This window comes from Schistocerca piceifrons, chromosome 4 (genome assembly GCF_021461385.2).
Source record: "Schistocerca piceifrons isolate TAMUIC-IGC-003096 chromosome 4, iqSchPice1.1, whole genome shotgun sequence".
Taxonomy (NCBI): domain Eukaryota; kingdom Metazoa; phylum Arthropoda; class Insecta; order Orthoptera; family Acrididae; genus Schistocerca; species Schistocerca piceifrons.
In genome coordinates this window covers 634,515,142-634,659,320 of record NC_060141.1, presented here as the reverse complement: position 1 = coordinate 634,659,320, position 144,179 = coordinate 634,515,142, and the positions used below count along the sequence as shown (strand labels likewise).

General features: G+C 40.2%; 2 protein-coding genes across 3 annotated transcripts in view; one reads left to right on the top strand and one right to left on the bottom strand.

Annotated features, from left to right (window-relative positions):
* The window catches only part of LOC124795056 (cell division cycle protein 16 homolog), a 212,744-nt gene extending 191,324 nt beyond the window's left edge, over nucleotides 1-21,420 (bottom strand). The window contains exons 1-2 of one of the 2 annotated variants that reach the window (XM_047258852.1): nucleotides 21,236-21,420; nucleotides 10,912-11,064 (exon numbers count right to left, since the gene is read on the bottom strand). In XM_047258852.1, coding sequence (XP_047114808.1) covers nucleotides 10,912-11,064; nucleotides 21,236-21,313 — 231 coding nt within the window. In that variant the 5' untranslated portion in view covers nucleotides 21,314-21,420. The remainder of the gene's footprint in view (nucleotides 1-10,911; nucleotides 11,065-21,235) is intronic. The other variant, XM_047258853.1, reaches the window with a different exon arrangement.
* A 12,952-nt stretch (nucleotides 21,421-34,372) lies between these two features.
* Nucleotides 34,373-136,361, top strand: LOC124794930. Its single transcript, XM_047258638.1, has 10 exons — nucleotides 34,373-34,468; nucleotides 43,895-43,978; nucleotides 44,063-44,182; nucleotides 60,153-60,334; nucleotides 81,931-82,533; nucleotides 91,612-91,777; nucleotides 92,240-92,540; nucleotides 95,113-95,283; nucleotides 120,736-120,917; nucleotides 135,172-136,361. Exons 1-10 carry the CDS (start codon nucleotides 34,440-34,442, stop codon nucleotides 135,365-135,367), a joined length of 2,034 nt encoding a protein of 677 aa, XP_047114594.1. The 5' UTR covers nucleotides 34,373-34,439; the 3' UTR covers nucleotides 135,368-136,361.
* The last annotated feature ends 7,818 nt before the right edge of the window (nucleotides 136,362-144,179 follow it).

The window sequence follows — 144,179 nt, the reverse complement described above, 5'->3', positions numbered from 1 at the left end:
ATAAAAGGAATCTGATTCTTATTTTTATTCAATTAATTGGTTTAAATGATATTTTTTATTTCTAATTCTTTGCAGCATCATTTTCATCATTGTATTATATTCTTTATTTACTCTTATTTTCTTTGTCCTATTCTTTTTTGTTTGACAGCTGTATGTGCCGCCTATAATCTGCATCCAAGTGCCAACAATGACTGCTCAAAACAACAGCTTGTGCAGCCAGTGTGAAGACAGTTTCAGGAAACCAATGATAGCAACAAACTAAATTTTGCTTTTGGCACTGAACCTGCATTTTTAATGTCTTGAGTTTGCTTGTAGAGGTTAGCTTTAATCACCATGAACAAAGCAATCGTGATTTTAGTTCCACCACACATTGTTGACCATCGTTTTGTAGGATACATTGCACATCATGAGGTTGTGAGTTAAATTAGGGCATGAGTGTAACTTTGTGGCTACAAAAAGCATTGTCCACCACAGTTCAGTCATTGGTCACTTAAAATCAGTTGTCATCTGAGAATCTTGCATTCGGACATACCTTACGGCGGCCACTTCCAACACTGCTCCGCATTACACATTAAGAGCATTTGCGAAGCGACCCATCGTGTTTGCGTGTCACCTATAACTGAGCAGTAGCCGGCAGACAATATGGCAACACTATAGCGCAAGTGACAGACATCAACTATCGAATAATTTTATTCGGCCTATAGAACCATATGTGTCATGTCTTGGCAGTGACACATAATGCTTACATTATGACAAATAATACTGAAACAATTAATTAAACAAAGTCCACAGCTTGTTGTCTTGCAGTAGTGTTCTTGCTTCCCAAGCACAGGGTCCCGGGTTCGATTCCCGGCGGGGTCAGGGACTTTCACCTGCCCTGAGATGACTGGGTGTTGCTGTGTCGTCTTCATCATAATCATTCATCCCCATTACAGTCGGAGGACGGCAATGGTAAACCACCTCCACTATGCTCTGTCAAGAAGCATGGGACTTCATTTCAATTTTTTCTAACTAAACATACACTGTTTTTTAGCCTTGTTACACAATTTATAATTAATGTTATTGCACAACCTAGGTTTCGGGTTATAAGCCCATTTTCAAGTACATTACTGATTCCCAAAGACGATAATGCACAGATAAACATGATGACAAGGCAAAGATAATCTCAACTTCTTAAGGTATCGATCCATAGCTTAATGTACAATTACATCAATGACCATTTTTAACATACATTATTACACATTATTACTACAGAGGCCAGATTAAAGTTAGGCATCAGCCAAGATATTTTTAACTATGATGGACTGGGGCCCAAAGTTTTGCTTCCATCCTGGGGTTGTGATCTCATCCAGGTATTTGTAGGAGTTAGCCAATTCCAACAGTGACTCATTGATCTTATAGTCATAGGATACTACTTGTTTCATTTTTTAAGTGCACAGTTTTAGCTGTATGAATATTTAAAGCAAGATGTCAATCTCTGTACCACTTTGAAATCTTATTGAGATCTAAATGATTATTTATGCAGGTTCTTCCAAACAGTATTACACTATAGATAACTGTGTCATCTGCAAAAAGTCTGAGATTATTACAGTATTAATATTGTCCACAAGATCATTAATATATAGTGTAAATATCATGAGCCCCAACAAGCTTCCCTGGAGCATATCCAAAGTTATTTCTACATATGACGATGACTCCCCATCCAAGATAATGTACTGTGCCCTCCCTACCAAATAAATCCTCAATTCAGTCACAAATTTCATGACTGTACTTTTGACAATGAGCTCAGTGTGGTACTGAGTCAAATGCTTTTCGGAAATCAAGAAATACTGCATCTACCTGACTGCCTTTCAGTATGTCATGTGAGGAAAGTGCGAGTTGGGTTTCACATGATCAAAGTCTTTGGGGTCCATTCTGGTTGATGTGGATGAGATCAATCTGTTTGAGATACCTAATTATATTTGAACTCAGGGTATGTTGTGGATACTATACATATGCCCCAGAACAGAAAGGATTGCCTGTTGACGACCTGGCTAGAAAAACAGTTAAAGAGAAGGAACACGGATATACGGATAGCCACCTGGAATGTGAGGACACTCAAGAGACCTGGCAAGCTACAAGAAATTAGGAATGAACTAGATAAGTATCAAGCAATACAAGAAACTAGATGGAAAGAGCAAGGAATGATAGCATCGGGGGGAACATTTAATGATGTATAGAAGTGGACATACAGGCCTTTATGGCACTGGTTTCCTTCTACATAGGTCTATGAAGGCTAATGAAATTGGTTTTACGGCAATAAGTGACAGAATGTGCTCTCTAAGGATAAGGGCAAAATTTTTTAATGATACAATAGTGAGTGTCTACACCCCTACGGAGGAAGCAAATGAAGATGCAAGGACATATTTTCTGCCAAATTGGAAGAAGAAATTGGTAAAATTCAAAGGCACAATGTCAAAATAATACTTGGAGACCTAAATGCAAAAATAAGGAAAGAAGAGGTATATAGACATTAATAGAAAAGGAAAGCCTACACAATGACAGTAATGATAATGGGCTCAGACTGACAGACTTCACCGGTGGGAAGAACATGATAATAAAAAGCACCTATCACCAAGGAAAGATATTAAGAAATGTACATGGTTATCACCAGATGGAAACACAAGAAACCAAATAGATCAAGTACTCATAGACAAAAGACATGCATCAGATATTATGGAAGTTAGCAGCTGCAGAGGGGCAGATGGAGACACAGACCTCTACCTAGTATGAATTAGATATACGCAGAAAATAGATTTGGTAAGAAACCAAAGGAATAAGATAAGAATTAAACACAATATACAAATATTTCAAACGAAGGAAATACAGGAAGAATATAGGAAGAAACTAGAAGAGATACTGGAAGCAGGGAGAAACACAGGGAATGAAGATAATGTGGAAACTAAATGGGAGTCGTTGAAAACTGCCATTAGCTTAGCTGCAGAAGAGATACTGGGGAGAGAACAACGCAAAAGGGTGGTTAAGTGGTTCGGCGAGGAATGCTTAACAGTAATGCACAAGAGAAATTAAGCGAGACAGAGAATGTTGCCAAAGAACATGAGGTTAGAGGCAGAAAATACAGAGAAAAGAGGAAAAGAGTGGATGAGCTTTGTAGGGTAAAGAAAAAGTAGCATGAAAGGAGAAGGATAGGGCAGCTGGACGGGGAGAGCAGAAGGTTTTATGAAAGAACAGGAGATCTGAAGAAAGGTTTCCAACCTGAAGCAGTTTTCTATAAGGATAAGGACGGAAATCTAATTGAAGATAAAAGTAAAGTCCTAGAAAGGTGGCAAAAGTATTTTACCGAATAGCTTGACGGGAAAGAAGGGGATAAAGAAGAAGGAACCGTGATTGAGAATGAAAGGGAACAAGACTCAGAATTGGAATCAGAGTTAGATGTGGAGGATCGGGAAGAGGAAGTAGTGCCAGAGCTAGAGGAAGTGAAGAATGCTATCATGAGCCTAAAAAATAATAAAGCAGCAGGAGAAGATGGCATAGAGGCCGAATTATTAAAATATGGCTGAAAGGAAATGGAGGAGGCAGTCCATGAATTGATAAAGGAAATATGGATAAAGGAGGTAATGCCTAAGGATTGGAACATGGTAATTATCCGCCTATTACATAAAAAATGTGACAAGTCAGAATGTAGCAATTATCGTGGAATCACTCTCTTGAACATAACATATAAGATATTTAGTAAAATTTTAGCCTCCAGACTTGAAGGGATGATAGAATGGATATTGAGGGACTATCAGGCTGGATTTAGGAGGAACAGATCCATGATGGATCAGGTATTTTTAACAAGACAAGTGCTAGAGAAGTTTTATGAGTATGACAGCCAATTACATCAGTTGTACATTGATTTTAAGCAAGCATACGACAGCCTACACTGGAAGAAAATTGTACAGATCATGAAAGAATTTAGAATCCCACTAAAACTGGTCAATTTAACAGAAATGACAATGAAAGCAACAGTGTGTAAAGTAAGAAAAGAGCAAGAACTGTCTGGTGAATTCCAAGTACAGAGGGGGCTACGACAGGGAGATGTGATCTCTACAATGTTACTTAATTTAGTTTTAGAAAAGATGATGCGGCAAATGCCAAAAAACCCAGGAGGAACAATACTTAATTGGTAATTTCAAGTGGTAGTGTATGCAGATGACGTAGCATTAATGGCAAGGTAATTAAGGGCACTAAAGGGGAACTACGATATGTTAGAGGAAGCAGTAAGAGAAGTAGAAGTAAATATAAACAAAACAAAGTATATGGTGATTGGGGAGCCCAATATAAGTGGACAAAAGAATTCAATAGTAATGAATGGGAAAGAATATGATAGAGTGAAAACATTTAAATATCAAGGTTCTGTAATAACGGAGGACAATAAAGTAGCAGTAGAAATTCAAGATAGGATAGCAAGTGGAAATCATTGCTATTTTGCCTTGTAGAATGTATTTAATTTCAGGAATGTTCGTAGGAACACAAAAATCAAAATATACATGACCATATTAAGACCTATAATAATATGTGGATCAGAAATCTGGGTATTGACATTAAATGAGGAGAACTGGTTATTGAGATGGGAAAGAAAGATACTGAGAAGGATTTTTGGAGTAGTGAGAGAGGAAGATGGCTGGAGAGTAAGGACAAATGTAGAACTACAAACACTTTTTGCACAGATGGATATTGTTGTTGAAATTAAGCAGGGAAGAATAAGATGGGCAGGACATGTACAGAGAATGCTAGAAACTCGGGATGTCATGGGAAGTTTTCATGGGAAAAACTGACAGGAGAAGAAGAGGTAGACCCAGGAAAAGGTGGCTGGACGATACGGAATAAGATCTAAATGCGATGGGAATAAGAAATTGGAGAAGGAAGGCAATGGACAGAGAAGAATGGAGGCAGGTGATACAGGAGGCCAAGGTTCTTCAAGGACTGTAGAGCCAACCAGGAAGAAGAAGAAGAAGAAGAAGAAGAAGAAGAAGAAGAAGTATGTTGTAAGATTCTATAACAAATTGATGTTGTGGATCAGTCCTACTACCCTTCTCGTAAACAGGTGTGATCTATGTTTTCTCTCAACTACTGGGCACGATTTTTTGTTCAAGGGATCTACATTAAGAGTTTTGTAAGAGGAGTGGCTAGCTCAGCCGCAAATTCAGTATACCATCCGATAGGGATACCAACATACCCTGGAACTTTGTTCAATTATAACAGTTTCAGTTGTTTCTCAACACCGCTGACACTAACATTTATTTCACTCATCTTTTCAGTAGAACGAGGCTTAAACTGGGGTAATTCTCCTGGCCTTTCCTTTGCAAAGAAGCATTTGAACACAGAGTTAAGTATTTCAGCTTTAGCTTGGCTATCCTCAATTTCAATTCCTGTCCCATTCGCGAATGACTACACACTAACTTTGGAGCCACTAACAGCCTTTACATATAACCAGAATTTTGGGTTTTGTGACAGATCATTTGATAATGTTCTGCTACGGTAATCACTTAGGGCTTCACAAACTGCTCTCTTGACGACCAAATGTGTTTCATTCAGCATCTCTCTAACTACAGCTCTATGATTTGTTTTCCGCCTATTCTACAGTAGTCTCTGTGCAACAACATATTGCCACTCAGAAGACAATGTAATTAGATGAATGACGAACACTAACTTCACTTAATGACGGTTTATTCAGCACGTGCACATCCAAGTGTGTGGAGTGAACTGCCTCCAGTCAGAACACATACAGCATATATACAGCTACAGAACATTCCAGTACAATGATGTTGGACATTTGTGGATACTTCTAGAATGTACTCGAACCGAATACAGAAATTAAAATTGTACAGTCCAGGTGAGTTTTGAACTCACGACCCTCCATGCAACAGTTTATTATCATAACCATTACATCCTAGTGCTGCTCAGCTTCTTTTGCGACATTGCTCCCTCCTTAAGAGAACAGCATCTCAGTGTTACAGCCTCCTAGTCTGGGAACGAGTCATGGTCCTGCATACTCCGACTCCCGATGACTGGTGCTCGCCCTGGCAGTGATCTTAGAACTTTTTTTGCCGCTACGCTCTTCATCACCATTCCACTTGTTGCCTGTCGCTGGAGCTTCAAATTTACCCTGGGTTGCAGAATCCTTGTAGGGCTTCATTCGAAGGACGAGGAGTAATGTTAAACCAACAGTTTATCTCTGTCACAAGATTCAATTGAAAAACTTTCCCTCGATCCGTAATTAACGACCTTATCCGTAATGTCTTCCACGATGAATTTGGCTACCTCAAATGCTTCAGCTGTTATCACAGCTTTTGTAATGGCATAGTGTGTCAGATAATCAGCGCAAACAATAATCCATCTATTGCTACTAGCAGATGTTGGAAATCGTCCGAGGAGGTCAATCCCAACACACTGGAAAGGCCTTTCGGCTGGTGGAATTGGTATCAGTCGGCCAGGTGATTTCTGAGGGACTGCCTTTCTCCTCTGTCACTCTCGACAGTGTGACACACAGTGACGGACACTCCTAAATAAACCTGGCCAGAAAAGTCTCTTTCGGATTCTATTGTATGTCTTAATAAATCCTAAATGTCCGGAATCGGGTGTGTCACGGAATTTCTGTAGAACATCTAAGCGCATGTGTTTAGAAATCACTGATAGCCACCTCTTTCCAAACGGATAAAAGTTTTTCTTGCAAAGTAATCCATTAACTATCTTAAATTGTCCTTTCACATCCTCTGACCCTATTAAGGCAAGCATAATTTGAGATATCTTGGCGTCCTTCTGCTCAGTAGAGAGATCCTGGGGAGTAGAGAGGCAGTCACTATCTTCATCAAAGTCTTGATGGTCTTGAACAGGGTTTCTTGAGAGACAGTCAGCATCTTAGTGTTTTCTTCCACTTTTGTACACTACGGTAATGTCATACTCCTGAAGATGTAGTGCCCACCTGGCGAGTCGTCCTGTTGGATCCTTAAGACCTGTCAGCCAACAAAGTGAATGATGGTCTGTAACAACTGTGAATGGCCTTCCATAGAGATACTGTCAAAATTTGCACATGGCCCAGATCACAGCAAGACATTCTCTTTCTGTAGTTGAGTAGTTTCTCTCAGCTTTTGTAAGTGTCCTAGAAGCATAGGTTATAACTTTCTCTTTCCCATCCCAAATTTGCACTAGAACAGCACCGATCCCATACTCACTGGCATCTGTGTGTAGTTGTGTAGGTGCTCTCTCATCACACAGGCCAAAGACAGGGTCAGTCATCACAGCTTTTCACAAGACATCAAAAGAATCTTGTTGAGCACCACCCCAGATAAATTTAGCATCAGGTTTTAACAACTCTTGGAGTGGCCTGGCTTTGATACAAAAGTCTTTGATAAAATGACAGTAATAAGAACATAATCCGAGGAAGCTTCTCACATCTCTAATACTTTTAGGAATAGAAAATTACGTTATAGATCTCTCCTTTTCTGGGTCTGGTCGCACACCTTCGTTTGACACGAGGTGTCCAAGTATTTTGATTTCTTTTGCTCCAAAGAGACACTTTCTTGGATTAAGTTTCAGTCCGCCTTGTTGGACACACTTAAGAACGGCCCTCAGTCTTTTTATGTGCTCCTCAAATGTCTCTGAGAACACTATAATGTCATCTCAATAACAAAGACACATTGTCCACTTCAGGTGACTTAGAAGATTATCCATCATCCATTCAAAAGTTGCTGGTGCATTACACAAACCAACAGCATTACATTAAACTCATACAGACCCTCAGGGGTGAGGAATACAGTTTTCTCACGATTAGCCACATCTACTTTGATTTGTCAGTATCCCGAGTACATGTCAGTGGTTGAGAAAAACTTAGCCCCCTTCAGACAATCTAGTGTATCGTCAATTCGTGGGAAAGGGTAAACGTCCATTTTAGTTATCTTATTAAGCTTCCTGTAATCAACACAAAGGTGCCAACTGCCATCTTTCTTCCTAACAAGGGCCTCTGATGACGACCATGGGCTCTGCGAAGGCTGAATGATGACATTCTTCATCATTTCCTCTACCTCCTCGCGAATTATTTGACTTTTCTGTTGCTGACACATGTTATACTCTCTGGCTTATTGGTTGATGATCTCCAATGCTAATCCGGTGCTTCACTGTCGATTTGCGTAATTTGCTCTTCATCTGTGGATTGAAGCATTCAGAAAACTCTTGAAGTATGGCAAGTAGCTTCTCCTGTTGTTCCTTAGTGAGATCTGGTGATAGTTGAGCTAGAAGACCGTGTCTAGTAGTGGTAGCACTAATTTCGCCCACAGACTTGGCATGGGAGGTTCCTATGACACTCAGCTGTTCTTCAATTAACAGCTCAGCGTTTGCTACGCTCTGCATCTTGGAAGGATCTGCGGTTCTCAGCAACAGTTAACTATTCACAACTCACCAAATCCATTCTTAAACGAGACGACAGAGGCTGGGATGACCAAGTTATTCATCAGTGGTATACTTCTCTTACATTCCACTACAAGATCCAAAGGTTGATGCATGGCATGACACGTGACAGGTACCTTTCTAGTGCTGACTGCAGGAATGATCACTTCATCCAGCACACACAGTCTCCACACACTAAAATGTGCATCTTCCTGTCCACAGTATCGCATCTCATCTGGCATACTCTTCGAGCAACCACAATCTATAATTGCCTGAGAAGCTTTCAAAAAGTCCGTTCCAAGAATGACATCATCTCTACACTCTTGTAAGACGATGAATTCTAAGGGCTGTGTATGGCCACTTATACCCACAAGACTGGTACATCTTCCTGTAGGTTTTACATATTTCCCATCAGCCACCTTCAGCAGAGATGTTTTGCTGTTGACGAATACAGTTTTCCGCAACTGGCGACGGTGCTTCTCCGAAATGACTGAATACGATGCTCCAGAGTCCACAAGAGCTTGGGCTGTTCGGCCAGCCATGGGGATATCGATGTAGTGCCCTATCACTTTTGTAGTGATCGACTGCAGAGGATTTTTCTCTTCGGCGGCCTCACCTCCAAGGAGGGTCGCACCCTTTAGTTTTCCAGGTTGCGGTGGCTAGGTGATTGGCTGGAGCTTCTAAACGGTGATGGAGACCTTGCTCGGCATGTTGGGGAGCATCCTCTCCAGCAGCTGGCATACAGCGATGGTGACCTATGTCGTCCTGCACCCACATCTTTTTGTTCATCTTCATCGTCCTGGAGTTGGCGTCGGCTAAGATCGATTTGCTGTCGTCTGGTGAGGACGTCATCAAATAACCGCTGAATTTCTCGACAACAGTGCACCACATGTTCCGGTCGTCCACAGTGGAAACGCACTGGTTGGTTATCCTGGGTCCTCTAGACATCAGTCTTCCTTGGTGCCCAAACAGGTTCCTCACGGGGCATTGTAGGAACGTAACTTCGCCTGGGTCTCAACTTTTTCACCATTTTAAAGGGAGATGAAGGACGAGAGACTGGGTTCAATGTCTGTTTGATTTCCTCCCTTATGACCTCTTAAAGCGTCTCGGTTTTTTGGTCACCGTGTAATCCAAGTGCCTTCTGAACTTCCTGTCTCACTATCTGACGAAGAACACTTGTGAAATCAATTCTTCCTCCATCACAGACATCGATGCAATGTTTGGAAGTCATTCAAACTTCTTGCGTGTATTCTTTTTTGATGCATTGTCTTGATATACTGAAAACATTTTATGAAGTCATCTGCTGTCAAAACTTCCTTCAGGAGTAGGGCTTGATACATGTCCTCAGCAACACCCTTCATGAGATGTGAAACCTTGTCTTCCCCCTTCATTCTAGGATCCACTATTTTGCACAGCTCCAAGACGTCTTGAATGTAGGATGCTGTAGTTTCCCCAGGACGCTGTGCCCTGCACTTTAATTTACCTTCAGCCTTGCACTTCTGTCGTCGTGTGGCGCCAAAATACTTGTGCAGTTCCGCCTGGAATACTTCCCAGCTTGTGAACTTCTCATTGTTCTCATACCATTGCTTGGCAGTGCCGTACAAATAGAAAAATGCGTTAGCCAAACACACAGTGTCATCCCATTTGTTAAATTTAGCTATACGCTCATATATCTTCTTCAGCCACTTGTTTGGATCTTGGCCATCGTCACCAGAGAACCTGGAAGGATGTCTGATGTGGTGGCACACCGCTGCTGTCATCGTAACGTCCTCTTCTTCTTCTGTCTCCAGTAGATTGCAATCTGTTGAATATGGCTCGAACTCGGGTTTTTCACCATGAAAACGGCGGCTCAGTCATGGCCTGATGGGAACCACTGTGTCATTGATAATGTGTGCTATCACAAGTTCCAATACCCAGCGCTTCCACCAGAATAATATCACACAGAAGACGGTGTAATTAGATGAATGATGAACACTGACTTCACTTACTGAAGTTTTTACTGCACTTGCACATACAAGAGTGCGGAGCGAACTGCCTCCGGCCAGAACATGTACATTATATATACAGCTACAGAACATTCCAGAACAACGATGCTTGACATTTGTGGATACTTCTAGAATGTACTCGAACCGAAATAGAAATTAAAACTGTACAGTCCAGGTGAGTTTTGAACTCACGACCCTCCATGCAACAGTTTAGTATCATAACCACTACACCACAGTGCTATTCAGCTTATTCTGCGACAATATGAAATAAAACTATTCAAGTACATTGCTACTTGGAAATGTTGAAAAACTAAATGCAGTCAAAAATAAAGTGGGGAAATTGAAAGAAAAGAGGGAACAACTGAAAATGTCCTCAGTTGCACTAATTATGATTGCAATACACACAATGACCACAAGAATTTTGAAAATCACAAATGGTATGCAAATGTGTTCTTATGTACATCAGAGAAATAAAATATCACACTGCAATTACAATTACCTTCTCCAGACCTCGATTCATAATTAGCTCAGCTGCTCGGTGATACTGCTTCAACAAATACATGCATTGGGCTAACCAGTATATGTCTTCTGGATCTTCACTGCTTAAGGAAACAACTTTGTCTGCCCAAAATAAAGCTGAAGAATATAACCTCTGTAAGCAATAGAAATATGAATCAATACAAAATTTCATGAAAATGTCACACATAACATATAAAACAAGAGGACAGTTTCAGTATCATCTTGGTTTTCTAATGCACCTGAAAGTTGAGTAAAAGTTCTGGAACCTCTAAATAAAATTAAATACATATGAATGTTCAAAATCATTCCACGAAGTGCTGATGACAGTGCAGTTGAGCACCCCACAAACCAAACCAAACATTCTAGGAAAAACAGACCAATCAATTCTCTGACTTCCTGAAGCACATCCAAACAGCAAAAGATCACAATGAATGGAACTACAGACTGCTTTTTGTTTTGTCTTATCCACAATGTCTGATTCACAATGATCTGTACTTATGAAATTATCGTGTTACCGTACTTGTGGCATTGTCTGAAACTGCTTTAAGTCATCTCTCTCTGGCTAACAAGAGAGGGTAGAAATTTATGATTCTCGGAGTATGAAAAAGTTAGTTACACAGTACCCCAACGACCATATTAGAAATTTTGTAATTATTTGGTTTTATAATGATCTGCCAGTAGTGGAAGCAGAAGGCCCCTCTCCCCTATGTCCCCACATGACACTACCCTTTCTATAATCTGATTAAAGTAACTTTCTGATCAGCCTTGCAGCAAGTTGAGTGGTAGTGGCCATCTGGCACTCAATCAGTTATTTCTCGAGTGCCACATGCTCACTATGTTACCTATTTTGCAGTTACATGCAACAGCTTGTGAAGCTTTTCTGGCTGCATGCCAGCAACACTGCCCTCTGCCATAGTATTGGGTCAATCACAAATTATTTCCATAGGAGTACATTAAGGTAATTGCAGCGAAACCATTTTGTTGCAACAAAAAAACAGCAAGAGACAATTATACTCCTGTAAATAAAAAGAATAGAGTTTGGATAAACTTCAGAAATGTAAGAACAATAGCCAGTAGCAATATAACATTTGAATTGTGAAGCTGAAGAACTGAGAAACATCTTGGACAAAATCTCTATGAGAATGGTTAAATTATTATTTAAGATTAGAAAAGCATTTGCTATCAAACAAAAAAATTGAGAAAATATTATCACATTTTAAGAAAGTCAATTCCTGATGTGCTGCAGAACTGAAGCAGTATTTTGTGCTTCCAATTCATATAGGGACAGCCTGGTATATGGAATGCTGTTCTTGGAATACACAGGTTTAACAAAAGAAATGAAAGGAATAAAAAAACACAATGGTGCAGGAATGTACTTACAAAATTTAAAATCATGGTTGATGAAATGCATTTTCTTTGGACCCACACAGCCAAGAGCAAAATTATGGAATTAAAAAGAAATTCAGAGAGATATACACAGCAATGTTCTGCATCAAAAAAGCATGGCAAATCAACCTAAAATAATTCTGCAGTCCATCACCTGAAGAGATTATGATGAAAATCTTATTACTTAATATTTTCTAAAGCACTAATGTCATTAATTATTCACATACTCAGTGATTTACAGCTATGTTAAAGAGCAAGTTTGCTGCATTAATTACATTTTTATATGTTTCACTTGCTGCTTTTCCGTTTTCCCAGAAATTACACATCAGTTGACTGCTGCAAGTACATTGTGGCTTACTGATGTACAAGAGCGTACTGAAAAGTAATGCCTCTGAATTTTGTATTCTGTTCTCAATAATGGTTGAGGTATAACATGTCATGCATATTACTTGGGTGACTTTCCTGTTTACTGAGACAAGCTGCAACCCTCTTACGCTCCAAATTGTAGCATGATCACGGCAGTGTACAACATAACTATATTGGTGCATGAGAAGCAGTGAGTTGTAATCTAGTTTCTAACCACAGAAAACGTGCCAATTGAAATCTATAGAAAGAATGGAAGCTGTGTTTGGCGATTACTGTATCGTCATCAGTAATGTGAGACATCTGCAACAATCCAGTGCCTTGGGTTCAGTGTCATTGATCATCCTACATACAGTCCCAAGTTGGTCCCATCCAAATTTCATTTGTTTCCAAAACTTAAAGCACACATTCAAGGCTTCGCTTTGATAGTGATGTAGTGGAAGCAGAGGTGCGGTACTGGCTATGTCAACAAAGTCAAACATTTTATACTGATGGTATCAACAAACTGATTTCTCATTGGGAGAAATGCGTTATCACTGGGGTAAAAATGTTGAGAAATCAATATGTAGACATGAAGAATGAGGTACAGAATTTTAATAAACTTTGTTTTATTTAAAATGCTTTAAGAGTTCTCATATGAAGAATAAAGATGTCGAATATTAATAAAGCTTATTTTATTTAACAAGCTTTAAGAGATTTCACATTAAAAATTTGGATGCATTACTTTTAAGCACTTCCTCGTACATTTAATTAGATATAATCAGACCTGATATGATAAGGACAAGAGTTATTCACCATATTTATACAAATCCGAGACATGCATAAGTGTTATAATGTGTAATTATATCAGGAATTAATGGAACTGTTCTATATAATTACACAAAAATTAATTGAAATAATGAATCATACACAGAATGTGGTTCCGTGAATTTCTTGGTAATTGTTGAACTACAAATCTAAGAGTCTGAACTACAAGCCTCAGTTGGAGACAGGAAATTTCTGTAGTACATAATATATACTTAACCCTTCTAGTACCACTAGGGCCAATACGACCATATAAGCACATAGGACATATATACCTTCCTTGTTTTCAAAACTACTATTTTCAAAGTATATAACCTTCTCCCTCTGTGTCAATTGTATCCAATTATGTTTGTTATATATAAAAACAAAGATGAGGTGACTTACCGAACGAAAGCGCTGGCAGGTCGATAGACACACAAACAAACACAAACATACACACAAAATTCAAGCTTTCGCAACAAACTGTTGCCTCATCAGGAAAGAGGGAAGGAGAGGGGAAGACGAAAGGAAGTGGGTTTTAAGGGAGAGGGTAAGGAGTCATTCCAATCCCGGGAGCGGAAAGACTTACCTTAGGGGGAAAAAAGGACAGGTACACAATCGCACACACGCACATATCCATCCACACATACAGACACAAGCAGACATATTTAAAGACAAAGAGTTTGGGCAGAGATGTCAGTCGAGGCAGAAGTGTAGAGGCAAAGAAGTTGTTGAAAGACAGGTGAGGTATGAGTGGCAGCAACTTGAAATTAGCGGAGATTGAGGCCTGGCAGATGACGAGAAGAGAGGATATACTGAAGGGCAAGTTCCCATCTCCGGAGTTCGGATAGGTTGGTGTTGGTGGGAAGTATCCAGATAACCCGGACGGTGTAACACTGTGCCAAGATGTGCTGGCTGTGCACCAAGGCATGTTTAGCCACAGGGTGATCCTCATTACCAACAAACACTGTCTGCCTGTGTCCATTCATGTGAATGGACAGTTTGTTGCTGGTCATTCCCACATAGAATGCATCACAGTGTAGGCAGGTCAGTTGGTAAATCACGTGGGTGCTTTCACACGTGGCTCTGCCTTTGATCGTGTACACCTTCCGGGTTACAGGACTGGAGTAGGTGGTGGTGGGAGGGTGCATGGGACAGGTTTTGCATCGGGGGCGGTTACAAGGATATGAGCCAGAGGGTAGGGAAGGTGGTTTGGGGATTTCATAGGGATGAACTAACAGGTTACGAAGGTTAGGTGGACGGCGGTAAGACACTCTTGGCGAAGTGGGGAGGATTTCATGAAGGATGGATCTCATTTCAGGGCAGGATTTGAGGAAGTCGTATCCCTGCTGGAGAGCCACATTCAGAGTCTGGTCCAGTCCCAGAAAGTATCCTGTCACAAGTGGGGCACTTTTGTGGTTCTTCTGTGGGGGATTCTGGGTTTGAGGGGATGAGGAAGTGGCTCTGGTTATTTGCTTCTGTACCAGGTCGGGAGGGTAGTTGCGGGATGCGAAAGCTGTTCTCAGGTTGTTGGTGTAATGATTCAGGGATTCCGGACTGGAGCAGATTCGTTTGCCACGAAGACCTAGGCTGTAGGGAAGGGACCGTTTGATGTGGAATGGGTGGCAGCTGTCATAATGGAGGTACTGTTGCTTGTTGGTGGGTTTGATGTGGACAGACGTGTGAAGTTGGCCATTGGACAGGTGGAGGTCAACGTCAAGGAAAGTGGCATGGGATTTGGAGTAGGACCAGGTAAATCTGATGGAACCAAAGGAGTTGAGGTTGGAGAGGAAATTCTGAAGTTCTTCTTCACTGTGAGTCCAGATCATGAAGATGTCATCAATAAATCTGTACCAAACTTTGGGTTGGCAGACTTGGGTAATCAAGAAGGCTTCCTCTAAGCGACCCATGAATAGGTTGGCGTACGAGGGGGCCATCCTGGTACCCATGGCTGTTCCCTTTAATTGTTGGTATGTCTGGCCTTCAAAAGTGAAGAAGTTGTGGGTCAGGATGAAGCTGGCTAAGGTAATGAGGAAAGAGGTCTTTCCGCTCCCGGGATTGGAATGACTCCTTACCCTCTCCCTTAAAACCCACTTCCATTCGTCTTCCCCACTCCTTCCCTCTTTCCTGATGAGGCAACAGTTTGTTGCGAAAGCTTGAATTTTGTGTGTATGTTTGTGTTTGTTTGTGTGTCTATCGACCTGCCAGCGCTTTCGTTCGGTAAGTCACCTCATCTTTGATTTTATATGTAATTTTTCCCACGTGGAATGTTTCCTTCTATTACAATTATGTTTGTTCATTTTTATAATTACAACACATTAAAATTAATCATGGTTTTTGCACAGAGTACTACTGGGACCAATTTCGTTTGTTTCTTGAATGTGGCATTTACTAAATGCCTAGAACAGATAGTTTGGAAGCACAATCATGATGGAAATACATTGGATCTACTAATGGCAATGAACAGACCTGACCTGTTTGAAAATGTCCACAGTGAAACTGATATCAGTGATCCTGACACGGTTGTGACAACAATGATTACCAAAGAACAAAAGACAACTAGAACAAGCAAAAAGATATACACGTAAAGTAATCTGGTTTACTGAGCATAAATAAAAGAACAGCTAATCACGCACCGGGTAGATAATTATGTACCCACTATAGCAGTTCATAATGGGAAAGAACTTCCATGGTATACAGTCACTGTAAAGAAACTTCTAAAGAAACAGATACTACTCCATAGATACGTAAAATGAAGTATAGGGCTATAGACAGAGAGATGCTGAATGAAACGTGTTTGGCTATCAAGAGAGAAATGAGTGATGCCTTCAATAACTGTCACAGCAGAATACTGTCAAGTGATCTGCCACAGTACCCCAAGAAATTCTGGTCATATGTAAAGGCTGCTAATGGACCAACTTTAGTGTCCAGCCCCTAATGAATGAGGCAGGAACTGAAATTGAGGGTAGCAAGGCAAAAGTTGAAACGCTTAATTGTTTCCAAATGTTCTTTTACAAAGGAAAACCCTGGAGATTTGCCCCAATTCATCATACAACTGAAAAGAATAACAAAATACACATTAGTACAGCGGAGCTGAGAAACAGTTGAAATCGTTAAACATGAACAAAGCTCTAGGCTCTGATAGAATCCATGTCAGATTCTATATTGAATTTGGGGTTGAGTTAGCCCTTCTTCTAACTATATTATATCATAGAGCCCTCGAACAAAAAACTGTGCCTAGTTCTTGGAAAAGGGCACAGGTCACAGTCGTCTGGAAGAGAGGGAGTAAAAGTGATCCACAAAGCTACCATCCAATATTCCTGACATCGATTTGTTGTAGAATCTTAGAACATGTTCTGAGCTCTAATACAATGAGGTATCTTGAACAGAATGACCTCCTGAATGGCAAACAGCATGGATTTCGAAAACACTGATCATTTGAAATCTAACTCACACTTTTCTCACATGACATACTGATAGCATTGCATCAAAGCAAGCAGACAGATGCCTTATTTCTTGATTTCCAAACAGCAGTTGACTCAGTACCGCACCTACGCTTATTGTCAAAAGTACGATATCAAGTAAAACTGCAATTGGATAGAGGACTTTTTGGTAGCAAGGACACAACATATTACCTTGAATGGAGGTTAATCGTCAGATGTAGAAGTAACTTCGGGTGTACCCCTGGGAAGTGAGTTGGGATTCTTGCCTTACATGTTGTATATTAATGACCTTGCAGTTATCTACAATGAAGTACTAGCTGAAAGAAGCTGCATAAATATTCAATCAGGTCTTGATAAGATTTCATCGTGATTCAGATTTTGGCAACTTACCTTAAATGTTCAGAAATGTAAAATTTTACACTTCACAAAATGAAAAAAAAAAAAAAAAAAAAGTAGAATCCTCTGACTACAATATCAATGATTCACTGTTGAAGTCCCCTCGTAACCCAGTACCACCGAGGACTGGAGCAACTAAATTACATCCTCCGTCAGGGTTTTGACTACCTCTCATCATGGGCTGAAATGAGAAATGTCCTGCCCACTATTCTTCCCACTCCTCTCACAGTAGTATTCCGCCATCCACAAAACCTACATAATATACTCATCCACTCCTACACAACCCCTGCTCCCAGCTCCTTACCTAATGGGTCATATACCTGTAATAGACTTAGATGCAAGACCTGTTCCATACATCCTCTCACCGCCACCTAATCCAATCTGGTCAGAGACATCACCTATCCCATCAAAGGCAGGGCTACCTGAGAAACCAGTCATGTGATCTACAAAATTAGCTGCAACCACTGTGCTGCATTCTATGTGGGCATAATGACCAGCAAGCTGTCTGTCCACATGAATGTCCACTGACAAACTGTGGCCAAGAAACAAGTGGACCACCCTGTTGCTGAGCACACTGCCCAACACAACATCTTTCATTTCAAAGGATGCTTCACAGCCTGTGCCATATGGGTCCTTCCCACCAACACCAGCTTTTCCGAACTGCTCGGGTGGGAACCTTCCCTGCAATATATCCTACGTTCACGTAACCCTCCTGGCCTCAACCTTCATTAGTCATTGTCCTCACCTGTTCAGTTCCTTCCCTGTTCCCATTCCAGCACTACACAGCCCTCATTCCACCATCACACCCAGTCTTTTTACTTCTCCCCTTTTCCGCCACCCCCCTTCTCCCCTCCTCTCCCCTCCCTGTGTCTAAGCTCCCAACTGCACATAGCTGCTCTACCCTCTCTCCATCTCGTCCCTGTGCATTCCCCAGCAGCACTTCACTGTCCACCACCCCTACTCCACTATCCCTCCCACTCCCAAGCCAAGCCTCCTCCTTACCCCCAGCCACTCGCCATCATCATGTACTGCTGCTGCTGCTCGCCGTGTGGCTTCAGCTGCCACAGACTGCTGTCATGTGCTTGTGAGTTGCATTTGTGTGTTTGGTCTATTTTTGATGAAGAACTTACTGGCCGAAAGCTTATTTGTGACAGTCTTTTTGTTGTGCCTATCTGCGACTCAGCATCTCTGCTATATAGTGAGTAACAACTTTCCTTTTCATAATATTGTTAGAGTCCATCATGGATTTTCTATTTTTGATATCACAGACCATCAGTCAAACCCCGTAGCCCCACCAAATCGAAAGCCACAAACTGTCCTCCCAACACTGCCATATAAAGTCATTGCAGGTTCAAAATGGCTCTGAGCACTATAAATCATTGCAGGTATAGGAACCGTCAATACAAACTACTTTCATCCCCGTCCCACACTTACAAGGTTTAAATATTTTATCACAATACCACACTTCAACACAAAAGATATGGTGCCCAGCATGTCACACACATTCTATGTAAACTTCCAATGCTAAAGGTCACTGTCAGATCCACTGTGTTGCACAACCACCACAAGAAACCTAAAGCAAATCACCTGTTTCAAACTGCACTCTCATTCACAAACTAGACAGCACACACAACATCATTACAACTCAGTTCAAATCAAATGGCTGGTACCAAATACTTCAGTCAACTCCACAGGTCTAACGCAACACACTTCTTAACAATATGTGAAACAAATTTTGAAACACATTCTCAAAATAACAAATTATTAGATATAATATCAGAAAGCCAAAAGAGAAACTTGGATCATGCCTTCACTGTCCAAAGGGTAGTCACAAAAAAGCAAGAATAATGATCCAGAAGCACATTTTTCATTATAACAGGACTATTAACAGCTTAAGAAAAGCAGGGGAAAATCCAGGGATATGCACATCACACCTTAAGTCTGCAGATCAGACAACAATACCAATAGAATATAGTGACAGAAGACAAATAGGAGAGGATGGTGATGGTACAAAAGACACAGATGAGAAAATTTATGGAGGCAGTTCAGATGAAAAGGAAAACGGTACTACAAAGAATGGTGCAGAGAAAATTTAACAAAATGTAACCTTGTCCCCCAATCCATACATAAAAGGAAAATTATCAAGACCCTCAGAAGTGAGAGCGTCTATGGTGTCACTCATCTATTCAACATAATAGTTGTTATTAGTTGCATAAATAATACAATATTAATTCAATGCATTTTGTAAGACATTAAAATATTCCCTTCTTAGATGTCTACATCGACAGGTGATTCCACAGGCATTTATAAATACTATGCAGCCTATCCCACTGACATTTTTTTACAATGTTTAAAAGGCAATGTTCACCTAGTTGTCACCCACATTTGAAATAATGGGGTACTTAGCGAATAGCAGTTTTCATTTCAAAAGGACTGCTTTACAGTCAGAAATTTATACAGTGTGCCCAAAGCTACTTGCAATTTTTAGTCAGGACTGTTGTAGGCACAATTAAATGGCCTCTACCTAGTACATAAGATGCCATGAAGTGAAGAGTATTAATCACACAAACAAAGTTGACACTCGGGGCTGTGGCTGATGGGAGCAACCGTAAAGGCATTTCCCTTTTACAGTCGGTCCCATCAGTCACCGCACCCAGTGTCACGTTTGTTTGTGCGATTAATAAGTCAGAAGTAACAACCAATGTCTACCTCTCACAGGGCAAGCAACTTCTACAGAAGCAGAAGTAACACAGTTAGGTATTGGTAATAACCACTTAATGTTTTGTGAAATTGAAACTGAAACTAATCAGCAAAATGAAAACATCATTCAACACTGGCGACTTCATGCTATTGAATACACTCCTGATTCAAAGTTAGTACACACGCTCACAGCACAGCTTGGCCCTTTTCTGGTTGCAAGTAAATCAGTGGAAGGTGTATGACATACAACAAACTCATTATCAGACACAATGCAAAGTACTTAGCATTTGAAAACTTGAACTGGAAAAAAACAAATAATACACTTCGTATAACATTTTCGTCCATTCATTTCTGGCGCTAATTAATTAACAACTTCATGGCCACACAAAGTAATGAAATACTTTCATCTATCTAGGTCAGGTTGTATAATGGTTTATCATAATGTAACTCCTCAATTAAGCAAAATGTGTTCACTGCATAACAGCAAGTAATTGAAATTGAGCATGGAGAGGTGGTAAAACACGGATTGCAGGTGCACGTATAAACAATTGGCAATATCGATCACAGCCTGCAAGTACATTTACTTAGTGGTCAAACTTTTCGACAACAGTACAGCCTATATCAGTCAGAGTGCAACAAACATAAGCACGAAAATAGTATTAACACTGATGTCGACGGTCCACTATACCCCAGTGAATCTAACTTAGGTACAAAAACAGTAAAATAACATCTGTAGAAGATTGGCAATCTACTCAAATGTCTGACAGATTTGCATTTTAAAATACAAATTTAAAATTGTTCTCAGGCTTGACAACATTTTTTTTCCGCTCCAGAATCTTTATGTTGAAACAATCACAAATCTTAGAATTGATCACCCAGTCCAAATCATAAGATTTATCGTAAATCTTATGTACGAATTACCCAATGGACAAAACTTGAGTAGCTACATGACAATACATTATTCCAACATCGAATTCTAGAATCAATAACCACAAAAAATTATATCTAGGTAGCTCTGACTTTTCAGACATTTATCCACACTTCGGATCCGTACTATTGTAGTGGCCGTTCCATTCGTTCTTCCAGACATATAATAACCTACATCTCATTCCAGTGACCTACAAAGTGACAATGAAGCTTTCAAATAACACTTTAAAAAACTTAAATCTGTCATTCATGCACTTAACATGTATATATACGAGAAAATAATCCACCTTAAAATCACAGTCTTACCAAGTCAATGTAGTGTTTCACCAGCCTCCGATATTTTTCAATGTTTACATTTACTTCACTTTCCTCCTTATTGGCCATATTTCCTAAACAATAAACAAGCTTTCAAATTATTGCGGCACCTGCGATCACTTTGGTGTTTGAAAATAACAATCCAACGATGTTACAATTATAGAAGGAAGGAAAACAAAACGGTGCTGATCAAATTTCCTTGGTCGTGACAGTATGAAGTGGCGTTACAATCTGTCGTTTGCACAAGAATCTTACATTATTATAGTGTCATTATTTTCAATATGGCAACAACGAAAATCATTTTGGGAGGGAAAAGGGGGAGTCATGGCGTCATCCAGCTGGTAATACAATCAAAGCTGCGCTAAATACTAAATAAAGGCCGTTCAACTCTGGCCTTCAGATTACGTAATTCAAAACATTCGACAGTGATTTTAAGATTGGAAGTGTTCACGCAAACCGTCACATCACGTCAAGGTAAAGTTTTGACGGTGTCGTCGTCTGCAGACATCGAAAGTTACCCATTTTCGACGTTCTCACTCACGATATAGTGGAAGATTTGAGCTTCTACATCTTAACAATCCCTATCTGATTATTGCACTTTGTTTCCGTAGGAAACTGCGGATGTTCTATGCCGTAGTCGATTTTTCCACTGAGTGTTCTTGCACATGTGAGTTCAGATATCTCAAAGTGAAAAATTATTTAGGTTCTACAATAACAGAACAGAGCCGACACACACGCTGTATATTAACAAGAACATATTTGATGTCGCAATTTTAAATAAATAACATTTTAAGTGATAAAGTAAGCTCTAATGAAGGGGAAAAATAAGCCTACAATTGTTTATGGCGTTATTACTTACATAAGGAAAAAAACCGTTATGGATAAGGTATACAGGCTGTATCTATTCCCGTCGCTAGCAAATAAATGTCAATATTTTGAAATGTTTCATTTCTTAACACTTAACAACACAAAATTAATCAAGAAAATACGTTATGAAGATTGGTTTGGCAATTCATAAAGTTTACCGTTGTTAATTCCTGAACTATGATATTATACTCCGGCTTTTTGTATCACAAATAGTAAACTCATAACCTCACTTCCATAGTTCTGGATTGGGCTTAGTGAATTGATGTGATGTGATGTTATGGAGACTGTAAATACACCCTGACGTAACAGTGACATGACTGCCAGTGTGACTTAGCTTTAAAAGCAATAGAAAACGCAAATGATGGGCTCAAAAGCGGATGGCGCTACAAATAACTCTGGAGTTTCAAATATCCTGCGAATTATAATTCTGTGACTAATTTTGGACCATAGTACTTCATTCAAGTCATTAAAGACAGGACATGATTGCAGCCTTGCTTAAGTGAGGGGGCTGTGAACTGGCTCTGTTGTTCACTACCAAGTAACATCTGAAAACCGAAATTATTGTGACTGTAGGTTACAATAAGATATGTTGTGAATCCTTTTTTTCTTTAGAACTTCGAGTGCGTACATGACCAAATTACAAAAATAACTGAATCAATCCTGAAACATGAACAAATGAATTACATCGAAGCTATAACATTTTAACGAAGCACAGTTTGGTTTCTGAAGTAAAAGAAGTACAATATTGGCCATTATAGCGTTTAGGAATGGCTGTGTTAAAGATATTTCTCAGTGTTGTCCAAAGCCTTTGACACTGTTGGCCGTAAAATACTACAAAACAAGTTGGAAGCACGAGGTGTAAAAGGAATAGTAAACAAATGGTTTCTGTCTTACCTGGACAATAGCCTGAAAGTGGCAGATATCGTTCACACATCTGCTAATGATGAATTTTTAGTGAAGTATATAAAAATTGAAGTTCCTCAGGGTAGTGTATTGGGTCCAATTACGTTCTTGCTATATGTCTGTGACTTTTTAGACCATATAAGACACAAAGAAAAGTTCTCTTTGCTGACGACAGCAACATTTGAACTCCAATTAGAGACAGGAAGTGAAACTCTCAAAGTCGTTTATGGTTGTGCAGTATGTAATCAATTAACATTGTATATAAAGAAAACAAACAGTATGCACTTCAACATAAAGATGGAAAACTACTCTGTTATATTAAGAACAGATGATAAATCTCGAGTTTTGTGTAAGAATTACCAGATTGTCGATTAATATGAGATGTACACACAAAAATTTCAGATGTGTTTAATATTAAAGTAAGAAAGTTCTACTTTTGGAATTAGATTCAGTTCATCATAAAATATATATGGCATCAGTTTTCATGAAGCTACCTCCAGTGCTTCCATAATTATTAAGTAACAACCAAGTTTCTGACCTAAATTTTGTGCAAGTTTAATTTACTTATCTTTGTAGTTAAGCTACTAAGCTAAGATGAGAGCACTGTATCTGTTATAAGTAACAATGAAACTTCACTAATTTTCAGGATGATATTGTAATTTAAGAGAGGTGCCGAAATTAGAAGAGAGACAGTTCAGAGATTTCTTTCTACTCTCGGTTCCAGTAGAAAAATTCTACAATCAAAATTTAAGTGCTATTGGGCTAAGAATTTTATTGAAGACAAACAAAGTACCCTTAGAGAAAAATTGGAATCGTTGTTAGTCTTCAAATAAGAATGATATGAATAATTTTCTAGTCAAAAAGGGTGCTAAGTGTGAGCCATTACCAACACTGGAAGTGACTTTGGAGGGAGTGTTTCGTTCGCCATCTGTACTGAGAATATATAAAAACTGACATGTCTGCACCAAAAAGGTTATTCAGTCACTGTCAGTCGTACGTGATATCTCTTGCAATGACAGAAACTGTGCAGTAATTCTTGCCATGGCCAGACCCACTCAGCCTCAGATGTCGTTAATAATGACTGATATGATTTTTTGGTCGAATGAGAGAGCATGCTTATCTAATGCAACTGTGTAAAACTAAACTTACTGGGATTAATAAATAACTGGACAGCCTGTGTTTTATTTCAATGTTCTGTATCATGTGCCACCTGCATGGCAAGTGCTTCAGATTAATCTCCACCCTTAAGATGAGCAATTAACTTAATGTAATTACAAACAAAGTGTAGAAATGGTCTCTGAAATTTTTAGAGTACTGAGCATGATTACAAAATTAATACTTCTGCATGTGAGCTTCTACATGAATATACTGCTCGAATAAACGACAATAGACTTTTATTTCTTGTCATAGTTCCTATGATGTCTGCATTAGAGAATTATTTCAGTTTCAGTGAACTGAGTAGTGGACCTCTGGACTGAAGATTATTGAAAAGCCTGTTCTACAATGGTTTCTTGCTGTTTACACAACTAGTTTCCAGGCCCTTGTAAGAGGCAATGGATTCTAAAAATCGCCCAAGTCATACAAAAACATAAACTTTTAACAACGTTCAAAACGAACAGACCAACCAATAGTCAAATTTTATCTGCTGCTGCACAACATGTCTGTTTACTGGCTTTTACAAGCTGACATCTGTCACATGCAACTAAGTTCTTCCTGACTCTTTTGGTTAGGTTGTAAAATTTAATATTCTTCTGAATTTTTAATGCACTCCAAAGCTCTACAATGCTCAAATCTTTCAAGTACATACGTCATAGAATAGCAGTCAACTGCTCTGACTAACATAATTTCCAGAATCAAGCGGGGTAGCGCGGTTTCAGCACGTTTGACTCGGATTTGGGAGGACGACAGTTCAAATCCGCATCAAGTCATCCTGATTTAGGTTTTCCGTGATTTTCCTCAATTGCTTCAGCCAACTGCCCGGATCATTCCTTTGAAAGGGCATGGCCGACTTCTGGTATTCCTTTTTAAATTTATCTTTATTTCTCAACTCTTTCCTTTTCCCTTTTTTTCCAGATTATTTTCGACAAGTCTCCAATTTTCATCATGAGTTTTTTTTCTCCTTGTTTCAATACATGTTTTCCAGATTTCTTTCTGATCCTTAATTCCTTTCATACACATGATTTTGAAATCTCTTCCAATATGCCCACTGCTGTCCTCACATTCACCCCCTGCTGGTAGTCTAGACTAAGTATTGGAAATCAGATTTTCCTTCTCTGTGTTGTACTTACGCGTGTAATCAAACTGCTGTAAGAAAAATGCCCACTTGTGAATAGAACGTACGTTCCTGTAAACAGCTTAGAGCTTTACCATCAGAAATTATGAAGATTATGAGTCCCAGCAAGTAATTTTTAAATTTAGTAAAAGTCCAATGACTAGACAATAGTTCCTTTTCAGGAACAGTGTAGTTCTTATCATGTTTCTGTAATGTCTTGCTGGAAAAAGGATCTACAATTTTCTACTGGAACAAATGAGCTCCCATCCCTTTCCACTACTGTTATAAAATGACTTATATCTAAATAATATGAATATTTATACATGTGTTTGGTGAGAGAGAGAGAGATCGATTTTTTACTTTAAGTCGTAACTGGTACCTGAATTTTGGTTACTGCCTCCTTAAATCATCAGCTTCTGCACCAGTTAGTGACGTATTATAATTTTTAGGAAGTTATTGTTCTTTAATATTTAAAGTACGACACTGTTGGTTACTTGGCCATATTGCAGATGGCTTTGAGCGCAAGTTTTCATAGCTTTTCATACCTAAGGGACCACTGCTGTAAGTAAATAAGATCAAACAGCAATCTCCTTTTCGTGAGAAAACTTTAGAGAATGCATTTCCTTTCCTGTATTTCAGTGAACTTTGTACACTTACAATTCTGTCGATAAATAGCCGGCGACAACAATGAAGTTCACTTCCTTTTCAAATACAAGAAATTTCTTTTCTTCACTTCCAGAAAATTTGTGTACATTAATGTTTGGCAACTCTTACACATACTTTACTCAGTTTTATCACAGAAATAGCAATTTTCATTAAATGTAACAATACCTCCTGAGCGACGGCCTAGCAACATGTCCTCTTTCCACAAGATACAGATTAACAGTCCTCTTTTTTTAATAAACCGATTGTCTTTTTTTCTAGAGTCCATGCTCAAAGATTTACAACTACTATCGTTGCAGGGATTGCACGCTAAAGAGTTTCTTGCTGTCCAGGTGCACTTCACTTCACTTCAAGTACTTTTCGAATCAAATTTACATTTATGGTATTTACATACATTACTGAGCTTCTCAGAACAGAATTAGGTAGAAATTCGTTAAGAAAAGGGCAGTGAGGCTTCTGCTTCTGGTAAATATATTCAGTGTATGTGTGTTGTATAGATTTTAATTTGAGCAGCGACACTTTTTGAGGTCAGCATGATAGTAAAGGCCTTTGATGCGACCAGTAATGGGATCGGGGATGAGATAACATCCTGTATGCTGTTTTCTGAATATAATGTATGGGCCTTGAAAAAGTTCTCTCCATTTCTTGTTTCATTTGTGTAAAAGAGATGGCTTAAAATGCGTTCATATTAGAATTCTTTCACCTTGTTTGTATTCTACTACTTTCTTGATCTTAGAATCAAATGCTTTGTTTCAGAGTTGTGCTTGTGTGGTGAGATTATGTAATCCCTGTCTTACTTTGGTCTCCAAATCAGGTTCTTGATTAGGGATTTTGGGAATTGGAGTTGTCCATTCACTACTTTCCAGTCGCTGCATCATTAACTCAAGTAAATCCTGTCGAAATATGTGGTAAGTGATTAAAAATTTCTTCAAAGGGTGAAATGTAATCGACCCATTTTGTGTGATGGTTAGATATGTATGTTCTTTTAAATCTGTTCAGCTCTTTAAAAACTCGTTCTGGCGGGTGGTTTTGTGGCCTAAACTTCGAGATCAAGATCTGTTGTACGTTGTTGTTGCTTAAAAAATCTCCAAAGTTTACTAACGACGTTGGGGCCATTATCTGCCAACATTTTCTGAGGAATACCAAATCTTGGAAAGTAGTCACTTTCTATATACTTAATAAGTTGCTTGGTGTTTGCTGTTTTCATTGCATATAGTCTTACATGTTTTGTGAAGAGATCAATAATACGAGGGCCGTTCAGAAAGTAACCTCCGGTTGATTTAAAAAAATACACCAAGTTAAATAAAAATATTTTAATATATATTGTTTCACAGTACACGTCTTGATTAATGGTCGTACCACGTTCCATGAATTCAACCAACAACACCCCTTTGGCATCCCAAAACACCGTTGCCATCAGTTTTCTGGCAGAAAAATCTTGCGAGGGTTTTCTTGGTTTGGTAGGCGAATTTGAATGTGCCCACATCTTTGATTGTTCTTTTGTCTCAGGGTTCACGTACTTAATCGAGGTTTCGTCACCGGTCACGATTCTGTTTAACAATGGTTCTCCTTCGTCCTCATAACATGACAGAAAGTCTAATGCAGAGGCCATTCTTTGAGTTTTGTGGTGGTCGGTAAGAATTTTGGGCACCCATCGTGCACAGTACTTACGGTAACCCAATCTTGCTGTCACTATCTCGTACAAGAGAGTCTTAGAAATCTGTGGAAAACCAGTAGACAACTCCGACATTGAGAAACGTCGATTTTCACGAACTTTTGCATCAGCTGTCTGAACGAGTTCGTCAGTCACCAATGATGGTCTACCACTCCTCTCTTCATCATGAACGTTTTCTCGTCCACTTTTAAATAAACGTACCCATTCACGGACAACTCCTTCACTCATAACTCTTGGTCCGTACACGGCACAAAGCTCACGATGAATAGCTGCTGCAGAATATCCTTTGGCTGTAAAAAACCTTATGACAGCACGCACTTCACATTTGGCGGGGTTTTCTATTGCAGCACACATTTCAAACTGCCACAAAAACTAAACTAGCGCAGGTACGACGTTCACTCGACCACGGCTTGATGCCGACTGACCTGTTGAGTGCGTGAACGCACAGATGGCGTCGCTACTCCCCCCACAACCCGCACTGTGACCAATCGGAGGTTACTTTCTGAACCGCCCTCGTACAAGCAACATACTGTAAGCCTCTATGTTCACGAAGATACGGACCGACAAAATCAATTACTACAATCTCTAAGGGTTTCATGGTTAAAATTGGATTCAAAGGTAACACATTGGATAAATTATAGGGTTTGTCCTTGTGACAAATCATGCAGTTTCGCAGTAGCTTGTGTATTTTAGCATGAAGACTTGGAACATAACAATATTGTGCCATCTTGTGCTTACACTTTTCAGGACCAAAGTGACCCCATGCAATATGGGTATGACATAATAAATGCTCTTCATATTCTCTTGGAATACAAACTAACCAACTCTTCTTTTGTGATGATGTGCGATGAAATAGCACATTATTAAATAATTTGTAAAATTGGCACAGACAATGTTGAGGATTAACTGTTATGAGTTGCTTTACTGCCTTCCACTTAGGATCGGTATCTTGGAGTGGCACTATTTGTTTGTATAGCTGCAAAAAGTACTTCTGATGCATTGGATCCGTCATGAGTAGTTGGAAATTTGCCCAATTAATTCATTGGTATTAGAAGATCCTTCAGGCATTCTCGATAAGGTGTCAGCTATTATATTGTCTTTGCCCTTTATATGCACAATTTCGAAGTTGTACTCCTGAGGAGATAGACATCATTGTGTCAATCGAGGGTGAAGTAGTTTGCATGACAATAGAAAACTTAAAGCTTGATGATCAGAAAATACTTTTACCTTGCATTCATATATATAATAATTAAAACGCTTGAAAGCCCAAACAATAGAAAGAGCTTCCAATTCTGTCACAGAGTAAGATCGTTCTGGTTCAGTGAGGACTCTGCTTGCAGAACTGATAATTTGGATTTCTTTTTGTTCATTCCTTTCCTCGAGTTGAAACAAGACTGAACCAATGCCCTGGCAAGAGGCATCTGAAGCGATACAAAATTCCTTGTTCATATCAGAATGATGTAAGATGGGACTATGTACCAAAGCATTCTTGATTTAATCAAAAGCTTGTTGACAATCGTCAGCCTAGTTCCAATGGACACTTTTCTTTAGCAATGATAACAAAGGTGTACTATTAAAAATTTCGAAAAAAAAGCACATGCCACGGAATCCTTTATGCTGCCTTTTGATAGGAAGTCTTGGAAAATTTGTAATGGCACTAATCTTTTGTGGATCAGGTTTTATTCCAGAGGGCAAAATAATGTGATCGGGCAACGGGACTTTTGAAGATTTGCAGTCACTCCAAATTCTCTGAATTTGTGAAATATACTCTGTATAAGGTGAAGATGCTCTTCCCAAGTTTTTGTGGCAGTGAGGAGATCGACATCGTAAATGCTAACTTGATCAACTAAGTCAGCTCTTAACACATGATCCAAAGTTGATATGAATACACCTGAACTAACGTTCAATCCACAGGTCATAACTAGGAATTGCTAAGAAAATTGTTTAAAGTTGAATGCAGTATACATTATTGATTATTTATGTAGTTGCACCTGGCAATATGACATTTTTAGGTCAATGCTGGTCAGATATCCCACATCGTAAAATTTCTGTAGGTGTTTGTCTATGGCTTCAGGAAGAGTTCTGACTGGTACAATAATTTTGTTTATATTCTTAGCATCAAGAAATAATCACACAATATTATCTGTCTTGGGTATATTTAGCAAGGGGCTACTATACGGTGAATCGGATGGTTCAATCAGCTTCCAAGACAACATTTTTCTAATTTAAAGTTTTACAGCCTCCCTTCTCGAAACTGATACCGAATAGATGGTGTGACAGAAAGTGAGATGAGCTATAACCTCCATTCTGTATTGAAAGTCTCGAGTTATTCCAGGTCTCATCGCGAATATGTATCTGAAGTCAATAAGGATTTCTCAAATTGGTGGATTCTGCCGCTTTTCTTGTAATTTCGTCTCTGTCTGGTAAGTAACCTGTTTCACCTGTTCGTTGTATGTCACTGTCAGAACAGTGTTTGGAGAGAGATAGATTTATTTTTGATTGCGACTTTACTTTAAGTCGTAACTGGTACCTGAATTTTAGTTACTGCCTCCTTAAATCATCAGCTTCTGCATCAGTTGGTGACATACTATTTGGAGGAAATTATTATTCTTTAAGATTTAAAGTACGACTCTGTTGGTTACTTGGCCATATTTTGGATAGCTTTGAGCCCAAGTTTTCGTAGCTTTAGAGAATGAAAACTTTAGAGAATGCATTTCCTTTCCTCTATTTTAGTGAACTTTGTACAGTTACAATTCTGTAGATTCCTTTTCCAAACAGAAGATATTTCTTTTCTTCACTTCCAGAAAATTTGTATACATTAATGTTTGGCAACTCATACACATACTTTACTCAGTATTATCACTGAAATAGCAATTTACATTAAATGTAACAATACCTTCTGAGCGACGGCCTATCATCGTGTCCTCTTTCCACAAGATACATATTAACAGTCCTCTTTTTTTAATAAACCGATTGTCTTTTTTTTAGAGTCTGTGCTCAAAGATTCACAACTACTATCGTTGCAGGGATTGCGCACTAAAGAGTTTCTTGCTGTCCGGGTGCTCTTCACTTCACTTCAAGTACTTTTTTTTATTTACAGTATTTACATACATTACTGGGCTTCTCAGAATAAAATTAGGCACAAATTCGTTAAGAAAAGGGCAGTGAGGCTCACATAACATTACACTGTCAACAGACAAAATGGCATTGTAAGATGTGGTTTACAAAAAATTTAGCTGTCGATTGCCAATTTAAAGTGTCAGAAAGTAAATATAGAGGAATGGAAGCATTAGCATAGTTGAAGATTTCTATCACAGTGAAACAACTAGTACTGGAATATACACAGGTCGCAAATATGACCCATGAAAGAATTGCAACTAGCAGCATATGTACAGTTGCAATGTGCAGCTGGTTTCTGATTATTTCAACAAATACAACTACAGTTGCTGCAGATGGGTAAAATATTAGATGTTGATTATGTTATTTACACTGAGGAACTGAATTTATTATTAATGCAATTTGCCACAGTATTTTGTGAGTTCAGGAATGCAGCAGCACTCTTGCTATACTTACCAACCCAAGAAAATACGATGTAGAAAAGGTGACAAAATCTTCAAATGGAACTTACTGAATTTCAAGAAGACTTTGCTATATAGTATGAATTTAAAGAAATTCACCTACTCGTATTTTATAAATCTTATTTGACTGAAGATCTTTTCGAAAGCACATATAAGTGAGAACAGTTTTTTGCTCTCATAAAGAAAAGAAATGCAATATGTGGACGAGGTTATCAGACTGAAACGTGGAAAATAGCTTAAGACTCATATCCGACTATGAACAATCTTGTGTAAAAATTCAAGCTCACAGCTCATATTAGCCTGCTGCTAATTATTTTTTAAAGAATGGGTAAACCGCTATAAAGAAATTCATCTGTATTTTATTAAGTGTGAATTTCCTGCTTTCCTAATTGCTGATTACAAAATTTGTAATGTTCAATTTATTGGACAAATTGAAAATCATTGTGTCTCACTGTATATTTCGACGCAAGATTATACTGACGTGTTCTTGAAAAGGTGTGTTTTGGGGTATACTTTATCGTGATTGAATGGACCAACGACAGATAACTAGCTTGTTCACTAAGCTGTGGCCCCTTCTGCCTTTCTTTAAATTGGAGCATTCAGCGTTTGTGATGTGTCAATGTGTAGTACAGTTGAAGACAGTAAGCAGTAAATATCGCAAATGTGTGCTGTCAGCACTGATCCAGAGAAGAAAATACTTCTTTCTGTATCCTTCAAAGTTCTCCCACTCTCTGCATACACATGAGCACATGGGCCCTCAATTATTGTCCAATCTCTAACCGTTTTTCTGTTTGTTGCTCAAATCCAGCCACAGTGAAACATTATTGAACTTGTGCTGCAAACCTGTAGGAAGCCGAACATTGGCGCAGATACCCACAAATATGTAATGTGCAGAGTAAAATGCGAGTGCCTACCTCTCCCACCAATTTTTTCCATACATAGAATTGAAACTAATCACAGACTGGATACTACCTAGGGACAATTGCCTGCTTCAGACTATGGTGACTGGAGCAATGGCAGCCCATGCAAAATTTTGCCATTGTGCCATGATGTGATGGCCTATAGCCTTTTGACTTACAGGGGTGGTAATCGTAGCTAAATTGAACGTATGAAATTGAAACAATAGAAATTCCAGGTTGGAATATAAGCAATATAAGAAAATGGATAGATTGATACTGTCTGTAAAGATGACGTGTCGAATTGCAGATAGGCAGAACGAAAAGACTGTAAAACATTTAGCTATCAACCAAAGACTTCTTCAGAAAAGAAAACACACACACGTTCTTGGAAGCAATCACACCTCATGCACACGTGACTGCCATTTCTGGTGGCTCGGAATGGAATGCAACTGTCGCTTTTAACAAACTGTTTAAATACATTTAAGTTTTGTAATTAATCGTTAATCACCAGGAGAAATAAAATAAAATGTAAAAAAATTATGGAAGCAGCAGGAATCGAAACTGTGCTGACAAATTGCCAGTCAGAGCTATCCCTTCATTACGTGAACTGTTGGTCATAAATTCCTCATATTCTATGTGTAAATCTTTAGAGAGAGCTTTACATTTTCTTACCACTCATGCAGGCAAAATATTCTGGTAACCTGAAAGGGGCATCAAAAAGTTTCTGTCAACAGAGTCAGTGGCCTTCTGGAAACCAACAAACATCTTTTGACTTAATCTGTCACCAATGATTCATGTCGGATTATATATTTTTTCACAATATGGTCTGCTGTAAAACCACTTTGATATTCACATAAATTGCTCCACAGTGTTGTTTCTACTCTGTTCAGTATAAAGTTGGAAAAATACGTTATACACAACATGCTGTAAAGTAATGCCTGTGTAGTATTTAACATCTTGTTTATTGCTTTTCTTATGTACTGGTTGTATCAAGACCACCTTCCCTTTACTGGAAGTTTTTCTGTTTTCAGGTTCTCTCAAAGATTAAGTTTAGCTTATTTTTTGTTTCTGGTAGAGACCACTTCAAAAATTCTGTTGAACAGAGTCTTCACCAGTAGCTTTATAAGGTGTCAAGAACCTCTTCAATTTCCTTACTAGCTGGCAGTGAATCTTCTTCTAGGTTTTCACGTGGGTTTGAGAATTTGAGCTTATGGAATGGTTCTGGCCACTTAAGAAGTTGTCCAAACTATTTTGCAAATATTTCGAAATTTTCAGTGTTACGTAATTGAAGTCGGTGAGCCTCTTCACCCTCCTGCCTGTTGTTAGATTTACATTTGAAGTAGATCTACCTAACACTTGAAATCTTACATTCTTCTCCAAATATCTAATGGAAAAGGGTCTGTTTGCAGATCATCTACAAAAACACATTCGTACTAAAATACTCCTATATTTCGTTTTTTACCACTATCCAACCATTTGACTTAGAAAGGCAGCTATTGTAACTAAACTGAATATATTAATTTCAGTATATTAACTGTAGTGTTCAAATATATTTAAATGTTATGAGAGTTTAACTTTGCGATGAATAAAATAAAACAAGAGGGAACCTGAGTCGACGAATTGCTGGTCAGTGCACTGGACCACATGGCGACAGCGCCTTACGACAACTTTTCTTCAAAAATCCGTCATACTCTACATTTGCAGAATACGCTACACGGAATTAAAAAGATAAAAAGTCTGATATGGTGCTCTAAGCAACATAACACTCGTAATGCCGGAATGGCTTCCCTGCTCTGAGTTGATCGCAGCGTGAGGGGCACTTCAAAACATGTTTTCGTATATTTTATTTTCATACTAGCGCTCATTCGAGAAATAATGGTGTGGTTTTCGTGCGGTTTCAAGCTCACATTCAAAGAGAAATGGCGTAATTTTAGTGCGATTTTCGTCTCGCTTTCGAAGAGAAATAGTACAATTTTAGTGTGATATTTGCAGGGTGCAGTAGCACATTAACGCATGACAACCAGGCAGCAATACTTTTAACTTTCATAAGTTTCGCGGAATTGGCATGGCAACCTGCAAGTATGGTGTTTCCACTTGTGTATTGACTCTCGCAAACAGTGGTGGAAAATGTACAGGTAATTAATGACTGAAAATCTGGCTTTGTGCAAGTGAGAGGTCGAATGCACGTGCCAGTAAATCACGCTTCTGGAAACACCATCGAGACACTACATTGACCAATGGCAATCAGTTATGTCCAGCCAATCAGAATCGCTCCCCTTTTTCCCACGTCCAGTTACGAACTTCAAATTTTGTATGGGTGTAGTTTTGTGTAAACGTCATGTCTCTAAAATCTAAAGAGGCGATGCGGTAAGCAAAAGGAGAAGTTAGCCATAAATATATTGTTGTTAAATTTCCAGGACATTAGAGTACTTGATTTTTTGAGTGATCTATAAATACTGTTTTCAAAATTACAGCATTTGAAATCTGTTCCTGCAAATAAGCCGTGAAAATTGAGAGATTCTGGTTTAACAGATTCTTCTCACTGACATAATTGGAGTAAGCCAAATCTTGATAGATCGTTATATACTTTTGACAATACGCTAACAATCCAGAAATGTGGAAGTGAGACTTTCAACACCTTCTTATCCGTCATTTTGAATGCTACTTCTAATTTGAAAGTGTAGAGGACACATCAGATGCAAGGTTAAGGTATTGCTAAGAAAGAAAAAAAATTACCGGAGTCAAAACATATGGAAAATCTTTGTAGTCCTGTTTACAGGTTCATTGCTTCTACCGCACTGAAGAATATTTATATTTATGCAGTGTACTAGATAAATGCAAATAAGCGCGCCTACCAATTGATGCCACTTGTATACTTATAAATTGACTATTCCAGTGTGTTATGCATAAGCTGCTTTGTAGTCAATTAGATCAATTACAAACAATCTACCACACAATATGTGGTGTGCTTGCCCACAGCCTAATGACTAGTAACAAATGAGCCATTAAACTGCAGGTATCAAATTTCAGAATGAGTGTGTAGCCTGGTGAAAATATTAGCCACCCAAAATGATACAGGATTTGTCAGAGTAATACAGTGCCAGTCAGTGGACCAAAATATACACTGCATTCGTAACATGCTTTGTTGGCAGGGCAAGTAGTCTGCGTGGATAGGACAGGTAGTTGGCTGTGGCCTTGGTTAAGGAACCATCCCAGCATTTGCCTTACCAATGAAAAAAACGAAATTGGGATAACTGGACAGAGCAACTACATCCTGGTGAATATAAGGCCAGTGCCCTAACAGCTGCACTACCTTGTTCATTAATCTCTAATGAATGTTTCTTCATTTACACAAAACAAGTTTCATGTAACTTGCTATGTAAAATGTAACTGCCCACACACTGAGGCCATGTGCTGACTTAACATACAATTTGTAGTCACTTGCTATGTAAACGATAGTTCCACCCTTCTCTGCTGCTCACAGTAAGGTGCCCTCTGATGACTCCTGGACTGAGAAGATACTGCTGTGCCCGACTCAATTCTGGACTCCATTCAACTATATGCTAATATCTGTCTGGAGGGGGAAGGAAAGCCAATGGACATTACTATCATGCGTAGTAAATCTTTGCACATGATCGTTGAGAAAGCAGCGTACCATAGATAAGAACTGATATGTGACAAGGTGCTGCAGTTATCCCTTTCCGTTACTAACTACTAGTCTGGGTCCTCTAAGCAATATTTTTTTGTAAGATGCATTAGTTCTGAAGAACATTTTAGCTGCCTTTTTAAACAAATGGCTGTTAGTAATCTTTTCGCTTCATCTGGAAATTTATTGTAAAAAATTTTTCCCCTGAAATAAAATGCTGATTTGAGGTTTTTTCCGCTATGTAAATGAACTACGAACTCGTGTTCCATTAATATGGGTACCACTGTTAGTGCAGAATGTGTTAATATTTTCCCTGAGGTGCAACACTGATTGGTATATGTAATTACTTGGTGCAATAATGATGCCCAATTTCATAACTAGCTCTTTACAGTAAGCCTGACTACTATTCCATTATATTTGTGATCTTTTGTGCAGTTTAAAAACTGTGTCCATATTTTACACCTTCGATCACCAGAAAAGAAGCACTCCTATAGCTAAGAAGTGAATGTTACCACAAGACATTAGCTGTTACAAACTGCTGCTAGCACCCTAAGAGAATAGCATGAGAATGACATTTTCGCCAGTATCTCTGTAACTCAATGTCAGCTGACATTCTATGCTCATTGCTAAAAAATTAGTGTAGCAAACAATCTATAGGTTTATCATCTATGCTTAAAATTGCGAACTTACTTCCTCTCTTTCTGGTGAAGTCCATAGTGTTAGTTTTATGTTGAGTGTTAATTTATTGCATAGCCTACTGCCCAGTTGTAAACATCCTTGAGGTTTCATTTGCATTCTCTAATAGGAGTTCTGAAGTTTTATCAGTGACTATAATGTTGTTGTCAATGGCAAAAAGAACTTTTTATCCATGACTTACACTGTTGGGAAAGTCATTCTTGTAATCATGTTACATCTTAGAACAGGGAATTAAATAGAATAGAAATGAAAGGCTCACTACATAGGCCTATATTGTAACTTGCGAACCCAGAGATACTTCACAATTGCTCTCTCTCTCTCTCTCTCTCTCTCTCTCTCTCTCTCTCTCTCTCTCTCTCTCTCTCTCTCTTTTGTGACTACCACCACCTCCTCCCCTCTCCTCTCCACCCCCAACTACATCTACTTTCCTCTGTGTTCAGTGGAGCATCACATAAAAATTTGAATTAAATCCGTCGAGATGTTTTAGAAATTTTTGGTAACAAAGTTTCCCCTTTATATATTATATATATTTATATATGTAATATATTGTAAAAATATATAGTGTGTGTTCATCCGAATGTTCATTATAGTATCATGTAAAAATTGGATGTAAATCAGTGAGGAAATTTTTGAGATTTATGGTAACTATGCTTCCCCTAGTTATATATTCCATACATGTGAAGGTCAAACAATGGAAAATCCAGGACGGAATGTAACAATACCAGAGAAGGAAAGTTGCTACTCACCATACATGGAGATGCTGAGTCACGATAGACACAACAAAAAGATTCACACAATAATAGCTTTTGGCCATTAAGGCCTTTGTCAGCAGTGAGTGTAGTTTCAGCTCTCTGAGACTGCAGACTTGTGTGCAAGTTGCTTGTGGGAATCTTTTTGTTGTGCCCGTCGCAACTCAGCATCTCCGTTATATAGTGAGTAGCAACTTTCCTTCTCTGGTACTGATACATGTGAAGGTATTAGACATATTACCAAAATATACAGCATATGTCGGAATGTTCATTAGTGTTGTGCAACAATTTGTAGCAAATTTCCCATTTATGTATTACTCATGTGTTTGTATATTATATACGTACCTGTAAAAAGTGATTTTTTTGTTATAAAATTCCGACAGCAGAACTGTCAGACTGAACGCTTTTTTTTTCCATGCCAAAATACCATTACTGTCACAATTATGAACACGACAAAAAAATCGCCCAAATTGGTTGAATTATTACCAAGCTATGATCTTTCGCAATTGATTTTAATTTTTGATTCTTCCAGCTGATTTTCAAAATATTATCTTTCATACCAACCTTGTCCTGACAACAAAAACATCATCAAAATCAGTCAAGCCAATCTCAGCTGATCTTTCATAATATGGCAATTGGTCTTTATTTATATATGTGTAACTTAAAATGTGGCCCCCAGAGGGCTCATAGTTCTTTTGGGAGTTTGTGTGGCAGACATGGAAACCCAAGCTATTGCAGTCCATTCTTCTTTCCCAGGCTGCATTTCCTTCCTCACTCCCACCCCCCACTAACTTTCCTGTCACCCCCCACTCCCCCAAACACTCCCATGTCCTGTTGCTCCCCTCCCCCCTGCCTCCCCCCCTCTCTCGCACTCTCTCTCTCTCTCTCTCTCTCTCTCTCTCTCTCTCTCTCTCTCTCTCTCTCTCTCTCTCTCTCTCTCTCTCTCTATGACGCCTGTCGGGATAGCCCCTGACTGGAGTAGGTGACATAAGGATGGATGCTTTGAGTATGAAACATACATCAAACACAAAAAAAATTGGGATTTTTCTATGGCCATTTCTTCGCTTGGCTATGGATCATAGAATGTTGAGGCTTCTTCTGACCCTTTCACCTTCGCTTCCTGGCTACATACTGGTGGAGGGTGAGCCTCGCCAATTTGGGGTGAAACACTTTCCCTGCTATCTGGTCTGCACTAGGATGGGTGGGGACATGCTCACTGCCACAAAGCCATTTTTTTTGTGGAAAATATCAAAGACAAGATGCAGTCAGTTTCACTATTGATCAGAACTTCTGCCGCCCTTCATGCTCGTACTCATCTTGGTGAAGTCCAGGTGTCTATTACTCCTCACAAGTCCTTCAATATGGTTCAAGGAATGATTTTTCTTAGAGACCTCATCCTTCACACTGATGAGGAACACTGGGCTAATCTGTAATGGTGGGGCATTCTTTTTGTTCTGCATATGTAGGAAGTTTGTAAGAATAATTGCACTGATACTGGGGCATTTACTATGGCTTTTGAGGGAGATAACATCCAGTAGAATGTCAAGGTTGTGCATTATCAGTGTGATGTGAAGCTGTGCGTCCTGCCGCCCATGAAGTGCTTTCAGTGCCTGCGTTTCAGGCATATGTCCTCCCAATGTACAGTGGACCCTTTTTGGTGAATGTGGACCTCTTTCCATGGGAGGAGCCCCTGTCTTTTGACACCCGTGTGTGTTGCTTGTCACGAATGTCTCTTAGTTCTCACTAGACTGCCTGACATGTACTGAGGCTTGTCAGAAATATGATCAACTTCACCCGGTGTCGATGACTTGTGCTTTTGCCTCTGTTATATCCTTTGCCTCTCCTCCCTCTTCTTTATCCCAGTCCTGTCCCCTTCTTCTCTCCTCCTCCCCTGCAGTTCCTATGCCATTAGCTCCGGGTGTTGCTCCTCCTCCCTGACCGAAGAAGTGTCCCCCTCCTTTGCTTGGTCTCGTGAAAAGTGACCTCCGGTCAGCCCTACATCGCAGGGTCCGCGATGTCTGGAGCTCTGAATGGTCTGTCTTGAACACGCCAAATAAGCTCCACATGGTAAAGTCGTCCACGGCCATATGGAACTCACCCTTGAGGAGCACGCGTAGGGACTCAGTTGTTCTCTGCTGTCTCCGAATTGGACATACGCGGTTGACCCACAGCTATCTCCTTCGCCATGAGAATCCGTGCAAGTGTCGCTGTGATGCAGGGTTGACAGTGTTCCATCTTCTGATGGACTGCCCCCTTTTAGCCCCCTTGCAGCAGTCCTTTAATTTACCAGCTGCACTTCCTTTAATTCTAGGTGACGATGCCTCTATAGCTGACTCAGTTTTAAGTTTTATCCGTGCAGCTGGGTTTTATCACTCATTCTAGTGTGAGTGATCCCTCAGGCTACACCTACACCAGCGACTTTAATTGTGATGTGGATACCAAAATAGTGTATTTTATGGTAACAAGTTGTGTTGGTACTTCTATCAACACTTTCCAGGTGGAGGTTCTTCGTTTGTAGTTGAGTGGTTGACCTTTTTGCCTTTTATGCTGCAGCATGTCATTCTCCAGTCATCTGTTGCGTCTGGGTCCACTTGGACTCTGCTGTCACGGTTTTCAATCTCTGTCCCTCTCACAGGTCACCTACACCTGCTGCCCTAACTGCCCTTCTTCAGCAACTCCTCCCTCCCTTCTTTCTCGTAGGGATTTTCATTCCCATCACCCTGTGCGGGGCAATGTTTTTTTTGTCAAGTTGGGGTCTCCTCATTGGCTAATTTCTTGCGGACCATGACCTGCACCTTCTTAGCGATTTTAGTGCTGCATATGACACTTTCTCTGCCATTGATCTTTCGCTCTCTTCCCTTCCCCTTCTTCCTTTTTTACACTGGTCGTCACATGATGACCTTTGTGATGGTGACCACTTCCCATTCTTTCTTTCCCTTCCCACCTCCCGATCAGGTCACCCCACTGGGTTTCATTTGTGCTGGCAACAGTCTTCCATTTTGGGCCTTGCCCTTCCAAGTGGGCTTTATACAGATCATCTTTTCTCGTGGAACACCTCATGAACTATTTAGTGATGGCATAAGTTTCCTATCCAGCCACCTTCCTGCTCCGGAAACAGTGGACTGAAGCTTATTGCTTATGTTTTACCTCTTGTCAGATGGAATCATACAATGAACCTTTTACTGAATGGGAGCTTCTTCTGGCCCACTCTTCTCATGATTCAGCTCCTGGCCTTGATTCCATCCAAAACCAATTGCTTCAACACCTCAATCTTCCACAACTACAATATCTCCTCCAGGTGTTTTAACTGTTTTTGGCTCAAAGGCATTTTCCACTTTCAATGGACACAGTGTTGTAGTTCCTGTCCTTAAGCCTGGCAAGGAACCTTTGTCCCTTGATAGTTACCGACCAGTCAACCTGACCAATGTCCCCTGCAAGTTACTAGGATGGATGGTGCCTCACATGCTCCTTTGGGTCCTTGAATCTAGGGACCTTTTATCTCCTTACCAGTGCAGCTTTCGGGTGGGACAGTCTCTGATAGATCTGCTTTGATTGGAAACCACTGTTTGGTAGACGTTGCAATTTTTTTTTTTTTTACTCTCCATAAGACCTACAACATAGCTTGCAGCCATTGTATCCTTCTTATGCTCAATGAGTGGGGTGGAGTCTTCTGCCTCCTCCCTCCCCTTGATTTTTATTTCCCAGTTCCTGTCCCACTGGTCATTGAGAGCCCGAGTGGACACTGTTCTCAGCTCTCCATAGACCCAGAAGAATGACATTCCACAGAGCTCTGTATTAAGTGCTTATTCGGTTGATTTCATTTTGATGCTGGGTCATGCAAGTATCCTGGGTAATGAACTTGATGATCTACCAGACTGTTGGTCACCCATGTTCTGTATGTTGATGGTTTCTGTATTTGGGCCAGCTCCCAATCGGTGGCTTCTGCAGAATGACAGCTCCTGGCTCTTCTTTCTGATAATAAGTTTACTTGGTCACCCCTTGTCTGTCATCTAGATTCAGGACTCAATGTCCTTTGCTTCCTTGCCCACACCTCTTATGGTGTGGAACATTCAACCCTTCTACAACTTCACCTTGCATTAGTTTTGTCTTGTGTGGATTGTGGTTATCAAGTTTATGCATCAGCTGCCCCTTCCATGCTGTTCCTCTTAGATCTGGTTCGCCACCATGGTATCCCTTTAGCCACCGCTGCCTTTTGCACTAACCCTGTCGATCGTATTCTGGTTGATGCTACGATCCCTCCCCATTCAATTTGGCAATTCCAGCTCCTTGTTTCCTGTGACATCACTATCCGCTCTTCCCTTGCTAATCCCCCCTATTCTATTATTTCATGGCTTTGGACCACTGCCTGCTCTTGGGTGGGTTTATTGGTTGGGTTCCACTTCGCTTCTCTCTGCTGTGACTTCCATCTCCGATCGTTGTCCTCTTCTCCAAGTTCTCTCTTGACACGCCCCCACCCTCCTGCCCTTTGGTTAGCTCCTCAGCCCCAGATTTGTACAGATATCTTCCGGGGTTAGAAAGCCTCCATCGCTCCAATGGTGTTCCGTTGTTTGTTCCAAATGCTCTCACGGGAGTTTCAGGATGCATTGTTGTTTACTGTGATGGCTCCAAATCTTCTGACCATGCGGAACATGCCTTCATGGCCTCTGATGGCACAGAACACGTCTTGCCTGCGATGTGTGGGGTGTTGACTGCGTGATTGATGACCGTCTATTGGGCCCTCTGCTTCATTAACAGGTCCTCACACACCTGCGTTTTGTTATGTACATACTCGATGAGTGACCTTCAGGCTATCGTTGGGAGTTTTTCCCACCACCCCTAGGTCTCTGCCATCCATAACTATCTTGCTGATCCTGGTGATGCTGCATGTCTGGTTGATTTCGTTTTATGCCTGGTCGTGTAGGAATCCTGGATAATAAACTTGCTGATCGTCGGACTGGGGGCAGTCACCTATTCCCCATTCTCTGTGACCCCTCCGGGTACAGATTTGCGCCTTTATATCAAGTCCACTTTTGCTCAATTGTGGACAGACTCTTGGGAGGCTACCTCCTGCCTAATAAACTTCGCACAATGAAGGGGACTCCTGCCATGTGTCATTCTTCCCTCTGCCTCTCCAGGCAGGAATCTGCCATCTTCTTATTGGACATACTAGGTTGACCCATGGTTTCTCACTCTGTAATAAGGTGCACCTGCTTTGTAGTTGTGGGGGCTCCCCTCACAGTGATCAATATTTTGCCCGACTGTCTCCACCTTTTGATCCTTGGCACTAAATATTTCCTCTGAGGACAGTCTTGATTAATATATCTGCTAGCTTATTCTTACTTAGGTTTTCTGCTAGTGTGGACTTATATTTTCTTTTATTTCTGTCTCTCTTAATCTGTTTGTATCATACTATGTACCTTTCTTAGATATTGTACACACCACCTGTTCATATGACTAATGAGGAAGTGATCAATACACGTTCTATACGTTCACATGTCTTTGCTGTTTAGATCCTGGTTCTGGATACTTGCAGTCTATCTGATTTATTGTTTGCCCTTGGTACCATCTGTATCCCTTTATGTATGTTTTTATACTGAAAACATGTAATCATGATGCAGATATCATTGTCCATTGAGAAATTGCCCAAATGTGTGCCATTGTCACTGCTGTCTTGATGCAGACTTGCTTATCTATCATTGGTTTATAGATCTCTTCTTGACCAAATTTGGCATTAAAATAACCCAATACTGTTTTAACATTTTGGTTTGTCACCGAGTTATACACATAATACAATTCACTGTAAAATTTCTTTTTCTGAACTCCTCTTTATGCTTGCAGGATGCGTGTGCATTAATCAAGGATACGATACTTCACTATTCCGAAAAGTGGTTGTACTGTAGGAGATTCTTTTGTTAATGGATTTAAATTCTTTCACTGCTTTTATTACTGATTCATGCACGTAGAGACCAGTACCTAATTGATGGTGCACATCACAGTCCCTGTACGTGGAACGTCTGTTGTTTTGTTGATTAATTCTGTACCCTTCCACGTAACCTCCTGAAGTGCTACAGCTTTTATTTTGTATTCCTCTAAGTGTTTGGTCATATTCTGCATACTTGCTGGCCTGTTTAAGACCCTTACATTCCTCATTCCAAAGGAGAAATCCACTGTCTGTTGCTGTGTCTGATTCCAGTTGATGCAGTCCTATTTCCGAGGCTTATTTAAAGAGATTCCTGACCATTGTATTTTTTTGTGTGAGTGGGGAGGTAACCCTCTGGATAAACCGAACGTGCAGGACAAATGGTACTATGATTAGATGATCATCCTTGAAGTGTTGCCTTCTCCGTGGCTTTTGAACCGCCTGTGGCTATTCTAGTTTTGGTCCACCCCGAGTATTTTATTTCCCTGGCATCCACTATATCTGGAGAGTGTTCCTTGATATGCACCTTGAGAAGGTGCCCGATAGGGGACTAGCAACCCCACATGAGAAATATTACCTGTGATAAAACAGTGACATGCATTACTGTAGAAATTGTTCTTTCATGATTGATAGTGTAGTCCTTATTAAATCCTCTGCTTAAAGTTTGACCTTAAATAACTTTTAAAATTGATAACTTAGATTTTCATCTATGTTTCATCTGCTATCAAATACAAATGGGTTCCACTTGTATGATACTAAATACATACTCTCATATTTTATAGATTTGCCACCACTGGTCATAACAAGGAGAACAGACACCAGTCTCAAAATAAGCAAGTAAAAAGTACTGGTATAAACCAACAGCGGTAAGGAATTATAACCTAATAAGCGTAATGATCTTTATGTTTTTATTTAGTGTGACTTAATTATTGATCTGAAAATTATTTCAGTACAAGAAATGCTGCTGACAAGAACACTGCAATGGCAGGATCAGCTGTTAATGAAAAGGGAGAGAGAACAAATGTTGCTAAGAGCGCAAATGAGTCTTTGACAGACAAAAAGAATTTGAAGTAAGTATTTGTATCTGAGAACTGTTAACGAGTAATAGCAAATAAATGTCATCTTTAATTAATCTATTTGAAGAAAATGGAACTGATTACCAAAACAAGGAATGTTTTTGTGGCAGTACATAAAGGTAATTGGCAGTTCAGATGTATGGCAAGTAATGGTACCCCTTACAGAAATAGCAGTAAGGTACAAGGATCATTTCATGTACATGGTGTGTATGCCTGGGGGGCCTCATTCACCATGTTGAAATGCTATTCCAGCAGCCATTGAGAGAGCAGGGTATAAGCAGCTCCAGACTGTAGTTAATGTTGGAATGAACAATACCTGTTGTCTAGCCTCAATGGCCATACTTAAAACTTTCCAGCAGCTGACAGAGGTGATCGAGAAGACCAACAAAGCTCACAATATGCAGAATTGTTCCCAGAGCTGACTGTGGTCTCCTGTTTCTGAGTTGAGTAGGTTTGAACCACATACTTTGAGTTCCATGACGAGTTAAGCTGTGACTAACTTTTTTTGCTTGTGCCACTGTGGTGAGGATAGTAGGGCAATCTTCAGTGGGTCAGGGATGTACTACACATTAGAGGCCCCACACAGATAAGGACTGTCTGGAATTTGCACTAGAGTTTTTATATTAGGTCACTCTCAATTGAGTTCAGATAATAAAAGCTGTAAGAGACCCCAAAGTACTATTGGAAAACCTAGTAAAACACCGCACACAGATTATGCTAAAATTCTAGTGATAAAATGCTGAAGCATCTGCACCTAACTGCCAAAAGTTAAGCCACATTTGAAAAGCAGTAGAGCTCACATAACAATAGGTATAGAAAGTTATTCAAAACACAAACATGACAGCAGTGAGATTTTTGGGGTACATGTGTGTATATACTGAGAGTAGGCTAATGGGAAATGAAGGTGGTGTATTTGTTACTGTACAAGAAACTCAAATTTGCAAAGATAGAAATTGAACTTGAATGTGAGATGAGTTTGGGCAAGATGAAGTATCAAAGGTGGACATAAGCTTATAATTGGACCCTTCTATTGGCCACCCAACTCACTCTCTTACACCACCAAATACTTCAAACAAGACCTCAGCCTGCTGATAGTGATAAATGTGTTCCCCCACCATGCCATTGTAATTGGATGAGATATAAATCCTTCAAGAATCGGTGAGGATAGTGGCACTTTCGTAAGTGGTGCCTGTGGCAGTACACCCTGCAAAACAGTGTTAAATTCTTATCTGATAACTGCTTAAAACAGTTCGGACCTAGGTTAGATGTAATAGTGATAAGTGGACCTGACCTCTTTGGGAAGTCTCTATTGAAATTGGTGGCAGTCATCATGAGGCAGTTTAAACAACAATGATTACCAAAGGACAAATAAGGCAATTACAATGACACTTGTTCAGTGAACTAAATAAAATAGCAGTAGTTTTGTTTCTCAAGGAAGAGTTCTGTATGAGAACTTGTGGTTGAACAGTAGCTGAACTTCAGAAACATAATTGACAAAGCACGGGGTAGGTATGCATGTGCACTAGTTCGTGGGAGAGAGACCTCAATGATAATTATTTCTGTGTAGAATTTGCAAATTAATTGGATTTGCTTTTAATTGTAATGTACTGTAGGGTGGTGGTGGTGGTGGTGGTGGTGGTGGTGGTGGTGTGCCCAGTAGTTGGAAGAACGTCACACCTCTCTGCTAGAAGGATAGCAGAAGCGACGCTCGAAACTACTGTCAAGTATAATTAAAATCTTAAAACAGAAATCCTTTTGCCATGCCAACTAGTTTGTCAAGTATAATTAAAATTTTAAAACAGAAATCCTTTTGCCATGCCAATTATCATGGATTCTGAAAATTTTGGTCATGTGAAATCAAATTTGCACTTTCTCATGTTGCATCTGGGAAGGCAGACACGTGTTAAAACTGACTTCCTCTGCACCATTCCTGTCTTTGTGACACTTGCCTAATCCACAACCTGTAACCCCATTTAAAACCACTCAAGATGTATATACTGTACTCATTGTTTGTAATTCATTTGATTGCTAGAATCCTTATGATTGGTCTAAACTGACACAAATTGAAAGCCTTCAGGCCAGTGCTTTGTCTGGCTACTGTCACTCTTTCATTCTCTTCTTTTTCCCGGCTGTAATCCATATATAATGGGGCCAGCGTGTTAATCTAGATTGGGCAACGTTAGTGGTAGAGGGTGGCCAGGTGCAGTTCCTGTCCCGCCTCCCCTGCACAGAATGTGTGTACCCCATCAGTCTGCGTCTAGTGTTATCTCATAGGAAAATGTGCAGACGTGGCAGACAGTGGAAGAAATGAAATATGCATTGGCAGGCTATGTGAAAGCTAGCAAAGAACTAGCTATGATGAAAGTCTGCAACAGAAAGCTTCTCAAGGTACAGTAAACAAAGAATAAATACTGGAAAACTTTTCGGTACCAGAGTCAGGCTGCATGAAAAAGCATTGCGTGAGCAGTGTTTAAGATTGAATGCAAAATAGATAGCAAAAAGATCTGGTCTTGGCTGACAAATGGAACCGTAAAGAAGGAAAGTGAAGGACAGATGCTGGCTGCACAAGAACAAACCACTTGAACAAACACCTTTGAAACCAAAATTGAGAAATCCGCAAAAGACGAAGTGCAGACACTTCAGAGGAGAGGACAAAACATTTGTTCATATTTTGAAAGTTGTTGCAAAAATATCATTTGGAACATTTACAAGCAGAGACACAATGATATGGCATGTATGTTCCACAGGAACTTACGCAAAATTATCATCTGCCTGTGGTAAGGAACTGGTGGGACCACAAGCCAGAAAGAGATTTCAGAAACAAACATGCCAAAGTACTGTGGGATTTCAGTACACCAGGCATCACAATCGTGGAGAAAATGTGGATCATTGACACTGCTGTTGCAGATCATTGCCGAATCAACAACAAATAACTTTTCAAATGTACCAGGTACAAGGACTTGAAAACAGAACTACAGTGACTTTGGCGTAAACCAATGAAAGTGCTCCCATTGATTTTTGGCACTTGGTGAGCACTTGAAAATCTTTGATACTGAGAAAAATCCAACTGCAAAAAGCCAGTTCCTGGGATCTGCACAAATTAACTGCCGATGCCTTGTGAAGTTCTCTATGCTTGGGAAGTGTCCAACTATGATGAAATACGAAATCCAGCGTAGTGAACTCATTCATGTTGTTTACAGCAGTATATACAGCAAATAACTAGCTGAAAAACCCAGTGTTGCCTGGGTATTTATTTACAGCTCTGCCTGAGACTTTGTAAGTATGGAATTTATTTTTAGCTTGTAAAGCTTCTTCATGTAAAATGTTTGTAGTAGTATGAAGGGGAATTTGAATGTGAATGAAGATCTGTGCTTTACTGACAGGGGAGAGGGATACATAGACCTGGCAGTCTGAAAAACGGCTGACACTAAGGTTGATGTCTGCAACACGCAGCGTGTGGCCATGTGCTTTGTTTACGGTTTTGGCATCACATAAACTCACTAAGAATTGTGTATTTGAAATCGAAATGATAAATTATTAGGATTGAAAGCAAAATGATAAATTGTTAGGAATAAGCCGGATTTGGGGTATAAAAACTCGCTCGCCTGCACCACTTCTCGTCAAAATTTCCGCCTCAGTGATGGTATGTTGGAGAGAAGTAATTTTAAGCCACATTCCATTTCATAATTTCAAAGGGATACAGATGCAAGATAAAACTTGAAATTTCATCTTTTTCTCCCCATAAGATTCTAAAGAAATAATGCTTATGTGTTGCCCCAAGCTATGTCCAAGTTACCTGTGAAAATCCCATGAAAATTCATCTAATAGTATTGGAGATTAGTGTTTAAAGAGACAGGCACGACTGGGTACTAAAAATTCATTTTATTGGCCGTAAAGGAGTGACAAATGCTGGGTTCTGGAACAGCGTGGTAATGTAGTTATTCCGGCACCATCAGTCATATTGTCTGACCGGCAGAATTGTTTTCCTCGTGACATTCTATGGCAAATTAATGAAACATGTAAAAAAATGAAAGTAGCATGAAGTAAACGTAAGGTTAGGGTTGTAAGGGACCTCTTTTAGATTTGCCCTTTGATACTTGAAGAAATGTATCAGCAGGCATTAGATGCTGTGTAGAGAAACTGTTTTTAAGCTTGGGAACCTGGTGTAAAGAAATCCACCTTTGGCTAGTATTGCGCAGTTGTCGGGCATGGCTCCTGTGCCGATGAGATTGCTGGTTTTCTAACTTTGAAGAAACCAGCAGTGGTTAATCTACCATGGGCATAGCAAAACATTATACAATTTTTCATGTGTACACTAATGTCCACAGAAACTGCTGAATATGTGAACACAAATTATGGCATACTTTAAACTGAAATTACACTAGCACATCAGTAGCATTGCACAATAAAAGGACATACTAAAAATTCTCTACAACATGAATCCAGGCAGTTTGCCAGGAACTTCAGTAAAATTTACACAATGTGACTGGTTTAAAACTTGAAGGCAGTTAATATGATGTGTATTACAGCTGTTATGCAACAATTTTTCTGCTGTGATCTCCAGTGCCAACTGTCAAATTTTGAAGTTTATAGCCAGTTTAGTTCTGGTGTTGTTATAGGAGAAAAACAGGCTGAAACAAGTCACGAGGAGCGTAACGAGACACCTCTTTTTAAGGTTCTTAGGGTCCTTCTGGCTATCAAGAGTTCTGGTGACTAGGAAGTGAGATATTACCTTTCTTAGAGAGTACTAAAGAATCATAGAACATAAGAAAAGGTGATTTTATTTGAGTAACAGCAGAATGTGGATCCCCTCAGGGGGCTCGCCACTCTGGGGGGTTCGTGCTTGGCTACCATGGGGCCCCAGCCTTCACAGCACTTTTTCTCTTCCGTGCTGCATTTCTATCCTCGTGCTATTCTTTTTGCCCTCCCTGGGGGGAACATGTCTGGGGTATTATTGGGAATGTTCTGAATCTGTCGCTGACCTGCGAACAGTCTCAACTTTCTTTTTAGCTCCCATTTCCTTTCTTTGTTTCCCTTCTCGTCTTGTTCCTCTGCTTCTGCATTCGAGGATCTTTTTTCTTCTTCCATCCAGGGCGCTCCAGAAGGCCGGCCCACGCATATAACGTGTAAAAGGTGACTGGGTAACGCGTAATTCCCAGTCCCGGGTCGACAGGTGGAGTTCGCACATACCCCCTGGTACACACCAGGATGAGGGAGGGGTGATTGCCTGAGCTAACACTCCCAGATTGCCCATTGGACCCTCTATCAGGTGTTCAGGAGGTGTGACCTGAGGTGTGAACGATCACGTAAGGCGAGTGTGTCTACTTGTGAAGGGGACACTCAGTTGGAAGGAGAGTGCCATCGGAGACGTTGGCAATCATGGGGTATTCCCTCGCTACTAGTCGCTTATCCTCTCCATCGACGTCGACTAAACGTAAATGTAATAAGGCTACTGATTCGAAGACCTTTCCCACAGCACTGCGGTTCCTTCTGGTATCACATACTGAAGGTGGTCAGTCCTTCGCCACGGTCAATCCATTTATTATTTAGAAAGGTGTTGATGCCATTGTTGGCCCTGTGAAATCCTGCTCTCGTTTGTAAGATGATGTCACACACACAGGATGCAAGCATTCAAATTTTCTCTTAGCCTCAGTGTAGGTCAGTCTGTGCAGGGTCTTTTACTCCGTGATTTTCCTTTCTTTATGGAGAAAGAGATGGCTTCTGATTCTCAAGCACTACTACTACTTGCTGCCTCACTTCTCAACAGCTACCCGTTCGTGTCGAGGCACATAGAACTTTGAATTCTTCACGTGGTGTAATTTACACCAGGCTGCTTGACAGTCTAGCCGAGGCTGAAATACGATCTTACCTCTCTGATCAGGGTGTCATTGCCGTCTATCGTGTAATGAAAAGGTAGGTTCCTCCTTGGTGCCCATCCGCACTCTTTTCCTTACCTTTGATAGTGTGGTGCTGCCGTCCAAGATGAAAGCAGGCTACGAAATCATCACAGTCTGGCTGTACATTCCAAATCCGATGCACTGCTACCAGTGTCATCAGTTCAATCACATTAGAACATGTTGTCGACACCCAGCCAAATGTGTAACCTGTAGCAGGGACGCACACAAGAGCGAATGTCCTCCTCCTCCTCCTCCTCCTCCTCCTCACTGTATTAACTGCAATGGTGGCCACATCGCCTCCTCTCGGGATTGTCCCATATACCTAGATGACCGGGCTGTTAAGAGATTTGGGTAAAGGAAAAAGTGCCTTAGCCAGTAGCTCGCAAGTTACTGGCTAGTCACAAACCCTGTGTTCTCCCGTCTGGCACTTATAGTTGGGTTCTTGTTACCCCTCGCTCCATGAAGGACATGGATACGCAGACATGTGACCTCAAATTTGGCTCTGAGGTTGTGAAGTCGCCCAGTGTCAAGGTAGCATTGCCGACCCCTCGTCCCGCTCTGCAACACTGTCAAACTCTTGCCTAAAGGGGTGAAGCTACCCACTACACAACCGGCAGGCAGGAAAGGACAGGAGTAGTACTCCCGAGAAGACTTCCTCCGTCCCTGCAGCCAAACGACACCCAAGTCTTCCTCTAACCAGAAGGGCTCGAAGAAGTCCGCTGAAGACAAACAGTCTTCTCCTTCACCAACTCGAAGATCCTGCTTGATGGTGTCGCCACGTGATCACTTAGCCTGGCCAGCCTGTCTTGCCAGTGCGCTGCACCAACCGTTTCTCAGCATTGGACTCCACCTACCGACCTCACAATCACGCCGATGCTTCTGTGGACCTCATGGAGCAGGATCCTCCTGCTTCTGTGCCCTGTAGTAGTGACTCTCCACTGGCTGTCCCTCGGCGGCCACTGAGTTGACACCTCTACATCTCTTCCTCCTCATGACTGTCCTCCAATGGAACAGTTGCAGTCTTTGGTCCCACGAAGAGGATTTACAGGTACTTCAAGCATTGCAGCACTCACTTATATTCTGCCTTCAGGAAACGAAATTGCACCCTCAAGACTGCTTTGAGCTTTCACATTACTTACCAGTTCATTTTGACCTTCCCCCTGAGGTCGGCATCCCATCTCGTGGGGCATCATGCCTGTTTTTGCTACTAGGTGACTTCAATGCACGTCTTCCCCCTTGGGTTCTCCCAGGACCTGCCAGAGAGGTGCCCTCGTGGGTGACATTCTTAATCAACTCACTCTCTTCTGCCTTAACACAGGTGCACCCACTTTCCTTTCTGACTCCTCACACACCTATTCCCATTTGGACCTCTCCCTTTGCAGTGCCCAGCTTGCCCATCGTCTTGAGTGGTCCATTCTTTCTAATGCCTACTCGAGCTACCAATTCCTGTGTACTCTCCGTCTGTTGACTCCTATCCCAGCCACATGCATGCCCAAGTGGCAGCTTACTAAGGCTGACTGGCAGCTTTACTCCTCCCTGGCGACCTTCGCAGAACAAGATTTCCTCAGTTGTGATGACCTGGTGGACTATCTCACCAAAATGATCCTTGTTGCTGCAGAACGTTCCATTCCTCGCACTTCCTCTTTACTACGTTGTGTCCCAATCCCTCGGACTGAGGCATGCCGCGACGCAATTTGCACACGGAGGCATGCTCTCTGCATTTTTAACTGCCACCCTGCGCTGCAAAACTGCATTCATTATAAACAGGTGCGTGCAAAGTGCCGTAGGGTTCTTTGGGATAGCTAGTTGGATTTCCTTCACGAGTTCTTTTAACAGTTCGACACCTTCCTCTGTCGTATGGGTCAACCTCAGCTGGCTCTCTGGAACAAAGATCCATTCCACCATTTCTGGCCTGACAGTAGGTGCCGATGTCGTCGTGGATTGTGTTGCTATCTCCAACACCTTGGGCCACCATTTTGCAGAAGTTTTGAGCTCTTCCCACTATCACTCTACTTTCATCCATCGGAAACAAGTGGAGGAGGCTCGGGCGATACCCTTCTCTTCTCCGAATTGTGAGTGCTACAATGCTGCCTTCACTGTGAGGGAGCTAGATCATGGTCTCAGTTCATTCCGTTCCTCCGCCCCAGGGCCAGATACTATCAACGTTCAGATGTTGCGGGACCTCTCTCTTGCAGGCAAGCACTTCCCCCCCCCCCCCCAAAGAGCAGTGAGAAAAATCCAAAAAGAAAACCCCCTAAGATCAAGGAAATTGCGGTGGCACCCACACCATCGCTACCTACAAGCTCTGCAGCTCAGGATGGGGTGGAGATTTTGGTGTCCGCTGAGGACCTCGATCTCGCCAGACCCTCAGACGCAATGGATATAGACTGCTCAGGCAATAAATCGGTGGCAGCAGGTGACTGAGACGTAAACTGCCTCATTGAATGTTCCATGCCTTCCCAGTCTCACGATGTCATTCTCCAATGGAATTGTGGTGGTTTTTTCCACTGCCTGGCTGAGCTACGGCAACTGTTAAGCTTTACACCTGCTATCTGCATTGCCCTCCAGGAAACCTGATTCCCAGCAATACGGACCCCTGCCCTCAACAGCTATATGGGATATTACAGGAACCATATAATAGTGTGTCAGGTGGAGTTTGCATTTATGTCCTAAACTCGGTCTGTAGTGAACATGTGCCCCTTCAAACTCCTCTTGAAGCTGTGGCTGTCAGAATAAGGACGCTATAGGAAATAACTGTCTGCAGTGTATATCTTCCTCCAGAAGGTACAGTTCCCCTGAATGTATTAGCTGCACTGATTGATCACCTCCCTAAACCTTTCCTACTTCTGGGAGATTTTAATGCCCATAACCCCTTGTGGCATGATACCATGCTTACTGGCCGAGGCAGAGATATCGAAACTTCACTGTCACAATTCGACCTCTGCCTCTTAAATTCTGTGGGCGCCACACATTTCAGTGTGGCTCATGGTAGTTGCTTGGCCATTGATTTATCAATTTGCAGCCCAGGACTTCTCCCATCTATCCACTGGAGAGCACATGACGACCTGTGTGGTAGTGACCACTTCCCCATCTTCTTGTCTCTGCCCCAGCATCAGGCACACAGACGCCTGCCCAGATGGGCTTTGAACAAGGTGATCTGGGGAACTTTCACCTCTGCTGTCACCACTGAATTTCTCCCACACAGTAACATCGATGTGATGATTGAGCAGGTGACTAGCACAATTGTTTCTGCAGCAGAAAACGTGATCGCTCGCTCTTTAGGGTGCCCGAGACATAAGGCAGTCCCTTGGTGGTCACCGGGAGTTGCTGAAGCAATTGCGGAGCGTCGGTGAGCTCTGCAGCAGCATAAGCGGTACCCTTCCCTGGAGCACCTCATAGCCTTTAAACGGCTCTGTGCCCATGTTTGCTACCTTATCAAACAATAGAAGAGGGAGTGTTGGGAGAAATAAGTCTCCACCACTGGGTGCCACACGTCACCTTCCCAAATCTGGGCAAAGATAAAATGTCTTTTCGGGTACCAGGCCCCAACAGCTGTCCCCGGTGTTACCGTAAATGGTGAGTTAAGTACCGATGCAAACGTGATTGCCGAGCACTTTGCTGAGCACTTTTGCTCGAGCCTCTGTGTCAGAGAATTACCTCCCAGCCTTTCACACACTCAAATGGCGGCTTGGAGGGAATGTCCTCTCATTTACTACACGCTACAGTGAATCCTATAATGCCCCATTTACAGAGTGGGAGCTCCTCAGTGCCCTTGCACATTGCCCCGACACAGCTCCTGTGCCTGATCACATCCACAGCCGGATGATTAAACATCTCTCATCTGACTAAAAGTGACATTTTCTTGTCATCTTCCACTGGATCTGGTGCGATGGCGTCTTTCCATCGCAATGGCGGGAGAGCAACCCGGTAAAAACCTACTTGATGTGGGTAGCTATTTGCCAATCAGCTTCACCAATGTTCTTTGTAAGCTACTGGAATGTATGGTATGTCGGCAGTTGGGTTGGGTCCTGGTGTCACGTGGTTTGCTGACTCCATGTCAGGGCGGAGTCTGCCAGGGTCGCTCTACCACTGATAATCTTGTGTCCATTGAGTCTGCCATCCAAACAGCCTTTTCCAGATGGCAACACCTGATTGCCATCTTTTTTGATTTTACGTAAAGCATACGACACGACTTGGCGACATCATACCCTTGCCACATTGTATGAGGGTCTCCAGGGACCACTCCCTGTTGTTGCTGAGTGGCACCTCCAGGGAACCATCCACAAGGCGTAGGCATGGGCTCTAGCCCACGGCTTCCAGTTTTCAGCTGCAAAATCGTGTGTCATGCACTTCTGTTGGCGTCGTACCGTTCATCCGGAACCTGCACTTCACCTTAATGACGATCCACACACTGTAGTGGAGACATATGAGTTCCTAGGACTGGTTTTCGATGCTAGATTGACTTGGCACCCTCATCTTCGTCAGCTTAAGCAGAAGTGCTGGCAGCACCTCAATGACCTCCATTGCCTGAGCAACACACACTGTACGCTGTGCAGCTCTACAGAGTCCTTGTCCAATCCCAAATTGACTATGGGAGTGTGGTTTATGGTTCGGCAGTGCCTTCAGCATTGCATTTACACTGTGCACCACTGTGGGGTTCGATTAGCGACAGGAGCTTTTAGGAAGAGTCCGGTGATCAGTGTAGTGGTGTAGCTGGTGTCCCTCCACTGCAGATCAGATGTGTGCAACTGCTCGCCAGTTATTCAGCACACATTCATAGTTCCCCTAAGCATCCAATTTACTGTCTCCTTTTCCCATCCGCGGCAGTCCATCTCCTGCATTGGCGGCCCAGATCGGGGCTAACAGTTGGGGTTCGCGTCAGTCCCTTGTCTCTGAACTGGAGTCCTTCCCTTAACCACCTCTACGTGCGGTCTGTTCACATACCCGTCCATGGTGTACACCTTGGCCGCAGCTGCGTCTGGACCTTTTGCATGGCCCTAAGGACTCCGGTAACCCCTCCGCTGTCACTTCCTCTTGATTCTTGACGTGTTCTGGGGCTCTGAAATGGTTTACACCGATGGCTCAATGGCTGACGGTCACGTAAGCTTCGCATATGTTCGTGGACGATATATTGAGCAGCACTCGTTGCCAGTTGGCTGCAATGTTTTCACTGCAGAGCTGGTGGCCATAACTCGTGCTCTTGAGTACATCTGCTCGTGCCCTGGCAAGTCATTTCTCCTGTGTACTGGCTCATTGAGCAGCCTATAAGCTGTCAACCAGTGCTACCCTCGCCACCATCTGGTAGCATCCATTCAGGAGGACATCTACGCCCTGGAACAGTCCCGCTGTTCCGTGGTGTTTGTGTGCACCCCAGGACATGTCGGAACCCCGGCAACGAACTTGCCGGCAGGCTGGCCAGACAGGCAACGCGAAAACTGCTTCTGGATGCCTATCTAGGCATCTTAAAAGCTGACCTGCATTCTGTGTTACACCGCAGGGTTTTCCGGCTTTGGGAAACGGTTTGGCATAACAGCACACACAACAAACTGCGTGTCCTCTGCCGGCTCCGCATTGGCCATACGTGACTAACGGACGGTTACCTACCATGTCAGAGGACTGAACTCAGTGTCGCTGTGGCTCCCAAATGACAGTCGTCCACCTCTTGTTGGACTGCCCAATTTTAGCTGCTCTGCGACAGACTTTTAACTTTCCCAACACCCTGCCTTCAGCGTTGGACGACAATGCCTCCACAGCAGCTTTAGTTTTACATTTTATCCATGAGAGTGGGTTTTATACTTCTATGTAGTTTTTAGCGCATGTCCTTTGTCCCTCTGTGTCCTCCACCCTAGTGCTTTTAGGGTGGAGGTTTTAATGTGTTGCAGAGTGGCTGGCTTTCCCTTTTTATTCTCGTGGTTGGCCAGCCACTGTAATCTGCTTTCATGTTTTACTCTCTTCTGTTTCTAGCGCCTGTTGTTTTCTTGTCCTCGTTTGTTCCTTTTAGTGTTCATTGCCTTCCCTTCGTTCTTGTGGCTTTTCCTTTCTTTCCATTTTGTGTTATATGTTTTGACCGTTTTATTCTCACACTTGTGGCATTGTTTTATTAGGAACAGGGGACTGATGACCTTGTAGGTTGGTCCCTTCTCCCGCCTTAAAACCAACCAACATACAACCGCATATGGGCTGAGAGCACATTTCCTGGACACGGGGGTGAAGTCACTGTCATACCCATACCGAAGCCTGGTAAGGACAATAATCTTCCTTCTAGACCAGTGCCCCATCTCTCTTACCAGCTGTTTTTGCAAGGTAATGGAACATATGATTCATGCCTGGCTGGTGTGGTGGCTCGAATCTCGCCATTTACTAACTAATGCACAGTGTCTTCTGTAGTTGACCATCTCGTTACTTTGTCCACCCATGTCATGAATGGTTTTTTGCGGAAATCCCAGCCTGTGGCTGTGTTCTTTGATTTGGAGAAGGCGTACGACACCTGCTGAAGATCTGGTATCCTTCGTACTCTTTACTCATGGGGCTTCCTTGGGTGCCTGCCCTGTTTTCTTCGGGCATTTTTACAAGATCGAGTTTTCAAGGTGTGTGTGGGTTCTGCCTTGCTGGATACCGTTATTCAGGAAAATGGTGTGCCTCGGAATTCTGTACTTAGTGTCACCCTCTTTGCTATCGCCATCAACCCTATAATGGCCTGTCTCCCAACGGGCGTCTCCAGCTCCCTTTTTGTTGATGATTTGCCCATCTATTGCAATTCTCCATGGACCTGTCTTACTGAGCGGCGTCTTCAGCGCTGTCTTTATCGTCTTCGCTCCTGGAGCATCGCCAATGACTTTCGCTTTTCCACCGACAAAACAGTCTGTATGAATTTCTGGTGGTGCAAATGGTTTCTCCCACCATCTCTACATCTTGGGCCTGTTGCCCTTCCGTTCATTGACACTACGAAATTCCTGGGGCTCATGCTCGATAGGAAACATCCTTGGTCCTCCCATGTCTCTTACTTGGCAGCCTGCTGTATGCAGTCCCTCAATCTCCTATGTGTTCTCAATGGTACTTCTGGGGTGCCGATCGAACCACCCTCCTCCATTTGTACTGGTCCCTTGTCTGTTCGAAACTTGACTATGGGTGCTTTGTTTACGCATCCACACACCCATCTTTTACACTGTCTCAACACTGTCCATCATCATGGCATCCGTTCGGCCCATGGTCGGCTTTTACACTAGCCTGGTTGAGAGTCTGTATGGTGAACTGCCACTGTCGTACCCCCGTGACTTTCTCCTCAGCAGATATGCATGCTGTTTGTATGTGATGTGTGGCCACCCCTCCTATGCCTCCTTCTTTGATGATTCCTTAGATTGTCAGTATGGGGCTCGTCCCTCTTCCCTGTTACCTCCTGGAGTCTGCTTTCACCACTTTCTGTGGCGGCTTAACTTCATGCTACCTGCAACTTTCCCTGTGGTTGTGAACCCTTCACCACCTTGGTTTCGTGAAGTGGCCCATGTTAACCGTAGCCTTCATTCGCTTCCTAAGGACACTAGTCCATCGTCGGTCTATTGCCTTCAGTTTCACGACCTTCGCATGGAATTTAGCGATAGTACATTTGTATACATTGATGGCTCTCGGACTGACCGTGGGGTCGGGTTTGCCTTCGTCTTTGATGCCAGTATCTTTCGACATTGACATCCAGCCCACTCCTCAGTATTCGCAGCCAAGCTTTTTGCCTTGTATCTGGCCACAGAGTATATCTGGCGACACAGCCTTCCCAATTGTGTCCTCTGTTCAGACTCAGTGCCCTCCAAAGACTATGTGTGCTCTACACTGCTCATCTCTTAGTGCAGCGGGTCCAGGAAAACTGCCAGTTGCTAACTCTTGCTGGAGCCAATGTCGTGTTTCAGTGGGTCCCTGGTCATGTTGATCTGACAGGAAATGAAGCTGCTGACGTTGCTGCCAAGGCTGCAGTCCATGTATCTCAGCCCACGAGTACCTCTATTCCCTCAGATGATTTCTGCGTTGCCGTCTGTCAGAAGGTGGTGACCCTCTGGCATTGCCAATGGTCCTCCCTTCACGGGAATAAGCTTAGGCTTATTAAGCCTCTCCCGGTGCCTTGGACGATATCTTCTTGGCACTCCCGCCTGTAGGAGATTATTTTAACTTGGCTGCATATTGAGCACTGCCTACTATTCTGTCCATTGGGACTGACGTGTAGTCGTTTTCACCATCTCTATGTTTTGTGTTCTATAGTTTTGACTTGGGCGCATATGACGTCAGTTATTTTTTTTTTTTTTTCCTCCCTTCCCTAAAACAAAACAAAAAAAGACTGTGGGTGTATTTACAGTGCAACTCCACCTTTTTTCAGGGCATTACATGCTCTCAGTGCAGGATCATCTCTAGTTTTGTAAGTAGTTTAGAATGCGTTCTTTCTAATGAAACTGGGTTAAAAGAATGAACAAGGTTATCTGTTGTCTAAAAGTGGGCTAAAATGCCCATTTTTTGTGTTTTTTCAAGAATCATTGACTTTGCCATCAGTTTGTAAACTATTGGAAAGCAGTAGGAGAATTAAATATTTTATTCTAACATCTCTTGTTAAGTTATTATGTGGAGAGTTTCACATTTATCCCACAATTACTTCTGGAGATATAAAAAGCTACACTCCCCATCTTTTTCAAGCGTCTGTTTTTTCCATCCGACTTTGCTTCAAATTATTAATATGAAAATTGCTTAAGAAATGTTTCTTATTTTGCTTAAGAGGATGCAAAGAGTTGTACAAGATGGCCTAGTTTCGTTTATTTCAAGGAAATACTCTTGGATGTACTATGTCTCAAAGTTGCTGAAAATTCAGGGGGTGCACTTTTGAAAGTGCCTTTGGAAGTATTAAATTTGTGATTGCAGAACTCTACCAATGTTACCAAAAAACATGTCCGAATGTTCATGCAAAATTTTTATCTAAAACCACAATGGCCATGCAGGAACCCAGTTAAAGCTTCAATTTAACATAGTTTGAACACTGAGGAGATTTTATACAAAGTTAAAACTAATTACCATGCTCACAGAGGCTTTTAAGCAGTCCACCTCACACTCTGTAAGTGAATGGAATGGGAATACACTAATCTGGTTCAGTGGGAAGGCCTTCTGCCATAAACTCCACATTATTTTGCAGAATATTGACGTAAATGCACAGAATTTTCTTTCTCTGGTAACTCTGTAGAAAATGAACTAGTATTACTATTATTGTAGACAGCATATGGTGTATCTAAAATTTAAAATATAAAAACTAGCTGTTAGTTTCAAATACACAATTTACTTTTGAATTATAACTGGGCAAATTAAGTTACAGTGAGGATAAATTTCCTGAGGTGGCTTCTTTGTTCCATCAGCCCATATCTGCAGGTTTTTGGTTCTTCATTTTGCCATTAGATAACAAATGTGGGATTTGACAGTCTTTCTCTGGCTGTGTGTGACATGGGAGTTACTGATGACCTGTCTCAAAATAAATGTATTGAACACACCAAAACAGTTACGCAGTACCTAATAATTTTTATTCTTATTGTAATTCTATGTAAGATGTGTACATGAGTTTATAATTTGTCCTGCATAGTGTCTACTTCAGGTCTAGACTGACCACTCTGTCAAACTGTAGTGAAAGCTGATGAACAGATGGAAAAAGATGATTGGAATGAGAAAGTTAGCAAAGATTGCAAAGTGTATGTTGTTAAGTGGAAAGAACAAATGTCTTTTTCTCTTTTGTGTTGGTACTGATCCATAGGCTGTAGGTAAAAGGGGCTTAAAGGATTTTGTCACAATGCTTTCTACATACTTCGAAAGCTTTACTTGGGTTAGAAAGTCAAAATTGAATTCATACAGTTCATTCAATTGAAATAGTCTGAACAATTGCAATAAAGCTTATCGCTTGCTAACTGACACATTTTTGTATACTAAGAAATTGGTGACAGAATCCACCAACTATTAAGTACTGAATTACAAACTGTAGTTAGCTTTCAGAATGTGTAGGTAAACACCATAGAGCTGTAAGTTTTTGGAAAACTAACTAATAACTTCTTTTTCAGATTACAGGTCGCAAAATGGCGAGCTGAAAGGCAGGCAAGGCTTGCAGCCAAAATCATAAGGAAGCAAGGAAAAAATGAGGTACCCCCTGCTGTTCTTGGAATATCAGCATACAATGTTTCTCTTGATATAATTGGAAATACATCAAATTCGAACCTTGATTCAAAGGACAACAGAAAGCCTAGTGAGTATAAATACAAAATAGTTGCCTGTTAGTGCAGTTGAAGTAAATGTGAAGTAAAATTGCGAACACAGTGGTAGTGTAAAAGGACATAGTTGAGGTACAAGGAAAACTTGATAATAACACAACACAACACTTTGTACACCAGTGTAGTGTAAGTATGTAAAGTTCCAAAAATTCTGGAAAAGTATTTGTGGCAGGAGATTTAATGACTGACATTAAATTACAAATCTGGAAAATATTAGACACTTAACAATGTCATGTTCATTAAGATTTGAAACTGTTACTTGGTGCTGCTGTTCTTGTGAGATTCAACGAATGTTTTTAAAACTTTGTCTAAATCTGATGGACTTGAGTGTTTTTCTAAAATTTTGTGTTGTCATTGTTAAATAACTAAGATGAATGGAGAAGCTGTAAATCTCTGGACTTTGTTAGTATTGTTATGCAGTGAGGCAGCTGATCAATGTTCATTCTAGTAGTTTGAAGTTTTGGGACATAATTCCTATTGGCTTTTTGTCTTGGAGGTAATCTTGATCACTTAAACAACTGAGTGTCTAACAATGCCATATTGCACTGATTCAGATGTAGCTTTGTCCCAGATATCCAGGATTTAGAAGGGCTGCATTAGGTATCAGGGCATCCAAATGGTGAGTGCTGGAACAGATCTACATCTACACTTTGCAAACCACTTTATTGCACATGGCTGCAGTGTTTTCACTGCAGAGCTGACGGCCATATCTCGGGCTCGAGCACATCTGCTCACACCCAGGTGAGTTGTTTCTCCTGTGTACTGACTCCTTGAGCAGGCTACAAGCTATTGACCAGTGCTACTTTCATCATCCTTTGATAGCGACCATCCAGGAGTCCATCTATGCCCTGGAATGGTCCAGATGTTCAGTGATGTTTGTCTGTCGGTCATGTCGGAATCCCAGGCAATGAACTCGAACTTGCTGACAGGCTAGCCGACTTCAGTCATTGGAAGATACCCACACATTTGTTCACTTCATTTCACTGTCTGGTAAACTGTATGTTCGGCCAGTCTGTGTGACGGGGTTCACCTTGCATATCATGTTTGCAAAAGGGATCCACAGTGTATCTGGTGGTATGGGATATATAAATGAGGGTGATGTACCTGAAGGATGGAGGAATGCAACTTGCACTTTACTGCAATCTTCATCTTTATCCAGAACAAAACTCAACCACCAAGTGTCACCATAGATTGATGTTACATACCCACTAATATCTGCAAATGATATCTGCTGTATGTCCTTTACGACATGAAATATGCTTGAAACAACTGCAGAAGAAAATAATTTCACATTTACTTTGGTTCCACATTTGAGAGGTATGAAGGCACGAAATTTCAGGATGCCCGATATAGTTACAGCAGTATTGTACCGATTGGCCAGTTGTTCTTCAGTTTTAATGTATTCTTCAAGGGTCACAAATACAAAGTCTGTGTTAGATATGTTCCGATGTGACCATTCAAACAGTTGCCTTGCGTCCATAATTTGGTCCTTATACGGTCTTTGTAGGCTCGCTCTGGCTGCTAGTCTTTTTACTGTGGCCTCCAGCCCATTGCATGGCCCTTTGCCATGTGCTGTTGCTGAAAAATGCCCTTCAGCCTCGGCTCCAAAATCTTGCTTGTGATTACACAAGTTAATAAAGTTTTTTTTTTTAATTGGGCCGCAGAGCCATTGGAAAAATAGAATAATTTTTTGACAGGTTTTTGAAACTTGCATTTCAGATATTCCATCAACTTTGTCTGGAACAGGTAGATGGCTGTAGTCTTGTGGTTGAGGCAGTCTGATATTATACACAATTTAAATGTTTGACTTCTTTCTCTTTAAAATAAACCACAAAAGGGTGAATGGTTACCTGACTATTTGACCAATGATTTGATTGTGCCTCATCTTGCAAAACGATTGAATAATTCTCAGAAACGTCACAAATGACAGCCATTTCACATTCCAGAAGATTTTCCTTGGTATGTCTCAGAAATGCACTCTGTTCCTTTTCTGTGAAGTTATGACTAAGTAGGACAGGAAGTTGTCACAAAATACTTCAACAAATTCACTTAATTTTGAATTATTTCAAAGTTACATCAATCCACAGAGATCCACTGTCTGTATGTAACACTCAATTGCATTGTCTTCATATGTTTTTTACAAAAGTTCTCTAATCCTTTTGGTTCATGGACATGAAACACACTTTGAAGAGAAGATGGTCGGCTGCAAACCGTCATTTGCAGGCAGTCCTTGTATGTTCTAATTTTGCCATCCTTCATTGAATTCATTCTTGTATTTTCAAACATAAGCTTCACATTCTGATGAGTGGTGCACACACAGACTGAGTGTGTTCCACTCTGGCCTGCTAGCACACGATTTTTAGGCCTAAGTTCTGCAAACTTAGAAAATCCCACTTTTACAGTTGGGGAATTTTTCTTTGAAAGCTATATACACTTCTTTTAAATTATTAAGCATCAACCTTTTTGAAACATGTTCTTTACCACCTGTGCTGTCGTCTTTCACTGATATAAAGTCCTTCATCCCTGGCATCACTCTGCTCATTTCGTCACTTGTAAAAAAATCCTTTAACAGTATGAATGGTATGATTTGACATACTTTTTCCTGGTGTCAAGATGCACTTCTTTCCCCACCCCTACCCAACATCTTGGCTTGTCGAACTAAGTAGTTAGAGGCCGAAAATTCCTGCATTACTTTTCTCACACTCCAGCTGTCAGGCAGAAGACTCAGCAGTTGAAGCTGCTTCTTCCTACTAGTGAAGCTGTTGTACACCTTCTTTACATGTGTTAAGAACTCATCTTGTGAATCACCATTCTCATCATCACTAGATGCATTCACTAGCAGTTTTCTCTTGACAGCCACATAGACTCTATTGGCCTTCTCAATAGAGTAAATTTTGGATTGAATTCTCTTTTTGTCTACAGGCGACTGTCCCATCTCTAAAAGAGAGCTGTTAAGAGAACTCAGCTTCATATTCATTTGAAAATGGCATATCAATAGCTTCTTCAATTTCAGTATCAGACTGACTTTCTTCATATATGTTGCTAGTTCCAGCGGAAATTTCGCTATGTTTTTCATTTTTCAATTTTGTCAGCTGCTTCCTACAACTGTCACAGACCTTCGATAACTAACGTGTTCCTGGAATCAAGTCACACATCCATGAAGTAACGTGTCTCAAACCTTTTCTTGCATGGGAGTGGTTAGGCTTATTGAAAGGATTAAAACAATCCATTTTTACTATCGTGTCAGTGGTATCCATCCTGCAAGTGATAAACAGTGAGAAATTAGTTAGGAAAAGTGCAGTGGCCAAGATATGGGTTGTGTTCTAAACGTACACTATCACAGGAAACATCAAATGAACTTCATACAAGCAACTCTGATGCTACACTGGCTATGAATGAGTGGTCTTGTCTGCTTGACCAATCAGCTTCCACTATGTGAAAGGGAGAGGATTCCAAACATGGTACACTATAAAGTAATCAATGCATTTTATTAAGTGTCCTGCACACTGCATAGCAAAATTAGTAATTCAGAAATAAAATTTTACTAATTTGGTACATTATTTACAAAACACGTGTATTTCTGAAGCCCTGTATCTCCTGATCCCATTGAGATCCCATGATAGAATTTGTCTATATGTATTAAGACATTACAAACTATATTTGATAATTTTTTTGGAATTTTTGAAATTGCCACTGTTTCAGAAATTTAAATTAAAAAATTTTCAATTTTTTAAAAATTGCAACGCCTATATTGTGGCATATCATATTAAAGCCCCACTCAATAGCTTTAAAATGAGACCACTCCCAGGTTTATATCATCACTGATTGCCAGCCTATAGGCATCTAAAGGTGCCGAAATATGAATTTTTTTCAAAAAAATTTAAATCTTTAAAAATTAATAACTTCAAAAATAATTGCGCTGTATAACTGAAATTTGGTATTTTTTCATAAGTCTATGATATGTTGCTGCATACCAAAAATCATGAAAATCTGAGACATCAATTCTGAAAACCTCCCAAAATTGTGTTGATTTGACATGGAATGCCCTATTCTAGAATGAGTCGCAACATTTATTTGTAAGCAATCTCCTTTGTACACTCATTGCACTTCGCCTGTATTTACTAATAAACTGGAGTCTATCAACTGCTTTACCTACAATTTAGCCTATGTGATCATTCAGTTTCATATCCCAACAAAGCATTACATCCAGATATTTGTATGAGTTGGCATATTTCAACTGTGACTCGATGATATTATAGTTTTGTGAAGTGCACAGGTTTACATTTATGATCATATAAAACAAGTCGCCCATCTTTGAACCATTTTGAGATCTGACAAGATCTGGCTGAACATTTGTGCATCTTCTTTTGGACAATACTTACAGTACTTAATTACAGATAACTGCATCATCTGCAAAAAGTCTGAGGTTACTATTGTCTGCAGGGTCATTTATATGACACACGAACAGCAAGGGTCCCAACACTCTTCCTTGGAGGCACACCTGAAGTTACTTCTACATCTGATGATGACACTCCATCCAAGATAATCTGCTGTGTCCCACCTACCAAAAACTCCTCAATCCAGTGACAAATTTCACTTGATACAGCAAATGATTGTACCTTAGACGATAAGCATAGATGTGGTACTCAAATGATTTTCGGAAATCAAGAAATACTGCATGTACCTTACTGCCTTGATCTAAAGCTTTCATTATGAAGCGTTAGAATAGTATAAGTTGGGTTTCGCATTATTAATCTTTCTGGAATATATGCTGTTGGTATGGAAAGAAAACTGACAGGTAGTCAGTTTTATCAGAGAAGATTTTGATGACAAAACAGTTTTTATCCAATTCTTCAGCCTGATGATGTTCACAGCTCCCCTTCCAATGAAATGGGGGAAAAACTTGCTTTCCAATTACTGATGGCTGGTTTTGGTCTGACTAGCAGATCTTCACTTCTAAGACACACTGCTATTCAAACTGAAACCAGTCATCATTAACAAAAAATGTTAGTGTCCCCATGACTTACTACTAAATGCCGCTTTGAGATGGCTTGCCTGAATCCTGCATCTTGTCCTGCTCCTTCTGTAAAGGAAAGAAAAACACCTTTGTACAAAATGATAAAATCACACTCATGACAAAGTCCTTTAACTCACTGTAATAGGCCTGAAGTTGATCTATACTATCTCATTCATGACAACTGTCTTCCAGAGACGGCTGGTGTCAAAGTTCAGATAAAGTGGTAAAGTTGCCTTTTAAATTACTGCAGGCAAAGTTGTCATTATTACTTGCCATGTAGTGGTTTTCAGCAAACTGTCATTTAAACTAGTTCTTCACACATAAGTAACTCCACTTACCACACAGTATTTAGATGATATTACTGATATCAGTTAGGAGGGTTTCACATTACTTCACACGACTTATACATCATGTTGAGTACCATCTTGTTCACAGTGAAACTTTAGCAGACTTCTAACACCTGCAAGTTAAAGCATGGAGACCATATGTACTGCATGCTAACAAACCCAACTCCTTATCTTGCAGTCCACAGGTAGATCTTGTTTTCAGGTGATAGTGGCACAGGGAATGCCCTACTCAGAACAGCTAGTGCTTGCAGCTGCCCCTGATAACAATACTCATTCTGCTCATTGAAACTGATCATTGTCATCCCTCAAGAGGCTTTGGACTGACCTGATAATTTTCTAGTGGAAGGAGTGTTTAAAGTGCAGCTCAGTAAAAAGTTTGTGTATCTTGCAAAATGAAACACAGATTATTTTAGAAGTTGAACATGAATACCTAAGACAGGATCATTCTAAGTGGCTTGTAGCCAAAATGTTCGTTACATTATCCAAAAGCCTTGCTATGTCATTAATCTGTGGATTCTACAATGTACTAGAATTTAAAGAATGTAAATCAAAACAAGTAGTTAGATAATATAGGCAACATTCTACTAAATTTTCCCTCACATTAGTTTTCATTTTCTTCTTCTTTGCCTTCCCTCATCCTCACTACAGATGAGTGTCTCATTAGTTGGTCTGAGTGACCGTCCTTTCTGTTCAAACCTAACGTAACCTTTCCTTCTTTCTTTCCCTGATGAAGGAATAATTAGTCCTATAAGCTAAATAGTGTGTTCCTTCTACTTTTACGAGTTTCTATTTGTGGTATTACACATTTTGCCTCCTGACCAGCAATTGTCTCAAATTTATTTACTGACATGCACATAAGTTCATCTGGTAAATTCTTTTTCACAGAATATCTTACAAAATACTGAAAACTTCTCATCACATCTTTATGTATTAGTATCCCAAATATTACCACTCCAACCAATAAAAAAATCCATTGGCAAGATGAAGTAATATGCACAAGAGCATGTTGCAAAGTCAATTCCGTTGTCAGATTCAGTCTGTTGCATTAATTTTTCCCACCTGGCTCGCAGGAGAGCTTCTGTAAAGTTTGGAAGGTAGGAGAGTACTGGCAGAAGTAAAGCTGTGAGGTCGGGGCGTGAGTTGTGCTTGGATAGCTCAGTTGGTAGAGCACTTGCCGGAGAAAGACAAAGGTCCCGAGTTCGAGTCTCGGTCCGGAACACAGTTTTAATCTGCCAGGAAGTCTCAATTATTCTCTTCTGATAATACCTTCTTTTACATACAGTTTCATTTTAAGATAAACGTATTTTCCCCTCATAAGATATGTTATACAGGACTACTTTATCAGACTATAAACAGTGAACTCAAAAGTAAAAAGGAATCAAACAGGCATTGATAGTGTTTCACATTACAAAAATTACAGTAACCATCTTTTATCCTGAGGTTATATTTATCAGTTAAGAGACAAAAAATTGAGAAGTGTCTTATCTAGTGAGAGGCTGTTGTTGTTGTTGTTGTTGTTGTTGTTGTTGTGGTGGTGGTGGTGGTGGTGGTGGTGGTGGTACCTATGGCAGTAAGTGCACAGGTTCTGTCCTCACACTTAGGAGACAGTTTGGTTTCATGTAAATACAAGACAAGCCCCCACATGACCATAATATTGTGCTAACCTAACAACCCTAAAGTTCATATCCAAAAGTAGGCTTGTCAATGAAGTACAACACTGAGCACTGAAAGCACATTTCTTATAAACTTTAACACACAGCCAGAAGAGAACCTGAACTCAACTCTTAGGCAGAGATTGCTGCCATTTATACAACCAATATTCCAAAATATACAAAGATTAAAACAGAAATTTCGAGAATATGCCGGAAAAGATAAATAGTAAATAAATAATTGCTGTTGGTTGGGGGTGAACTGGTAACCCATTCCAACCAGTGTTGCTCACAGCTATGCCACAGTGCCTGCAGATCTGCTCATGACATTGCTAGCTGACTGTAGATGAGCTTGGATGATGAGCAAATGTTTCTGTCCAGTTGGACTGAAGTTTTTCTTACTGTGCTTCACCACAGGATTCCTTGAAAGGCAGTTGGCGATCTTGTTTGCATCTGTTTTTGTGTATCACTATGATGTCATATTCCTGAATCCTCAATGCCTGTCCTGCCAATCAACCCAAAGAATCTTTCAGTTTAGTCAGACAGCATGGAGAATGGTGATCCAGCACCTTTTCAGACCATCCTGAATATATACTAGAACTACATTTGTCTTATAGCTGTTAGCTTCGGTGAGAAATTTCCTCTTGGAATTCTCGTCATACAGTGGTATAACGTGAGATGATAGTGCCTTCTTCAGATCAAGGAAAGATCTTTCTTGCTCCTTATTGAGGGGAAAATTTGGCACCACCCTGCAATAGTTCGTACTATGGACATACCTCGGTACGAAAGTCCTATATGGATTCGTGGTAGCATGAGCCCATTCAAAGAACTTGTTAGTGCCAAGAGTTGAAAAATGTAACTACTCTTATTTTCTCTTGATGAGGATGTACTTTACTGCCATTCACTAGCTAACCTAAGATATTACTTTCTTGTGTGATGAAGATGCACTTTCCTGGGTGCATATAGAGGCCTAGAGTCTCAATATTTCATGGCTGTCAGATGACTTAGATGGTTTCAAATGTCTCCAAAAATGTGACTGTGTTGATAGCAAAGGCAGTTCACCCTTTTACGGTATCAAAGCAGGTTTTGTCATGCACACTAAGGTACCTGGAGTATTACACAGTCCAAACAGTATAATTTAAAACTCTGAGGCCATCAGGTGCTATGAAGGCAATCTTTTCCCTGTCAGCCATATTAACCTCTGTTTGCCTGTTGCCTGTCCATAGCTGAGAAATACAAGCTCCTTTCGAAGCACATTAATGCGTAGCAATGGGTAGACAACTTTCTTCCTGATTTTGTTCAGTCATTGGTAGTAGGTGCAGAAATGCCATGTGCCATTCTTCACAAGAACAAGCGAGGACCAAAGAGTCCTTGAAGATTCATTGAGGTAATCCTGCAGCATCTTTTCCACTTACTCCTCGATTATTTGGCGACACCCTGTAAGAGCACTTGCTGATTGGTGGGTGATCTGTCAGAGTTGGTAGTGTTTTATCATAGGCTGTTTTGTATGTCTTTTCTCCACTCCAGATCTAAAAGCATTCGAAAACTGTCGTAGAATGACTGACAATTACCGACAGTGTTTCCTCAGTCAGGCCAGATCCTAATGGCAATTGGTTTATAGCTTCATCTCCTATGGTGTCTGTGGTGGTAGTGTAACAAGGTTTCTTGTTGATGGCACTAAGCTGTCCTTCATGGACTGTTTCTGCTGCAATGCTTATGATTGTTGCTGATGTATAGATTCCTTTTGCGAGCCCGAACAGCTTTTTGCAATTGACAAAAGCTTAACAGTTCAGCTGAGCACGTCAATTGATGACTGGATTTCAGTTTGTTGACAGCGGGATAATGTTTTCAACATCAAACAACTTCCCAGAGCAGTCATTGTTCTGTGTGCTTGTTGGAATAGCATTATTGATCTGGAGGTATGCTCTGCAGCAGTATGACTGCTTGTGATGCTTGCAAGAACTCCCATCTGAGACTGCATTCTGTTAAAACAACAAACTTGAAGGTCTGTGTTCTGTCATTGACAGTTACACCTGCTGTACATGTTCCTGTCAGCTAGACATATCACCTGTTTGTGACCTTCAGTGAGTGGCTGGTATCCCTATACAGTGACATTGGAGAGCTGGGTCACATTCAGGAGTGACCATGTCCAGGGCACAGCGATGAGCTTGTCCTAAAAGTTAAATATAATCAACTGTGGTTGACTGGCATGAACAGAAATTTTGTGACAGTTGACATCTGGTGCTTTATTAGTTGTTGAAAACCCGCCTTTCCTCCAAATGTCTATTCTTCTGTGTGGGTATTATAATTGGCAGAAAAACTGGCAGTACCAGCATTGGTTGGGAGCTGGATGGTTGTGTGATGGCTGCAGCTTAAGTCAGAGTTGGCAGAGTCCATTATTCCTGACACATTTGACTGGTGTATTCAACATTCTATATGGTCAACATTCATGCCTCCTTACTTGTCCAGTTTTGGTTGCCATAAAATCCTGTATCTCTTGTCTCACTACCTGGTGTATGAGATGCAAGGTTGTGGTGATATTTCATAACTACTGTACGGACCACATTTGGGAATATGCCATACTTCTGGTCACTCTTTCCCTTGGATTTCCTTGATGTGCTGACCCCTCTTAATGAATTCCTTGTTTGTTGACATCCTTTACTAGAAAAGCTTGTTACGTATCTTATGTGACTGCTTTAAAGTTTGAGATTTTGTTGGCTTCTGTCATTTGGATTCACAGCTGGCACTTGCTCAAACTCTTTGTATGCAGCTCTTTGTCTCATCTCCATGATGTTGGGCCCTGTTCTTCTTCTAAGCAGACTTGCAGCTGCTTGTCACCATATGTTTTCTTCAGCTTTTAAACTGTTCATTGCATGCATTTATATAGGGCCTTTTGTCTAAGTGATGAAATCTTTAGTGTAATGATAGCACAACTACAATATATTTCACTTCCTGATAAACAGTAACAACTGATGCGTCCAGTAATATTTTTGCCAAAGATTTTTTGGCAGACTGTCTGCTCCTGAACGCTGCCTGCATCAGTTCTCTGGGGCCCAGCAGTGGCTGTGGAAGCGGTGCTGCGCATCCTTGCACTTTGTCGAAAATGTCAGCTACTACTGATCGCTTGTGAGTGTAAAATGTTTTACTGCTGTTGAGTGATGTTCCACAAAAAATATGTAAGATTTGGATTTAACAACCTATTGCACTGCAGGCAAATTTCTCGTTTTTATATATTATGAGTGTGTTACATTGCACTATAGTTCAATTCTTTTATATTGGCGGCTCCCGCATGCCCACCCAGACGCGGGAGATTGCTGTGTTGCCAGTTGCACACGACGCACGCGCCAAGAGAAGCAGCACCACAGTATAGCGTAGTTCGCAAGCTTACGTTTAGGGGAGAACGCGCAGTTCATGAAGTAATGCCACCACGGCCGCATTAAGCCTTTCGCTGGTACAGAGACGTGCTCCCTGCATTCCGCGCTGTGCGCGATTTTGTCACTGCACTGCTCGCCTGTGCAGACACACTTTTGTTGCAGTCGCGAAAGATGGAATATTTCTCAATATTACATACGACACCTATGTGGTACTTAAATTAAATGAGATATTGTTACACAGTAAATTTTATATGAAATTTAGGTATCTTGTCCACATTTCATTCTCAACATTGTGGCAACTAAAATCGACCATACGGAAAGTATACTCTATGGACATTTACCTCTGCAAACTCTTTCAAAATTTCGTGCAATGGTTTACTATATTTAATGCTGCACAATAACTGGGTTGAACATCGAAACAAAATTAAGTCATTTATGGGGGGAAGGTGTCAGTTAAGATGATGTGTAAAACTCTAATTTTTGGGCCAAATAGTTTTTGTGAAATCCAATGATAAGTGTGTCAAAGCAGTGAGAACACCATGTGTCTGCACAGGCGAGCATTGCAGTGATGACAAAATCGCGCACAGCGCGGAATGCGGGGAGCACGTGTCTGCAGCAGCGAAAGGGTTAATGAAGAGACAAAGCACTAGAAACTTCAAAAAATTGCATTCAAATGAATAAAATTCGTGAAGTAAGACACTTCGATATTGTTTTTAAATAAAGAAAATATTACGCACCACACAAGGTTTGAACTTTACACCTTTCGCTTACTAACCCAACGCCTTAACCGTTACGCTACCGCAACTCGTCATACAATGTAACACCACAAGGTATCTAACAGGTCATGCAAAATACTGACAAACACTGTTGGTATGATTATGAATTACTCACACTTCATCGAAGTACAATAGGAAATAAACAATTACCGCTGTTCTTTAAAAAGCGGTTCGTGAGATTGATACAAACACCTTTCCTTGCTATCGCCTGAATTGGAAGACTTATTGCTTGTTTGGTTTAATTAATTAATAGAACATGAAGCAGTTGGTATAAAGAATGCTTTTTCCAAACTTTCTATAAAAGAAAATCTGCTATCAAGACATTGCTTTTGTTCTATTACTTTATTTATGGCTGAACGTTTCTAAAACTGAAGACACTCGTCCGTGCTCTGCTCTGCAGTCGAGATCTGGCAACGTCGTTCTCTGTTCATTGGCTGACTGTGTTTTGTGACGTCAGATGCGCAGAACAAACCTAAACTCGGCCGCCAACATATATGACGCGCACTTTAATATGCAGGATAGGATTGTGGCTCAAAATGAATGTTATAGTTCATGAGTGAAAATGACAACATTACTGTGTTGTTTAACGTTATTCTTAATAGTTTGCATCTCGTTCTTTTTCCTTTTAGAAGCTATTCTTCTTGCAATTTTTACATCAGAAATTTGTATGTTTCGTCAAGCCACAGTCAGCAACTGTGGTGTAACGAGTTTTACTGTCATGGTTTCATTTCTTATGGTACGTGTGTGTGATAAACAGTGTGAATACCTTGCAGTACATGCAATCTAGCAATGCAGGTACTCTACACATTTTGAGGTCCACATGGATTCAAGGAGAACGTAATGCTGATTGGAAGTGATATTTAAGACATTCAGTTACATTTAAAGTAGTAAAACTGACAACTTTTGGAGCTGTCCAGAGGGCATAACATCTCTCATCTCGGAGGCAGGCTAGATCATGTCTCGGTCCATGTCTCTTCAGCATGCATTCTACCTTTCTAGAAGTTGCTCCACAGTATGGAAGGAATGCAGCTAACTTGACCTCTTCTGCAGCTTTATGAGGTGTATTTCAGCAACAATTTTATTAAGAGATCTAGGGTTATACATTTAGAAGTGCATGGGTACGTGCTTTGGACATTGAGCAAACATGTAGTCTTGATGCTTATAGGGACATGAGAGCGACAGTTTCAAATGTGGCACTGGACACTCATGCCACATAACAGGGCTCGGTCCCACAGGGGTATGGAGCTGCTAAGAGCTGCCCAATATGCCTCCCACATGTCACTTCAGCCCTCTCTGGGAAGTTCCAAATGCCATCGTTACATCTATATTGGCAGAACACTGTGCTAGCCACAGCAACCAGTGATTTTTAACTCGTGGTGGTGGTGGTGGTGGTGGTGGTGGTGGTGGTGGTGGTGGTGACAGCTATTGAAAGCTAGTGTTTTGTTCGATGTGACACGGCTTGTAAACTGAGAAGATTTCATTTAGACATGCCACCGCAAAAGACTCTGAGGACAAAAAGATTGTGTCCTATGTCTGTAATATCAGTGAGTTGCAATTGGAATTAGTAAACTTGTACAAAGACCCAGATGTAACACTTTGTTTGTATACCTATGAAGGAATGATCACATAGGCTCAGTTGCGAGTAAAGCAGTTGGTAGACTTCAGTTTATTGATAGAATACTGGGGAAATGCAGTTGGTCTACAAAGGCAATTGCTTACAAAACACTCGTGCGGCCCATTCTAGAATATTGTTATGTGTATGGGATCTGTACCAGATAGGACTAATTGGGTATTTTGAACATAGATAGGGCAGCACGAATACTGATAGCTTTGTTTGACTCATGCGAGTGTATCGTGGATGCTGAAGAAACTAAACTGACAGACTCCTGAAGATAAATGTAAAATATCCTGAGAAAGACTACATACAAAGTTTTAGGAACTGGCTTTGAATACTTTAGGAATATACTAGAATCGCCCTACATACCACTCCCATAGGGGTTGTGAGAATTAATTATAGTCCACACAGAGACAATTAAGCAGTCATTCTTTCTGTACTCCATTTGTGAATGAAATGGGGGAAAGGCCCAATAACTGGTGCAATGGGATGTATCCTCTGAAATGCACTTCAGTGGTTTTCAGTGTGTAGATGTGGATGTAGAGGTAGCCTGTTAAATTTCCAGAGACCGTAACTCCATGAAAACAAGTAACTATGTAAAAAGGTAAGATTTGTTGATATCCATTATTTGGATAGGAATAATGCCTGTGATATATGGAACATGAAATTAAGTAAGAATTGAAGAAAGAAGAAAAAAAACCACGATTATGCCCTGAAATGAAATGCTTTACACTCCAAATCAAACAGGTTTGCAGTTTATGTAATGTAAATTTTATGCCTGTGAAATGGAAAACAGTGTCTAAACTTAATTGTTAGTGTGGTTTATAGTGAAAATGTACTGAATGAACAAAACATGGCAAAAATCTAACAAGTGGTTTTAGGAGAAAAGTGGTATTTACAATGGAACAAGGATTAGCATACCTACTTAATCATCAATTAATAACAGAGAACTTGTTTTATCACTGAACTTCATAAACACTGCATGCCAGCTAATGTTAACTGTTCATCATTATCACTGAGGCCTGCAAGCCTTGGGTAAGCTGGCCATCATAAAGATAAATGGTTGGAATGTCAGAAAATGTGTACATATGTTCTCACAAAGGAATGTTTGTGGAAAGTTTTATGCAGCACACCATGAATTCCTCTCCTCTGCCAATCTTTTCACCTCAGAATAGCACTTGCAACTATGTCATCAATTATTTGCTGGATGTTTCCCAATCTGTCTTCCTCTGCAGCTCCCTCTAGTACTATGGAAGTTATTCCCTGATGTCTTAACAGATGTCCCATCATCCTGCACCTTCACCTTGTCAGTCTTTTACATATATTCCTTTCCTCGTTGGTTCTGTGGATAACCTTCTCATTCCTTACCTCATCAGTCACTTAATTTTTAGCATTATTCTGTAGCACCACATCTCAAATGGTTAGATTCTCTTCTCTTCTGTTCCGATTTTCCACTAGGCCATGTTTCACTACCATATAATGCTGTGCTCCAGACAGACAATCTCAGAAATTTCTTCCTCAAATTAAGGCCTATGTTTGATACAAGCAGAATTCTATTGGCCAGGAATGCCTTTTCTGCTAGTGGTAGTCTGCTTTTCACATTGTCCTTGCTTTGCCCATCGTGGGTTATTTTGCTGCCTAGGTAGCAGAATACCTTAACTTAGTCTACTTTGTGATGACCAATTCTGATGTTAAGTTTCTGACTGTTCTCATTTCTGCTACTTCTTATTTGTTGCTGCTCATTACTTTAGTCTTTCATTGATTTTGTTTCAATCCATATTCTGTACACATTAGAATGTACATACTTTTTAACACATCCTGTAATTCATCTTTGCTTTTACCGAGAGTAGCAATGTTATCAGTGAATCTTATTGATGATATCTTTACTAACTGAATTTTAATCTCACTCTTGAACCTTTCTTTTATTTCCCCATTGCTTCTTTGATGTACAGATGGAACAGTAAGGGCGATAGTCTACTTCCCTGTCTTACACCCTTATTAATCCAGGCACGTCATTCTTGGACATCGTCTCTTATTGTTCTCTCTTGATTCTTGTACATGTTGTATATTACCCATCATTCCCTGTAACTGATGCCTATTTTTCTCAGAATTTCAAACATCTTGCACCATTTTATATTGTCAAACACTTTTCCAGATCTTCAGACCCTATGAATGTACCTGGATTTTTCTTCAGTCTTGCTTTCATTATGAACTGCAATGTCGGAACTGGCTCTCTGGTGTCTTTACCTTTCCTAAAGCCAAACTGTCATCTAACACATCCTCAATTATCTTTTTCCTTCTTCTGTGTGTTATTCTTGTCAGCAACTTGGATGCACGAGCTGTTAAGCTGATTGTGTGGTATTTTCGCACTTGTCTGCTCTTGCAATCTCCAGAACTATGTGGATGATTCTCTGAAAGTTTGATGGTATATTGCCAGTCTCATACATTCTATTGTTGCCACTTCTTGCAGTGATTTTACGATAGAATGATATTACAATAGAATGTTATCTATCCCTTCTGCCTTATTCGATCTTAAGTCTTCCAAAGGTGTTTCTGAGACTGGATCCCCTATCAACTCCTGTTTCTTCTTTTGTCATGTCATCAGACAATTCCTCCTGTCCCTAAAGGCCTTAAACATACTACCTCCAGCTTTTCGCTCTCTCCTCCCCATTTAACAGTGGAATTCCCATAGCACTTTTGATGTTATCACTCTTGCTTTTAATTTCATCGAATGTTTTCTGGCTTTTCTGTATGCTGAGTCAGTCCTTCTGACAATTTTGTTTCAATTTTTTCATAATTTTCATGCAGCTATTTCACATTAGCTTCCCTGCACTACTTATTAGTTTAATTCCACCCCTGCATTTCCATGCACATTTTTTTACTTCATTCTTTTGTTGATCAACTGAAATATTTGTTATCCTTGGTTTCTTCAGCTGTATTTCTACTACTTATGTTTTTCTTTCCAACTTCTGTGATAGCCGTTTCTGGAGATATCCATTCCTCCTCAGCTGAACTGCCTAGTGAGCTATTCATTATTGCAGTATCTACAACCTCAAGAGAACTTGGTGTGTCTCTTCATTTCTTGGTGCTAGTCTCTTAAATGTCAACCTACTCTTAATCATTACTAAATTGTGATCTGACTGTATCTGCCCCAGGGTATACCTTAAATTCCAATATGTGATTTTGGAATCTCTGCTTGACCCTGATGTAATCTGGCTGGAATCTTCCCATATCTCCTGGCTTTATCAAACTATACCACCTCCTCTCTTGTCTCTTGAACAGAATATTTGCTATTACTAGCTGAAATTTATTGCAGAACTCAGTCTTTCTCCTCTCTCATTTCTACCACCAAGACTATATTCTCCCATAACCCCTTCTTGTAGATTAAAACTGAAGAAACTGCAAAAAGGTGGGAATTAAAGGAGATGGGACCTGGATAAACTGACTAAACCAGGGTTTGTACAGTGTTTCAGGGAGAGCATAAGGGAACAATTGACAGGAATGGGGGGAAAGAAATACAGAAGAAGAAGAATGGGTAGCTTTGAGGAATGAAAGTGAAGGCAGCAGAGAATCAAGTAGGTAAAAAGACGAGGGCTAGTAGAAATCCTTGGGTAACAGAAGAGATACTGAATTGAATTGATGAAAGGAGAAAATATAAAAATGCAGTAAGTGAAGCAGGCAAAAAGGAATACAAACATCTCAAAAATGAGATCGACAGGAAGTGCAAAATGTCTAAGCAGGGATGGCTAAGAGGACAAATATAAGGATGTAAAGGCTTATCTCAAGAGGGGTAAGATAGATACTGCCTATAGGAAAATTAAAGAGACCTTTGGAGAAAAGAGAACCACTTGTATGAATATTAAGAGCTCAGATGGAAACCCAGTTCTAAGCAAAGAAGGGAAAGCAGAAAGGTGGAAGGAGTATAGAGAGGGTCTATACAAGGGCAATGTACTTGAGGACAATATTGTGGAAATGGAAGAGGATGTAGATGAAGATGAAATGATACTGCGTGAAGAGTTTGACATAGCACTGAAAGACCTAAGTCGAAACAAGGCCCTGGGAGTAGACAACATTCCATTAGAACTACTGACAGCCTTGGGACAGCCAGTCCTGACAAAACTCTACCATCTGGTGAGCAAGATGTATGAGACAGGTGAAATTCCCTCAGACTTCAAGAAGAATATAGTAATTCCAATCCCAAAGAAAGCAGGTGTTGACAGATGTGAAAATTACCGAACTATCAGTTTAATAAGTCACAGCTGCAAAATAATAATGCGAATTCTTTACAGACGAATGGAAAAACTGGTAGAAGCCGACCTCGGGGAAGATCATTTTGGATTCCATAGAAATGTTGGAACACGTGAGGCAGTACTGACCCTACGACTTATCTTAGAAGAAAGATTAAGAAAAGGCAAACCTACGTCTCTAGCATTTGTAGACTTAGAGAAAGCTTTTGACAATGTTGACTGGAATACTCTCTTCGAATTCTGAAGGTGGCAGGGGTAAAATACAGGGAGCAAAAGGCTATTTACAATTTGTACAGAAACCAGATTGCAGTTATAAGAGTTGAGGGGAATGAAAGGGAAGCAGTGGTTGGGAAGGGAGTGAGACAGGGTTTTAGCCTATCCCCAATTTTATTCAATCTGTATATTGAGCGAGCAGTGAAGGAGACAAAAGAAAAATTCAGAGTAGGCATTAAAATCCATGGAGAAGAAATAAAAACTTTGAGGTTCGCCGATGACATTGTAATTCTGTCAGAGACAGCAAAGGACTTGGAAGAGAAGTTAAAACGGAATGGACAGTGTATTGAAAGGAGGGTATAAGATGAGCATCAACAAAAGCAAAACGAGGATAATAGAATGTAGTCAAATTAAGTCGGGTGATGCTGAGGGAATTAGATTAGGAACTGAGACACTTAAAGTAGTAAAGGAGTTTTGCTATTTGGGGAGCAAAATAACTGATGATGGTCGAATTAGAGAGGATATAAAATGTAGACTGGCAATGGCAAGGAAAGCGTTTCTGAAGAAGAGAAATTTGTTAACATCGAGTATAGATTCAAGTGTCAGGAAGTCGTTTCTGAAAGTATTTGTATGGAGTGTAGCCATGTATGCAAGTGAAACATGGACAATAAATAGTTTGGACAAGAAGAGAATAGAAGCTTTCGAAATGTGGTGCTACAGAAGGATGCTAAAGATTAGATGGTTGTGGCACAACTTGACTAGAAGGAGGGATCAGTCAGTAGGACATGTTCTGAGGCATAAAGGGATCACCAATTTAGTACTGGAGGGCAGCGTGGATGGTAAAAATCATAGAGGGAGACCAAGAGATGAATACACTAAGCAGATTCAGAAGGATGTAGGCTGCAGTAGGTACTGGGAGATGAAGCAGCTTGCACAGGATAGAGTAGCATGGAGAGCTGCATCAAACCAGTCTCAGGACTGAAGGCAACAACAACAACAACAACAACAACCCCCCCCCCCCCTTCTTCCACACCTTCCCTTACAATTGCATTCCAATCCCTCATGAGTATTAGATTTTCACCTTCATTTACATAATTGATTATATGTTCAACCTCCTCATATATTTTCTCTCTCCTTTCATTGGTTGTTTGTTCTTTTTCTTGTGGTCACCTCCCTCTTGGCAGTCCCCTCCCAGAGATCTGAATGGGGGACTAGTGCGGAATCTTTTGCCAATGGAGAGCTAGTCATGATTACACACTGATGAAGTGGATGAAAATCCTTATGGGCCATTTCTAGTAAGATTGACAATGGTAACAGTGATGGAGGTGATTTGTTAAATTTCTGGGCATTGGTGAATATTGCATGACAGGTAAAGTTATGTCTAAAGATACTGTAAATTTCTAGGAAAATAATTCCTGTTCATATATCACATTGTGCCCTGCTCATCATTGTTGATGCCACCTCCCTTTACTTTAATATCCTGATGCCAATGGTCTTCCCACTATTGAGCACAACCTTTCCCAATGCCTGACAGATCCGAAACCTACAACCTCCTTCCTAGTTGCCATGATCAATTATATCATCACTCAAAATTACTTCTGCTGTGAAGGCATCATCTACAAACATAGCTGGGGTACAGCAGTGGGCATCTGTGTGGCACCATCCTTTGCCAACCTATTCATGGACAATCTAGAGGAATCCTTTCCAACAACTTAATTTCCAAACCCCTCACTTAGTTAAGATTCATTGATGAAATCTTCGTGATCTAGATTGAGGGTGAGGGCACCCTATCCACATTCCTCCAGAACATCAACACCTTCTCCCCCATTTTCACTTCACATGGTCCTCGTCAACCCAGCAAGCCACTTTCCTTGATGTTGACCTCCACCTCAAAGATAGCTACTTCAGTATCTCTGACCATATCAAACCTACCAACTGCCACTTTGACAGCTGTCTTCCATTCCATTTCAAGAATCCCTTCCATACATACAGCCTTGCCACCTATGGCTATCACATCTGTAGTGACGAGCAGTCCCTCTTGAAATATACCAAGAGTCTCAATGAGGCCTCCACAGACTGTAATTACGCTCCCAACCTTGCACAGAAACACACATCCTGTGCCTTATCTCTCTAGTCATCCCAACATCCCAAAGTCCCACAGAGGAACATTCCCCTCGTGACTCGGTACCACCCAGTACTGGAGCAACTGTATCATGTTCTCCACCAGGGTTTTGACTGTATCTCGGTGTGCCCTGACATAAGGAATGTCCTACCCACTAACCTTCCAACCCCTCCCATAGTGGTATTCTGCTATCCACCAACCCTGTGTAATATCCTCATCCATCCCTACACAACCCCTGCTCCCAATCCCTTTCCACATGGCTTATATTCCTTTAATAGACCTAGATGCAAGACCTATCCTATACATCCTCCCGCCACCACATACGCCAGTCGGGTCACAAGCATCACCTATCCGATCAGATGCAGGACTACCTGTGAAACCAGTCGTGATGTACAAGCTAAGTTTCTAGCAGTGTGCTGTATTCTACATGGACATGACAACCAATAAGTTGTCTGTCCACGCGAATGACCAGTGACAAACTCTGGCCAAGAAACAGCTGGACCACCTGTTGCTGAGCACACTGCCCAACATAAGGTTCTTCATTTTAATGGCTGCTTCACAACCTGTGCCTTCTGGATCCTTCCTACCACCAGCTTTTCTGAATTTTGCAGGTGGGAACTCTCCCTCCAGTGTATACTATGTTCCCATAACCCTCCTGGCCTCAGTCTTAGTCATTGTCCTAAACCCACCTATCCCCTTTCCTGTTCCTACACCAGCACTAAACAACCTTCTGTTCCACCAGCATACCAACAGTCTTTTACTTCTCTTGTTTCCTGCTCCCCCCCCCCCCACCCCCTCCATCCCCCCCCCCTCCATCCTCCCCCACCCCCCACCCCACCCTCTAACATCCTGACTGCACTTAGCTGCCCTACCCTCTCTCCACCTTTCCATGCATGCTCCCACAAGGAGCACTTTACTGTCCATCACCCCTATCCTGTTATCCCTCCCCCGCCCCACCCCAGTGCCCTTCTTATCCCCACCACCCAGATTGCTTCTCCCACAATGTGCTGCTGCTCACACTCTGTCCTTGGCAACTCGTGGCTGAAAGCTTACTTGCTGGACATTTTTGCTGTGCCTACCTGTGACTCAGCATCTCTGCTACATGGTGAGTAGCAGTCTATCCTTTTTGTAATACTGTCATTATTCCATCCTGGATTTTCCATTGTTTGGCGATGCCTGATCTGTCATTTATTGCTTTGCTTCCTACCTTCTTCCTCCACTACATTAAGCCACTATGTAAGATTTATACTTTCTCCAGTACTCCAGCTGTACACTTTTTTCATTCCTCTCTTCTACTGTCTGTTTTCTTTCTGGTGTTTCTGGGATTTTGTTCTGCTGGAAAACGTCCGCACCTCCTAATTTTGTTTCTATAGTTTGTTCCATCTTCAATTTCTTACTTATTTTTATGTTAATTTCTTCTAAATATTTTTCCTAAGGCAGTTGGGGTTGCTGTTTCATTTTTCAAAATGAGGTAAAATTTTGTCAGTCTGCTAGGACCTATACTTTGGAAGGCTCGTAGAACATTAGCTGTCTTTTGTAATTTAGTCTCGATGCTTTATTCTATATGATTCAGTACTTCTTCAGTGTTTCTACTTTTCTTTGGTTTCCCAGTATCTTCCTCGCAAGATGTCTTGTTTTTTTTGTGAGTAATTGATATTCTTTTATTGCTCATAAAAATGTGTGTTTCTGATAGTTAAACTTCCTAGGTGAGTTATTGTCTTGTAACCATGAATTTTCACAGTCATAGATATTTTGATTATAAATGCCTTTTATTAATTGAAATGTTAAGTTCAGATTTGCACATTTATTTCATGGGTAGGCATTCTAATATTCTATAATTAGATGATGAATGGATTCACTACCTGTAAAGGAACTTTTGAACATTATCAATCCCTTTATGGCTGTCAACAAATTTTATTTTAGCTGTTGCAGTTTTTGCTAGTTCTAATTATGAAGCATATAAAATAGATGAAAAAATCTCATTCTGAAACCGTAAGCGAACTACAAGGTGACAATTCCAATCATTTGAAGCACGCACATGAATAACCAGTGAAAATAATGTAATGCTTGAATTTCTCCACACATACTGCTTCCTTGATTGCTGGATTTGTACTAATGTCATCCATAGTGGCCAGTACTGACTAAGCCTGGAGGAGTCTGACTGCTTCTAACTATGGCAATATTTTTAATCATTTCAATTTTTTTTTCCAGCCTGTCAGAAAAATGTGAAAAACACCACAAAGAGGAAACCAGTTGAAGTCAGACAGACAACAGCAAGTAGATTGCGCATGGAAAAAGCTAATCCTTTACTTACCATTGGGAAATGTACAGGATTAACTTCAACATTTAAAGTTAAAACTCCTGCCTCATCACTGGTGAGAAGCACAAATATTACAAGGAAACCATTCACAGCAACTACAGCAGCAGCACCAAAACAATTGTTTAAGGTTCCAAGATGCAATGAAAAGAAAATTAACAATGAAAATAAATATACTGGGCCAGTACAGCAGAAGAGTTCTGTACTGACTGTGAAAAAAACTCCCAGTACATTTACACCAGTTAATCGAATAAAAAATGTTAATGCCAATGTAAGTGGTGTCTCAAAGCTTCCCCCGTCAACACAGAAGAATAGACCACAGCTCTCTGCAAGTGCCAGACAGAAAAATGTTCCTACAACAAATCAGCGTGCAGGACTGAGGCGCTCATCATCAGCCACAACATTTCATTCACATGTCGGTTCCATGCAGCTAAAGAGTGTGAGAAGCCCTTCAGTTCCAGACATATCAAGAGTATCTAAAATTGGCCACTCTTCAGGTGAGTCTTGGAAACTATCTTGGTTCCTTAAATTTAAGAGGTATAAAATTACCCAGAACTGGCTGCCCTATCTATGTGATAATAAAAAACAGTTATCTACATATTGTTAATCTAAAATTGCTTTTGTTCCATAAGACAAATTTTGGGACATGTGCTACTTAATTGTCTGAATAGTTACGGAGATTATGAAAAATGAGGTACTGGTACCCAGCATTTTAGATCTAGATTGTGGGTGTGTTGATAAATCTTTCTGTGGCTCTAGCTCAACACTAGAGCCAGACCAATTAGCCTGTCTAAGATGATAGTCTATCTTACAAGAAAAGTTCTTTTTCTTGCAGTTGGTTTGACAGGCAACTCGAATATAAACTTGAATACTCTAGATATGTTATAAAATGGGATTATTATATATAAAAACAAAGATGAGGTGACTTACCGAACAAAAGCGCTGGCAGGTCGATAGACACACAAACAAACACAAACATACACACAAAATTCAAGCTTTCGCAACAAACTGTTGCCTCATCAGGAAAGAGGGAAGGAGAGGGGAAGACGAAAGGAAGTGGGTTTTAAAGGAGAGGGTAAGGAGTCATTCCAATCCCGGGAGCGGAAAGACTTACCTTAGGGGGAAAAAAGGACAGGTATACACTCGCACACACGCACATATCCATCCACACATACAGACACAAGCAGACATATTTAAAGACAAAGAGTTTGGGCAGAGATGTCAGTCGAGGCAGAAGTGTAGAGGCAAAGAAGTTGTTGAAAGACAGGTGAGGTATGAGTGGCGGCAACTTGAAATTAGCGGAGATTGAGGCCTGGCGGATGACGAGAAGAGAGGATATACTGAAGGGCAAGTTCCCATCTCCGGAGTTCGGATAGGTTGGTGTTGGTGGGAAGTATCCAGATAACCCGGACGGTGTAACACTGTGCCAAGATGTGCTGGCCGTGCACCAAGGCATGTTTAGCCACAGGGTGATCCTCATTACCAACAAACACTGTCTGCCTGTGTCCATTCATGTTGGTAATGAGGATCACCCTGTGGCTAAACATGCCTTGGTGCACGGCCAGCACATCTTGGCACAGTGTTACACCGTCCGGGTTATCTGGATACTTCCCACCAACACCAACCTATCCGAACTCCGGAGATGGGAACTTGCCCTTCAGTATATCCTCTCTTCTCGTCATCCGCCAGGCCTCAATCTCCGCTAATTTCAAGTTGCCGCCACTCATACCTCACCTGTCTTTCAACAACTTCTTTGCCTCTACACTTCTGCCTCGACTGACATCTCTGCCCAAACTCTTTGTCTTTAAATATGTCTGCTTGTGTCTGTATGTGTGGATGGATATGTGCGTGTGTGCGAGTGTATACCTGTCCTTTTTTCCCCCTAAGGTAAGTCTTTCCGCTCCCGGGATTGGAATGACTCCTTACCCTCTCCTTTAAAACCCACTTCCTTTCGTCTTCCCCTCTCCTTCCCTCTTTCCTGATGAGGCAACAGTTTGTTGCGAAAGCTTGAATTTTGTGTGTATGTTTGTGTTTGTTTGTGTGTCTATCGACCTGCCAGCGCTTTTGTTCGGTAAGTCACCTCATCTTTGTTTTTATATATAATTTTTCCCACGTGGAGTGTTTCCTTCCATTATATTAATAAAATGGGATTAATAACACAACTGAATGGTCATTAGTGTGACAATTCTAAACTTAAGAAGGTTCAGTAGAAACTGCAAGGTACCAGGTAAGTTATATATAAAATGTGTGGTCAAGTAGATGATGTATATATTTCTAATGACATTTACACTTTCCACTTGCACTGACGCACATGCAGTACAATCTCATTAATTTCAGTCACATTAATGCTGAGAATGTTGCTGGTTCTTTCATAAAGATCTCATAGTGTGATGCTTCATACATTTCTGTTCAGAGCAAAGTCGTCCACAACTGAATTAAATCTCTTTCAAACTCGCCTGCTCCTATGCTCCTACCCCCCCCCCCCCCCCCTCCATCCTCTCCCTTCCTTAAAACTTTGTGAAATAGTGCATAATTCAAATTTTTCACTTAAAATTGATTTACAGAGGAAAATATGGGAGGTATTCCTTTTTGACTGACACTCTTAAAATGTGAAGTTTGTAACCAGTTTCTGTAGTTATCTTCACAGAAAAACAGGCTGAAGTACCTGATTACCCCATCTCCCACCCCCTCCTGTGACTAAGTCTCACTTCCTGGTCATATTAACTTCTCCAGAGTGCAAAACTATTGTAGAACATAATAGAAGATATCATTTGAGTACCAGTGGAATATGGGCATATTTTCGGTGCATCTTCACCTTGCTTTTTAGGGCCTTATATGCTCTCATTGCAAAATGATATCTAGTTTTAGGTGGTTTAGAACATGGCCTTTCTAATGGAAATGGTTTAAAGGAGTCTGCATAAAACTCCGTTTTGTGAAAGTGTTCTGAAAATACCCATTTTGGGATTTTACAAAAATAAAAAAATTCATCCTCATTTTGTGAATTACTGGGAAGCAATAGAAGAAATTTTTTGCTCTAAGAACTTGTATTGAGTTGTTATGTTCAAAGAGTCAAGTTTGTCCTGCAATTGCTTCCAGATATATAAAAAGCTACATTTAACTTATTTTTGAAGTGCCTATTTTTGACCAAATTTACTTCAAATTATCCTCTCTAAAAGTGAAGATATTATGTCTCAAAGTTGTCGAAAATTCGGGGGTCACTGCTGAAAGTTGCACTATGGGCTCAAGTATTATATTGCCAAAAGGAAAACTTTACCTATGCTCATGGAGGATGTGTTTGAATGTTTACACAGTGTTATCAAAATCCTTTATGGTCATCATTGACATGGAATGGTCCAAAAATAGTGTGATGATACACTGCAGGTATGAAGAAAACAGCTTTTGAAACATGGTGCTGCAGGAGAATGCTGAAGATTAGAAGTCTGGCTCAACCAATAGATGACTCATACAGTCATAGAAAGAGGCATGGAATGCCATAGGTGTGCCTTACTCTTACAGCTCAACAAATACTTTGGCAGTACAATGCAGGGTCATTCCGTGGTTACGGATGTAACATTTGTACAATTGACATTGGAGTACTAACATCAAAATGACGGGCACATAATTTAAAAGTATACAATGAAGGGCATCACTTTGCATGAACAGACTAGCACGATTCGTACCTGCACTTACCACTGAGTAATGAACACAGCTTCTCAGACTTCCTTGGTCCTCAGTACCCTCCTTCAAGCTTTACCAGTTCAACCACTTGCTCTTTGGAATCTCATCTGTGCCAGTAATTCAATGATATTTGGAGCAATTGATTGAGGATATTTCCTGTTGCAGGAACTACATTGATGACATCTGGGTTACAGGTTCTACAGTAGAGGAGCATTTATGAAACATACAGACAGTATTACAATGCCTTGTGGAGAATGGCCTTCTTTGAAAGCTAGAAAAGTGCATTTTTCTTAGCAAAGATGGATGTGCCTATAGATGAACACAGCAAACCCTGCCGAAGCACAAGCATCTGAAGGAACTCGAGTCTCTTTTGGCCAAGATTTTGTATTGTGCCATGTTCATTCCTCAGGCTGAGCATGTCTGCCATCGTCTTGATTAGCTTGGGTAAAAGGACATTAGGTTTGTCTGATCTGTTGATTGTTAATAGGCTTCTTGAACCCTGGCCTTTGATGCCTCCCAATATGGCACTGAACAGCCCGTTGCTTACACATCAGATGCGTCCAAGGCACAGCTTAATTACTCATAGGTGGGAAAGGGTGCACTGGCTATTGTTTTCAGAATGAAAAAAAGTTTCAAGTCTCTCTCTCTCTCTCTCTCTCTCTCTCTCTCTCTCTCTCTCTCTCTCGTCTCTCTCTCTCTCTCTCTCTCTCTCTCTTTAGGATCCTCCAAATCACTGACCATAAACTGTTAGTGTCCTTATTTGGCCCTTCATTCCAAGCTACCATATAGGACTGCCCACTGATAGCTGACTCGCTTTCCCAGCTAATAGTTTCTGCTGTCCGGGTGGGTTGCCTGGAACTTGACTGTGGGTGCAGTTGCAGTGTGGCATACTTTTTTTTTTCCTCCTGTGGGCTTGACTTGGCACTGTCTGGGTGGTCCTCATGCTCATCACAAAGGAGCTGTCAAGTTGTCATCCCTCATTCCTCGTGTACTCCAGTTGCTGCTGAGTCACACTGGGGTATGCATAGTATTCTAACACCATCCGCAACTGAGCTGGATGGTAAGATTGAAAATATCTGCATCAGTTATGACTTTGTTCATTATAAACATGACCGGTGTGTGAAAATTATATTCCCATCTTCAGATGTCCAAATTTAGTAGTCAGCTGCAAGATGGTCATGTGCCACAAACACCGGACTGCACTGTAGAACAGGTGAACGTGATGGTATGTACACCTGAAGATGGGAATATAACTTTCCTGAAACCAGTCATGTTTTTTAAACAATCACAGCTGAAGCAGATATTTTAAATCTTACACACTGGGACCTGTATGTGGGCTCGTGGTGCCTGCGCACAGAACCAGGTTTGCTGGTTTTACCTGTGGCCAGTCCCAGGACACCCTCTGGACAGGATGGACGTCAGTTACACAAGTCCATTTTTGGGCAGCTTGTAGTGGTTTACAGTTGATGCTTAGACATTTCTCATACGTAACAAAGTTGCCCTCTACACTGTCGACTGCTGCTGTTCACGCATTGGGAGTCATTTTTGCCATTGAGGGATCCCATAGGACCATGTCCAATAAAGGTCGGAAATTTATGTTTCAGGAGTTTGAAGATTTTTGCATTCGGAGATGGAGCTCTTCATGCAGACATTAAAGACTCAGATGAAGTAGTCATTGTCTGCCTCTTCCTGCAATGATGCGTTGTCAAGTTACTTGGCTATATAATGGGTGATGCTGGATGATGGGTGCAGTCTGGCAGAATGTCTGCATGGTTGCCAGACATGGTGTTTCCTGGATTTGCATCATGAATCACATGCCCCTCCCCTCCCCTCTCTGACTGCCATTTGGGCCCAATCTTCAAACTGGTAGTGGGGCTGGCTGCTGGACATTGTGCTGGACCACAAAGATTGGCTGTTGTTTGTGTTCAGGTGGGGTGTCTGACCCATCACACAAATTAGTTGCACCTGTGACCTGTTGGATTATTACTACTGCGGGCTTCCAGTTAGCTGGGCAGCAGGGCTGTTCACTAAGTTATTCCAGGAGCTGGCTCCCACTTGCAGCAGTGTGCTACTCCATTGATGCATCTTTTGTGGTCTGCGTTGCCCTCCCTTTGCCTGGGGCCTCGGGCCTCAGTGAAGCTTGTTCCAGTGATTCCCAACATGGAGCCTATGACTTTGACCTGCCTTCATCATCCTCCTCCCTCCTTGATGGTGAATGTGGCTTCACCTCTGCTCCTGCCAGTGGACTGACTATTGTTTCCATCTCAGCACCCTTCTGCTCATACAACAGATCTGGCATGGTCTCCTTTGGCTGTCAGTCCATTGCCTGGGTCTCAGGTGCTCTGTCCAGTTCTGTGCTGAAGGTCTCACACAGTGAGTTTTCATTTCCTCTTGCCGTATTCTGAACCCCTGCTTATTGTTGAGCCACTGTCAGCATGTACAATACCTTGAGCTGATGGTGTTTAGCAGCATTGTCACACGTGTGCAGTAGTAAAGCCACAAAACAGAAAAACAGGAAGTGTTAAAGATGTAACAAAACTGTTAGTTTTCATGGTATGGCCCTGCACTGATGTAGTGTCATCTTCATCTGCTTGGGACTTTGTGGTGAAAGAAATATGTGAAATTTGTTTGGCAAAGAATTTAATTTACAAAGATTATAGTTTCAATGCTAACAAATCATGCAGTTTGACACTTTCTTCAGCAAACTTGCAAAGATGTTGCCGCAGTGCAGCTTATAACACATTGATAACTTGGCATACTTTTTTCTGCTGAACAGCATCTCAGGCATTCGTTTTTTGCGGTTTAAAACAATGGAAAAAGTATTGCAGTTTGTTTGTTTGCTCACTTTGAAGACTGCTGGAAGGTATAAGGCTGAAATATAAGGACAAGGAATTTAATGGATCAGTCGTATGTCAGCACAATTGTCCTGTGTGAGTAATTTTTTGAACCCAAGATTTTAAACTTTAACTTTCTTTTTGTTGTCGTCTTGTTCTGTACCTTACTGATTTAAGAGTGACTGAATATAATGCAATTCAGAGATTTGTTATGTGTTGAGTTTGGCCAAAAAGTGTTATGGAGATGCTTTGTGAACTCAAATGGGAATCCCTGAAGGGAAGAAGACATTATTTTCACAAAATACTAGTGAAATAATTTAGAGAACTGGCATTTGAAGCTGGCAGCAAAATGATTCTATTGTTGCCAATTTACATTTTGTATGATGACCACGAAGATGAGAAAAATTGGGGTTTGTACACAGACCTATAGACAGCAGGTCTTCCCTGGCTCTGTTTGATTAGTGGTACATGATACCCTTTACCATTCATCATACAGCGGCTTGCAGATTGTGGGTGTAGATGTACGTAGTTGGGCAAAAATACGGGAACACTGTGAGATATGCATATTTGAACATAAATACAGATGCTAGCCAAGCCTGGAGGTTACACTGTAAAATTTTACCATGAACACCACCTGTGCAATGTCCTCAGTACATTTAAAATGGCAGTTGTGGTCAGAACAGTGTTCTGTGTAGTTGTAATGCGTTATATCAGAGTTAAGTGAATTCAAATGTGGGCAAATTGTTGTCATTTTGTGGGTGCATCTGTAAACAAGCTAGCCAAAGTGTTTGGTATTTAAAGAGGCACCATAAGGAAGATGTATATAGCCTGCAGGGAAAAAAAAAAGATTTTCTAAATCATGTGGACGAAAGTGTGTTCTGAGTAATAGTGACAGTGAGTCATTAAAGAGCTTGTGACAAATAAGACAACAGCTGCAAAAGTCACTGCAGAACTGACTGTCTCACTCATGAATCCTGCCTGCGCCAAACGGAAAGGGAGTGCCGTCAGCAGGGAATTGCAGGGTGGGCTGGAATTCGAAAACCACTCAACAGTGATGCAAATGCCTATAAAAGGAAAAGATGGCACTGAAGACATGAAACCTGGGCTATGGTGCAATGGAAGACTGTCATTTAATTGGATGAGTCTTGTATGACCGTTTCCAACTTCTAGCAGAGTTAACATCTCCAGTGAAACATGGTGGGAGTTGAGTGATTTGAGCTTGCCACTATTTTGCAGGAAGATTGCTTTGAAAATAATACAGGACCTGTATTGTATCCATTCTGAGACAGCTGGAAGGTGTTTTGAATGCCAAAGTTTTCTACATAATATTAGATATGGTAATATTGTGTTTTTTGTTTCCATATTTATCTCCACCCTCTGTAGATGTAGAAGCTTTTAAGTTGCTTAGCGACTTTACATAGGACCAGAGTTTTCTTAAATTCTCTGCAAGATCTTTCACAAAAATAGGACTGTAGATGATGTGGGCTTTGCACATCGTTCTTTCTGTATGGACATGAATTTCTACTAACTTTTGCCTGTCAACAATTCCATATTCTTTTTTGAACTGTGTGTGCCACAGTCTCTGCATTATTGACATTTGTTTTTAAATTTTGTTATTAAATCAGAAAGGTAATTCATAGTCAGCACTCCAGTCTCTTATTTATTTCTTAACTTGAATGTTGGTAACAGTTTCACCAAGTATCTTGTACATTAGAGGCTGAGATAATTATTTTTTATCTTTGCATATTATGTTCCTGTACAGTCAAGTTTGATAGTTCCTTTAGTTTTACCTCGACTTCAGCTTTAACAATTTGTATTTAAATACAACATCCAGATGTGTCTCCTTTCTTCATAGATCATTTGGTATTGTTCCTGGAATGTCATTGTAGTCAGGAGCAAAATCAGAAACAAACATTTAAAGTAGCTTTTGAATGATTTTGTGATTTCCTCTTTGGATATTAGATTACTGTGCTGACTGTCATCTTAGCTGAGGAAAGGTCTACCCAATGTAAATGTGTCTCCATCATACTCCAATTGTGTTTAGTTGTTTCTCTTAAAAACAGAATAGAACATATATGGAATGGAAGGGGATTTATTCACTTGGAAACACATTTACAAGTAATTTGTATCATCATTCCCAGTATGTATACATATAAAATTGTAGTATGCTTAAAGAACACCATACACAAGTGTAACTAGTATACAAACTTGAAACTATGGTACCAAATGATTTACATTAATTTCATTTTTACTGCAAATTTCATTGCATAATAATTTTCTGTTGAGCGTATTTCAGCATACTGTGTTTTGTTTATATTCCATTACTTTTAGACAGACATATCACATTAAATGATACTGTATGCCATTACACTCTGTTACTGAGTAAAATTTTAGAATTTACTTGCACATGCACAGAAATCAATAGAAGCATCATCGTTTGAGTAAATCTCCTGTGACTGATTGATGGTGATAAGTCATCTAAGTACTCAGAATACAGTACTTAGTAAACTTGAAAGGGGCAAGAGTCTCTCATACAAATGGCACATGTAACTGAGGCTTACAACTCAGAAACTAGGTGCTTTGAGATGTACATTGACACAATGTTTTCCTTAAATGCAGAATTTATTCCTAAATTTTAATGTTTTTATGCCAAGTGTTTGTGTCTTAACTTCCTTCTCAAGATTTCTTATTGTGCGACATTGGCAGAAAGCATTAATGTCTTATAGTTTACTTCACATTTTACAAACCGCATATATATCAAGTTTTCCCACTGTAGCATTTGGAAATACATCTTACATACTGTAATGTGTAACAGTTGCATCATTAATTTTCTGTGCTTAAAATGTTTGCTAGTTTAAATATCTGTAGAATTTTGTGGCATATCAGAAGAATTCATAAATTGTAAGTTTTTAAAAATTAGAAAGCTGCAATTTCAAGTGAATAGATAAGAACTGTAAATATTGTTTTTAATACTATGCATTTATGAAGTATGAAATTTGCTACTAATTGTTTAATGATCTAGTTGGTTGTGCTAAAAATCACATGTTCCTTCATTACTTACAGCATACAAGTCTGCAGGAGGACCTAACGGACAAGAGACTCGTACTGGGGTTGCAGATACCCCACACCGTTCTTCTTTGAGGAAATCTCGAATGACTTTATTTGGAACATCTCAAACGAAAACACCTCTGAAAACTGTATCGTTCACTCCACAACCAGAGGTTTTAAGGTACATGGAATAGTATTATTTTTAATTCAGTACTTTAAGAACAATTACATTATTAGGTTCAAGTAATTGTAACATGGTGACACTCAACAAAGTAAACTAATATCTTTGTAGAAATTAGTTTTTTTATATATGTAGAGGAAAGTGTTCCTCGTCCAGTAGCTTTTGAGCTATCACACTTCTTTTAGTACTAATACAAGTAAGTTTCTAATGCTTTTTATGTCATTAAATTTCATCCACACTGTATACACACATGCACATCCACATGAGACAGGAAGCATTCACTTCCCCCCATATGTTGAAGTAAGCAGAGGTTTCTAATAAATTATAAATGCTATGAAGTGTTGTGCAGCATTTGGAATGTGATATTAATGTTTTTAAATTTTAGTTTTTTATGTCAGTAAGATATTTTTGTGATGATGGTGAATATAATGCAATACAGCTACAGATTTATTTGTTTTGAAGGAGGAATTTGCTCAACTGGTTGGAGAAAAGGGGGAAGTCGTTAAATGCATTCAGCCACCTTCGATGTTTTGGGCTTCACAAGCCAGCCTCTGATAAACCAGATAAAGAAGTTGCACTATCAACTGAAGATTTGGAAGGAAACAAAGAAGCAGGAACTGCTGACGTAGGTTCTGAAGTATCTCTTGCACACCCTGACCAGGAAATAAGAAAACTAATAGAGGATAATGAAAATGTTTTTGATAACTGCAATCTGGAAGACCTGAAAAACATTCTCTCAGATCTACATAAGCTCATTCTTGCAGTAAGTATTCCAGATGCATTGAATTAATTGATATTTCTTAAACTCAGTAAGTTTTACCACTGAAATTTCCAAATGTTGACATGGTGACATTGTATGATGTATTAATTTTGGAAATATTATTGCTGTCTGTAGAGGTTTCTCACACAATCGAAGGCATTCAAGCAGTGTGTCAAGCTCTTTAACAATTCATGTAGTGCACCTTGATGGCCAATCTCATTATCTTCGGAGTTACAAGCAAGGGCCCCTTTTTAATTAACTATTTCCAATCCAATTTTTCTACTTGATGCAGTCTCCCCAACTCTTATTTATTTTACACTAATGGAAATATCTGGCATAGTCAGACATCAGAGCCATAGTGGGGAATCCTAATGTCAAATGTAGCCCATATATCTGAAAGGGTTAAACATCAAAAGAATGAATGCTGGGACTTACACATCTCCTCCTTGGAAATGAAGTCCCTGTGCCAGCTGTGGCCAGAGCTTTGTGAGTTAATTGGCCTAAAATGGCTGACTATTCCCAGCCTGTGGCAGCATGTTGGTGTTTCCACTGAGACATATGTCTTGGAACATTTTGCTATCCACTTTGCAGTGGCATCCTTGACTGCGTTTTACCTTCATTTTTTCCGGACACGTAAAAGGCAGAGGACATTTTCCTGCTTTTGCTGTACACTGCTGAGAATCATATAACTATTTACCAAGCTGGAACTGTTGTGTCATCTCCCAACAAGGCCCCAGGCTCTGACTGAAATGATCCAATACTTGAATGCAGATCAGAAAAAATTACCTTCTCAGATTTTCATATCTGGCTCTGAGGTGAATTTCCCTCACAGTGATGGAATAGTATAACTATCATTATTCTTGAGCAAGGAAAAGACCCAACTTCCATTCATAGCTATTGGTCAATCAAACTTCCTTTTACACTGTATATATTCGTTTTTGTTTTGATGCACTTCAAAATTGCTACTAACTTGTCAGTCTGAAAGCATCGTGTAGTAACAGGTCGAAAAACAGCAGGATATTGTTCAAATTAGAACAGTGTATACAGCTGGCTTTAGTGTCCATCTCAGTTTTGTATCTTTACTGGTAAAATAATCATCAGATCAACATGAATACATTTTTCACTATGTCTCACACCAGATGTAGTATGAAAGTTAATACACATGTTTTTGTCTTAAAACAATGTTAGAACAGGAGATTTAATTCGTGGTTGTAAAATGAAAGATAATTCAAAACTAGGTTTCTTATTGTTTCATTCTTCTTAATAGCCTACCTGTTTCAAGATCTGATACAGATGGGTCCTTGTCCTCACACGTATAACACATAAGTTTTATTTAGAAAGGTGTTTGTTAATGCTTTTTTAATATAATTAAGTAATAAATTTGTAATGTTCCTCCTCTATTACTAGAATAGTGAAGTAATCTCCAAGCCAGTTAAATATTTTCTGCGAAGGGACAGAATTTGCATTTGATTTCTTCCTTAGAAACAGATCTAAGTGTTCAGTTTTTAAACCTGGGAAAGTTTGAAGCTTAGCCTTGCATAAACATCATTTATATATGCCGTGCTTCCACCTAGATACCCAGATGCATTGAACAGTAACATTTTTGTGACAAAGATAACTATCATCCAGAGTTTGCAGGCAGTGTTATTGCAATGAGCAATGACTCAATTATATTTGCTCTGACTCATCTCCCTGCAGATTCAGTACTTATTAAAAAAGTAGGAAGTACAACAGACCACAGCACTATGCTCTAAAGTAACTGTCTGATTGGTTAATCAGAAAATTAATATATTTGCAAAAATACAGAGTACAGTATCACTTAGTAGGTGATTTTGTTGGTACATCAACACAAAATGAAGTACCTAGTGTCAAGAATGAATAAGATTTTGTTAAAACGAAAATGACATTACTACTTACCTTCTCTGCTGAATAGAACGCGAAGGGTTGTTGTTCATAAAAATAACAACCTTGACAGTATTTGTTTATATCTTCCATTTTATTCTTTCATGATGCAGTGAATAAATTCATAATTTTTCAGTGATAAATTCCAGCATGCTGAAAAATTCAGATTCAACCTGTGACACTACAATACAACAATTAAGTGAGACTGAACTGAGGCAAGTAATCTACTATCTGATATAAACCTACATTCACTTTATATCTCGTGGAACTGCTGTAACCCAAGCATCAATGTTTGCCCCAATAAATGAATTCTGCAATTACCACAAACTGGCTACAGGACCTGCTGACCTTTACTTCTAACTGGTGATGGCACAAACCTTTTAGGGCTTGTTTTGTGAATGATAGACTGATGACATTGTAGCTTGGTTCCTTGAAGAAAAATTGGGATACCTCTAAAGGATCCCCCCCCTCCCCCCCCCCTCCTCCCCCAACCCCTCAAACACACACACACAACAGACAGACAGACAGACAGAGAGAGAGAGAGAGAGAGAGAGAGAGAGAGAGAGAGAGAGATTAAGCTGTCTTGACTACACTTAGCTTTGACATTGTTACCAGTATTAATCACATGCATGTTTTACTGCTTACCTGTACATGACGCCTTTTCTACCCTCAGTCATACCCAAGAGATCAGTGTGAAGAATGGCTTCATTTAATACGAAAAAAATTTCCTAACCTGGATGACGAACCATTGTACTGGGAATGCTTGGCTGCACTTGAGGAAGCTCGTGGGGACTACAGCACAGCTATAGATTTTTATAGTCGCGCAATTGTTAGTGGTGCTGAGGTAAGTAATAATATACATATGCATTATACCTTTCCATTCATGGCTGTTGAACAGTCAGAAACTTTAATAGCTACTGACAAAATTGTTCTTAATTTGAGCGTCACTTAAGTACCATAAACTAATTTTAAGATGCTTAGTATACTAAGTAATTTTATATATTGTTACACATTTACTGATCTGGCTCTTGGCAACACCACATATAACTGACTTTTTACACTGATATGAATATAATAGAGGGAAACATTCCACGTGGGAAAAATATATCTAAAAACAAAGATGATGTGACTTACCAAACAAAAGCGCTGGCACGTCGATAGACACACAAACACAAATATACACACACAATTCTAGCTTTCGCAACCAACGGTTGCTTCGTCAGGAAAGAGGAAAGGAGAGGGTAAGGAGTCATTCCAATCCCGGGAGCGGAAAGACTTACCTTAGGGGGAAAAAAGGACGGGTATAAACTCGCTCGCTCGCTCGCTTCGCGCGCGCGCCCACACACACACACACACACACACACACACACACACACACACACACACATATCCATCCACACATATACAGACACAAGCAGACATATTAAAAGGCAAAGAGTTTGGGCAGAGATGTCCTCTGCCCAAACTCTTTGCCTCTTAAAATGTCTGCTTGTGTCTGTATATGTGTGGATGGATGTGTGTGTGTGTGTGTGTGTGTGTGTGTGTGTGTGTGTGTGTGTGTGTGTGTGTGTGTGTGTGCTGCGGCGCGAGTTTATACCCGTCCTTATACCCGTCCTTTTTTCCCCCTAAGGTAAGTCTTTCCGCTCCTGGGATTGGAATGACTCCTTACCCTCTCCCTTAAAACCCACATCCTTTCGTCTTTCCCTCTCCTTCCCTCTTTCCTGACGAAGCAACCGTTGGTTGCGAAAGCTAGAATTTTGTGTGTATATTTGTGTTTGTTTGTGTGTCTATCGACGTGCTAGCGCTTTCGTTTGGTAAGTCACATCATCTTTGTTTTTAGATATATGACTTTTTACACTTTTACACCAATTGTGCAAAAAGTCTTAAGGTCTACATGTTTTTATGTTTCTAAGAAATTTTAATTTATTATTCTGACTTTAGAAATAATTTAACCAAATACTGAAAGTACAATCCTCTGAGGCATAAGCTACTTTTCTTTCCATACTTTATACAGCGTTAGAACACAGCTTGCTATATCTTGTTACCAGAAAGATCGTTAGTTGGCCACCAATTGCGCCTGAGAATGTTCTGTACTGCATTTTCTGTGGTGGTCTCAATAATTTTAAGAAAACTGGATAACAGTGGCCTCTGCAGCATGAAGTGGCCAGACAATTTATTTCCCATTGCTATAACAAAGGTCTTGTTGGTAACAGATCCTTTAGGCTGACAGTAGGTGTGCCTGAAAGTTTTAAGAGAAACTTGGTTGTATTCCAGGTCAGTCTTGTAAAACAGTGATCGCAGTATTAAATCCCATCTCTTCTGTCAAGGTTGAACATGCAACACAGTCATGACCTATGTTAGATAAAATTCTTTTATATAAATATTTGATCATAATTCACACTCCCCTCTTCTGAACAACTATTGCTAAGACAGGGTGTACATGACCCGGAACAACTGGGAGATCCAGGAAAAACCCGGGAATTTTTTCATCTGGGATAAACCGCAAAAAGCCCGGGAATTTTTTAGAATTCCGGGAACTTTTAATTGTTTTTGTTTTCAGTTAAATTTTTGTAATTTTGACTGTTAAGAACCGATACTCTAACAAAGGATATTGCTGTATTCTGCTACTACAGGATAATGCTGCAGCAATAAAATATGAAAGAGAGAAAAAATGAAAATAAAACTTAAATTTAAAAGGAAATGTACCATATACAGCAACAAAAAACAGTGCTCATACAAGTGTTTGCCAACAGCGAAATGTGTCAAAGGCCTTCGGAGGACTATGCAATGCTATGTAACAACAAATTGACTCCGATGAGCGTAACGTCACAACTGTTTGTTATATTCGTTTTAGCAGTTACAAGCGGGATCATGCGCATGCGCAGTTTAGTAGTACCTTTTCCCGCTTCTGGCTACAGAAATGTGACTGTTGGCTGTGTATGCAGTCACAGCAAGCAGCTAGATGCTACCGGGAAAAATTTTTCCGGGTACGCCCATGCTGCCAGATTCATGCATGCGCAGCCGGCCCAGATCTAAGAGATGGGAGGGGGGGGGGGGGGGGGGGGGAAGCAAATTCATATTCTTGAGTGGAAAAAAACCTTGTGTCACAAAGCGACTAGCATTCAGTCCCTGATTCAGTCCATCGATTATTCATATGACTTTGAAACGCATCCCTGTCAGTTTTTGAACCTTTTTGAACACATTCGAAGTTGATTTCTGAATGAATCATAACTTGATTTGTGAATGCGTGCATAGTGTACATGTCTATCAGGGGAATCTTCATTGCATATAGAAACAAACTTTCCTACAGACAAAAAGGGCTATATGAGCTGAGCTGAGCGGAGTAAGGCCGAACGGATGAATGCCAACCGCTGTCTGATTGTGTGGTTGACTGGGTTTGCAAATGATGAGTGTTGTTATAATTACTAGCTGAAATCCATAGACTTGGTCTACAGGAGTGGAAATAAATGAATAACACATAAGAAATATTATGTATTGCCTTCTCGGTGTATCCAAGAAAATCAAATTTTGACAAATTTTTGGCCAGATCTCTATACTAGTAAGGGCCAGTTGTACAGTCCACGGCTAGCAGCCACTTTAAGTTCTATTCTGGAAGAAGCACGGAAAACACGTTGTACGAACATGTAACAATGCCTAACCGGAGAATAATCGCAGAATAACTAAACCGCTGATACTCGCAGAGTTAGCAAAGTTAACCTGTGAAGAAGCTTTGATACTGGCAGGAATAGTTACAGAATTAGTGATAACATTACTGTTTGTTAGAATGCGGAAGGAGAAGAAACGGGGTCATCGGACAAATTGCGGAACAATATGACGATTCCAAGTTTTGTATAAAAATTTCGTCCTACTACTTCCTGCTTTCATGCTTGAGAAACTGGAATGTATTAATGAAGTGTGAAACTATTTCCTAACGTAAAGCTTTTTGCTTGTAGTAGGCCTAATAGGCATTTGATATTGATACTTTGTGAATTATATTCTGTCATTACAAAAAAGACCGTTTGTGCCAAAACAGTCTTGTTTATTTGGTGTGTGTGACAAATGTTGCAGTATTAGAAAGGCCTGTTTTGTTTTATCTAGCAGACAGTGACAAAGTAGATTAATCAAACTGGGAAACCACACCAGTCTTGGGTCCTATTTGTATTAATAGCTTTTTAGTATTAGACAACAACATTTCGATTTTTCATGTAGCAAAACGTTTGACAAACTTCGATGAGGTAATAGATTCTTTTGCAGAAAGGAAAGCATGCCATGAAAAGCTGTAGCAAGATTAGAGAGAAAAAAATTCTAGGAGCTAAGGATTGAAGAAATGTCTATTGTCTTGCTTGTCTCATGTCTTTACTGGGTTTATGTATCCTGTATTTAATTTTGTGTCACACAAAGCAGCAAGTTGTTAGCTGACAGGGAATAGAGTGCAAATTTTCTGAAGAGCTTTTTTTTTTTTTTTTTTTTTTTTTTTTTTTTTTTTTTTTTTTTTTTTTTTTTTTTTTTTTTTTTTTTTTTTCAGGAGAGGCAGCACAGAACATTTTAATTTCCACTGCTCTGAATATGGTTTAATGGCACCCATTACAAAATATATATGTTTCAATTCCACAGAGCGAAATACAGTGACATGCGATAGAAGAATGCTGTGTGAGGAGGCGAGGCACTGCACTTTGGCACACTTACCACCGAATAACATGTCTTAAAGTTCCTCAAATACGTATGTTTTATGTATCAGACTCTTCAGAAAGATGTGCACTACAAAATGAACATGTTTTTGAAGATTTGATTTTTCAAAATTTTTACGACGTATCTCAAAACGCTCGAGGGAGTTGCAGGGTATTGCCCCAGTTCGGAAATATCATAGATACGAGGCTGATGCGCAGAGCAGTGTGAGCTATAGTGGGGAAGTGGGTAGTCTCCATGTGACCCGTGTTTTCATTTAGTGATTTTGCTGTTTCCTCTTCGTTTACTGCTCTGACATCAAATGAAAACAAAACAGATTTCTCTGGCTGGGAGCTATCAAGTGAATTAAAATACATTCACGTAATTACGGAAGGCTAACATACATTATTAGTTGCAGATTCTATTGTATTTCCACTTTTCTGACAACCAAGCATTAATTGCCTTGCAGAACAATGAAGTTATTTTTGTTGGTTTGCTAAAGAAGTTTTCTTTTATTAATCTTTTCTGCGGAGGCAGACAATATATTTGAAACCAAGTGTTTAATTCCACACACTGTTCGCTGCATTTCAAGTGCACATTTTCAACTTCTAGCACATATGTCATTATGCCATAATAAAGAACTGAACATGAGATAACACAGTACTGGTACTCCAAGAAAATTTACATCCCGAAAACCACATCGAAAAGCTTAATATCAGGTCGTGGCCTACTTCACTAGGAATCTGGACATACGAATGTGCACTTTAAATGCGCACATTTTAGTATGGGTCACGAAATTCCGATGTTCTGAGTATCCTCTGATGTCTCGTTTCTTTTATGGCATAATATAAGATCTTTTAGTTTTTACACATACAAACATACGGGTTCCCTATGATATCGTAACTATGCAAGTGCGGTGATGCCTGTCATCTGGCGCTCTCTGGCAACTGGAGAAACGAACCTATTTCTAACAGGTCGCAGGAAAAGATTCTGAATGGTGATTTGAAAAGCGTTACGATCAAAGTAAATTTCCTGTTACGCAAGTTGAACTATTTGCGAGAATGTAATATGGATTTCTTAAATCGCAGAGCGTTTGACTCTCATTTAAAATCTACTCTTTGATGACGAGCCATTTAGGTGAATTTCTAGCCCAGAAGATCAGACATTTATGTTGTTAATAAAAATTTTACTGGCACATTTGTATGATATATCTGAAATTGTAATACGTGCATAAAAGACCAACATTATATGTGAAAGCTTAGCTTCTCTTGCAGGGTATTAATCTTATGGACCAATATTATATGTGAAAGCTTTGCGTTTCGTGTAGCAACACTGTTGTTGTTGTTGTTGTTGTTGTTGTTGTTGTTGTCTTCAGTCCTGAGACTGGTTTGATGCAGCTCTCCATGCTACTCTATCCTGTGCAAGCTTCTTCATATCCCAGTACGTACTGCAGCCTACATCCTTCTGAATCTGCTTAGTGTATTCATCTCTTGGTCTCCCTCTACGATTTTTACCCTCCACGCTGCCCTCCAGTACTAAATTGGTGATCCCTTGATGCCTCAGAACATGTCCTAATGACTGATCCCTTCTTCTAGTCAAGTTGTGCCACAAACTCCTCTTCTTCCCAATCCTATTCAGTACCTCCTCATTAGTTATGTGATCTACCCATCTAATCTTTAGCGTCCTTCTGTAGCACCACATTTCAAAAGCTTCTATTCTCTTCTTGTCCAAACTATTTATTGTCCATGTTTCACTTGCATACATGGCTACACTCCATACAAATACTTTCAGAGACGACTTCCTGACACTTAAATCTATACTCGATGTTAACAAATTTCTCTCCTTCAGAAACGCTTTCCTTGCCATTGCCAGTCTACATTTTATATCCTCTCTACTTCGGCCATCATCAGTTATTTTGCTCCCCAAATAGCAAAACTCCTTTACTACTTTAAGTGCCTCATTTCCTAATCTAATTGCCTCACCATCACCCGACTGAATTCGACTACATTCCATTATCCTCGTTTTGCTTTTGTTGATGTTCATCTTATATCCTCCTTTCAAGCCACTGTCCATTCCGTTCAACTGCTCTTCCAAGTCCTTTGCTGTCTCTGACAGAATTACAATGTCATCGGCGAACCTCAAAGTTTTTATTTCTTCTCCATGGATTTTAATACCTACTCCGAACTTTTCTTTTGTTTCCTTTACTGCTCGCTTAATATACAGATTGAATAAAATTGGGGATAGGCTACAACCCTGTCTCACTCCCTTCCCAACCACTGCTTCCCTTTCATTCCCCTCGACTCTTATAACTGCCATCTGCTTTCTGTACAAATTGTAAATAGCCTTACGCTCCCTGTATTTTACCCCTGCCACCTTCAGAATTTGAAGAGAGTATTCCAGTCAACATTGTCAAAAGCTTTCTCTAAGTCTACAAATGCTAGAAATGTAGATTTGCCTTTTCTTAATCTAGCTTCTAAAATAAGTCGTAGGGTCAGTATTGCCTCACGTGTTCCCATATTTCTACGGAATCCAAACTGATCTTCCTGAGGTCGGCTTCTACCAGTTTTTCCATTCGTCTGTAAAGAATTCGGTTTAGTATTTTGCAGCCGTGTCTTATTAAACTGATAGTTTGGTAATTTTCACATCTGTCAACGCCTGCTTTATTTGGAATTGGAATTATTATATTCTTCTTGAAGCCTGAAGGTATTTCGCCTGCCTCATACATTTTGCTCACCAGATGGTAGAGTTTTGTCAGGACTGGCTCTCCCAAGGCTGTCAGTAGTTCTAATGGAATGTTATCTACTCCCGGGCCCTTGTTTCGACTCAGGTCTTTCAGTGCTCTGTCAAACTCTTCATGCAGTATCATATCTCCCATTTTATCTTCATGTACATCCTCTTCCATTTCTATAACGTTGCCCTCAAGTACATCGCCCTTGTATAGACCCTGTAGCAACACTATGTATATTAATTTAAACCATTAACTTTTTGTGTTTGTGTGTTTGTGCTAGCCAGCTGTTGTGACTGAGGGGTTCTAGGCACTTCAGTCCAGAACAGCACTGCAGCTATGGTCGCAGGTTCGAATCCTGTCTTAGGCATGGATGTGTGTGATGTCTTTAGTGTAGTTAGGTTTAAGTAGTTCTAAGTCTAGGGGACTGATGACCTCAGATGTTAAGTCCCATAGTGCTTAGAGCCATTTGAACTATTTGTTCGCGCTACTCAACAGTATCACGTGTCCTAAGCTCTGAATACCTGCTGTCATCGGCTGGTTAGATCACATGACAGAACTTTGACCGTCTTACAAAAGCGCATCGCAATCTCGATTTCAATGCTTCGGAATGTAACATGCGGTGTTTGGTGGAATTCAAATTTATACTTTCGTAATACGAAAATATGCAGTGTACATGTTGCTGCACATCAAAGATCTTTCAAAAACGTATCTTTTCTTCCCCCCACCCCATCCCCCCCCCCCTTGCGTTTAGTTTTCTAAAGTGCTGGGAAATGCTACGCCTATGTATAAAACCATAATCATTCAAAGGATTGATAAGTTATACAGTTAAGAGAGAATATATGCTGTCAGTTAACAGGGGAAAAAGTATGTTTTCGTCTGGCGGAAAGTGTAATTTTAACCCGGGAATCTGGGAATTTTTTTCCCTTGTCTGCGTATACAGCCTGTAAGAGAAATACAGCAGGTTGGATATAGCGCAGACAAACAACTACTGAAACAGTGCCATGCCATATGATGAAAGAAAGTAATAATCAGAATAATATAAAAAAAAGTGCACGTGTCGGTCAGATATCCAATAGTTGATTTATTAATGTGCATAGTGGAAAAGTTTGTTTCAAGCACATAAATTGTAAAAAAAATAAAATTGTTCGTCTTATACAGCTTTTTACTTTAGAGGCACATTAGATTGCTGCTCAGTTCCTTAAAGATTGTTAGTTCCCATAATGCTGATTTGCGTGGTAGTCCAGTGTCCTCAGCATGCAAATTTTTCACCTTACATTCACCTACACCACCTTAAAGTAGTCAACAGCAGTTCTGCACATTTCAAAAGTGTCATATTAAGCGTGATTCAGTTAAGGTGTCGATTATTAAGACAAACCAGTACGAGATATAATTGGCTGTACGCATCAGTTACACGAGATGCTACCCAAAATATCTGAAAATTTCATTGTAATGAATTGGAAAACTATTTTTATGTCTTAATGTCCCATCACTTTCAGAATAGTCACCTTGGGCATGTATGTAATGATCCTAGTATTGTTCCCATTTTTGGAAGCACTTGGAAGTAAGTGGATCCCACTTGGATATCTTTCAGTCCAGTCAAATTGTTGTTGTCTCAACACGATTTTCATTTTCTGAAAGGGCTAGGTCTGACGAGTAGTGAAGGTTGCCATGTTTTTGGCCAGGAATGCCTCCACAGTGAGTGAGGAGTGCGCTAATGCGTTCTCATGGGCCACGAACCAATCTCCCCTTTTCCCAACTCTGGCCATCCTTCAGTTGTCTCAAAACCTCACAGTAAAACTGCCATTGACAATTTGACTAGATGAAACAGACTCCTTATGCACTGTTCCTCGAAAGTTGAATAAAATGGTCAACATTGACTTCATGTTGCTGCGAACTTGTGGAGCTTCTTTCAGCCTTGGAGAATACGGTGTTTCCCATTGTGATGATTACTGCTTTGTTTCAGGGTCATAACGGTAGGCCCAAGATTATCACTTGTTATGACTCCGAATAAGAATTTTGGACAGTCTTGAACTCTTTGCTGCAGCTCAGTGCACATCTGAATCCTGAGGTTTTGTTGGTTGATGTTGAGAAGGCTAGGGACAAACTTTGCTGCAACTCGTCTAATGTTCAGTTCATCGGCTAAAATTCTTTGACATGTACCATATGACAACCCAAGTCTGTTACAAACACTGTGAATTGTGGACCTTCAGTTTCATGAATCATGCCCTGTGCTTTCATGATAATTTACATGTTGTGCATGTTGACTGTCGACCAGAATGTTTATCATTCACAGATTCTTGGCCTTCCTTGAAGTGCTTCAATTACTCAAATGTTCTTGCTTGACTCGGTGTACTCGCACCAAATGCCTCTTGTCAGCATGTTCTGGGTTTCAGCTGCAGTTTCTTTTAACTTGATACAGGAGTTGATGCAAATCCGTTGTATCCTTTCCACAGTTCACTAAAGCAATGAAACATGTCCTGACACGCACAGCAGCTCACAACTGTTTGCACCAAAGATGATGCAATTTACAAGGAGAGGCCCTACCATTAGGATAGACTTTTTGAAACCAAATATACCGTGATTTTGGTTAAGATCCCAGGTATCTCACCCTGCAGTCATTCAGCCTGGTGTCCCCTCGTTTGCAAGAATTGACGAAAAAAATTCAAAATTGTGCATGATGCTGAATAATGTTAAAAAAATCGAATTATGTTGTCTGGTTGTGTGGTGTAATAGATAGGATAGTAGCTTCACATGTAAGAGGTTGTAGGTTCAAATCCTGTTAGGTGTAGTAAATTTTTCTATTTTAAAATCCTTTTTGAAATGGCTAACCATTATTTTTATTCACTTAATTGGTTTAAATGTAATTTTTTCATATCTATTCGTTTGTCACATTATTTTAATCACTGTACGAACTTTTTCTTTTGGTTAGTTTTTTCTTTATATCATTCTTTTTCTAATGAGCATTTTTGTGAATATGAATTTAATTTAATTTACCTGTTACTCGATTATTTGAAAATTCTGATCTATCAGTTAAACAAGACTAAATAATGCATTTATATTGGCTGTGCAGTGGTGTGAAAAATGTAGTTTTTGTTACCAGATGTGCATTTTTTGCGTGGTAATCATCATACAAACATTTATAACATAACCCTTACACTACGGAAAAAATGGAGTGAGGTGGCATAGTGGCTGGCACACTGGACACTCATTTGGCAGGACGATGGTTCAAACCTCTGTCTGGCCGTCTTGATTTAGGTTTTCCTTGATGTTCTTAAATCACTTCAGGTAGATGCTGAGATGGTTCCTGTGAAAGAGCACAGCCAACTTCCTTTCCCATCCTTCCCTGAACTGATGACCTCGCTGTTTGGTCCCCGCCTCCAAATCAACCAACTAACAAAATAACACAGATGAAGATTTAAATGAAAGAAGTGTTACGGGTATAACAAAATTCAAATAAAATTAGAAATAGATATAATGAGCACAATAATGTGAATGAAAAAGAGGGTGATAAAACAAAAGAAATGAAACCAAAATGAATACATAAAATTAATTAAAAACACATGAACAAAGATTTCAAGAGGAAAAAACAGGAGGAAATTGAATCTGTGTCCTGTGCATGGCAGTCAGCCAAATGACCATTCAGCTACAAAGATGAAACTCGATATATTTAAATTTTACTTTTGCCCACTAGTTATTCCACAAATCATACTGGAATTATTGCACTGTATAATTAATACAGAATACAATATTTTTCGTAGCTGTGAATAACTTCAGGATTAACACTTACAGGCTGTGTGTTCAGTTAATGGTCCCACTAGCAGATGACTGTGTCAACTGTGGCTATGGTCTTGCACAAAATGTAATCATTTCAAAAGCAAAAGCTTACAAACTGAACACCAGAAAAAGCAAGCTGTATTTATTGTCTAATACTGTGTGGACAATAGAAAAGCAAAATTTATTTATAGTGTAATGCTGTGTGGACAACAGAAAAAGCAAAATTTATTTATAGTGTAATGCTTTGTGAACACTGTGTTGTTAAAGTGTTAAATTGTTTGACGTGATAGCAATCTTCCATCTTAAGCTTTGCATAGCATTGTTACTGTTAGCAAGGAAGTTAACAACACAAATCGTTGTCCTTGATTCTTCCCATACAGATGTGAGTGAAAAGATGCAAGAGCGACTGCATTTTAAATTTGGATTAATCTCCTCATGTGGGTACTCTTTTTAAACAATTTTAAAATAAAAGATCTTAAGAGTTGGTTTCGGTTCTCAGCAGCAATTAATAATGAAGAAATCATAATTGCTTGGAGAATGATTAGAGAAGAAACTTCATGCACATCCCAGCATATTCATTGTACTCTTGGGATTTGATTGGTGGCTCTCTATGATGTTTAGATATTGGGAAACATTGCAGTCACTGGGTATCCTACCAATTACCAGAAGATGTAGCAGTTTCTGTTTGTCAAAAAGTGTCTGTAGATGCTTTGTAAGACAGTACTGAGAGACACCGACAATAAATTCCTAACTTGTAAAGTGTGGTTCAGCAGCTGTTAAAATAATGCAGTTCTTTCCTCTTTCTAAAGTTCATATTGAGTTTCACTTATTTAGAAATTTGACACTTAATGTTCTTGTACTGTAACTATTGGATGATTGTAAGGCAATTGCAGTAATTTCTGGCACTTTTGTTACAATATTCAGGGCAATAAAGTTACCACTAAACTATTAATTGTGTTTCTATCATCTTCTGATATTGTCTCCTGAATCTCGCAGGAAAACTTCAATGCTGTCCTCTTGAAATGTTTATACTGAAGAAAGAACATTAGGAACAGCCCTGAAAACACTATGTAATTCTTCCTGCCTCTATTATAAGCTCGATGGTTCCTAATTCTTCTCTTCCACAACTAATGAATGTGGCTCAATTTTCCATTAATTCATTGTAATGACCCCCCCCCCTTTTTTTTTTTTTTTTTTTTAAGGATTGGATACATGAGTAAGATTTTTCCTATTCAGAAGTTTTACAAATGAGGCTCATTTGCATTTGTTCCCAGTATAGAAGACATCAGAATGATATTCTTAATCTCAGCATAGAGGTAAAAAAAATTATAGATATTGCAAAAGAAAAGTTTAAAAATGACAATCTAAAAGTCAACTTACAAAAAAAATATAATCCCCTTCAATGTTGGTGATTTGCAAACTTGTATTGATTCTCAAGATAGCAATATCGCAGGGAAAGTCTGCAGTGAGTGTAAATTCCTAGGTATATGCATAGATAGCAAACTACTATGGACACAACAAATTGACAACGTATGTGCAAGGCTATCATCTAGCCTTTATGTTTTAAAAAGAATAGCTCCATATGTCAATACCCAAACAATGAGGATGATGTATTTTGGTTTAATACATCAATTTCTAGCATATGGTCTTGCACTGTGGGGTGGGGCTTCCAAAACTCATGTAGACCTAGTATTAAAACTCCAGAAAAGAGCTTTGAGAATATTAGGCAAAAAAGATGCTCGAACATCATGTAAGGAATTGTTTATAGAATTTAAAATTCTGGCTATCTATTCAATGTATGTGTATGAAACAATAGTATTAACCGTAGAAGATAAGAAAGATACCTGTGGTAATGCAGAAATTCATGATCACAATACTAGACAAGTACAAAATTACCATATGATAACAGAAGACTGAAAAAAACTGCAAACCGTCCATATATTAATGGAGCAAAATACTTCAATGCACTGCCAAATGAACTGAAGGTAATAACTGGAGAGAAATTCAAAAAACATCTAAAATTGTGGCTCATTGAGGAGTGCTTCTATAGCCTACTGTAGAAATTAAAATCTAAAGTATTATTATGCAAATAATTTGGACTACGTTCTTAAGTTCCTATTATAAAGTAAAATTAGATTGTATACTGTTGTATTGTACTACCAATTGCTATGCATGTAATAACATGTTTCACGCAAATACATTACAAAATTACTTACAAACTTCACTCAATATATGAATTGTAGTAATTCTGCTGCACACAATTTCTGTGAGTAGAGCAGTACTGGCATCCTGAGAGATGCTGGAATTCGCTCACCTGCTGCATGTAACAGTTGACCCGCACTTCATTATTATCAAAGGTATGCCAGAAACAGCATGCCACTCACCAGGGGTACAAACAACAACAACAAAAATTTTAAAAAGATCACAACTTCCACAAATCTGGCATGATAGTGGAACCTCACAGCTGTGTGGTAATAGTATTTATGAGAGTCATTTAAGAAACACCACAGTTTACCTTTGTAATGGGGTGTTACATGATGGCTGAGTAAGAGTTGCATATACAAAATATTCTACACTGCAAGTAACTATGTTCAATTTTGGTAGAATTTACGAAGTATGAAATGGAAAGGATCATAGGGTTCTGGGCAAAATTACAGCAATTTGGCTGCCAGATCTTTAGTAGAAAGAGGGCCTATTATTTCAAATTTCATACCTTTTAATGAAAATCAAACTTCAGCTGCAGACAGGCACAACAAAAGGACTATTACTCACTATAGCATTTGGCCAAAGACATTTTCAGCAAAGACATTCACACAAGCATGTACACCTCATGCATGAATGACTGCTGCCACTGGTAGCTCAGACTGCATCTGTGTGAGAGGTGAGCTTGCTTGTGTGAATGTGTATGTCACTTTGGTAAGTCTTCCAGTTGTAATAGTCTTCAACTCAGTGGGTCATCTTTATGATGAGTAGCAATCTATCCTGTTCCTAATACTGTGGATATTTGCATTGAAGTGCTTAAACATTTAAATAGGGCCAGAAAAATTCACATTTTGCAATAAATTCAAAATAGATGCAAATTCTGCCTCAAAATGTGAAATTTCTTAATACACTATTTCATAGTGAATAGATGAACTATTTTATCAGAGGTAGTTTGGAGTAACTTTATTGCCTGCATATAAATATCAAAATGTAATCAACTTTCAGTTACTGGTATTGTGCACCATCTGGTGAATCCCAAATTGGAATGATAATGTGCACTGTGGGACCTAGCATTTAATAACAAAGAAACCTGTACTTTTATTTGTTAGCTAAAGAGCAAAAGATGGTGTAATGTGGACACTTATAATGTGGCAAATTAGGTGGTGGATGTCTTGAACTGTGGTTGCATCAAATACCACTAGAGGTTGGGCCTGAACTACATCATTAACAATAATCTGCTAACCTCAACAAGCAATTTCATGGCAGCCATCCACTAAATGCTTTGTGTTTTGCTATGCATTGGTTTCTTATTTTGAAATATGTGAAACAACTAATCCTGATTGATCATGGATTTTGGTTACAACTCACAAAACACCAGATGAGTCCAGCGATCCCTGTGACAATGTGTTTGTTCTGCTGTAGGCTGATGCCATGTGAAATGGCAGTGGGGTTGCTTCCCCGCATTGCTCCTCTCCAGTCTGCGATGAAAATTCTAGTTTATTTACACTCGGAACTACCTGCTACTACGGACTGTAGTGCACCCACTTTGCGCTGTAATGACTGGATAACAGAATCTGTAACTTTTTGAGTGCACGAGAACTCTAACCAAAAGTTAAAATAGTTATTGTCGTTTGGTTCTACTTCTACGCTAACTGATTTGTCAGATCTATCGTTAGCATTGTCGAGCATGGGTCTCAAGGCTATGAACACTCACAAAAATTTGAAATTAATAGTGTTCAGAGTTTGTAAACATTGAATTGGGTGGAAAAAGACAAATACTGTCCAGAAATACCTTAAATTGGACACACATAGAGTTCGTTGTCAGGGAAATACTGCTGCTTTCGATAGAACAATCATTTTAGCAAAATGGAAAAAGGCATTTTGGAAGAAAAAGGTGTTTGCTTTTGCAAAATTTCCAGTCCAAAAGTACCCAATCAGTATTTTTTAAATTAGTTTCAAAGAACTAAGCCTTTAATTATCTTTGCTCATGTAGCATGATAACCTTTTAAATTGGTGCAGCTAATCATTTCTAAACCGAAAAATAGTTGGGAATTTTGCAACAAATAGATACAAATTTTGAAACTTCCTGGCAGATTAAAACTGTGTGCCCGACCGAGACTTGAACTCGGGACCTTTGCCTTTCGCGGGCAAGTGCTCTACCAACTGAGCTACCGAAGCACGACTCACGCCCGGTACTCACAGCTTTACTTCTGCCAGAACCTCGTCTCCTACCTTCCAAACTTTACAGAAGCTCTCCTGCGAACCTTGCAGAACTAGCACTCCTGAAAGAAAGGATATTGCGGAGACATGGCTTAGCCACAGCCTGGGGGATGTTTCCAGAGTGAGGTTTTCACTCTGCAGCGGAGTGTGCGCTGATATGAAACTTCCTGGCAGATTAAAACTGTGTGCCCGACCGAGACTCGAACTCGGGACCTTTGCCTTTCGCGGGCAAGTGCTCTACCAACTGAGCTACCGAAGCACGACTCACGCCCGGTACTCACAGCTTTACTTCTGCCAGTAGGTAGGAGACGAGGTACTGGCAGAAGTAAAGCTGTGAGTACCGGGCGTGAGTCGTGCTTCGGTAGCTCAGTTGGTAGAGCACTTGCCCGTGAAAGGCAAAGGTCCCGAGTTCGAGTCTCAGTCGGGCACACAGTTTTAATCTGCCAGGAAGTTTCATATCAGCGCACACTCCGCTGCAGAGTGAAAACCTCATTCTGGAAACATCCCCCAGGCTGTGGCTAAGCCATGTCTCCGCAATATCCTTTCTTTCAGGAGTGCTAGTTCTGCAAGGTTCGCAGGAGAGCTTCTGTAAAGTTTGGAAGGTAGGAGACGAGGTACTGGCAGAAGTAAAGCTGTGAGTACCGGGCGTGAGTCGTGCTTCGGTAGCTCAGTTGGTAGAGCACTTGCCCGCGAAAGGCAAAGGTCCCGAGTTCGAGTCTCGGTCGGGCACACAGTTTTAATCTGCCAGGAAGTTTCATATCAGCGCACACTCCGCTGCAGAGTGAAAACCTCATTCTGGATACAAATTTTGCCAAAAATGATGCTACAGTTTCTGGTCTCTGCATATGACAATATACAGTAGTTACTTGAGTGCTAGTGCATCTGGCATTACTGTTATTCTGGTATTTTCATAGACAGTAAAATTTGATGGCATATCAAATAAAAAGGCATCTGGTTGGCACTTCTTATGACCTAGCAAATAGTTGTGCCGTTCCCTAAGATTGATTGTATGATGCTGATATGCATGTAGTTTATCGTCATACAATGTGGAAAGCTGCTGGGCTAACATATTGATGTGTCACAGTGTGTAAGCCCTGCACTCATCATCGTTCTCATGCACCACCAGTACTTGCTTTGAAATCCGCGGCACATGCAGCTGGACTATTGTAGCCAGTTCCTACATTTGGACAATTTTTCGAGTGACACGGAATTCTTCATTGTTTATTTTGCATATACTGAACAATCTGCTGCTCCAAATCTGGAAATCTTCCCTGCTTTGATCCCCATATAACCAGTATGCCTGTTTGATACTCACCATATGGAGGAGAGTTGAGTCTCAATCTATCCTTTTCATAATATTGTCATTCTTTACTCTTCATCTGACGCCACCTACGAACATTCTCTTCTATGACATCAAAGAGTCTTGCTGGTGCACAGTTGTTTGTGGCTTTTACTTCATGAATCACTAATAACTTAAAATCAGTGTCATATTGCCTGTGTGAACCAGTTGAGAATTGCAAACTCTTAGATCCTCGTTTCTCGTTTTGAGTCATGGCTGTAATCCGCATCCATTATTAATTTCTACAATTTGCAGTTCTTATAGCACTGACGATATAAACATACTGAATGACAAAAATATGGTGTCTTCTTGGCTCCCTGCAGCTGAATTGGCAGAACTTTGGATTAACACTGTAGTGAACCTTGAGAATCAACAGTGGCCTAAAGCAGTGGCAGTTTTAATAGCTCCACGTGAGTGATGGAAACCATGACATGTTTGTGAATAAACATCCAAATATTTTTAACAAAAGCTGTCTGTACAATTACAAGAAAGTTTGTATTGTCACCAAATGGTTTCTTTTTATCAAAATAAAACATTACCAGTGATCTGTAATGAAAGGGATTTAAAATTTTTCTCGTTTTCTAGATTTTGTAAAAATCCACGCATAGTTAATTACAAAACATGTTGCCTCTACTTACTGTATTGCTTCGTGGTGCTTCCTTGGGTTGTTTTACTCCAAGAAATACACTGCCAAATGTGGGAATTCCTCAAAAATGTGCAAACAGACAATGTTCCCTGATGTGAGCAAAAACTGGACATTATGTACCATAAGTAAAATCAACATATTTTGTAACAAACTGTTTTTAGATCTAGAAAGCGAGCCACTTTGTAAATATCTTTCATTACAACCCACTGGTTTTGTCAAATCCAAAAACATTTTATGACAAAAATATGTATTTTCTAGTAATTGCAGAGACAGGTTTAAAATACCTTGAATATGATGTATTAACCACTTCTATTTTATTCGTGCTGCATGCGTAATGTTGTGTGATGTGATAAACTCATGATATCACATCTCCTGTTCTGTGATTTTCAAATGAAGCAAATCAGGCAGCCGCCATCTGGATTTCATTGTTCATGAAGCTAAGATATGCCATACTTGAAGGTTCTTGAATTAATACTTGCATATGACGAAAGTATGCAGTTTCAATGATACCCTGCATTAAAGCTATCTCCTAAACACGTTGTTGTACTAAACTGGCCCAAAGAGTTACTTTGTTATATGAAACCTTTACATAATTGGTTAAGCAACATAAACTCAGTGACCTGAGCAGTAGTAGTTTAATCCGCAAATGTAAGATGACCCTGTCTTTTTAGTTGACAAATTTGGGAAAAACCTCGTCTTATCAGATAAATATGGTACTTTTCTTACCACTATGAGGCACTAATAAATCTGTTCTCATATTACAGCTGCAGTTGGGCAGGTGTTATTTGGGAATGAAATTTTATTTGGTACTGTGTTATTTGATTCGAAATAAAGTACTAGATTTAAATGGTGTGCTAGGCATGGACTTGTACCCTGCTATTTGCTTTATCCAACCAATAAAATCATTTGGTGGACCACCTGAAGGGTAAAGGTCCATGTTTGATCCCTGGTCCAGTATGCAGTATTAATCTGTTAGGTGCATTGTTCTGTCCATTTTCATGTACTGAAGATACAAGTGAGGACTTTCTCTGGTGAATAGTACAATAATTAACAATGTGTTGTTGTAGCTTATGATTATGATGTAGTATGATGAGGTTTACAATAACTACTGCATTTAAAGCTCGAATTATAAATGATATTCTAAAAGTTTTACTCCTAACATAGAGGGGGCATGAATTATAATTTTTGGAATGGAAAACTCCGTAAACTGCACAGTGAAGTGAGAGTTGTGTGTGCTGTTCTAGTGCATCTATTGAAGAGGATTGCTCAGGATGACAAAACCCCTTCAGGACCTTGGATACTTTGCGGCTTCATATTTTGTGGAAATCGGTTCCTATTTCTTTCAGGCACTACTTCTTTTGTAAATGTTTGTTATGTGTTTATCAAAAGTTAATCCAGAATGTGCTTTGTAAACAATGCACAAATATTTTTAACAATTTAGGACCTATTGATCCTGGGAAAAAACACAGTAATTGATTAATTCTCCTTCAAATTCAGGTACCATTAATCCTATAATACACATGTGAAAAAGATCAAATTTTCAAAAGATGTGTAAGTCATATTGGCTGATGTAGTAGACAGTTTAATTCTGCACATTATGTATATTAACCAGAATTAAAATTCCTAAATTTTTAACTTTTAGAATACTTTTTTTAGTTAAAAATTTTATTTCTCTATAATTTAGTTGAATCTGCAATAAAGTTCAGGTCTACTAGACGATTGTGGAAAATTGCAAATTACTGAAAAAAATTGTGCAATACTTTATAAACTTAAGGAGATATGTCTGCCTAAAACCTGAAAAGTACAACTTGTGGAAAATTGTGAATAAAGATTGGAGTCATATTAAAATTTGCCTCGAAATATTACTGAAGCATAGTCTTCATCCTGCTGCAGTTCTTAAGCTTAAAGCTTCCTCCTCTCATTCTTTTTCGAAGTTACTGCTTCATTGGTGAATTTATGCTGATCATGTTAGTGTCCACAAACTTCAGCAAAAATAATTATGGAATTAATTTATTTGGATAACATTACTAAGATTTTACTTGAATGAATAAGATTAGTATTCATCTGGGCCCACTGCATCATATGGTGTATACAGACATTATGTATTATGCCATGAGACCAAGATGCTGCTGTGTTTGATTATATTTTTATGACAATAAGCCTATTCGGCGTGATAGACATCAAGTTATATCAGGTGATCTTTATGTCTGTATGATATCGCTATCTTGGTTGCTGTAACTACTGTATAAGCTTGCTTCTTTGATGTTGGTGGAGCTACAGTAAATGTTAAACTATAGCTGGAGCAGTTATTTCTGAAGTTTTCCAATTGTGGAAGTTTATTTGATAGTGATGATATATCACTGACTTACTGTCAGTTAATGTCATTATGAAATAAACTTTCATAATTAGGAAACTTCAGAAGTAACTGCTCCAGCCACAGGTTAATACGTCATCCACCAACATCAATGGAGTCAACTTATTCGGTAGTAACAGCAACTAGGACAGTGATATCATATGGACATATGGACTACCTGATGCAACCTAACAGTGGCAGTGATGCTGAACAGGGCTTTTGCAACAAAAATATAATCATACACAGCAGTGTCTTGGTCTCGTAGGCAGAATACGTAATTACTTAAAAGAAATGATCTGCCTAGCAATAGGATTCTACTTTTAATTCATCAATATTGGTAAAATTCTGAGGGGATTTTTACACCATTTCATAATAAATTGATTATAAAAACATTTTCTTTGATAAAGAATGTGGTGAAATGTAAACACTGTGAGGGTGTATGTTGCCTAAAAGTAACTGGACATAATAAATTGGAAGGGTTTAGGATCCACTACAAACAGCAAAACTGTTAACTCAGATTTTAATAACCCCTGAAGAACTGATACAGAGGTTTTCTTAATAGTGTGGACTGCTTTGTCTGTAAGCTAGTTATACCTGAATTTCCTTTTATCGAATTCCTTGAGGCAGGCTTTGTTAGTAGTCTATTTATTACATAATAATGAACGTCTAAAATCACAAATATCTATAGCATATAGGCAACAAACTTCTAGTGGAATGTAAACAAAACACTTAAAAGTGAAAATAAACAGGAGTGAAGATGATCATGTACAGATGTTGGAACTGAGCAGTGTGTTGTCAACATAAATATATGCCAAACAATTCCTGTTTTTCAAAATAATAATTTTTCAGTAATTTAAATAAAGGGAGCATGACAATTTAAATGACTGTTACTTTAAAATTTAGTATACAGTGGTCATTCCTCATTCTAATTCTAGTAAAGTATATATCAATGTAATCTGGCAAGATTGTACAACTTAATGATGTTATAAAAAAATTTGATTTTTCAGTCATTCAGCTGTACTGTGTGTCATAAGACAAAAATGTGGGGAAAAATTTGTAATCCCATACTAAGCGATTACCAATTGAAAATACACGAGATGAGAAACTGTGCGAAGATCTCAAGATATTTGCCCATCGTATTTTACGTGCAGTTTTGCATAGAAAATTTTTTTGTAATGACACGGATGTTAACCTTAAAAAAATTGAATTTTTTTGGGGAATTTATACATACAATTCCATTTTGTTGCTCTAATGTTTCATAGATGACTCACAGTTTCTTTGTCAAATGGTAGACATGAAACAACAATTGAAATGGAGGATGACAGTAGAAGGAAGTATGCCAAAGAAAACAAACAAATGCAGGAAAAGTTGTGGGTGAAATTTTATTGTATTCTCACAATGTGACCCTCTGATTGTGGGCACAAGGGCATAAGTTACCAGGAGATGTTAAGACTCACTGCACAATAAACTGAAGGATGCCATTCGGATTAAATATATAAAATATGTCAAGAACAATGTTTGAAAAATAAAAGAACATGGTATCTTAATTCTCGTATTTGCTCAGACCAAGAAATTTTTGAATATTCCATGTTCATAGTAACAATTTAATTGTTCCAAATTTTGATATTTGAGCTTATAGTTTCCCACTTTCCAAAGAAGCTGCATTTATCGTGATGATCACGTTTTTGTAACTTCCAATAAGTTCATGTTGTTTAATGAAGCTTTGGTACCCATGTCTTAGCTCACCTCTTTGTGCTGTTTCAACGTTAATTACAGCTATCTGGCCACATAAAAGAATTTGTGTTAAGTGAGAGTATCAACAGGATTGAATTCTAATGCTTTCTCTTCAGGGTTTGTGGCTCAAAATTCATTTGCAGTTGCTATTATTCTTGTGGTTCAGGCTTTCCAAGTTAGGTAAACACACTAAACAAAATGCTAATTGCTAATCAGTCCATTTTTTCTTGTACTCACATTTTGTAAAAAAAGGCTTCAGAGAAAATAAATTTTCAACAACTAACAGTACAAAAATCTTGATGGAACAAATGTTGTACTTTTTATATGCAGTGAAACTACATAACAAGGCAACTGGTGAGCTTTCATCCTTTATATAGACTGTTTTGGAATGCAAACTTTTGAGTACTACTACTTTCTGAAATGATTGACAAATTTCAAAATAAAAATGAATTAAAATGATTGGGTAAATAGTGAAATTGAAATTTAAATGCAACAAAAGTGTGGTATTTATCATTTAATTTAAATTCTCTTTTGTGATAGAATATTCTAGAAAAGGTTGATTTTATTTGTTAATATTTTCAAGAATACTGGTTTAATTGATGATAAGAGGCGAACAAAAAGTTTCCATTTGAGGGCAATGCTGCAGTATGTACGCAATAAAGTATGACTCTGAAGTGGTTGTATAAGCACTGACATGCAGGCAAGGGATTAGTTCCATGTTTGTCTTTCCAACATGCATGCAGTAAATGCAGAAACGTGAACTATGGTGGTGATGTTACCAAATGTGTCCAAACAGGACTAACATGCTGCTGAATGAAAAACACCGGTAGACATTCATCGGAGGACGAAGAATGTGTATGTAGCAGCATGTCAGTTGAAAAACACTGTTTTGGAATGGTGTGCTAAGTTCTGTACTTAATTATAATGCATGTCCCCATATTGCAAATGTCCTAATGCAGAAATTAAGCCCACTCAAGTGGGAGACACTTGATCACCTGTCCTATAGTTCTGATCCTTCCCCAAGCAATTATTACCCCTTCAGTACCTTAAACAAGGCCTTGAAATGTTGACAATTCCTGTCAGATGAGGATGTGCAGCAGGTAGTTCTTCACATATCAGGACATAATTTTTTTACCAAATGGGATCTTAAATGCGGAGCACTGATTGGATAGTTGTCTCAATAATCGTGGTGATTTTGCTTCATTGGCATATTGATTCTGGACTGTACTGCCTTGGAATGGAAACTTCTTGATCACCTTTTATATTTCCAGTGAATTTCTTCACATTAGTCCATTCAGGAATGTTAACATAAAGCAATTAATAATAAATTCTTGTTTCCTAACCTTCCAAACAAAAACTTTTCACTATTTTGTGTTGTGTACTTGTCACTCTGTACTTAGTTGAAAGTATAAAAGAGAAACCAACAGTAGTTAAAATAATCATGAACTGTTTCTCCCTTTTATTGTTTTTCTCAAATGAAATAAAATGACACTCTTCGCATAATACATAAACATAGTATTTCTTGCACAAAATTGTAACTAAAATGATAGCTCACATTAACCCATCAAGTCCCAAATTAATTTTTCCTAAAAGTTGAATTTTTTATTCCTTAATTATAATGTACATAGTGTATGAACCATAATAATTACTAAAATAGCCAAAGAATATTTATACCTGCTTATATAATGGCAGTCCTCAAAATAGGACGCTGGGATCTAACACTATCGTATAGCATGCTAAACTGTATTCAAGTCTTAACTATTTATTTCTTGTGAAATGATACAAAACACTTAACACACAGTATTACGTGGCATTTAACACAATATGTTTTTGGTTTCCCGTTGCATTTAGCTCTTACACATCTTCTTTGCATGCTTCTTTTGTCATTCATATAACCAATTCCATCAAACCTGATGTCTGGTATCACTCTCAACTTACTTGATGGGTATTCCATTGGACGTCCAATATTCGACCTTCCAGTGTCCAATTTCAGGTACGCAACAGCACGTCTGAAATCCAGTAAATCCAGTGCATTTTTCCCATGTATTAGTCTGTAGAAGAGACAGGCATTTATGAGGGCCATTTCCAGCATACGTGTAAATAGGACCCAGTACCATTTTTTCCCTCTAATTACCATCACATATTTTCCAACTAACCAGTCGTGGTCAACACCTCCCATGTACGTGTTATACGACTTCAAAATGGCAGGTTGTTGCACTTGTCTTCTTACTTGCTTGTCTACGGTACTGCGTAGCTGCTCCCAGAGGTCCAACTTTGTCAAAATTTGCACCAATTGTAACACATCTGTTGTCGTGGTCATCGAACAAATAAGGCTTCACCATTCCTGTCGAACTGGTAGTCGTAGTTTCCTCGAACTGTCTTTTTCAGTTCGTTGCTGCTCAGTAGTGGACAGTCACCAGCTCGATTCTCTCTGACAGTCCCAGTCGCTCGAAAACGCAAATTTCTCAGATGAATCAGAAGATCTCTACTAGTGAAGAAATTGTCAGAGTACACACAATGATTCTCGAGTGTTTCAATGCAGTCCAGCATGTTTAGGACTACTCTTGATCCCAATAGTAGGTCATCCCTTGCAGTATCTTCTGGATCCTCTCCACAGTATAAATCAAATTTGAAACAGTAGTCACTTGCTCCACAAAGAGACCACAACTTATAGCCAGATCTAATAGGCTTGCCTCGGATAAACTGTTTCAGCCCACTTCATCCATAGTATTTGACAATCATTTCGTCAATTGACAAATTTTCCTCAAATATTCCAAATTATTGAAAAGATTCATTTATCATTTTCAACTGTATTATTTATTAATGGGTAACATACTTATAAATATACTTACATAATACGCTGTACATTTCAAAGTAACTTCATATCCAAAAGAGGGGTCGTTACCTCAGCAACAAAATCTGGTAATATTACCACGTTCTAAAATGAAAATACATCAGCAGTAGCAGAGTTTCATATTCGAACGTGCAGCAATACAAATAACTAAAATGATAACACCAAGTCCCAGTGTCCTATTTCGAGTACACTAAATTTTATAACAATGGAAAACAATGAATATAACTCCAATTGAGCTAACAATGCAAGTAGTTTAAAAGACACATTGTTGACTATAAATAATCACAAAAAGATCTTTGCCACATATTTCAAATATTACTAAATTGTCGATAAAGTAAATACCTGCAATAACGAAAAGTGTACCTTAGTATTCAATACTCAAATTAATGGTAGGATTTATTTCTTTTAATTCCCTGTAAGCATACATTTATTATAAAAAGCATCAACAAATGACGTAGAACAGTAATAGTTGCAAATTAATAATTTATTGTGTAGTTATAAATAAATATGTGCTCTGTCCTCAAAATAGGACACTGGTACTTAATGGGTTAATTGCTGTCAGGTTAAGGTAATGTTCTTTCTGCACTAGCCAAATGTATTGTGTAATAATTCATCTATAAAACTAATAATGTAAAACTGTATAATATGATAAAATCTGTTTGGTATTGATCTCTTCATTTTATAAATTTAGACCCTTTCCTAATGCGTTATAAGCTGTGGGTAAGTTACAGATAAATTTTGGTTTGTAGTGAAACTGCAATAGGCGATAACTGTGCTATCAATGTGATATGTGTTTCAGGGATGTCAAATGACCAAAATTATATCAAATTGGTTCTGCTGTATTGTTTGTTCAGTGACAAATTTCCTCAAGAAATAATTTTGAAACTGAGGTGTATTGTTTTTTAGAATTGGATGCAAATGCAACATGAACAAGAAAATTTGTCTACTTTGAATGCTGCACACTTCTGTTAAAAGAAAACAAGTGACACATTGATGACAAAGTTGTGTATCTGACAGTGTGTAATGGTGGTGGAAAATGTGGGGAACAGCAATGAAGTCAATACAGTATCTAAGATCCTATATTAGTGTGATCAGTGTTAAATGTTCCATTTATGAAAATGCTTTGAGCAATTTGTTGTACATGATAGTCTTCTGCAATAACAAATACTGTGTGTGCCACAAGTTATTTGATTTTTCTTTTTTTTCCTTCAGTCACTAAACAGTATAAAGTATAGCTCCATCTCACTGTCTGTTTTCAGCTTCAGTAACATGTTTGGTTTTGGTATAATCTATCTAAAGTCAATACTGCTGTCTGCAAACTTTGCTTCCTTTGATTCTCAATCCTCTCTTCAAACTTCATTCATTTTGTCACTTGCAATTTTTGTGTATGCTCTTCACTCACATCATTTCTGTTGGTAACACTCATCATAGTTTCAAAGATACATTCCATACATGGCTTAATGAATTTTCAGTTTGGCATTGTGGATTCATTCTGGCAACCAACTTCACTGGGAAGGGCATGTGTATGGATCTGTCTTTTAGGGTGTCTGTGAAAACCAGAAATTCACTTTAGTTGTAAGTCATTAGCAATTCAAACCTTTATTATTTAAACATTTTTGTTGTATGTATGCCCACCTATTGTTTGGTTAGTCTGTTCATGTCTTCCCCCCCCCCCCCCCCCCCCTCCTTTATTCCCCAACTGCTCACATTTCCCCTTGGAGATGAACCTTAATTTTCTGTTTTTGTTATAATAGTGATGATTAATTTTTTTCATTTACCAGGCTGAAGTTATTGACAAATCATTGGACCTTCTGTGGGAAAAATTCACCTCTTTGAAATTACAATCAGAGGATGAGGAAGTTGACAAAAAGAAACAAAAGACTCCCCGGCGCAGTGTTGATCCACGCCAAGTTTTTAAATCTTCAATAATAAAATTTGCACTTCAGCAGAAAGCTGTAAAGCAGTAAGTATATATACAATAATAGTTCTTTGCTTCTAGTGTGACGAGTGCTGACAACTACACTGTCAGTTTAATCTTCTTCCTGATTAGTGTGAGCATACAAAAAAAGTAGCAAATTTGCATGATTAGAATCATACAGGAACCACTGAAAGAAAATTATCATTGTGATTAAGACTTTAGGGAAAACTTACTGATTATATTGTATAATGACAGATAGGATAAGACTAGCGACAAATCCTCATTAGGATCTGGCATTAGAAAGAAAGGTGGGTTAAGGTTTGTGCTAGGTGGGGTGAACCATATGACACATGGAACAGAGTTATATTGCAGAATAAATCTTATCAAGTTAATATTGTGCACATAAATTGATTAAAACAGTGTTATTAGCTTTAGATTCTGAGAAATTAATGTACATGAATTCCAGTACACAACAACACTAATATATATAATTTATAAAAATATTTTAGTTCCTTGCACTCCCTGCTGTTTAAAATTCTGCATAGTGCTACAAACTAGAACATTTCAGTTGGGTTTGATTCCAACTATTTCTTTTGAAGTGTAATACTACAGCGTGAAATGACATTTTAAAAAATTCAGAGTGTCGGAATATATTTTTTCATAATTTATAGTTTGCAGAAGACACTATAATTTTTCAAATTTGTTTGTGCCATAGTCTATCTAAAGTGAATTTATATGAAAGGGGCAGTCAAATAAAACAGACTGATAGAAAAAAAGTGAGTAAACTGTTTATTTCAAGAGTAATTGTCATAACTGTTAATACAATTATCCTACTGCAGGACAAGTCAGTCATTGCATTCACTGAAAAATGTTTGTGGTTGCCTTTGGAACGATGATTGAATCCAGATGTGCACCTCTCATCCAAAGCAAATTAAAGGCCACAAATGTCTTTCTTCAGGGCTCAAAAAATATGGAAATCATGTGGGGATGGAGGAGATTGGGACCTTATGGAGGACATAAAAGGGCTTTCCAGCAGGGCGGGAGGGGGGGGGGGATTAGTGGGGGCGACATGTGTTGCCAAGCTGCAGAAGTTACGCTGGAAAGCAGTTACTCATCTACCATACAGTTATGATTTCTTCCCACACTTTCCATATGTTTGGAGCTGTGAAGAAAGACATTTGTGGCAGTCAAGTTGTTATGTATAAAGAAGTGCCAACTTTGTACAATCTTGCTCCCACAGGCAACCACAAACATTTTTTCATTAAAGCATTGACTGTCTTCTGACAGTGGGATAAATGTATTAACAGGTTTGGCAATTACTTTTGAAATAATAAATGGTTCATGTACATTCTTCCATCTGTCTCGTTTTCATTTGATTGCCCTTGTATCTTCAGATGGTTGTATTTGTGTTTTTGTGAACTTTGTTTTCCTGGCATATACAGTGTTGGAGTAATTTATGGGAAAGCAATAGGGTGATTCAGTAAAACACCACTGATATTTCAACATTACATTCCTTTAATTAGTTCTTTTAAAATAGTTTTTAAATTACCCAGTGATACTGCTGCTGCAGCGGCAGATACTAGGAGGAAAATCTTATTCAAGCATGTCCAGGTAAATGCTTGTTGAAACTCCTAGTTCAAAGGAGTAAATGAACTTTATAGTTTTTGTGCTGACGTTGTACAGAATGCAGAAACTATCCTTGAGTTACACTGATGTTATGAGTAAACTACATCAGTATTTCCTGTAACACACATTTGAATGTTGTGCTGGTTAACCTTGCCACTTAAGTGGAAGCTTGCTCATCGCTTTAAAGACGAGTGCAGGGGATGTTTCTTACTCGATGGCTTCCTATATTGCTCTTGCATAATTTGTACATTTGTGCCACAGTAAAAGTTTTGAACTTTCTTTTACATTGCCTGTGATTCTTGTTGATGTATTGGCGCACACAGTTACAGCCAAGGCCTTATTCATTCTGAATTGCCATGTGTTTAATGAGCTGCTATTGGAAATGAGTTGCCACTATGATTATCACACTTAAATATTTAAGTATATGACCTGCTGAAGTGCCTTCGCCACAAGCCCTGGAGAACAGTGAGTGCACCTGCTCCAGTTTGTAGAAAGGTTTCATGTTGTCCTGGCTGGATTATGGGTGCCAAATATGTGGATCAGGATAATGTGCAGGTTTGAATCTGATTAATGCAATGCCCTATGAGAGCATTCAGTGCCTACGTACCCAGTAACCAGCCTCTGCTTTGCCAGCTGCTGTTGCTCTATTTTGTGGCAACTCGTAGTGTGTGAGGTGTATTGGTTCTTGTCTGATTTTTGATTGCCCATGGACCAGTGCTCCACCATATTGTGAGAATCCAGCAATGGAAGTGAATTTTACAAACCCCTCAACAAAAAATAATTTAGAAACTAGATTTGTGTCACCAAATGCCTTCTCCAATGAGAGCAACAGACTGCTGCCATGGATCCATAAGATGTTCATAATTGCGTTGAAACTAGTTAATATGGGTGGGACTGTACTCAGAAGTATGTTTAAAATTGAGATTTTGAAATAAATTTTATGACCATTTCCATTCATATGCCCATCTGCACCAATGAGTTTTGAAGGTACTGTGGAAGTATTATGCACACAAGAACAGTGATTTGCCTATTTCAAAACAAGGTACTTGGTCAGCCTCAATTCAGATTTCAAAAGTCTCTTCACAGAACGTGCTATTATCTTGAATTCAGGAATCAGATTATACAGAACGTAAATGACAAAATACTGGTAATTGGTATTTTCTGCGGTTTGTCAAAGTATTTTATTGTGCTTATTATTCTTGCCATAAAGAAGACATGTTAAGTCACAGATAGGCACACTTGCACAAAGCTTTCAGCCACATCCTTCATCAGTAAAGAGATACAGACACACACTTCGTATGCATACCTCATGCACACGACTGCCAACTCTGGCAGCTCATGTCCGAATTGGCATTTGGGCTTGAGCTGCCGGAGCTGGCGGTCATTTGTGCATAAGAGGTGCTTGCTTGCATATATGAAATATGAATCCTCTCCCTCCCTCCCCCTCCCCCCCCCCTGCTTTGTTTTACCGATGAAGGCTGTGACCGAAAGCTTTGTATAAGTGTCTTTTAATTGTGCCTGTCTGCGACTTAAGTAGCAATCTATCTTTTCCTACATTGTTGGTATTCCTACGTGAAGTTTCCGTTGTTTTGAATGATTGTTCTCCTAGATAAGCTCAGATATTATGGTGTTAACTTTTGCTGGTATTGGTGTTCATTCTGACTGACTAAAAGATTGGACAGTGTGCGAGTAAGAAAAGGGGGTGTACACAACAAATCTTCATTTGAATGGGGAGTAATCGCTACTGGTGTACCAAAGGGATCATTATTGGATCCATTCTTGATTTTGATAAATAATAGCTATTATGTATCCAAGAAGCAGAAATAATTCCTTACTGACAATGCAAGTAGTATAATAAAGTGTAATGGAGAAACTTCAATACTTGAATATACAAATAAAATTTTTTGATAATAACACATTCTCTGCAAATGGACTGCTGCTGACTTTAGATAAACATAATACATGCAATTCAGTATTGCATAAGGGTAAATCAATGAACAAATATCCTAAATTCTTAGATGTTTATATTGACAGGAACCTCATTTGGGAGTCGTTAGATTTAATGTCTAAGCTGTCAACTTCTGGATTATGGAAAAAGCACAACTGGAGATAAAAATATCATAAATGTGACAAATGTGACTTTCTCCCATTTTCATGCATTAATGTCTTCTGGAAACGTTGTGAAGCAACTCATAACTGAGGAAGAAAGTGTTTGTAGCATACTATTGTGAAATAAGACTAATATATGGTGTCCACCCTAGAACTTCTTGTGATAGGTCTTAAAGTAGGACATGCTGTTAACTACTACCATTTGAAAGCAGAATGGTGCAGCTGGTTGATAGAATGGAGATGGCCTGTGCCATTTCCTTTTGACTCCTCCAATGGCGTGTTATAGTAAGTGGTACAGACATATAACTGCAAATAAAGAAAAATTGACTATGTAACTTACCTTCTTTTCCCAGGATGAGAGTTATAACTTTGAGTGCACCTCATATCTTCCAACTCATTTTCATTCATTTCCTCTTTCATTTCTATAATAGTCTTAAAGTTCATTTCTCTTATACAGTCCTTTTATGCATAATTTCAATCTTTAGTGTGCCCTTCTTTGCTGACTACTTGCTTGCCATCTGAGCTCTTATTATTCATACAGCTGCTTGTCTTATTTCCAAAGATATCTAATTTTGCCGTAGGTAGCCACTATCTTTCTCATAGACATGCATGTCTCCTCTAGCCATTTCTGCTTTATCGCTTTGCATTTCCCATCAATCTCACCTTCAGATATTTTCCCTGCTGCCTGCTTCATTTTTAAATTTTCAACTTTCACTATATCGTGTTATCAAAGGACTCCTGCTAGATCTTATTTCACCTGTTTAATCCTCTGCTGTGTTTACTTTCATCTGTCAAAGATAACCATCTTTCTCTGTTGTATTCTTTTCCTCAGATTGTCAATCATTGCCTAATTCTCCATTTGAAACTCTCGACAACCATTGGTTCCTTAGACAAGTCCATGTCCCATCTCCTTAATTTCCTACTCTTCTACAATTTCATAGTTTTAAATCTGCAGTTCATAACCAATTAATCACGTCAGAATAAAGATCTGTCACTGCAAATGTTTAAAATCTGGTTTGGAAATCTGCCTTACCATTACGTAATCTGTCCAAAATCTTCTTGTGTCTCTAGCTCTCTTTTGCCTATACAACCATCTGTAATTGTTCTTAAACTAGATGTAAGCAATGATTACATTTTGCTCTGTGCAAAATTCTACCACATGCGCCCCCCCCCCCCCCTCTAGTTAATGTTCTCTCATTCTTCCTTCTTTCTACTGTTGAAGTGATATAAATTTAATTATTTTCTACCATAACTATCTGAATTTCTTTTACCTCCCCATACATTCTTGCAATCTCCATCTTTCGAGATAGTAGGTATATTTATTTGTATTGCTGTGATGAATCTGCTTCTGTGTCTGTCTTGGCTACAGTAATGCATTTACTAAAATATTAAGAAAGCTTGACTTGCATTCCTATTTTATTACTCATTAATCGTACTCCTGAGTTCCCCCTCGTTGATTTTATGTTACACTGTATTCACCTAACCAGCAGTCTTTGATTAAGAGAGCAGACATTCCATGCTCCAGCCTCTAGAGCACCAGATGTGTTTAATCTGATGACATCCTCCTGGGTAGTCCCTGTCAAGCAATCTGAAGGAGGAACTCATTTTACCTCTGGAATATTTTACTGAAATGGATGCCATCATCATTCAACCATACAATAGAGCTGCATGTCATTTGGGAAAAGTAACTGCCTTAGTTTGCTGATATTCACAGCCATATTGTCAATCATTCAGAGTTTTGCCCCCACAACTACTGAAGAGGCTTCAGGAACTATGTTAGTTTGGTCTGTCCAGACACTCGTCTGAAGTGGTTCCACTTACAGCTCAGCTGGCTGTATCATTCATGCATGTAAGCCACCCCACTGCTGCAAGGTCCATAGTTTTGGGTGAGGGAGGCTCCCTCCAGATGGTTTTCATTTGGTTATTTCATCCTATAATTCCTACCCTTTAAGAGGCTGTTAAGTGTGCTTCTTACTTTGTATCATTCATCTTTAAGATGATTTGGTTTTCGGTCCATTTATTTATACAAATGAAGTGTTACTTAAACATCCTAATTGAAAATTTGTAACTATTTTTGTTGCACAGAATTCTCATTTCATTAAGGTCACAAGACTCCTTTGTAGTGATGAATGCTCGTCTCACTGTCTAGCTTCAGATTTTGTGATCTTACAGTTTCTTGTTGCTATGTCTTATCAATGTTGATTGCTCAGCATTTTGTTGGTGAATGCTGTCCTGCTCTTGCCTGCTTCAGTATTAAAATTTTGAAGTATGGCACTAGTTGTGCTCTCTGAAACTGAAATAAGATTAGTTTATCTGTTACTCCTGTCATTACATGTTCTGATTTCCATAGCCATAATGTTGTGGAGTGCTTCCAACCTGAGACATTAGTACACTCAGTGTTGACAATGGAAATGAGTCAATTCTGCTTGCAGGTCTGGCCTGAGGGGTTCTCCTCTTAACACTCCTAAGTGTTGACATTGGCAGTCCTTGAAAAGTGCTGATATGTTGTTTTTTATTTTATTTTTTTATTTACACATCAAGTTCCGTGGGACCAAATTGAGGAGCAAATCTCCAAGGTCATGGAATGAGTCAGTATGTGAAATTACAACATAAAAGTAATAACAGATAAAAATAAAATGTTCGTGAACTCGAAAAAAGTCAATCCATAAGTTTACGTTAACACAGTCAACAATACAAGAAGAATCAGCTTAATTTTTCAAGGAAGTCCTCGACAGAATTGGGGGAGTGACCAATGAGGAAACTCTTCGGTTTGGATTTGAAAGCGCGTGGATTACTGCTAAGATTTTTGAATTAGAGTGAGAGGTCAATGTCAAAATACCCAGATTTGTGAACAGGGGTCAACAAGAGGTTTGTGAAGTTCCACTAATTATTGCCCAAACCATCTGTTTATCTGAGACCAACAATATCCTTTTAGAATCGGAAGAGTTACCCCAAAATATAATACCATATGACATAAGCAAAAGAAAATAAGCAAAGTAGACTAATTTTTGTGTCGAACGATCACTCACTTCAGATACTGTTCGAATAGTAAAAATGACAGTGTTAAGTCTTTGAACAAGATCCTGAACGTGGGCTTTCCACGACAGTTTACTATCTATCTGAAAGCCTAGAAATTTGAACTGTTCAGATCTACTAATCATATGCCCATTATGTGAAATTAAAATGTCAGGTTTTGTTGAATTGTGTATTAGAAACTGTAGAAACTGAGTCTTACTGTGATTTAGCATTTATTTTCTACAAGCCATGAACTTGGGTCATGAACTGCACTATTTGAATCCAAGCCAATGTTGCACAACATCCTTTATGACCAAGCTAGTGTCATCAGCAAAGAGAAACATTTTAGAGTTACTTGTAATTCTAGAGAGCATATCATTTATATAAATAAGGAACAGGAGTGGCCCCAACACTGACCCTTGGGGCATCCCTCACTTGAGTGTACCCCACTCAGACCTCACATCACAGCCATTCTCAACATTGTGAATAATGACCTTTTGCTGTCTGTTGCTAAAGTAAGAGGTGAACAAGTTCTGGGCTACTCCCCATGTTACGTAATGGTCCAACTTGTGGAGCAATAGTTTATGATCAACACAAACAAACACCTTAGTTAAATCAAAAAATATGCCTAGTGTTTGAAACCTTTTGTTGAACCCATCCAGTACCTCACAGAGAAAAGAGAATATTTGCAGTTGTTAAAAGACTTCTAAAGCCAAACTGTACATTTGATAGCAAATCATGTGATACAAGATGATCAATTATCCTTATGTATACAGCCTTTTCAGAACTTTTGCAAACACTGATGGCATAGAAATAGGTCTAAAATTACCTACATTATTCCTTTCTCCCTTTTTAAAAAAACGAATTTACTACTGAGTATTTTAATCATTCAGGAAACTGACCACTCCTAAAGGAAAAATTACAAATATGGCTAAGTACAGGGCTAACATGTGCAGCACAGTACTTTAATATTCTGCTAGGCACTCCATCATAACCATGAGTCCTTAGGCTTCCATCTAGCGTCCACTCAGGAGCTAGATGTTGGTTGACCCGCAGCCCCTATGGAAGTTGATCAGGCTACTTCGCAATCGGTGGCGGCGAACGCTTCTAAGGTGTGACCTATCCCCTCCAGGTTCTTTCATGTCTTCACAGTCGGATACCATTATCCTTCAATGGAATTGCTGTGGTTTTTTCCACAACCTTGCTGAGTTAAAACAGCTTTTGTACCGCTTCCCTGTGACTTGTCTGGCCCTACAGGAAACGTGGTTTCCTGTTCGGTGGACCCCCTCCCTCTGTGGCTACTGGGCTTACTATAAGAACAGTGTAGAATACGACAGGGTGTCTGGCGGTGTCTGCGTTTATGTTCTTGCCACTGTTCCTAATGCCCCAGTGCCACTTCACACAGCTCTCGAGGCTGTGGCTGTTAGTATCCGGCCAGGAATGGAGCTTACCATCTGTTCCCTCTACCTTCCCCCGGATGTGGTTGCCCCTCTTGCTGACTTAGCTGCCTTGTTCGCCCAGCTCCCCCCGCCATTCCTCCTTTTGAGGGACTTAAATGCCCACCATCCTTTATGGGGTGGGGCCCAGATCTCGGGCCAGGGTAGGCACGTTGAGGCTCTCTTGGCACAGCAGGACATTTGCCTCCTTAACACTGGTGCTCCCACATATTTTAGCTTGACTCATGGCACATACTCGGCCATTGACCTCTCTCTTAGTAGCCCAGGTCTTCTTCCATACCTCAGTTGGAGGGTCCACGACCATCTCTGTGGTAGCAACCACTTTCCTATCCTGGTTTCTCTTCTTCAATCCCAACCTCCTGACCAGCTGCCACAATGGTCTATTCGTGGAGCTGATTGGGCAGCCTACACCTCAGCTACTATGGCCATTGCTCCGTTTCCTGGCGACATTGATTTGGCAGTGGACGAGGTCACTATGGCCATTGTTTCTGCTGCCGAGGCAACTGTCCCCTGTTCTTAAAGTACCCTAAGGTGTAAGTCAGTCCCTTGGTAGACACCAGAGATTGCAGAAGCTATCCAGGACCGCTGGTGAGCCCTGCAACGACACCGGCGTCATCGTTCCCTAGAGAATCTGGTTGCCTTTAAAAGGCTGCGGCCCCGGGCTCGGCAGTTAATCTGGTGGAGCAAACAGACTGCTGGGAAAGATATGTTGCCACCATAGGTTCTGGCACCTCCCCATTTCAGGTGTGGTCGCGGGTTCGGCGCATTTTCGGCTTTCGCCCTCATGCGTCTGTCTCTTGCCTTTCTCCTCGGGGTACACTTTGTACTGACCCACTCGCCATCGCTGAACATCTGGCAGGGTACTTCGCTCGTAGTTCTGCGACAGCAGGCTACAGCGCAGAATTCCGCGCCATTAAAGAGCAGGCTGAGCATATGCAGTCGTCGTTTCGTACGCACTGTTAGGAACTATACAACGCCCCGTTTAGTGAATGGGAGTTCCAAAGTGCACTTACAGCTTGCCCCGATACCTCTCCAGGTCCAGACAGAGTTCACAACCAGTTTCTTCGCCATCTCTCGGTGCACTATCAGGGTGAATTACTCGCCCTGTTTAACCACATCTGGACGGAGGGTGTTTTCACAACTCGTTGGCAGGATAGCGTTACCACCCCGATGCTGAAACCTGGTGCAGATCCGCTGGTGATTGGTAGCTATCGCCCTATCAGCCTTACCAACGTTATCTGCAAACTCCTGGAACGGATGGTGAGTCGGCGGCTCATGTGGATCCTCGAAGCTCGGGGCCTCCTGGCCCAGCAACAGGGGGGGCTTCCGTCAGGGCCGCTCAGCAATAGACAATTTAGTCTCGCTAGAGTCGGCTATTCGTACAGCTTTTACTCAGCGAGAACATCGTTGCTGTTTTCTTTGATCTTTGGAAGGCGTACGATACCACCTGACGCCATCATATCCTTGCTACGCTGCACGAATGGGGCTTAAGGGGTCCACTTCCGATTTTTCTACGGAATTTTCTCTCCAATCGCTCCTTTCGGGTTGGAGTTGGCACGTATTTTAGCCCTGCTCATATTCAGGAGAACCATGTCCCACAGGGCTCGGTTCTCAGTGTTCTCCTCTTTTTGGTGGCGATTAATGGTCTTGAGGCTGCGGTGGGCTCATCGGTCTGTTCCTCTCTATATGCCGATGACTTTTGCCTTTATTACAGTTCCCCAAGCATCAGTGTTGCTGAACGGTGGCTGCAGGGAGCTATCCGTAAGGCACATTTTTGGGCATCCAACCATGGTTTTCAGTTCTCAGCCTCTAAGACCCAAGTGATGCATTTCTGTCGTCGTCGAACGGTCCACCACCATCCAGAGCTCTACTTTGCCAATGAACTCCTTCGTATTGAGGAAACACATCGCTTTCTTGGCATGCTGTTTGATGCTCAGCTCACTTGGACACCTCACCTTCGCGAGCTTAAACAACGGTGCTGGCGACACCTCAACATCCTTCGCTGCCTCAGCCACACCATTTGGGGGGCTGCAAGAACAACCCTCCTACAGCTGTATAAGGCCTTAGTCCAGTCCCGTCTTGACTACAGGAGCGTGGTGTACGACTCAGCAGCACCTTCAAAGTTGCAGATCCTCGACCCGATTCTCCATTGTGGCGTCAGACGGGCGACAGGTGCCCTCCGCACTAGTCCGGTGACTAGCCTTCTTGTAGAAGCTGGAATCCCTCCCCTAAGATTCTGCCGACAACAGTTGCTTGTGTCATACATCGCCCATGTCCATGCCTCACCTCACCACCCAAACCACAGGCTCCTTTTTCCATCTTCTGCACTCCCCTCCCCACGATGGCAGCCTAGGTCGGGTCTCCCGGTCGTGGTCCGCATTCGTTCCCTTCTCTCGTCACTAGAGTCCTTTCCCCTTCCTCCATCCTTCCAGTCCTCTTCTTGTACCCCTCCTTGGTCCCTCCCTCACTTGCGGCTTTGCTTGGATTTGTCCTGCGACTCTGTCCTCCATTCCACCTACCAGTCTTCGTCAACAATTCATTGCTCTTCTTGCCTCGTATCGCGATGCAGATGTAGTCTACACCAATGGTTCTGTGGTCGATGGATGCACTGGGTTTGCTATCATCCACGGCGACTACGTTGAGCAGCATTCCCTGCCTTGTGGCAGCAGTGTTTTCACTGCGGAGCTGGCTGCTCTTTATCGTGCACTCACTCACCTTTCCTCCTGCCCTGGGGAGTCATTTGTCATCTGCAGCGACTCCGTGAGTGAATTGCAAGCACTCGACCAGTGTTTTTCTCGGGACCCTTTGGTGTGCGGTATTCAAGATGCTGTTTTTGCTCTACCGAGTGTGGTCATTAGCGACGTTTGTGTGGACCCCGGGCCACATCGGTATTCCAGGAAACGAATGTGCCGATCGGTTGGCCAAGCAGGCCACCATTTCGCCACCCCTGGAGCTTGGTCTCGTGGAAAGAGACCTCCGGTCAGCCCTACATCGCAAGGTCTGCGATATGTGGAAATCTGAATGGTCTGTCTTGAACACGCCAAATAAGCTCCGCATGGTAAAGTCGTCCACGGCCGTTTGGAACTCATCCTTGAGGAGCACGCATAGGGTCTCAGTTGTTCTCTGCCGTCTCCAAATTGGACATACGCGGTTGACCCACAGCTATCTCCTTCGCCGTAAGAATCCGCCCAAGTGTCGATGTGATGCAGAGCTGACAGTGGTCGATCTTCTGATGGACTGCCCCCTTTTAGCCCCCTTGTGGCAGTCCTTTAATTTAGCAGCTGCACTTCCTTTAATTCTAGGTGACGATGCCTCTATAGCTGACTCAGTTTTATGTTTTATCCGTACAGCTGGGTTTTCACTTATTCTAGTGTGGGTGATCTCACGTGATTCCTCAAGCTACACCCACTCCAGCAACTTTTAATTGTGACGTGGATACCAAAATAGTGTCTTTTATGGTAACAAGTTGTGTTCGTACCTCTATCAACACTTTCCAGCTGGAGGTTCTTTGTTTGTTGGTGAGTGGTTGACCTTTTACCAGATCCATCAACCACTGTAGTCTGTTTTACTCTAGTCAACTATTTGCTGTGCTCCTTTTAAGTGTCCTCTATTTCGTGTTATTGCGGTGTTCATTTTAGCTCTGTACCCCTTGGTGTTCCCTCTCTCTGGGTGCAGAGGTTACGCTTTTACTGTATAGGCCTTTTACAAGTATGTCTGTTTGGAACAGGGGGCTGATGACCTCAATGTTTAGCCCCCATCAAACCCCAAAACCAACCAACCAACCTTAGCCTTCAGTGATTTAATTGTTGACTCAATCCCCCTTGTCTGTATCACAGAGGAGTATTTCAGACATCAATCTCAGAAAGGCATTTGCCAAGAAAGTTATATGATTCCAACAGCAATGCGCAGAAAATTATTGTTAAATATCGTACATATATCTGATTTATCAGTAACATAAATATTTTTACTACGAACTGACTTTATATCGTCGACATTGTGCTGCTGACCGGACAGTTCCTTCCCAAGTGGTCATATGGTTTTAATTTTATCCTGTGAATTAGCTATTCTATTTACTTGCCACATTCTCTTTGCCTTCCTAATAACATTTTAAAGTATCTTACAATACTGCTTGTAATAGGCTACTGTAGCTTGATTGTGACTACTTCTAACAGTTTGATATAATTCCCACTTTGTTCTACATGATATCCTTATCCCATTAGTCAGCTGCCCGGGCTGCCTATTACTGCTAGTACCCCATTTAGAACATTCTAATGAAAAGAAACTCTCAAAGAGCATGAGAAATGTGTTAAGGAAAGCATTGTATTTATCATCTATGCTAATGGCACTATAAACATCCTGCCACTCTTGTTCCTTGGCAAGGTTTAAAAAAACTCTCTATTGCTGTTGGATTAACTTTCCTACATAGTTTGTAATTATATGTGACATTTGTTTGAATACAAAAGCCTTTTAGTGTTAAAATATGTGCATCATGGTCAAAAGGCGATTCACCCTTTTACTAACAGAATGCCCATCTAGTAATGAAGAATGAATAAAAATATTGTCTAAGGCTGTGCTACTGTTCCCCTGCATTGTAGTTGCAAAAAACACAATCTGTATCAGATCATATGAATTTAGGAGATCTACCAACATTCTTTTTGTTGTGTTATATATAAAATTTATATTGAAGTCACCACATACAACCAATTTCTGGTACTTCTTACAATGTGAATGAAGAACCCACTCTAGCTTGAGCAGAAATGGTCTGAAGTCAGTTAGGGGACCTATAAACAACAACGATTAGAAGTTTAGTTTTTTTAACGTATATAGCCACTCCTCCACCCGCAAGTAACTCCTTGAAAAACAGCCAGCTAATCTGTATCGTGGTAAAGGAAGCATCTGAATTGTCAAATTATTTAAGTGGTCCTCAGGCATACCAATAATTTCAGAGTCAACATCTATAAGCTTATCTCTAATACCTCTTATATTTTAATGAAATATGCTAATTCCTTCTCTATTTGGAAACATGACATCCTCTGAAAGTGAGCCCTTAGTTATAGTAATATTTTACCTATGCTGGATCTTTTGAACTCCTTGAGTGTTAATGATTGTTGGTGAATAAGCCAGCACTTGTGGCTGGTTGTTATGCATTGACAGTAGTACTGCATGTGAGGAAAGGCATATATATATATATATATATATATATATATATATATATATAATTTTTTTTTTAACTAAACCCATATGCTTATATCCCGAAAGATCACTGGTAACCATACTGTTGTGATCTATAATACCACCCTCTTAAACCATTACAGAATAATTCATACAATCAGTGTTGAACTTAACAGAGTTTTAGAAATGACAACATGGTCACCTACCGTTATAATTTGTTTCACTATTATTGCAATTTTGGTCCTCTGATGTTAACAAATGGTGTACTGTAACAATAGAGATTTAAATTGTATGAGCTGTCAAAAGAATGGAGATATTTACATAATTTGCACCTCTGTTGTGGAATAACTACTTGTGTCGCATTCTTCATTTGAAGAGAGTACACAAGGTGATATACTTGTCTTCTGTTGATGAACTTATAATTTGATTAGTAGTTAGAGGGCTAATAGTAAAAATTAAATAATTTTGTATGTGAAGTAGTAGTGGAATTTTCATATTGAAATATACATTGCTGCTGCTGCTGCTGCTGAGAGGCATCATTTGGATGTAGAGCTTCATGTTTTGGTTTCAAACTCTCAAAGTTCGTTTCATCTCTCCATCACATCCAGTGTAGATGTTCAGGATTTACCTTAGTGTGTTCATGCACAACATAGTGTTCATTAACCATATGCCGACTTGGTCAAGTACTAGTGTTGAAAATTACTTCAGTGTCATCGCTGGTAGCATGTTCTCTTCATTACATTTGTTTCTCTCAGCAAGTGAAGAAATATGATTTACGTTTGTGGGTATTAAATTTTTACATTGCATCTATTTTTATAGAGTAACATTTTCAATTTTATTGTCTATCTTGTAGGGACACATTTGTCATCTTGTTAAGCATGTTAATGTCTTGTTTGTTTACAAAGTTATTTATATTGCAGGCTGAGTGCTGACCTTGGTGTGGAGCCAAAATCTTTGCATTATGTGGCAACTCCAGTACGACGAAGCACCAGAAAATCAAATAACCCGTACAAATCCTCATCGGTAGTTTGTGTTGGATCTTTGAACACATTGCAGCCTGATGTTCGTGATTCAGTTGTTTTTGTATCAAATACTGCATTAACACCTAAAGTCTAAGTTTTTATACTGATTTACAGTTTGACCAACTCCCAATATGCTTTTTTATGTTTGTAATGAAATATTTAAATTTTTATTTTTATCATGTGTTATGTCTGCATCAGATGCATGAAAACCATAATTTAACAAGTATGAAAATGCTTAAATGCTATTGTAATGGATCAGACCGTGTGAAATCAACCGATGGCCTGATTCCTGACAGCCCAGATACTGATAATTTTTTTGTTTACAGGAATAGAATAAAATTACAAAAATCAAACACTAAATAGCGGTTCAACTTTACATTATTGGTTGATTTCACACAGAATGACCCAATGGTGGACTGAAAGTGGGCTTGGGGAAATTGTCAGCTAATGAGAATAATATATTCAGAAAAATTTTGTGCTGTTTGTGTTAAGAGAACAAATTCAGTCAGTTCTCAGAATGTATGGAGATAACTTAACTGTAATCTGAATGTGTGTGTACTTTGTTTTTGTTACTTGCTTTAGATGGGAATATTATTAATGTTGTAAATAGTGTTACTTCAGTTTTATAGAAGTAATTTAGTTTTACTAATGTTGTGTATTGTGAATGTGGAAATAATTTTATGTTAGAATTTTGTTGCCATTTTTTAATGACTACATCTCTAATATGGATGCAAATGTCAATATTGTTTTATGGGCCGAACACTATGGAGTACTTGGAAATACAAAAACATTACCTGTAAAAATTCATCTTCAATAACTGTTTTGTGAAGCGTTGTAACCATTGCTTTACTTCTGTATCAAATTAACTTACGATAGTTACTTTTCAGCTTAGGTTATCAATTGTAAATGTTAATCAAACAAAGATTGACAATTCATAGTTGCTAAAATGGTCAGTATGTAATATAATTTTCATGTATTTAAAACACTAATTTCATATAGTATGTAAAGAGGCTTGTAACATTATCTGTACTTGTACTACTGTAAATCTGTTTTCTGATAATGACTCATTAAAAATGACAGTCACTTGATTTTTTAATTTTTGAGTTACATAATATATACTTAACCCTTTAGTGGGCATGCACAGAAATATGAAGAAAAATATTAATGTGAGGACTGCACTTACTTGTCATCACCGATTTGTTCAAATTTGTTATATGCAGAGCTTGGCCTGAATAGGAAGCAATAAAAGTGTAAGCTCCAGGTGGTCAAGCATTCAGAAATACAGTATTTTTGTGGTACATTGTCATTGGACTAAGCAAAAGCCAGTCATGTTTGCATAGTTTTCAAGCAGTGGCTGAGCAGGTAGAAAGATAACAAAACAGTGATTCTATATCTATCTATCTTACTGCACTTCTTCTGCAAATATACCATAATAATGCTCAATATTATTTATTAACCCTTTAACATAAAATTCAGAAGTTATCTTGCTCTTATTATTTTGACAGAAACTTCAAAGTCCTAGTATACTGCAGCAACTTAAAAACATATCTATCTTATATCCTTTTCAGTGCTAAAAGTTAAGTGTCTGGCCACTAGAGAGCGTCAATTCCTACATTTGTAGCTTGGTGGTTGTGATCTGCGTGAGGTGGTTGCCACTAGATAACACCGTTACTGGGACCATAGATACACAACAACATAACACTTTCAGCCTGTGGCGCAACGCGGGGTAGCCGTGCAGTCTGAGGCGTCTTGTCACGGTTTGCTGGTTAGAATAGACCTGAGGTATTCCTGCCTGTCGTACAAGGTGACTATAAGGAGTGCCACATGTTCCGGCCTTTATGTGATGGTCCCCTATAGGGTTTGACCTCCATTCTTCAAAGTTATCCCAAAGAGTGAGCCAATTGGGGAAGGGCACCTTACAAGATTCATCGTGTCCATTGTGCATTGAGATCTTCAGCCCACTTTCTCATCATCACATTGCAGTCCTGCCCATCTCCATCTCTTGGGCGAGGACAACTTCCTGGGTGTGTTTTCCACCATGCAGTGTCGATTTCTGCGTCGACGATGACCATGGACTTCTTTGCACCCAATATCCAGCACGATAGCCAGTCCATTGTGGTGGGACTGCCATATACCCTGTTGGTTGTAGGCCCCTGACCACACAGGGATCGCTCTGCTGATGCCTGTGCTGTTAACTCCCCATGTATGCTAAGGGGTAGATGCCCATCCCCCTGGGGCATCGGGACCCCCGTCAATGGCCATTCTGCCAGGTGGCTTTTGCTGCGGCTTGGTGGTGCCCACGGGGAGAGCCCCTGGCCCAAGTGGGTGGCATTGGGGCAGATGACACGTAATGAAGCATAGTCCATCTCTTGCTGGTGGTGAAACACCAGCAGTCTCTAAGTGATCACGAGCTCAATTCAACGCACAGAAATAAGACTCCAAATCGTTCCCCTCCCTGGCCACACCATGCGAGGAAAGTCAGGCTAAGGATGGCAGTGGATCTTATTCGCCCCAGTACCTTGTATGTTCGAGAGCTAATGGGGAATCTTTCATGATGAAGCCTCAGTTTTTTATTGAGCATTTAGAGGACACTTTCAGGGAGATGGAGGCCTTGTCCAAAATGAGATCTAGGTCAGTCTTGATCAAAACATCCTCTGCCCAGTCACAGAAGTTACTCGCTTGTGACAAGCTGGGGGATGTTTCTGTAACCATCACTCCCCATAAAAGCTTAAATATGATCCAGGGTATCATATTTTACAGAGACCTTCTTTCGCAGTTTGACGATGAGCTGTGCGCCAAATTAGAGCGACGAGGTGTACATTTTGTCCGGCGTGTCCACCGGGGTCCGAAGGATAATCAGGTTGCCACTGGTGCCTTTATCTTGGCCTTTGAGGATGATACATTGCCCGAGGTCAAGGTGATGGTCTACTAGTGTGATGTAAAGCCCTATATCCCTCCCCCGATGTGGTGCTTTAAGTGCTGGATGTTCGGCCATATGTCTTCCCGTTGTACTTCCAGCGTCACATGCCGAGATTGGGGACGCCCATCACATCCCAATACTCCATATGCCCCACCTCCCATCTGTGTCAAAAAATTTGAAGGCCTGGATCCTGTGTGTATGACATCATCTTTTGCCGCTGCTTCAACAGTTCTGGCACAATCAGCTCCGCCAACCCAGGTCACATCTCAGAGCTGGAAGACTACACCTGCCCCCTTGATGGTGGGGGCATTTCCCTCCCTGTAGTTCCTGCACCACCTACTTCAGGAGCAACACCTGGCCAACCATCAGGGACGTCCATCCCCACTTCTAAGCCGGAAAAGCATAACTCTTCTTTAGATTCTCTTGCTAGGAAGGGGTCCCTTGGATCACTCCCTTCCCAGGTTTCTTCTAGTGGGAAAGGTGACACCTGCCAGTGGCTGAAGAGCCCAAAAGCAGCTGGTCATAGGGCATTACACTCGTCCTCAGTCCCGGAAACTGAGCCAGTGAAGTCCTCCCAGCCAGGGAAACACAAGGAGCAGCAAGAAAAATCCAAAAAGAAAACACCTAAGACCAAGGAAAGTTTGGTGGCACCCACACCACCGCTACCTACAAGCTCTGCAGCTGAGGATGGGGTGGAGATTTTGGTGTCCACTGAGGGCTTAGATCTCGCCAGATTGTCAGAAACAACGGATATAGAATGCACAGGCAACAAATCGGTGGCAACAGGTGACTGAGGTGTAAACTGCCCCATTGAATGTTCCATGCCTTCCCAGTCTCACGATGTCATCGTCCAGTGGAATTGTGGTGATTTCCCCCCCACCCCCAACACCACCACCTGGCTGAGCTGTGGCAGCTGTTACGCTTTACACCTGCTATCTGCATTGTCCTCGAGGAAACCTGGTTCCCAGCAATGCGTATCCCTGCCCTCCGCGGCTATAAGGGATATTACAGGAACCGTAGCGACTGTAATAGTGTGTCAGGTGGAGTTTGCGTTTATGTCCTAAACTCGGTCTGTAGTGAGCTTGTGCCCCTTCAAGCCCCTTTTGAAGCTGTGGCTGTCAGAATAAGGACGCCACAGGAAATAACTGTCTGCAGTGTATATCTTCCTCCAAGTACCCCTGAATGTATTAGTTGCACTGATTGATCACCTCCCTAAACCTTTCCTACTTCTGGGAGATTTTAATGCCCATAACCCCTTAGGGGTGCCCGAGGCGTAAGGCAGTCCCTTGGTGGTCACCGGAAGTCACTGAAGCAATTAAGGTGTGTCGGTGAGCTCTAAGCGGCATAAGTGGCACACTTCCTTGGAGCACCTCATAGCCTTTAAACCGCTCCGTGCCCGTCTTTGCTACCTTATCAAACAATGGAAGGAGGAGTGTTGGGAGAGATACGTCTCCACCATTGGGTGCCACACGTCACCCTCCCAAATCTGAGCAAAGATCAAACGTCTTTTCGGGTACCAGGCACCAACAGCTGTCCCTGGTGTTGCCGTAGTGGTAAGTTAAGTACCGATGCAAACGCGATTGCCGAGCACTTTTCAGAGCACTTTGCTTGAGACACTGTGCCAGAAAATTACCCCCCCAGCCTTTCGCACACTCAAACGGTGGCTGGAAGGGAATGTCCTCTCATTGACTACACGCTGCAGTGAATCCTATAACGCCCTATTTACAGAGTGGGAGCTCCTCAGTGCCGTTGCACATTGCCCCGACCCATCTCCTGGACCTGATCGCATCCACAGCCAGATGATTAAACATCTCTCATCTGACAACAAGCGACATCTTCTCATCATCTTCAACCGGATCTGGTGTGATGGCGACTTTCCATCGCAATGGTGGGAGAGCACCATTATTCCGGTGCTCAAACCCGGTAAAAGCGTGCTTGATGTGGATAGCTATCGGCCCATCAGCCTCACCAACGTTCTTTGTAAGCTCCTGGAACGTGTGTTATGTCGGCGGTTGGATTGGGCCCTGGAGTCACGTGGCTTGCTGCCTCCATGTCAGGGTGGCTTCCGCCAGGGTCGATCTACCATTGATAATCTTGTGTCCATTGAGTCTGCCATCCGAACAGCCTTTTGCAGATGGCAACACCTGATTGCCATCTTTTTTGACTTTACGTAAAGCATACGACATGACTTGGCGACATCATATCCTTGCCACATTGTATGAGTGGGGTCTCCGGGGACCACTCCTGAATTTTATCCAAAACTTCCTGTCGCTCTGTACTTTCCGTGTCCAAGTTGGTGACTCCCATAGTTCCAGCCATATCCAGGAGAATGGAGTCCCGCAGGGCTCAGTATTGTGTCACTATTGTTAGTGGCCATTAACAGTCTAGCAGCAGCTGGTGGGCCATCTGTCTCACCTTCTCTGTATGCAGTTGACTTCTGCATTTCTTACTGCTGCTCCAGTACTGTTGCTGAGCGGCCCTCAAGGGAGCCATCCACAAAGCGCAGTCATGGGCTCTAGCCCACATCTTCCAGTTTTCAGCTGCAAAGTCGTGTGTCATGCATTTCCGCCAGTGCCGTACTGTTCATCCGGAACCTGCACTTCACCTTAATGACGATCCACTCACTGTAGTGGAGACATATCAATTCCTAGGACTGGTTTTCGATGCTCGATTGACTTGGCACCCTCATCTTCGTCAGCTTAAGCAGAAGTGCTGGGAGCACCTCAATGACCTCCATTGCCTGAGAACACCAATTGGGGTACAGATCGCTGTATGCTGCTCCAGCTGTACAGAGCCCTTGTCCAATCCTGAATTGACTATGGGAATTTGGTTTATGGTTTGGCAGCACCTTCAGCATTGCATTTACTCGACCCTGCGCACCACTGTGGAGTTCGATTAGCGACAGGAGCTTTCAGGAAGAGTCCGGTGACCAGCGTACTGGTGGAGGCTGGTGTCCCTCCATTGCAGATCAGACTTGTGCAACTGCTCGCCAGTTATGCAGCACACATTCATAGTTCCCCTGAGCGTCCGAATTACCATCTTCTTTTCCCACTTGCAGTAGTCCCTCCTGCATCGGTGGCCCAGATTGGGGCTAACGATTGCAGTTTAGCCGGCCGGTGTGGCCGTGCGGTTAAAGGCGCTTCAGTCTGGAACCGCGTGACCGCTACGGTCGCAGGTTCGAATCCTGCCTCGGGCATGGATGTGTGTGATGTCCTTAGGTTAGTTAGGTTTAATTAGTTCTAAGTTCTAGGCGACTGATGACCTCAGCAGTTAAGTCGCATAGTGCTCAGAACCATTTGAACCATTTTTTTTTATTGCAGTTTACGGGTGGTCCCTTCTCTCCGAACTGGAGTCCTTCCCTTTACCACCTCTACTTGCGGTCCGTTCATGTACGCCTCCATGGTGTATGCCTCAGCCGCAGCTTCGTCTGGAACTTTTGCATGGTCCTAAGGATTCCGTTAACCCCGCCGCTCTCCACTGCTGCTTCCTCTTGATTCTTGACGTGTTCCGGGGCTCTGAAGTGGTTTACGCCGACGGCTCAATGGCTGATGGTAAAGTAGGCTTCGCATGTGTTCGTGGAGGATATATTGAGCAATACTCCTTGCCAGTTGGCTGCAGTGTTTTTACTGCAGAGCTAGCGGCCATATCTCGTGCTCTTGAGTACATCCGCTTATGCCCTGGCGAGTCATTTCTCCTGTGTATTGACTCATTGAGCAGCCTACTAGCTATCAACCAGTGCTACCCTTGCCACCCTCTGGTAGCATCCATTCAGGAGTCCATCTATGCCCTGGAACAGTCCGGCCGTTCCGTGGCGTTTGTGTGGACCCAAGGACATGTTGGAATTGGAATCCCTGGCAACAAACTTGCAGACAGGCTGGCCAGACAGGAGATGCGGAAACTGCTTCTGGAGATAGGCATCTCCGAAGCTGACCTGCGTTCTGTCTTACACCACAGGGTTTTCCGGCTTTGCGAGACAGAATGGCATAACAGCACGCACAACAAACTGCGTGTCATTAAGGAGACTATGAATGTGTGGAAGTCTTCCATGCAGGCCTCTCGCAGGGAATCAGTTGTCCTCTGCCAGCTCCGCATTGACCATACATGGCTAACGCATGGTTACCTACTCTGTTGTGAGGATCCACCTCAGTGTCCTTGTGGCTCCCAAATGACAGTCGTCCACCTCTTGCTGGACTGCCCACTTTTAGCCGCTCTGCGGCAGACTTTTAACTTTCCCAGCACCCTGCGTTTGGTGTTGGGCGACAATGCCCCTACAGCGGCTTTAGTTTTATGTTTTATCTATGATAGTGGGTTTTATCTATGATAGTGGGTTTTATCTATGATAGTGGGTTTTATCTATGATAGTGGGTTTTATCTATGATAGTGGGTTTTATCCATGATAGTGGGTTTTATCCATGATAGTGGGTTTTATCCATGATAGTGGGTTTTATCCATGATAGTGGGTTTTATCCATGATAGTTTTATACTTCTATGTAGTTTTTAGCGCATGTTCTTTGTCCCTCTGTGTCCTCCACCCTAGTGCTTTTAGGGTGGAGGTTTTAATGTGTTGCAGGGTGGCTGGCTTTCCCTTTTTATTCTCGTGGTTGGCCAGCCACTGTAATCTGCTTTCATGTTTTACTCTCTTCTGTTTCTAGTGTCTCTGTTGTTTTCTTGTACTCTTTTGTTCCTTTTAGTGTTAGTTGCCTTCCCTTCGTTCTTGTGGCTTTTCCTTTCTTTCCGTTTTGTGTTATATGTTTCGTCCATTTTATTCCCACACTTGTGACATTATTTTATTAAGAACAAGAGACCAATGACCTCGTAGTTTGGTACCTTCTCCCACCTTTAAACGAACCAACCTTTACAGGAATGGTGATCAGCCTGCACAACACAGGATTTGCGTTGTTAGCAGTGTTAGTGCCACGACTTGTCATTAGCTGCCGGTACTGCTGTGGTAACACAGGATTGAAACGAGCATCAGTGTGCATTACAGATGCAGTCAACATGGGTTTGAACAAGATGAGCTGGACTTTACTTGTAAAGCTGTTTCATCAAAACAAAAGCAATAGTGTTGTTGCTGTTCACAAATATCAACGCATTAAAGGAATACAGAGAGGTCAGAGGGAAGAACACGGTTCGGAAGTTCAAATTAACGGGTGATTTGGGACCTGCTCCTGGAGGAAGGCCTAAGACCAATTGCACCTCAAACAGTTGAAGTTACTGTTGCCATTCCTGAGAATACTGAACGCAATATGCATTTTTCAAACAGTGCAGGAGCTGTGTAGCAACAGCGAAACATTCTTTGGTCAACCATTCGAAAAGTGCTGTGAACAATTGTGAAATGGTATCTGGTGCAGTTTTAGGCTTTGGTCGGTGCTGATGGTCATCTCTTGGAGCAACATTTGTAACTTGAAACTTAAACATGGTAGGCAATTAACAAATATTACCCTTTCATTTGGAAATTAAAATGTATTTCTTCCCATAGTTTATTCGTTATGCTTATCGTATGTGTCCTTGCAAATGGTTTCCACAAAGTTTCATTGTTATATGATTACTTGTTTTTCATGGGGGCCATCTTGAGTAATGAAGGTTTAATTATAACCACTCTCTAGATTCAAAGAATTCATTATACAGAAACTTATTGTAAAATTAATATCTAGTGTCCATCTTGGGACATCATGCAGGCAACTGTTAAAAATATGTGGCATACGAGCAATAGGCTCACAATGCATTTACTTTTGATATGTTTGCTTTTACAGCTGGGAATTTGAAAATAATTATAGCATTCATAAATATAAATCTAGAAACAAAAAGTTTCCAATGTCTACATCTTGCATGTAAGAGATGTGTGCAGCCAAAAATATATCATCTGTATTGTGACGTTGACTGCAATGAGGCCACTGACAGACATAGGAGTTAATGTCTGATGCTGTGTGCCTGTCGGCGGTCACACCTACCACTCTTTTTACTACAGTACATCGGGCAAGACTGT

Excerpts from the sequence above, each read along its gene's own strand:
- LOC124794930 (XM_047258638.1), top strand. The coding sequence starts at position 34,440 with ATGTCTCTAAAATCTAAAGAGGCGATGCG. Across the intron at positions 60,335-81,930 it reads AAAGGACAACAGAAAGCCTA|CCTGTCAGAAAAATGTGAAA; the intron begins GTGAGTATAAAT and ends TTTTTTTTCCAG. Across the intron at positions 95,284-120,735 it reads CAATTGTTAGTGGTGCTGAG|GCTGAAGTTATTGACAAATC; the intron begins GTAAGTAATAAT and ends TTCATTTACCAG.